Here is a 144,179-nt window from a genome sequence, read left to right as displayed (position 1 = left end):
TGTTTCAATCCCAATACATCAAACTGGAGTTCTTATAGAATATGTGATCCCCACTGACTTTCAACTCCACCAGTCCACCCTCTCCTCTCCATTCATACAGCCAAGCTTGCAACGCCTCTTTCCTGGCCTCAGCAATGGCCCGCTAACTGGTACCCTGGCAGCTCCATCTCTACACAGCCATCTGAGAGGGCACGTTTCCCGAAAGGCTGTGTACTGTGAAGGAGAGGAAAGCATCCTCGAACAGCTAGGAGCTGTCCTGGCACCATCACTACATATTAGAGTTGCTAGAAGCTGCCCTTAACCTCTAACAATTAAGCCTGAGTAGTTTCCGGTTGACTGTAAATAATTTCACAGATCATCAACATCAGACAACATCTGATGGATGTTAGCTCTCTCTGTCATCCTGCCAAAACAGACATGAACACGGTCCGAAGCACAGAAATGGCCAAATACCCCTATCCCCATCCCCACTTGGGATAATGATACTGCTGCTTCTTTACTAATTACCGCTCTAGCCTCACTCTTTTCCCCTCTTATAAGATTAGATTTCTTAAGAGTCCCAATCATAGAATCACACCATTCTAAGACAGCATGCAATCCAGAACAAAGTGTCACATCCTTGAAGCCTCTTCAAATCACCTAACACAGCCCCAATTCTATAAGTCCTTTCTAACCCCCTCTTACGAAGTCATCTCTGGTCTTCCATGAGTATTTGCCCCTGTTGCCGTGACCACTACACCAGCCTCTGGAACCACAGGTGTGTTCTGGTGGTCTCTGGCTGCAGAGCACTGACCACAGCGTAGCTCAAAAAGCATAGAGCTTTTCAGCCAGACCACCTGGGTTCCAATCCCAGCTCTGTCCCAACCTGGACAGAATTCATGGAACAGCTACCTGAGGACTCTGAAAAGTAAACAGTAGCATGCAAATTGGGGAAGAGGGCCAGAATTTGAAACACCACCAAATCAGCAGGAGTTTAACCATTTTTCTCACTGGTATCTTCTGGCCTGGAATCAGTGCAACCCAAAACCCAGAGTCAGGCATTGGCACTGACAGAGAGCCCTCGAGGAGAAGGGGAGACAGTAAGTAAGGTGAATCCCCTGTTTTTTTTTTTCTCTTTTCTTGCACCTCAGCCAAAAAAAAAAAGAAAAGAAAAATTCATAGCCATGGAGGCAGCTACAATAACAGCACCAAAAGACTCCCTCAGAGGCCCAAAACTCTGAAAAAGCAGAACCTTCCTCTCCAATCAGAGAATCTGTGATCCCAGGGAATGGGGTGAACCCGTTACTCTTGTTTTCCTCTCTTCCTTCCACTGCTTGGCCCCAGACATGCATCATAATTGCCAAAACTAGAAACAAGCCAAGTGTCCTTGGATGGTGAATAGATAACACAAATTGTGTCACACCCACTGATAGAAAAGTATACAGCAATAAAAAAGAACAAACTATTGACAGACTCAACAACTTGGATGAATCTCAAATGCATGATGCTGAGTGAAAGAAGCCCATCTCAAAAAGTTTGCACGTTATATTGGATTCCATTTATACAGCATTCTGCAAAAGACAAAAATATAATGACAGAGAACACATCAGTGATTGCCAGAGGCTAGAGGTAAATGATTTACTCAGAGGCTCTTATGAGAAAGATCTGTCTACTCATCAGAGCTACTGGATGTACTCCACTGCTTCATGGGCTAATGAGATCCCTGTCATTAGAATTATTTAGAACCCCAGCTAGGTAATAATACACCAGAGATGTTATATGAGGAATTCATGCTTTAGAGTTTGGATAGATGCCCTCTAAATAGTCCATTCCACCTCTGAGAGACCCTAAACCTAACTTAAAGTCTGCTTTTCATTAAAGTACACCTGGCCATACCTAACATTAAATCAATAGAGCTCCTACATTTTTTGGATTGATGACTCACAGAAAAACCCTCAATAAAAAAATTTTGTGCAAGCAACAAATGTGTATTGGAATGCCAACTTTATGGTAACTATGGGGCTAAGCTCAGCTAGGGAGACAGAAAAATGTAAGACATGTTCATCACCCTTTGGAAATTTACAATATTGCTGGGAAGAGGAGTCATTAATATGTTAAATAAAAGTTAAATAACATACAACATTTCAGTAGTAATACACAGTAATAATATGAAATAGACCACGAATAAGAGTATGTCTAATTTCCAAATTCGATGTATGGGCAGTAAAGACTGTGCGGACGAGGGGAGTTTACTGGGTATCTTCCATATGTCCCCGCCAGACCCCAACTCTCTCCTGTCTCTGTCAATCAAGTCCATCATATGGACATGAGGCTGAGCCATATGGATACTTCAAGAGTTGCTCTTGTTTCCAAATTCTGAGTAGATTCAGTCAGTGGGAAGCCCAGCAGATGAAGATGGTGGGGTAAGAGTGAGGTGAGGGTGTTTATTCCTCTGGTTCCTGCCTTGTGCATTCACTGCAGACTCCCACTGGGTGTCCATCTCTCTAGAGCCCCTCTCAAAGGTCTGGTCACTACTGCTCTTCTTTCCCCTTCAGTCTACAAATGGTAATGGTTTTCAGCTATCACTAGCCTCAGGGAGATTTGCTATCCCTTCTTGGTTTTCCTTAAGCCTGGTCCCACCTTTGTTAATAGTCCATTCATTAAATGATCTTCAAATCTCTCAATTTGAGTTTGCCATTTGCTGGAACCCTGACTGATCCCATGGAGAAAGAAGGATCTGCTCGGTGTGTTGTAGTGATCAGGGAAAGATTTTTAGATTGGAGCAGGATCTTGACATATGAGTAGAAGTTCAACATTATTCTGGTTATAGGTCTTGTCCAAGGGCTAGTGATTACGTTAGGCATGGACAAGAATTCAAAATCAAGACAAGGTTCAATGATGGAGAAGCACACAGCCTACTGAGGGTATGGCGGGTCAAGCTGATGTCAAGGAGAATGGTGGGTGTATGTGTATGTGCACGTGAGGCAAGAGAAAAGAGAAAAATATCCAAACAGCATTTAGTGAGCTCATAGTATAAGCCAAACACTGTGATAGGTACTGGGGAAGCAGTGATGAGCCAAACACACTGTCTATATCTTCCTCGGGTGTATTAGTTACCTAGTGCTGTGTAACAAATTATCCCAAGACTCAGCAGCTTAAAACAACAATGAATTTTTGTTCATTCTTACACTCCTTTTGGGGGTCATTTATTCCAGATTGCTTTAGCTGGGAAGTTCTGGTTTTGGTTTCTCATGAGTTTCCAGTCAAGATGTCAGCTATGGCTGTAGTCATCAGAAGGCTAGTTTGGAGCTGGAAGACCTGATTCCAGGATGGCTCATCAACATAGCAGATAAGTTTACTCTGGATGTTGTCAAGTGGTCTTACAATATGGGCTTCTCTCTGGCGCTGTTTGAGCATCCTCATGACATGGCATCTGGCTTCCCCCAGAGTGAAGGATCCACAAAAGAGCAACGTCAAAGCCTTAATGTAGCCTCAGAAGTCACAATCTGTCATTTCCACAGTATCCTACTGGTCACAGAGGTTAGCCTTAGTCCCTGTGGGAGGGGAATATATACAGATATGACTCCAAGAAGGGAAGGGTCTCTGGGAGCCATCCAGGAGATTGGCTATGACACCGAGCTTACCGTTTCTACAAATAATAACAATCATACACACCAAAGGAATAATTATAAGCTGTAGTCGGTACTGGAAAGGAAACCCACAGAACCATTAGGTCATCTCAGGAAAGGATCTGATTGAATTTGGCAGTAGAGATGGGCAGTAGAGATGACATATCAGTCATAGGTGAGTTAAGAGCATTTGACTAGGAACCTTTGGCGCTGGTCAAGTTTACTTCTTATACACAAACCGTGTTTCCACCTGGAATTTTTCCTTGCTACATTTCCAGTGGCAAGGAGCAGGGTAATCCTCAGAATCCTCTTTTTCCTTCTGCTTCCAGTATTCCACTTCTTCTACCTGTTTCTTTTGTCTCTCCCTACTCTAGACCTATTCCCATCTTTCCTCTAGCTAACAGGCACAATCTCCCTCATTTGTTAATTTCCTCATGGCAATTATAGTTAAAGTGAGAAATAAAATAAAAAACAATCAATACATGTAGAATATATGCGTCACTTCAATCTCCCCATCTGGAGAAGTAAAAAAACACAGAACAACTACATGTTACACTAGACAGTATTGAGAACACTACGAACCAGCCCCCTGTATCTCTTATTTAAGTCAGATAACAGAACTGACCTCTGGCTGCAAAAACACGTGGCAGGGGATTCTGCCAGGCATGCACTGCTAACATCTCAGTCTTACAGTGAAGAATCCTCTTAAACAAAATGGAAAGGCTCACAAAGGATCTCCTCTACCTTTTTCCTTCCCCAAGAAAATGACAGACAAGGCACAGCCCAATGAGTCCCATGGATCCCCAGGCCAATAATTGTCCCTAGGGAGAGAGAACATTCTAAGGATGAGCACTTCAGAATCTCAGGGTAGGAGGGTAGGTAGGAGTCTGGAACAGCTCCTCAAGTGACTGAATCATATTCAGCATTTATGGAGATGTCTATATACCCTTAGAATCTCTGCCCTTGCACCATGGTTCTCAAGTTCTCATGCATCGGGATTGCCAGCAAAGCTTCTCAAGACCCAGATTTCTGAGCCCAAGCCCCAGAGATTCGATGCAGAGAGTCTGGGGTGGGGTCTGAAATTTGCATCTCTAACAGGTTCCAGGGATCCTGATGCTGCTGGTCTGGGGACCACACTTTGAGAGCCATGACTTTATGCCTGATTACCAACTTGGGCTGCACAACGGAATCACCAAGGGACTTTAAAAGAACAGATGACTGTTAACACCCCTATATTTTGATGTCATTGGTATGAGGTGTAGCCTAGACTTTGGGATTTTTCAAAGCCGCCTCAGGTGATGTTCATGTGCTGCCCACAGGAGACCCCCTGGTGCTGACCTGACTCTAATGCCATCCGTGTATCTGCCCTGTGAACCTGCTCAGCGCTGCCTCGTACAGAAAGTGCTCCCGGGAAACAGTGGGCGAGCACACAGGCTTCACGCTGGACTCTGGTACCTCAGGATTTTAGGGGCATTGCCTCAGAGCTCCAGCGCTTGCTACTTTTTCCCACTTTAATAAGAGCAGCTCCTCTTTCATCATTTCCTATATTGTTCTCCATCCTAAAGGTTTCATTTGAAGAAAGGGTCTCTAGGCTAAAAGAAATATTTGAAAAGCACTAATATAAGAGAAAGGTCACTAAAGTGAAAATCAGCAGAACTTGCTTCCAGCTCTGTAATCATTTACCCTCTCTGAGCTGCAGCTTTTCACTTGATCTTCTCTAAAAACAACAGCTAACATTTGTTACCATCGTTTGTGGTTATAGACGCTAGTTTGCAGTAATATAAATAGTTGGCAATTTGCTTCACGTGATCGTCGCAACAACGCTGTAAATTAAATGATACGAGTTCCTATTTTATAGATGGAAGAATCATCCACAATTCACGTTACATAACATGCCTACATCTATCCAGCGAAAACAATATTCAACCTCAGATCTTCTGAGTCCAAATTCTGATTCTTGCCATACTGATGCTGCCTTTAACGTCTTCCCTTTCATGACTGACGGGGATCTCTGCCTCATCTCCGTCTTCTCACACAAGGGCAACAATTTCCTACAGGTTCTATCCCTCTCCGTCAATCTGAGACTCATCTCATCCAGGAGTGACTTAAAGGCAGTGGTCCTCAGAGTGTGGTCCCCAGACCAGAAGTATTTCATCATCTGGGAACTTGTTAGAAAGGCAAACTCTCAGGCCTCACCCTAGACCTACTAAATCGGAAAATCTACAACTGGGCCCCAGCAATGTGTGCTTGAACAAACCACCCGAGCGATACTGATATAGGGCCAAGTTTGAGAGCTACTGGCTAAGGATCCCTAATGCCATGATCAAGAGCTCTATCACTGAGTAAACTTGGTAGCACAGCTAATAATGCTGCAGAAGGCTGGTATGGGACTGCAAAAACCAACTGTTAAATTTTCAGGACTTTTACAAGACAGTTGGGAATATTTACACCATGGACATCTGCACACACTATAATCCAGAGCTCCCCACCTCTCCTCTCTCCCCCTGCCAAAGCGCTAGTTTACTAGCACACAGCTACAAGAAAACTCTGATCGCTGATTTCAGTTCTCGTACGTGGGCTGCAACCATATTCCTGAGGTCAAGGTTCTACCCTAGGAGGAATCGATCCTGCCTAGATTATGCCAGCTGTCCCCACCTGGTCCATTCACCAGAAATTGGAGAATACACAGCCTAGTTGCTTAAAAATATCATTAGCTTACCAAGGTTTTTAGAGTAGAGCACAGAAGCCCTCCACGGTCTGACTCTTAACTTCCACTCCGGTGTCATCTCTAATCACCCTCTGCTGCCTACCCTGTCTACACTGGGCTCCAACCATACTATAAATTATCTCCCATCCCGTACTTCATTGTGCCATGTCCACCTCTGGGCCACTGTACATGCTATTCCCTGAGCGGGGAAAACCCTTTCTGTTCCACCCATTCTCTAGATCTGAGTTTGGGTACAATCTCCTCCAGGAAGTTGCCTTCATACCTCTTCCCTCCGTCCCAACACTTCCCGTGCCCATTCCCTACCTTCCAGCCTAGGCTGGGTGATGACATGCCCTTCCTCTTGTCTCCCAAGGCGTCTGTGATGCCCTTACCAAAGTACTGACCACGTGTATAACCAGTAATCGTCTGACTGCTTGCCTCTCTCTGTAACTAGAGTATAAGCTTCTTGAAGGCACAGTTATGTTTTAATCACTACAGTATCAACAGCAGCTAGTACAAGGGCTCGTGACAAGTAGGTGTTCAATAAATGTTTACTTGAATTCACGAATGTCTTCCCTGGTTCTGTTGAGTTATATGCCTAAATGTCTGGATATTGACACTTCTTAGATCTGCCAAAGCCATGCTTCACCATCTTCCATTCACTATCTAGGGTTCTCTTATTATGAGCTGCTGCCTTGGACGATCAGAATTAATCATGGCCATCCCCAACCATGTTCAGCCTACCTAGTGATTTATTTTTCCCCCAAAGTTTACAGCTAGGTAAGTATTTCTACTGTCACACAAATGCATCCTCCATCACCTCAGTCTGACTTTGATATGTAGTAATTTCTCCCTGCCTGTCCCGAAATCAGGATGTCTTTAAGACCTAAAACTCTATGATAGATGCATACCAAATTACCTACCAGTTCACCTCCTATGCATATTCCCAACAGAACCACATACTTTTATTCACCAAAGACACACACTAGAGTGAACATAGTAGCCCTATTCTTAACAGCCTAAAACTGGACACAATTCAAACGTCCATCAAGAGCACAGTCATAAATGGTAGCATATCCCTACAATGGAATACTATACACAGCAATGAGACTAAAGTACAACTACCTGCAACAAAACGAATCACACAAACATGATGCAGGGTGAAAGAAGCCAGACAAAAAAGCCATGTTATATGGTTCCTCTAGATGGCATTTCAAAAACAGCTGAGATTAATTCATGGCGTTAGAACTCAGGACAGCAGCAAGTTCGTTACTAGAGAAAGTAAGTACATGGGAGGCTTCGGAGGTGCTGCTAATATACTGTTTCTTGATCTAGGGCTGGCTACACTATATTTGGAGAATTCATTATAATTCAACTGATAATTCACTGAAAATGTGTCCGTTTCTTGGTACGTACATTATTCTTCAATGAGAAGTTTTCATTTAAAATGTTAAAATGTCCAAGACATAGTAATGGTGCAGCATGGGGAGACAAAAATGATCAGGCGTGCGTTCTCTGGTTTTGAGATGGTTAGGGAAGAGTTTAGACACGTACATGTGGAAACAAAGCTAGCAGCGTAAGGCAGGGCTCATAGTGGCGTACTGGAGCTGGCTTATATAAGCCAACCATACGCATCTCTTCCCAAGCCCACATTCAGTGACATCCAATCAGTAGCTTGAAATGAACCATGGTGAGAATATTTATACCACAGAAATCGGCACATGTTACATATCAGGGCTTTTACCCAGAAAGCTGGTTGTTAAACATTTACCAGCTCACCACCAGCTACAGAAACCTCAAGTATTACTGGAATTAACATAAGCACCTTCATAGCAGCTCAGCCTGTCTTAGCCTCACCATAACCCAGTGACAAAGAACACAAGCCTTCAAAAAAAAAAGTTCTAGAACCGATCTTTTCACAAGGTAAAAATAAAAGTGCCCACGAACAATGCTCTGGGATGCATTGCCCTACTGCCCTCCAGTGGTAAATAAACTCTTGCGTACTTTTCTGGAGATAGGATTCAACCCAACCAATACCAGGCACAGCACATAGTCTTTGGTTTAGTTTATGACGCCTACAGCTGAATATCATTGATTCTACAAATTTTGGAAATTATAGAGGAATAGAATTGATAGGCCATATGAATATACAAAGCATCAATAATTCTCTTTCCAGAACATGCAAGGACTGGAAACAAAGTATCATTCAGAGAATAAAGAAGACCCATGTATCATGATGTTAGTGCAAGCCGTACTCCGCCATCCAGTCTAACCCAGGAGGCTATTCACAAATTTACAAAAAGCTTGTGGAATTTCAGAAATCCTACAACCTTGTAAATAATGCATTTCATTCCGTGAGAATCATACACTGAATAATACATCAGACACAGAGGATCTGAAATCCAAAACAAAAAACGAGACTGGGGAGAATTTCAGGTGACCGAAGCCACGCACTCAAAGCAATGCAATATTACTGACATTAACATTGCCTAAGTACATAGTTTATTTTTAAAAATAAAGAAGAAATAGAAGAAAAAGGAAAAGGGGGGAGTGGAGGGAACAGCTTTCGCTTCCTACAATTAAAATAGGAACACCCTCTGTTTTGGAATTATGCGTGAAATAACGCAAAGGAAAGCATTGTCAGGAAGTATTGAATCCCTTAGATGTAAAGATATTAAAGGAGCTGTGAACATTTAATTTGTTGATCATCATGGGGCCTGGAACAGTTTGAGAAGGCAATGCACAGCCAGCACATGGGGGAAGAACAGAGGAAAGTCAAAGTGGCCTCCAAGCACGAACAACCAGCCCCAGTTCTCCAAATCTTCCCGCATTTGGAGAATTTCGAGCGCTTTCATCCAAGTCCCAGGGCTCAGCTCAAAATACAATCTGGCGTTCCTTTCACTACTCTAGGTGCAAAGAATTTTAGAAGATGTTGCATCTTTTTTTTTTTTTTTTTTTAACTGACGAGAAACCAAACCTGGAAGAACACAGAGAACAATGTTGCCATGGTTTCTGAAACATTCCCAGCCTGCATTTGTAGACGGTTGAGTGGGTATGATGCATCGTAGCAGGCCTCCTTTCGGCTGCCCAGAAGCCCTCACTTGACTTCTTTTGCTTAAGACCCGGCCCCTGGCCACCAAAGTGGCACTTGACCCCTGTCTGGCCAATCACAGCACACCATTACTCTGGATAAAATGACTGATCAAGGACCAAAGCAGAGACAGTATGGATTCCTTCCTTGAACTGGTCAACATGCTTTGTAGGAGGTATATTTTATCTTGAAGCCTACACACAGGGGAGAGAGGCAAGAAACAGAAAGAGATGGAGCCCCAAGGACAGCATTTGAGCTTCCAGATCCAGCCATGCCAGGAACCAAAATGAACCCCAGATTTCTCCGCTGCATGAGCCCCAAATTCTCTTTTTAATGTTTGCTTAATTGTTTTCGTGTCAGTCGCAACTGAACACACCTGACAAATATGCTAGGGGCAAGGGTTCATATCAGAGGTCTCAGAAGATCTATTTCACCTGGATACTGCTTTATCAGCAGTGAGTCTGGGGAAAAGAAATGGATTTTTAAATGGTGAAGTATGATAAGCCATGAAGAACCCCAAGGAATCGTGTAAAGCAAAGGCCAGAGCCTACTTAGAATGCAACGTCCATCACTCTTGAAAAGGAAGGAAATGGATTTGTTTTAGGTTCATCAACTCCAACTTTACGGATCAGGATACTCAGCCCCCTGGATATTAAACACCCTTTAAACTACTGATTCTCCAAAATAGAGATGAATAATATTACTGAGCAGAACTTACAGAACTCTAGTGTTTTACTTACATTAACTCAATGGATCCTTCCAACTACCCCATGTGGTGGGTTCTACTGTTTTCCCAATTTAATGGATTATAAAAGGGAGACCCAGAGAGTTTAAGTAACTTGTCCAAAGTCACACAGCCAGAAAGTGATAGAGCCAGGATTTGCACACAGACGTTCCAGTTCTGGAGTCCATGCATTTAACGAGTAAGCTATACTGCTTCCCAGAAAACACAGAAAATGGCAGCACTGGGATTTAAATTCAGATGTATAGGATACCAAATTCCTGCCACCCCAAATCTGCCCTGAAAAAATAATACCTACGCAGCCCATGGAAGGAAAGGGGCTTTGATGCACGTTCTCTCCAGTCGATACATATTTGGATCACCACGAGACGTGTCACTTTTCCACCTTCATCTTGTTGCTACCAGGACTGAGTGTTGCCACAAGAACCATCAGTTTAAGTCCACAGGATGGACTACAACCTCCTGACTTGAACCAACGCTGCTCTTCACGGCACCCAGTTTTCAGACAACCTCGCTGCTGACCGTCAATCCTTTTATGCCAATGACTAAAATACCACAAATCTGAGCCCCAATACAGTCTTCTTCCAAGAGTCCCCATTTCTGTCAAATAGAACAGTATGGTCTGCTAATCTGGTTTTCAACCTTAGATTTCTTTTTCCTTCCTTCCTTAATTTCTTTGTTCCTTCCTCTCCTTCACTTCATGTCCGATCACCAATCCCTGCTTCTTATATGCGTCCCAGGCAATTCCATTCAGGTTTCTTCCAAACCAACCCAGGTCCCCCATCTCATTCCTGGACTGTTAGAAGAGCTACCCCATCAATCCCCCTACTCCGTTTTACCTACAGTACGTTTTCATTCATTTACTCATATATTTACCTAATCTTCACATTTCTACCGAGTGGCAGACTCTATGCAAGGCGGGCACAAAATGAGGCAGTCCCTCTGACTCACATACCTTCCTAAAATGCCACCTGGAAATTGTAACTTCCTCATATCAAGCCCACCTGAGTTTCCCACTTCCCAGGGAAATGAATGAATGCCTGGCTGCTTATCTTTCATTCAAGGCCTTTGGAAACTCAGCCCAAACCTGCCCTACCGGCCCTATTTCCCACTAGGCCCTGTACGTGCTCCTGGCTCCTTAAAGCTGATAGGCACCAGCTCACCACTGGCTGGCACTGTTCCGCAGTTCTCGGAATGGCCCTATGGCCACCTCCTGATAACCAGCACACTGAGAAGAAGGATTGGGGTTCTTTTATTACTTCGTAATGTCAAAAACCATGCCTTGAACAGTTAGATTTTCATCCATTCCCTCCCTGAGAGCTTTGGATCAGATCTAAGGACTGTGTCATTACCCAGACAAAAGTTGCCCCCCAAAATCACGTCCTGGGAAAGTCCTATAGAGAACATGGAGTCTTTACAACCCAAACAGGACATTTTATCTCCCCTGCCAGGCGTTTTCTTGGAATTCTGGAGAGTAGCTTGTATCTGTAAAGTGGGAGGAAAGGAGGAAGAAAACACTGAACCACAAGAGCTGGTGTCTTATAAGAGATCCCAATAGACTGTGACCTGATAAGGGCCAAGCCTTCCTCGTATGTGGGGTGTTTACTCACTCATCTACTCAACCAAATGGCATTTGGTACAGACATTGCAGACAGGGCCTGAGACTGGTGTCGACATCACTTTCCAGAATCAAAGATACAAGGCAGCGGAGGAACACTGCCTGTTCGAACTCTGGTTCCCTCTGGCCCTAGGCTCTTCAGTTACCAAGGAAACCACAGAGGAAGGATTGTGGTTAGATCCTCAATGTCTAGAGCATGTGGCCTGGGCCTTCCCAAATGACTTTTAATACAGCCTTTCCACAAAATACTTGAAAGCCAACTTCCCCTCTCCCAAAGGTAGCCTTCACGGATACAGAATATTCTTCCCAAACTTGACAAGGAAGGTGAATGAAATAATTCTGCATATGGCCTTGCATACCATCTTTAGCCACGGTACACAAGGATATTAATATGGTAAGTCAGACGAATTGAAAGTTACTACCATGACCTGGCCATGGCATGGCCAGTAAAGTTGCTGCAAATGTGTAAGGCATTCCTCCAATACAGAGTCAGCCCCAACACTTTTAAGAACTAGATATATCAAAATGGCAGCCCAAATTACCATGAAAGTCACCAGATTTGGAAGAAAAAAATGATGGGGGCTCATTATGATTTTGAACTTTAACCCTTGTTATGAACAGTTCAGAACGATGAGACTGAGCTTATACTGACTTGAATGTTCAAGGGAGATGATACTTTGCTGCCGCATTCAGTGACGCTTTAGCTCCCCCACCCCAAGCTGCATGCATTTTGCTAGAAAAAAATGAGAGTGCTCAATGTTTCTGAATAAAGCCCACAGGTTTTAAAATATTGGAAAGTATGTGTCTGCCACAGAAATCTTTGCTATTTATGAATTCACACTCTAGTGTGACACCATGGTTTTGTGAAATAGAATGGGAAATAGATGAGAAGGTGTTAGAAATATTAATGAGTAGAATGCTATGAATTCTTTTGGATTTTCAACCTCTATTGTGGAGGAAAGGCAATAATGTTTCCAATTTGATTCTGGGCTTAAACACTCTGCATCTCTAGGTCTCCTAACAGCTTTGTGCATGACTATTAATATGACTGTAGGACCAGACTTTCAGGTGGATACTGTTGCCAAGGAAACTGCCTACCTACCATCCTGATATGTCTATTTCAGATAGAGCAGACAATTCGGCACGCATGCCTTTTTTTTCCATTACAAAACAAAGCTGGCAAATTGTCCTCAAAAATTTTACGGTTGCAAAGTTCTGTAGGAAAGACGGGAAATTTACAGTCCATACACAACACCCTGTCAGGTATTTTTCCTATAGAGGAGCTTACCTCTATAGAGCAGGAGGGAAGAAGAAACATCGACAGCCATGTCTGGGGACTTCATATGACCCAAATTGGCTGTGATTTGGAAGTCGCCCAGCTTGCCGCCTACCTGGAGTTTTAACTCATCCACTCAACCAAAAGGAATTAAAAGCAATCCTTCTAAAGTGGTAAAAATGACAGCAAGTTCCCTTGTCCTTTCTCCTCATTGAATTTTAAGAATAAATGTAATATGGAATAAGCTGCTTCTTTGTGCTCTTTCCCCAGAGGGTTTCAAATAAATTGGAGACACCAGTAGATAAACCTGCCTTTTCAAACTCCCAGTCTCACTTGTATCATTCAGGTAGGTTTTTTTCACTTGTCTTCTCTGGTTGATGGAAATCTGTTTCAGTCATTTTCCATCACATATGTCAGCTCCTCTTATTTAATTTGGGAGTGCTGCGTAGTAGTTAAAAATAAAAATAATTCCAAGACATCTCAGTTTAAGCCCCAGCTCTGACACTTCCTAGCTGTGGATTTAAGACATTTATCCTCATTTATTCTCGTTTGTCTCATCTATAAAATCAGGATATCTACTATAGTCTCACACATTTGTCTGGAGTTCATATGAGACTATGTGAATATTTACATGTGATCACTTAAATGTAAACATTTTTTTTGATTGAAGTGTAGTTGATTTACAGTGTTGTGTTAGTTTCAGGTGTACATCAAAGTGATTCAGTTATACATATTATACATATATTTCTTTTCCAGTTTCTCTTCCATTATAGGTCATTACGAGATACTGAATATAGTTCCTTGTGCTATACAGTAGGTCCTTGTTGCTTATCTATTTTATATACACAAGTGTGCATCTGTTAATCCCAGACTCCTAATTTATCCCTCCTTCCGCCTTTCCCCTTTGGTAACCATAAGTTTGTTTGCTATGTCTGTGAGTCTACTTCTGTTTTGTAAATAAGTTCATTCACTTCATTTTTTTAGATTCCACATGTAAGCCATATCATGATATTTGTCTTTCTTGGTCTTACTTCACTTAGTATGACAATCTCTAGATCCATCCATGTTGCTGCAAATGGCATTATTTCATTCTTTTTTATGGCTGAGTAGTATTCCAGAGAGAGAGAGAGAGAGAGAGAGAGAGAGAGAGAGAGAGAGAGAGAGAGTGTGTGTGTGTGTGTGTGTGTGTGTGTGTGTGTGTGTGTGTGTGTGAGTGACAGAGAAACAGACACAGAGCAGAGGGAGGGCGTAGGCACAGTCTACTCAAGAGAAAATCCTCTGATATATAGTCTATAGCACTGCCTCAAGGAGAAAAGGTGGGTCTCAACTGGGGATGATTTGCTTTCCAGGGTCAATGTGGCAATGTATGGAGACATTTGTGATTGTTAAGACTGGGGTGATGCTATTGGCAGCAAGTAGGAAAGGCCATGGATGGACCTAAGCACCCTGAATTACAGAGGAGAGCCCTGCACCCGACAAGGAAGTATCTGGCCCAAAATGCCAACAGCGCTAAGCTTAAGAAACTTTGGAAAAGGAATGGAAGAGACAGAGAAAGAGATAAACGCAATTTGTTTTTTTAAAAAAAAAATCCATGATAGAACTTCACCTGGGGAATGATAAGAGGCCCAAAGAGGATATCTACTCCAGGCCTGGGTGGGATCTGTGAAGTCTTTCTCTTGTTACTGTTATCATACAAGGAGACTGTCCAGCTCGGTATGTGCCCAAATTTTCATACATTCAACTCTCTACCCACCTACTCATCCCGCCAAACACCTACTTAGCCTAGCTTTAGCCGAGTTTCCATGTGAGCGCTGGTCATTAAACATAAGAAACTCCCCCTTGCTGCAATTCACAAGGGTCGCTCACATCCAGATCCTATTGGGTTAAGACAGAACTACAAGTAGCAACCTTGTATTCCACTGTGTTGGGCGACCTTATGCAAGTCATCGTACTTCTCATGTCTCAGTTTCTTTGTCTGCAAAGTCTGGATCACAATCCCTACCACACTCTGAGACGCAGCCTGGAAAAGCAGTTAGGAGCATGGACCCTGGAACCACCATGCTGGGTCAAACCCCAGCTCTGCACTCACTAGCTAGGCAGCCCCTATCACATTATTAATCTCCTCTGAACCTTGTCTCTTCATCTGTAAAACAGAACTAACAGCAGCGACTGCTTCGTGGAGTCACGAGGATTAAGGAAATACTACACGTAAAGCACGTAGACTATGCTTGGAACGTTGGCTATCATTATTATGACGGTCATCATCATCAACTCGGGTTGATCAACATCAACAGGGAGAATTATATGAGATTAAGGAGACCCTGCACAAAATAGAGTAAGATGTTTTATTAGCTATTTGCCACCTAACTGGTACATTTAAATACATGTGAGTGTTTTTAACCTAAATTGGAGTCAAACATATGTTTGCTAATTATCCTCCTTGATGTTTCTAGAGAGCTAGCTCATATGTCAATATTATTTTAGAAGTACAACTCCTTCTGTTCACTCTAAAGTAGGGGGAGAGGGAAATGAAAAGTTGCCATTAAAATGCCTAAGTGGCAAAACAACAGGATGTTATGTGTTCACAAAGATTTGAAGGAATAAAAGTGATTCCCAATCTTAACTGATTCAGTACTTTATTCGTCCAATTGTTTTAATGGCTCCTTGCTGGCAAGGGCAGAAAATCCAGATGCCTTGGTCAAGCATTCTGCCATTTGGCCCAAGGGACCTGGGGCACAACGTGTCACTCACCAGCCAGCCCCCTTGTCTGAAACAGTTTCCTGACAATCTCCAAACATACCATTCACCCCCGCTCTGCTACCACTGCTGATGCAAACATCCTAGGCACCCATATCTCTACCTTCTTAAATTTGATCAGCCTTTCCGTCAAATGCACCGTACGCCATGAAAGCTTCTCAGAGGAACCTACCTCCTCTTTCCCACATGTAACGGCATCTTTTCTTCCTTTGAATTCCCATCATCTTTGACTTACACCTTGCAGGTGCCTTGAAACCAGTGACCCCAACGAAGCCGCACAGGGTACTGGAGACAGAGGTTTCCAAGGGAGCTGGGAAAATGATTCCTGCAATTCCCACCCTGTTCTAATATACAGAACTTGGAAGACTAAGAAAACAATTCCTAATTCGTAATCTGGGGCTTGTGTGTCAAAGCAATTCCTTCTGGTTTAATCAGGGGCTATATCACAGTGTTCATTTCAGAAAACAAGCATGCAAATCGTTATCCTCTCAAAAGCAGGAACAGTCAAAGGAAACTTTTACTGGCAGCTTTTGAGTCATGGATTCAGCGAATCGGCAGGCTCAGAAAATCATCAAGTCCTTTCACATATTAACACTTATTGTCGTTTTTTTGCAGACCTGGGAGCTTCTTGACCCAAGAAAGGTAAAAACATTAGCACCTGGACGACATCTCCTCCCCATTTCTGCTTTTTGCTGGGCCTTCCCAAGTCTGCATCATTACCCATTCTGCCTCTCATTCCTCCCATTACTTAGCTTAAACATGAGTTGCTCTGAAAGATCAATGGTAATACTCATAAAATATAGTCCTGTTACTTTTCTTTTCTTTAAAAGGAGCATGGTAATTGCAAACTGCAACAAACGGAGCTGAAAATAACTCCCCAGGCAGTTGTGCATTAGGAATTAGATTAAAATGAGCCCAATTTATTTTTAAATGACCTGGTAATTTGTAGGAAAGATTTAAGCTGCTTAAATTTTCTTCAGTGGAAAACGGGGAGGCTCAAGAAATCCCACTTTTTGTTGGTCACCGGGGTAAGTGAAAGGACCCTCTTCCAAGAAGCCAGAAAGGCAATGTTGCTAAACTATTGCAAGACATGTTCAAACAGCAATGGGAAACAAGAAAAACCTAATTTAACATGAGTCTAATCTGCTTTAAAAGTCTAAAATAAAGCAGGTTCAATGTCAGCTCACAATTACAAGCGCCAAAATCTGTACTTGAAACTAATTTTCTAAGTTTAACTAATTAGGATTTGAAATCCAAGCCCTAGGAATTTTTTTTTAAGGCTTCTCATCTGCTTGCACTACGGCATGAAGGATTCGGTTCTCAGCTCAGGTTTCATACATCCAAAATCAAAAGAGACAGTTTGGTTGGTCATTGATACAATACTCATGTCTTTCCATTAACCACTTTAGGGAAAAAGATGTTAATATAAATCATTATTTTTAAAACGAAGGAGAAAAAAGAAAACTTCCACAATTGTTTAACTTATCCTGAAACAAAATCATAAGAAGCACTAATATACAGTACCTTAACCATGTCTTTACGGGTGTTGAAAATATGCCAGGCTTGAGCGGGGTATAGAAAAGTTTAAAAAGATATACACACTGCTATATAAAAGATAACTAGTAAGAACGTACTGTGTAGCACAGGAAACACTATTCGGTGCTCTCTAATGACCTATATGGGAACGGAGTCAAGAAGAAAGTGGATATATGTATATATATGGCTGATCCACTTTGCTGTACAGCAGAAACTAACACAACATTGCAAATCAACTATACTCCCATAGAAAATTAATTTTAAAAAATTAAAATTAAGAACAAAGATGAGCATAGCATTGTGCCAGATGTCTTCTCTTTGTGCCTCCAGAAACTCTTGCCCTCTTGAACCCAGAGCTTTGTCTGAGAGAGGCTTACGTACTTGGACTGCATCAGTGGACTCCATGCCCTTTGGTTTCTGGCTGTGTTTGGCAAGTGGGAGCCCCAGCAGGAGACCAGAAGGAAAGGGATGCAGTCTCCTGGTTCATTTCCTGTGAGGTTTCCCTAGGTTGCCTGCATTCCTCCCCCTCAGGTCACTGGACCTCTCAAGGCTGCCGCTAACACAACTCTGTTTTTCCTGTTCTGGCTCTCTGTCTCTGTCCCCTCATTCCTCCAGGCCAGGGATGGGGACAGCTCCACTGTTCAGACCAGTGTTCCCTCAGTATCACTTGTGGTTTCCTTACACTCTTCCCAAACCTTTGTAATTAGGTTTATCTGTAAATAAACCCTCATCAAACTATCATAGTCTAAGTGTGCCCTCTGTTTCCTCCCACAGCCTCGCTGATACAGATGACCTTCCTGCCTTCCCACTCTGCTCAAAGAAAAGGGACACTTCCCATTTTAACTCTAACAGCTGCCGTTAAGTAGGTGCAAAGATATCCATGATCAAGAGGAGGAAGGGGTCGTTTTGAGTTAAGATCTAGGGAGGTTGTATGAAGCCCATTCAAGATGGACCTTCAAGGACTGACAGGCAAGACTGGTAGAGACAGGGTCCTCACACAAGGTAGAGGAGCAGACCCAACCCTGACGGGCAGCAAAGTGCAGGCAGTCTGCTGAGGCAGCTGGTGCAAGCATACTTACTCTAGGAAAAGGACTCATTAGAAGAAAAATAAGCAGATGCTTCTGAATATTTCCTTTCTGATAAAAATAAGATTTTATACATATCCAACCATAGAGGATCAGTAATTAAATTATGAAATATCAATTTCAAAGGAATATTATGCAGTCATTAAAAATGACCATCAAGATAAGGATAAGGCTTTTGATAAAAAGCTTAATTCTGTGTCTTGCTTTTGCTTTCAATGAACAATAACCAACCATATAAGCCAACTCAAATACTTTTGAAAATAAAATGCTTTATAAATTTTAAAATGTAATTTCATGAAAACACACCTATAAGTCATAAGAAGAAATAGATACTGTTTTTATTAAAATCATAGAATTAAGGGTAATTTTTCCATTTTGCTTCAAAATTTGATCTATTAAAAGTTATAAATGATAACAATTCCAATGTAACTACTACATAGTTTAGCCTCTGTACCAAGTACCATACTGTGTCTTACATAAATTAATTTAATCCTCAGAGCAATTCTATAAGATTGATATTATAATTGTCATTTATAGCTGAGAACTTAAGATTTTGACAAGTCAAGAAAATTGCCCAGAATGGTACAACTTCCAAGGCACACAGCCATAAGTAGACTTGAAGTCTGGATGATTTCATAGCTGGTCACTGCATTTCTAATCTGCTCTAATACTGTGTATGTGCCCATGTGTATGTGTGTGTATATATATATATATATATATATATATATGTGTGTGTGTGTGTGTGTGTGTGTATGTGTGTGTCTGTCTCTATGCATTTGTGTATGTGTTTTAAAATATGAGTGAAAATGTCAGGGTCAAAGGAAAATAAAATAATGGATCCATTTTTCATTGACAGCCAACTGAAAACTGGGAAATAATGGTACAAAGCACAGCTCTCCCAGCATTCCCTGGGGAGGGTCAAAGTGTCAGACATCCAAAATAGCTTAGTTATCAAGTTATTAACTCAGGGTTTATATTCCATAAGTTCCACTCCTTCAATAAGTCTTTAAAAAGAAATCTCCTTTCACAAACTAATCACCACCAAAACAATTAAGCTGATACCACAAGAACTCTTATTATAATTTATATTTGCTGAGATAGTAATGTATCTTTTCCTATCATGATTTTCCCTCAGGCAAAATGAAGCAATTGCAACGCATTTTAAAGTTATTCCACAGATCAAATCACTCAGAGATATGATATAATTAGTCTTATGACAATACATACTTAATTAAATTAGGGAAGAACAATGACAAAAAGGATGAAAACTTCAAAAATTAACATACTGTTAACATTAATATGTCAAAGTGAGAATGTGATTATGGATACAAATATTTATTATTATTTTTTAACCTTAAACTGATTTCAGTTGCTAATTAATTTTTGTTTTTGGCTGCATTAGGTCTTCATTGCTGCACACGGGCTTTCTCTAGTTGCGGCGAGCAGGGGCTACTCTTTGCTGAAGTGCACGGGTTTCTCATTGCAGGGGCTTCTCTTGTGGAGCACGGGCTCTAGGTGCACGGGCTTCATTAGTTGTGGCTCGCGGGCTCAATAATTGTGGCTCGAGGGCTCTAGAGCACAGGCTCAGCAGTTGTGGTGCATGGGCTTAGGTGCTCCGCGGCATGTGGGATCTTCTCCGACCAGGTCTCAAACCCGTGTCCCCTGCATTGGCAGGTGGATTCTTAACCACTGTGCCACCAGGGAAGTCCCAAATATTTAAATTGATAGAATTTTCACAAAGAATAAACATTTGCCATTGAGAGCATTCTTGCCACGGCAGAATCAGAAAATCTTTGTAAGTTACAGGAGCAGAAAAGCTGTGGATTCCCCAGAGTTTCTGTGAAGCATTTTACAAGACAAATCTAAGAAGAGCGTGTCTGTAATCTGACCCAAGGAAGACATTCTTGGTGCATTTTTTTCCATAAAATCTCTATCTTTGAATTTTTGAGATTACGTGCTCTTGAATAATAGATTCAATGTTCTTAGCTACATTTTTAGCCCTGTAGAATCTCAGTTTCTTACAAAAGATGAATTAATGTCCACAGAGGACAATTTTACCAACCATCACCAAGCTGGCTATTGCTGAGGAGTGCTAATGAGTTAAGTTTGTAGAAGCCTAATGACACAGACTGAACATTAATCACAAAGTGACATGATATTCAAGCAGAAGTGGAACGAACCAGGAAGACAGAAAAACATCTGTCTTAGCATCTTCTTTTGTTTACAAATCAAATTTCTGACATTATTCGCCCCAAGAGAAGCACTTTAACAAGTCCAACACGGACATAAGGCTTTCCTTTTGGTTTTTCTACTTGTTTCAACTGCTTGAGAATACCTCCAACATTTTTCTTTTTTGTTATTATTCAATAGTCTTTTGAGAAGAACCCAGTTATACGTCCGCTCACAAAACAAATACAGGAGATTTCAGAAAAATAAACAGGAAATTAAGAGAAAAAAACTAAAGATGCTTTTATAGAGCAGGGATCTCAAATAATACTGTTAATAAATAACAACAGTGGTTGCAACAGTAGTAGGAGTAGTAGTAATAGTCCATAGGGACTTTCCTTAAATATATTTTTGCCAATGAAGTATGGGGCTGGGTGACAGGAATTAGATAGGAACTAAAGAAAATAATCTTAATACAAGAAACAGTCACCAGCCCACCCCCCAGAAAAGAGTGATCCAGGTTAAAAATTAAAAGATGGGCAACATATACCAGATGAATGCCAACAAAGAGAAAGCAAAGCTTCTGGATAAAATACCCAGAAATAAAAGGTAGAATAGACTATAACCCCAAAGTATAAATACAATAAACATGGGCAGTTTATAATGTAAAGGAATAACTGGTAATAAAATTAGAACAATCAAAATATCTGTGAACCACAAAACACTGCAGCAACACTCATTAGTTAGAAATTATGTGACACAAAAAACTATAGACAAAACATATACTAGAAATCAGACAATGCGATTAACCTTTATCAGTCAATGACATATCAAGTGGTCAAAATTATAAGATAGAATGAAGAACAATTTAATCAAACAATTAAGTAGGTATATTTGATAAATATCTACTGCTAAATCCTGAAAGTAAAAAATACACCTTCTTTTTAAATACTAGTAAAATAAACATTAATACTGACCATATAAGTTAGAGAGGACATCTCATTAAATTCTAAAAGGTAGAAATTTAAAAAGCAATCATTTTTCTGCACTATATAGGAATATTTAAAGTTAATAACATCCCTTTCACTTAAAAATTACGTAAGTTGTTCTTAAACAACTCTTTGTCAAAGAGGAGATGTAAACTAAAGTTGCACTATTTCTTTAAAAAAATAATAGACAACAGCTAATGCAGTACATAGAGGAAAATTCAAAGCTTTAAATACATTTATTATTAAGAAATAAAGAATGTAAAATGAGATGTTAGACAAATGACTAAAACTCTTAATATGTGAAGAAAAACAGAAGGACACAACAAACATAAAAAGACGCATGAAGGAGGTATATAGAAACCAGTGGAACTAATCAATGCATTCCAAAACGTCCCAAAAGATCAGTCTTTAAAAATAAAACAAACCATTAACTAACCTAATAGGAAAAATGCGGATGCCGTAAAACAAAATAAGTAATAATAAAGAGAATACTCCCTCACAGGGAGAATTTTTTAATTATAAAGGTCGACTTTGCTCAATTTCATCCAAGTAAGCTGGACAACTTAGACGAAACCGAAAATTTTCTAGGCAAGTTACCAAAACTAAAAGAGATTGAAAAATGTAAGCAGATCAATTTTCCCCAAAACAATAAAAATATTCTTTTTAAGAAATAGGTAAAGGTGTCAAATTGAAACCCTTGCTTCCTTTCCCCACTCCACCCCTTCCAAAACAGAACCCACCAGGGCCAGATTAGTTTGTGGGAAAATTTTAAGAGACACTTAAAATGTGAGCATTCCCAAATCAATTTTAACTGTATATTTTTTAAAGGAAACTTCCAAATTCTTTACAAAAACAATTATGAATGTACAGACACAAACTACAGACTAATCTTACTTTTTATTTTTAATACGGAAAGCCTACATAAGATGGCAAGTAAGTCAATCAAGAGAGAAATACCCTGAGCATGCCTCCCCCCATGGGCACACCAGAATTTCAACTACTTACAAAGAAACTACCTATGAGAATGACCTGAAAGCTAGCAGAAAAGATTTTCCACAACTAAAAATATAGACAGGTAGAAGGGGCAGAGACATGGTATACTCAACCCTACAAACCAGAGGATAATTACCATCAGAAGTTCTCCCCACGGAGCAAGGGGTCAGAGCCTCACATCAGGCTCACCAACCCAGGGGTCCTGCACCAGGAAGAGGAGCCCTCAGAACCACTGGCTTTGAAGGCCAGCAGGACTTAAGTACAACAGAGCCTGATGGCTGTAGGAAAGAGATTACATTCTTGAAGGGCATGCGCAACATCTCACACACTCTGAGTCCTTGCACACACACAGTAATTTGAAAGGATCCTGGGTCATCCCACTTGCTGACCTTGGACACCGTCCCAGAGAAGGCAACTGGAACTCCCCTGGGGACAAAGTCACAGTTGGCAGCCATTTTTGGTAGCCTGTGCTACCACAAGGACACTGGGGCTGGCAAGCACCTTTTTGGAATTCTCCAACATATTAGCACTGGGGGCTTACCTACCCAACAGGGGGCCAGCATCAGTCCAAGGACCCCTGGTCCTCACACCCAGACAGCCTAGGACACATTCCCACCCACCAGTGGGCTGGCACTAGCCCCAAGTCCCCTGTGCCCTGCAGCCAACCACATTTAGGACCTGGCCTCACCCAGCAGTGGGCAAGCACCAATCCTGTGACACTCCCCTCCAGGTCATGTGGCCAGCCTTGCCCAGACCTATCAATGGATGAGTGAATAAAGAAGATGTGGTTTGTGTATATATGTATATGTATACACACACACACACACACACACACACACACACACACACATATATACAATGGAATATTATTCAGCCATAAGAAAAGAGTAACATCTTGCCATTTGTGACAACATAGATGGACCTAAAGGGTTTTATGCTATGTGAGATATATCAGAGAAAGAAATATTGTATGATTTCACTTATATGTAAAATCTAAAAACAAACAAGTATAGCAAAACAGAAACATACTCATAGATACAAAGAACAAGAACAAACTGTATCTACTCATAGATACAAAGAACAAACAAACATACTCATAGATACAAAGAACATACTCATAGATACAAACAAACAAACTGCAGGGGAATGGGGGGAAGAGTGAAACAGGTAAGGGAGATTATTAGGTACAAAATTCCAGTTTTAAAATAAGTCGTAGGGGTGTAATATACAGGATAGGGAAGATACTCAATAATATTGTGATAACTTTGTATGGTGACAGACGGTAATTAGACCTACCGTGGCAATCATTTTTCAGTGTATAAAAATATCAAATTGCTATCTTATACAACTGAAATTAATACAATTTTGTAAGTCAATTATACTTCAATTTTTAAAAATGCTAACATCCAGTGTTACGGAAGGTTCCCAGAAATGCACATCTCCTACACCCTTCTGGTGAAGGAGTGAGTTAATACACATTCTGGAGAGAAATTAAAATGATGTCATTAAAATGGTTTATGATTCAGAAATACCACTGTTAGAAAGTGCCTTAAGGGAGCACAAATACAAAAAAGATTTTTGGATCAAGGAATTTGCTGCAGTGTTGCCTGTAATAAGGAAAATTTGGAACAGTATGGGACAGTTAAAATAACTGACACATACATAAGAACGTTGTTATTAAAATAGCATAGAATATTATACATTACAGGAAAATGCTTATTATTGATAGATAAAATTTAATCATACTCTAATCATACTTTCATTTTATCATACTCAGTATACCATAATGGTGGATGCAGGTCAATAGTGGATACATTCTCAAAATCCCTGCAATGTAGAAGACCAAAGTTGAACCCTAATGTAAACTATGGGCTGTGGGTGATAACGATGTATCAACGTAGGTTCATCAACTGTAACAAATATTCCACTCTGGTGGGGGATGGTAGTGATGGTGGAAGCCTTGCATGTTTGAAGGCAGGGGGTACATAGGAAGTATTTGTACCTTCCACTCAATTTTGCTGTGAACCTAATAATGTTCTTAAAAAATAGTCTACTCTTCAAAAGTTTTTCTTTTTAATGGTACAAATGAACTTATTTACAAAACAGAAATAGAGTCACAGATGTAGAAAACAAGGGGGAAGGGGGGAGGGATAAATTGGGAGATTGGGATTGACATATACACACTACTATATATAAAATAGTTAACTAATAAGAACCTACTGTGTAGCACAGGGAACTCAACTCAATATTCTGCATTGACCTATGTGGAAAAAGAATCTAAAAAAGAGTGCATATACGTATAAGTGATTAACTTTGCTGTACAGTAGAAACTAACACAACATTGTAAATCAACTATACTCCAATAAAAAGTTGATTTAAAAAAGTTTTTTTTAAAGATGGCAAATAAGTATTTGAGAAGATGTTCCACCTCAGATATAATCAGGAAAATACAAATTAGAACAACAATGAGATACCATCATACACCTATTAGAATGGCCAAAATCCAGAACACTGACAACACCAAATGCTGACAAGGAGACAGAGCAATACAAACTCTCATTCACTGCTGGTGGGAATGCAAGATGGTACATTTTGCTACTTCGGAAGACAGTTTCATAGTTCTTACAAACTAAACATACTCTTAACACACAATCGAGCAATCACACTCCTTGGTATTTACCCAGAGGAGTTAAAAAATGTCCATGCAAAACCTCCACATAAATGTTTACAGCAGGTTTATTCATAGTCTCCCAAACTTGAAAGAAAACAAGGTGTCTTTCAGTAGATGAATAGATAAACTGTGGTACACCCAGATAAAGGACTATTATTCAGCTCTAAAAAGAAATAATCCATCAGGCCTTGAAAAGACAGAGGAAAGTTAAATGCATATTACTTGTGAAAGAAACCAACATGAAAAGCCTACATACTGTATGATTCCAATGATATGACATTCTAGAAAAGGCAAAACCATGGAGACAGTAAAAAAGATCACTGGTTTCCAAGGGTTAGGGGAAAGGGATGGATGAATAGGCAGAGCACAGAGGATTTTTAGGAGAGTGAAACTACTCTATATGATATTATAATGATGGATATATGTCATTATACATTTGTCCAAACCCATAGAATGTACAACACCGAGAGTGAACTATAATGTAAACTATAGGCTTTGGGTGATAATGATGTGTCAAGGTAGGTTCATCAATTGTAACAAATGTACCACTCTAATGGAGGATGTTGATAATGGGGGAGGTTATTAGTATATGTTGTTAGGGAATATACGGGAACTCTCGGTACCTTCCAATTAACTATGCTTTATACCTAAAAGTTCTCTTAAAAAAAAAAAGTCTTTTTTTAAAAAAATGCTACATAAACTACTAAGAAAGACAACCCAGCAACACCCTAAAAGAATACTTGATAAAAATCAACAATTCATAAAAGAAAATCTAGGGAAAGATGTATATATTCTTAATATGATAAAACGTACCTCAGCCCCAAAGCTGATAACATGCTGAACAGTGAACTACTAGTGGCATTCTAATATAATTGCAGAACAGAACAAGGAGGCCCCCATCCCCTCCTTGATTTGATACTGTACTAGCCAGTGAAATCCAACAAGAGAAAAAATTAGAATAACGTAAATTATTGCTATTTCCAAACAATATAGTTTACACACCTGGAAAATCCAAACTACTACAAGCAGTAAGAGAATTCTGTAAGCTAAGAGCATGTAAAATTTAGAAACCAACTGCCTTTATGTATAAACACAACAATTTGTTAGAAGATATAATGAAAGAAAGCACTCCATTTACAACAGCAACATGAACGATAAAATGCCCACAGCTAACCTCAACAAGAAATGTACCAAACTGATTTGAAGAAAACTTTTAAACACTTTAAAAAGTTGATGAGGCTATGGAAGCAGGCACTCTCATACACTGCTGGCAGAAGCATCAAGTGACACCAAGCATAAGGAGGGCAATTAGACAACACCAGTCTAAATTGCAAATGCGCACCTCTTTTGAGCCAACAATTCCACTCCTGGAAATTTACCCTACAGATATACTTGCACCTGTATGAAATCACCCATGAAAAATCCATTTGTTGCATCATTGTTGCAATGGCTGAAGATCAAGAACAATCTGCCTGGGCTTCCCTGGTGGTGCAGTGGTTGAGAACCTGCCTGCCAATGCAGGGGACACGGGTTCGAGCCCTGATCTGGGAAGATCCCACATGCCGCGGAGCAACTGGGCCCGTGAGCCACAACTACTGAGCCTGCGCGTCTGGAGCCTGTGCTCCCAACAAGAGAGGCCACGACAGTGAGAGGCCCACGCACCGCGATGAAGAGTGGCCCCCGCTTGCCACAACTAGAGAAAGCCCTCGCACAGAAACGAAGACCCAACACAGCCAAAAATAAATAAATAAATTTATTTAAAAAAAAAAAAGAACAATCTGCCTAACAATAAAATGATTAATTTAGGGTCATTTATACAAGGCAGTCCTATGCAGCTGTACAGGTCTGACAAAGCTTTTGACATACTGATAAGATCTCCAAAACATAAACTAGGTTAAAAAGCAAGGTACAGAGAGGTTTGTAGACTATTCTGTCTCCTATGTAAAAAGAAAAATACATACATATAAACTTTTTTTTTTAATGTCTTAAAAACTTCTTTATGAACACCTAACAAGTAAATGTCAGTGTTGGACATTTGGGGGAACCCAGCAGATGGAAGCAAGGTTGGAGGAGAATCCAGGCATAGTAACTCTGCAGATTATACTTCAATCACACCAACATAATACCTAGTTACAAAATAGCATTTTTTAAATGGTGCTAGTGGCATTATACAATTATATATGTATACATTATACAATTACAGTGGTCAAGAGAAACTAGGTTATATTTCAGGGCTTCTCATAACAGCTTTATTCTTACCTCCACACTCCACGTCCATCATGGGTCAATTGGCTGCAGGCTCTGTTCTTCGTGGTTTTTCATCCAGCGCCCAGTTCGATAGAGAAACATTGCTAGTCCCCATACAGAGGATAAAGTACCCTGGAGGGTCTTCCACTGGCCATTAAATCATTCATCCCAGAAATGATGTGTGTCATTTCTTCCCACAACTCATTGGCTAGAACTTATCCTAATGCCCCCCACAAAGCACAGAGAGGGCTATAAAGAGAGTAGGAACACACACTGGTAAGCTACAATCACGAATACTATGACAGCTTTGGAGAATTTTAAAATATGATATAAAAAGAAAGACGATTTTAAGTCCACAGATTTTGATCTCGTCATTATACTTCTGAGAACCTAGTCTAAGGAAGTATCTCTGAGTGTCAATAAATAAATGGGTAGAAGTTTTCACCCCTGTACTTACCACTAACCAAGATTGAGAGAACTATTCTTTGTCCCTTCCTGAGGCAGCTAAATGCCCCCAATTAGTACCCTTCACCCACTGAGAAAACAAGTTATGAATGAGCTGTACACTAAAAAGCATGCAAGCTCAAATGCAAATATAATACAATGGTTTGCTTTTAAGGCCTGGCACAATGATCATCTTTCTTCTGCACTCCAACTGCAAAGTTCAAGTTGAAAATCCTCTGAAATGAAGTACCATAAGATGGTTTCATCTCCAGCCCTGGGGTAGGAGCTTTGCTGTAATTTTAACACAGGTTCATTTCAATTTCAGTAGCAACAAGTGTCTTCCTTTAGCTGGGCCTTCACTACCCAAGGAAAGTAGATAATTACAGTGTATGAAGAGATATTTTAGACAAAAAAAGGAGCCTAATCTTACTGGAATTATAGGAGTATACATATTTCTTTTAACAGAAAGGTCGTTTCGGTAATTTGAGGCAAACTCGTACTTACTATGATTTTTAAAGCCAGTATCATTTGGATTGCCTAAACGCTTAGAACCTAGAGCCTGACAGGCCCAGGTTTGAACACTACTTTTGCTCTTTACTAGTTGTTTGAGGTTGGACAAATCACTTAACACTTCCAGATTTGTATTTTCTTGCCTATAAAAAAAATGAGTGGTACTTGTACCTATCTAATAATGTTGCTATAAAGATTCATTGAGATGGTATATGCCTAGCATTTATTGATGGGGCACATGACTAGTACTGAATAAGTGTTCCACGGTGTTGTTACAGCTTCCATTTACGCGAGTCTTTATGTTTTTCTAAGTACTTTCACATACATCATACCATTTGCAATATTTAAACCTGAGAACATTCATGTAAGATGATAAGGACATATGCCTTTCATATACTAAAGGAAAATATGACAAGAAGCAGTAGAGCAGCAAAGGGTGCCACAGACAGGGCAGAGGTGGGAGCTTCTATATTCAGTTGCCAAATATTCATGGAAGTAGTAATATTCTCACAGGTGTGGAAGGATGGGTCGGGTTTCTATGGGAAAGTCTACAAATGAGCAGAAAGATGATTTCAACTGGAAGGATGATGATTACATAAGCCCCACTAAAGTGTGTATTCACAGAACTATGACCAATACAGCCTGGAGAAATGTTCCAATGTAGTGAGAAATCAGACTGGCAACATGGGGGTGGGGGGGCTAATGAGAGCCTCGACTGCCAGGACCGAAAGCCATATCTCATTTGGTAGATCCAGCTGGGAAAGTCTTTAAGCAGACTAGACCTAAGTTTACATGTTCATTCCAACAGCATCCCAGGACAGGAAGAATAAAAATGGAAAGGTGATGAGGAAAACTGAGTACAAGGTGTGTAATGTGAATGTACATGAAAGAAAGTATGTTTGGGAGGAAGGAACTGTCAGCCTGGAAGGACTGGAAGAACAGAGAGTAGACTGAAAGATGATGGTGACGCTGACAATGACAGTGACGGTGACGATGATAACAGTAGCCACTATTTCACGAGGACTTCCCGTATTTGAGACTCTGTGCCCCGTGCTTTACATCCACTTATTTCATTCTCAGAATTAAAAGGATTTTTTTTTCTGCATTTCATAATGAAGTTCACAAAAGTTAAATGATTAACCCAAAATCTCACAGCAGGGAAAGGGCAGAGTCAGAAGTGAAATCCAGCTCAGACTGTGCTGGTTCCATTGCCCCACACTCATTATTAGTACAAGGAGTGAATAGAATATGCAGAGGTTCCCTGAATCAATTATAATGGCACAGAAAACCACACCCCTTGTAAATTTGGACCTAACTCTTACGGGTTTATGTCTGCTCCAATTAACCAGACAAAAAACTCGTTCAGTGTGGCATTGCACCTTGTGTTTTATCTATGCATCCCTAAAGAGTACACTACACACTTAATTCATTTATACTCATTTACTTATTCCACAAATATTTACTCACTGTTTCCAATGAGCCAGGCCCCATGCTAGACACTAATGTTAAAAAAATAAAATAATAGCAGTCACAAGAATGGTCATTTTTGTGGCTAGATTGTAGGTTTCTGGGGACATTTATTATACTATCCTATCACTTTTGTGTATATGTGAATATTTCCATGATAGAAAGTATTTGAAAAAAACAGAAAGGAAGAAAGGATTCCACTGGAAATACTCTTGCCAAGGTTACCAATGAGTTCCTTGCTGCTAAAAGTAATGAACACTCTCCGTCCTCTTTTCCTTGACAGCTGTCTCCTCAAACAATTGAAAATACATGACAGAGAAGGACTAGTCAGAGAGGAAGGAGGAAACCAGCAGAGCATGAAGTAAGAAACTCACACACTCTCCTGTTTTGCTTCTACTTCTCTAGATGCTGTCTCTCAGTCAGCTTTCCAAGTCACCTTTTCCTTTTTCTTCCCTTCAAAAGCCAGTGTTATACATGCCTTCAATCCTATCCTTGATTTTCCTCAATTGACTCAGTCTTTCTTAAAGTTCTCATCCCCTCTCTTTCAGCATTATCCATATGATGGAATCTTTCCAATCAGTGTCACCAAATGAGATCTCTCTCCTGAACACCAGATAGAGATCCAAGCATCAGTGGGGTATAAATTCTTGAATATTCCATAAGCACCTCAAAACCAAAATATTACAATTACTCTCTTCATCTTCCTCCCATCCTGCGTTCCTACTCATATCTGCTCCCCTTGCTTTGTTACTTAACTCAGAAAGGAGCAATCCTACACACCCAAAGGCATCCAACGAGTCCAGCGGAACTGACCTCCTAAGAACGTGCTTAATTTATTCATGTCATTTCCTCTATTTAGTAAACAACGGAAGATGAATAAATGGAACTCAAGACATTTCTTTAAATAATTCACCCTGGAGAGTAAAACAAAACACAGAATTAAATATGATGTTTCAAATATTTTTTTATGACCCAAACTGACTGAAAATGTTTTCCTTTAAAACTTGACTAAGTGAATACAAATCCAGGTTATGACTGTGATAATTTTCCTACTGTGGCACAATGCAAAAAAAAAAAAAAAAAATTGCTAGGCTTTAACAACTACGTTCCATTTAAACATGTATTCAAAGACTGTTTCAATTTTGTACTGGAGGAAAAAATGAAAATCAGTTATTTGGAGATGCTCCTTCATCAACACTTCAGGCTCCCAGTAGTGAACGCACTCACCTCAAGTGTAATATAGATAGACTGTGTTTCGACCTTCAGAGATGCATCAGATACTGAGAGAAAAGGTAGCCTATGGAGGGAACCAGGATGAACGTCAACCATTCATGATAGCAGACTTTAAATAACTGAAATTCTAATGTGTATATGACGTAGACCTGCCCGGGAACTCTTTGAAGATCAAACATTCCTCCTATCATCATGTGTCAGCTCAACTTAAGAAAAGACGTTGTTACCAGGCAGAGCTGCTCCAAAATAACTTCAAATGGAAGCCTTTCTCAAAGACGTCGGTAACAGGTAGTCTCAAGGCAGATGAAAGCTTACTCTGGATGTGCTCCAAAAATTCTTCCCAATTATAAAGTATAATGATCTTTCCCTCAAAGAGATGAAAATGAATCTTAAAATAGTAGCAATGTCATAACTCAAAATTACCTCAAAACACAATATATCTATGCCCATCATTACTTCCAAGCCTGAAGGGGGTACAAGCTGCCTTAAAAAAACAGAACGTACGGAAAGGAACCAGAGGGGAGGTGACATTGAGAACTCAACCAACTTTGCTGTCTGTGCTCCCTGACCCTGAGTCTCCCCACCCTCACCCCGGGGAACCCTCTGTGACAGAACTTCAGGTCCCTCCTTCTCCAACCTCACAGCAGTCAGGGCTGCTCATCAAAACTTAGCAGGCCAACATCCCATTCCTTCAAGGTCTGCTTCCTTCTATGTACAAACCAGTCCGAAGTATGCTGAAGAGAGATGCTGATCTAATATCAAAGATTTAGATGAACTCATGTCTTGGGGGTAGGGAAGACTGGAGAGTGTGTAGTCTGATGCCCGTGTCCATACTTATGAACCTGATCGAGTCTCATCCTTTCCTTACACCTAAAGCTTGACCTTTTGTCGTCTGGGATTTAAAACAACTGCTGGTCCAGAATTTTTAGGATCTGATAATTACTTTGAGGGCATGAGGAAAACATGAGGAAACCCACACCGTCTAGAATCAAGCCACAGACAAGATGCAAAATGCACATCTTCAGCATCCCTTATCCCTTCCTGTCGTCATCACTACACTCTTGGAGTCCTGTCCTGAGTCACCATCCCCATAGCATCATATGGTCCAGATTTCCCCAACCCTCTGCTTCTCAAAACTTCCCTATCCTGGATCTGATCTGATAAGCTAAAAAATATATATAGTAAAATTATCATTAACTTCTTGTTTTTACATCTTTATCGGAGTGTAATTGCTTTACAATGGTGTGTTAGTTTCTGCTTTATAACAAAGTGAGTCAGCTATACATATACATATGTCCCCATAGCGTTAACTTCTGACTTCACACAAGTAATTGTTCCACCCAGATTATCTGGGGTGATCACAAACCCTCAATCATGGCTAAATATTTTTTAAAAATCAACCAAAATCATGAAGATCAATGTCATCTCTATTATTTCTGCGTCATCAATCGTACAGGGTCACAGGGAGAGTAGCATCCCCAGCCTCCCTCCTAATACAATGATCTCTGTGAACATAAGATTCGCATCTTAACATACTTTGTGTGATCCATCCGCTGGCATTTTTGTTTGCAGTATATTAACCATGCAAACTTCATCTGCTTGCTGGCTAGCTTCACCTTGCACCACTCTCTACTTCAGTTTCTGAATCCCTGCCCGATTTTCTTCTTTCCTGAAGACCTGCACATGTATTCATACCTTCCCCTCCACACCTCTACCTACCTTTCCCTAATTTTCACTCATCTTTTAAAAAGTCTATTCAAATGTCAAGCACATATGGATGTATGTGCTGACCAGGCTCTACTTACATCATGAACTCCCTCAGAGCTGTGTACATCCTTCACAGCAGTTCCCAAAGCTCTAGTTACTTTTATGATGAGTCTTCACACAATGAGGACAAGTACCATCGCTGTTATGCCCAGCAATGATCTCCGCCACCTAGCTGAGCGCCCCGTATAGCTCACAGCCTCATAAATATTAGTGAAATAAATGAATAAACCAGCAGCTTGACAAAAATGGAAATATGCAAACTAGTCACAACATCATCGGCCTGAAAAGTCGGAGTTATCAAATAACAACCACAAAGAAATTCTGATTAGAGAACAGGTGGGGAGAAAAGAAATGTGAAACGGCCTAAAGGAAAACCTTGACAATCCAACTGCTTTAGAACCTGGAAGACAAATGCATTCGCATGCTTTATCTTTCTGGAGGCTGTAGGTATTTGCATTGAAATGAATTCAAAATAACAAAGAAGCTCTACCGTCAGCCATTAAATAAGAAGCTAAAATGTAATACGGAAGTCTCCGAAATTATCATAAGCCAAACAGGGAGTTGTTTTTTTAACAAAAGGATTAGGCTGTACACAATCCCAGAAAAATCCAGGCAAGTTTTAACCAACATGAAAGAAGTACATAATGTTTGTCTCACGGGGGTTTGTAGTCTGCAAAGTAGTGACCAAAAGAACTCGGTAACTGGAATGTGGGTTTAGACCAGAACAGTGGTTCGCAGCCTTAGCTGGCTTCAGGACCACCTGGTGGTCGCTTCTACACAGATTCTGGGCTGAAACACAGTTTCTGACTCAGGAGGTTTGAGTGAGAATTTTTATTTCTAACAACTTCCTAGGCAATTTTGATAATGCATGCTGGTTTGGAGATCACATTTTGAGAAACGTTAACTAGAACTTCAGAATAAAAAGCAGGAACCCTATGAGGCAGGGAGAGGCAGGAAGCTGAACTCACCCTTCCCCTCTTCTCTCAGTCTACCATATACCCCCCAAATCCAATACGTTCCACTCCCTGGCTCCCTAGTTCATACCCTGAAGTGAAGGGAGCAGGGAGATCCAGTGTAACCTCCTTAAAGGCTGCTTTCTGTAGCCACATCGTCTCAGAACTTTCCCAGTGCACAGGGGAGCAGCACAGAACACCCAAAATGCACCTGATTCTTGGCAAAACTTTATTCAAAATAACAGTAATGGTACCACGTGTTGAACATTCTCCATGGTGACATGCTAAGTACTATATATACCTTAGTTCATATATACCTACTCAAACCTGGAGGTATATAGAATCCAGCCTCATTCACAGATTTCACATACACGAATTCACCTACATGCTAAAATGTATCTGCAACTCTAGAGTCAATACTCATGGCACTTTTGTACTCATTCACCCACGCACAGAGTGGTGAAAAATTTGAGTTGTCTGATGCACACGTTCCCAGCTGAGGTTAAACAAAGTGAAACTCCACCTTCTTTCAGCTCTCATATGTCAACAAGTTCCCTGTTCACAGTCTATTTAGTACCACATTTTCTTGCTGATTTCACTGCTTAAAATGGCCCAAGTATAGTGCTGACATGCTGTCTAGTGTTCCCAAGTGCAAGAAGGCTGTGATGCACCTTACAGAAAACACAGGTGTGTTATATAAGCTTTGTTCAGGCAGGAGTTATGGCCCTGTTGGCCATGAATTCAATGTGGATGAGTCAATGATACACATTAAATAAGGTGGCTTTAAACAGAAACATATATAAAACGAGATTACATATTATTGGTTGACAATGTTGCGACCAGAAGCTCACAGGAACCTAATCCAATATTTCCCCTGGGAGCTGTATGTTCAGTATTCGCTAATTCAGTGTTTGCAGCAACTTTGTAGACTGTAACTACCATGAATAGTAAGGACTGACTGTACTGATATCCACACTGGAGGTATTTTTTTTGATTTCTATTTTACAAATAAGGAGATTATAAATTAAAGAGGTTAGAATAAATGACAAGGAAGTAGCAGACTCTAGATTCTAGCCAACTTCAAAGCCCTTGCTCAACCATCCGAGCCCACCTCATCCTGGCACAGAGACAGTGCACATCATAATGAACAGATTCTAGGTTCAAATCCACACTCAGTCCTGACTTGACATTGGGCAATTATCTCCCTCCACCTGAGTTTCCTTGTCCATAAAGTGGAAATATTCATAGTGCAGGAATGAGTTAATATGTGTAATGTACTCAGAGCATACTCCAAGTTAATTTCAAAACTAATGGCCCGTAGGATCAAGGTCAAACTCTATAGTCAGACCTGAGTAAATCAACTGAATAGGTAAGGAAATACCAGCCCAGCTAACAGATCAGGCCCTGAAGTGCAGGAGACTTATGTTCCCTGGGTATTGTATCCCTACACGCCACGATGGAAAATGCACAGTTCTTTGCACAGAGCAATGTATCATCTCACGGGTAGCTGCATGGCAGGAAGCACTCCGTGCATAGGTTAACAAACTCATTTTCTCCATAATAACCAGACTAGAAACAACGCTATTTGGCAAGTCTTTTAAATCTATGGCTTTGTAATGTCACTAAGAAAATATCAGTTTTCTAGTCCCTTCCCAGGTACAGTATATGATCTATTTCCATCTTCTGGAAAACCAACCACGTGGTAAGGGATTAACTGCGCATGTTACTTGATTCTAAATAATACTGAGAGGAATTCACTTGCAAGCAGAGGTTTAGATTTTTCTCTCCTGCTTTCTGAAATATAGTGATAGTGCCTTCAGTATGGTAGAGTTACTTAACAAATTTAATAAAATGACACATTTAAAGCACTTAGCATAGTGCCTAGCCAATCTGGACCAAGATATAGTGGCATCCTGTATAGGCCAGTCACTTAGTGTTCCTTCAAATAATTTCTTTAAATATTTGTTTAGCATTTATTTAAAAGAGATGCTACATGGGGAGCAGGAAAGAGAGGAGGACCCTGCGGGCCAATCCCCCCTCTTGCGAGGAATTCAACTTCAGCCTCAGAGTCACTCTAGAGCTGAGTTTATCCACCCCAGCACTCTTGACATGTGGTGCAGGATCTCTGTTGCAGGGGAGGGCAGTGGCTGTCCTGTCCACTGCAGAATATACAGTGATGTTCCCATGCCCACTCGAGGCCAGTAGCATTTCCCCCACCAGTTGGAACAACCAAAAATGTTGACAGACATCGCCACAAGTCCCCTGGGCAGGTGGGGTGTTGCAAAAATCACCCCTCTGGTTGAGAATCACTGCTCTAGAGAACCAAGGAAGGTATTTACCTAATAAGCACAAAAGGGATCATCCTGATATTCACTGACAGCTCAACTGTTGGGTCTGCGTCCATGCCGCACCATCTGTTCAGTATTTCTATTATCAGCCTTACGAAGTTGAACAAAACCCTTGGGGTATCACCTCCCATCACGGGTAAGTGATGCATGTGATAGAATAGATATATATATCTATGATCTAAATGGTGCAGTGGATTCTTGCACTGCAAGAAGGATGTCTGGTAAATAGAGAAGGATGTCTGGTAAATAGAGACTTTCCCGTCATCTCACTTACAGGCATGTTCCCAAGCCCCTCACGGACTGACACCTGGGCATAACGTGCCCATAAACCGCTGTGCCCAGCACAGAGCAAGTGTACATGGCAGTTCTCATTTTACTACTAATATAAACATTTGCCCCCTAGCTGTATATTTTTTAACCTGGTACTTTCAATTCTCAGGGTTGGTTTTTTTTGTTTGTTTTTTTTTAAGCTAAATCCATCCACGTAAAGAGAAGCCAAGAAAATATGATCTTCACTCTCTTTTTAACATGAGAGTTCTGGCTGCTACCCTTGCAGTCTCTTGAAAAACTAGTGACAATGCTTTGTTTCTAGGTGACTACTTAATTTCTTTCCTGCTCTCTGTGGTCACAAATACATTCTGCGTCTTCATTCAAACTCTGTCCCGGGTGCTGATTTTCCCCACACTGCTCACAGACCGGACCTAAGAATGTAGGATCAGGACACAAAGCTAGCACCCACTGCCTCTAAGGGGGCTTTGGAGCATTGTTTCAGATGTAGCTCAGTGCTTCAGGAAACTAAAAGCATAAATGCTTTCGCCATGAATAACAGCAAGCAATTGGCATATGGTTTAACAGTTGCAGTCTGGTTACATATCACATCATTAGCCCCTGAATTCAACACCCTGATTAACAAGGAAGGGAAGCCGCCTCCACTTCGGAATCACAGCTAAAAGTGTCAGCAGCTCAGCCGGGAAGCCCGGCAACACCTGAAGTCACAGAAGCCCAACATCGCACGCCCCCCCCCCCAAAAAAAGTTTGATCCCTCACCACACAAAACTATAAGCAGTATTGCTTCCAGCTTCAGCAAATATCCTAAAGAAAGTACTGCGGTATTCTCGAGTCCCATGCTCCTTTACCTCTGGGTAAAAAATGAGTGCTTTCGGAAGGGAAGTAACAGCTGTGCACATTCTTTCCTTGAATGAACTTTCTTTTGTTACATTTAGATAGAGTCTTAAATAAAATCACCTTTGCTGGAGAAAAAGAAATAACTTGACTCGAGATTAAGGCTCAGTCACATAAAAAGAGACAGCTGGGGGCTTCCCTGGTGGCGCAGTGGTTGAGAGTCCGCCTGCCGATGCAGGGGACGCGGGTTCGTGCCCCGGTCCGGGAAGATCCCACATGCCGCGGACGGGCTGGGCCCGTGAGCCATAGCCGCTGAGTCTACGCATCCGGAGCCTGTGCTCCGCAACAGGAGAGGCCACAACGGTGAGAGGCCAGCGTACCGCAAAAAAAAAAAAAAAAAAAAAAGACAGCTGGCACAGTGGAAAAGCTCTGTTTTAATGATAGCTACCCTTCACAGAGACAGTGTTTGCCATGAACCGGCATATTCTAAGAGCAGAGCATAAATTAATACATTTAATCATCACCTCAACCCAGGTGATAGAAGGGTCCTATTAGTATCCTCATTTCACAAGTAAGGAAACAGAGGCTTAGACAGGTTGAAGACCTTGGTCAACCAAGTGGCAGAATAGGGATTTGAACCGAGGAAGTGTGTTCCAAAGTACATGGGCTTAACAGTGCCATAAAAATTGCTTTACGATTTGAGTCCCAGTCTCAGACATAGTGGGTCTTGTCAACAGCAAGGTTACTGGCTGTTTAACCTGGAGACAGCCTCAAATTTTTGAAATGTCAGTCTCTTAATCTATAAAATGGGAATAACGATAATCCTTATATTCAGAGATAATACATATAAAAATTCTAGACAAATATAAGAAATTATGAAGTATTGTGTCATAGCACAGTGTAAAGTCCTGACAAAATTCGGGCCAGGGAGGCTCACTTTTCTGAACATCAAAGCACATACGACAAGGAATATTTTATGACAAGAGAAAATGTGCATAATCTACTTCAAAAATAACTGAGCACAAAAAAATTGTGTATATCTTGAAACATGCAACTACGTACACAATAGTATATGTAGACACAAAAATTATATTATGGAATTTTATAGAAGGTGTATCTTATTTAAATATACACATATCAGACGTATATGCACACAAACATACGTGTATTCACATACATAAATACATACCTGCTAAACCTACCCTTTTTTTAAAATCTCCTCTTCATTCCCATTGCCACTGATTTTAAACCTACCCTTTTAAAGACTAGAAGAGTATAGGAAAATTAATAATTTTCTTGCAGTAGTGCCTTTCGTTTTATAAACTTTCTGCATTGAAAAGATGTTGCCTTACAATTAGGAACAAAACCCAAAAACACTCATTTTTAATATATAATATATGCAGGTAACATGAAGTTTTACAATCTGTGAAATCGTCTATTCTTACGTCAGAAATTCGAGGTCTTATTGAAGCCACAGAACTCCTCATTTTAACACAGCTGGTGAAGAGCCAGTTTCACGTTCACTGTGTACTACCTACTTTCTCAGGTTTCCAAGGAGTTACCAAAAACAATGCAATCTTCGGGGTGAGGGGGAGTGGGCATGGGATGGCGGGGAATTAACTAAACTCTCAATACAGTGAAGTGCTCTGCCCTGGGATTCTACTATACTTGAATTGGCCCGGCCCTTGAGAGAACTTGTTCTACCACAGGAACTGTTCCTGGATCATTATCAGAAAGCAGTTTTCTCCTCATCCCTTTGCAGATGTAGGTCTGAAATCCCTAAGCATTCCTGCCTGTTCATATTTTTCTGTGGCTTAAAATAACCTCTGTATTTGATGAAGACCATAATGTGCATTTTAGCATCCTGTCTTCCCCTACTGTAATCAGTTTCATTTTCCCAGAGTACCACATGAGTCAGGTGACATCCTGCCTCAGCTGCCTTTAAGGGCTACCTTTACCTGCAGATCAAGTCTCCACCTCCCTCAAGGGCTTCTGCAATCTGGCTTGGGCTCGCCTTTCCAGTCTCATCTCCTACTGCACCCACATCAACATCCTACGTGGGTTTCTCCCCATTCTCAGGTCATGCTCCATCGTCTCTTGACTCCCTGGCCTTGTTTACTGGTGGTCCCTCCCACTGCAACGTCTTCTTCCTCCACATTTCAGACCATAAAAATCCCACCCAGTCTCAAAAGCCCAGCTCCACTGCTGCTTCCTTGATGAAGCATCTTAACTCTTCCCAAAGAGGACTTTCCCTTCCTTTGAACCACCGACACCTTCTGCTGGTTCTTTTCTTAAGACACTCATTTCTCTACTTTGTACTGTAGACAGTCATTAGATACCAGGACATCCAACTTTTTGCCATGCACAGTTTCTACCATAGGTCCTTGCTTGAACTGAACCAAATGCAGGCAGTAAGTAAACAGGATAAGCCAGCATTTGTATAGGACGTTAATAAACAAAGTGCTTCAACATTCATTATCACAATCCCACATGACTAACGTCACCAACACTGTTCTCCCTGTTTTGTAGTTGAAGAGACCAAGGTTGGCTTACTGCGCTGACCTGAGAATTTCCCAGTGGTGTCTCTCCCAAATAGATCTGCTAACATTCTACTTTGAAATATTTCCTCGTTCACGCTCCCTGGCTGGCCAGCCCACCTTAATTAACTTGCTTCTTGGAAAGGCTGGCCCTGTGCCAGGCAGAGACAGCCGCTGCCCCTCCCTAACGAGTCCCCAGGAGGAAGGTTACCAAGCGGGGCCAAGGTGACAGAAAAGCCACAGGTCCGTAAAGCTCACACCTATTAGAGTGGCTATAAAGCCCACGTGACCTGGCCTCTCTCTCATTCACGTCCCATCCCCTCTCACTTTCAAGTTTCCTCTCATATGTCCTGGGGGAACCCAGAGGACATCCTGCTAGGAGTAGGGCCGGTTAAAGAGCTCTGAGCAAGCAGATTGGCTATGAGGAGACAGAGGTGGCCTGGCTGCTCACCGTTGCCCCTATCTTTTTTTTATTATTATTATTTTAAATACTAAGAATTTTTATTCTCACTGCTTTTTAAAAATTTTTTAAATTAATTTTTATTGGAGTATAGTTGATTTGCAATGTTGTGTTGGTATCTGGTGTACGGCAAAGTGAATCAGTTATACATATACATATATCCACTCTTTTTTAGATTCTTTTCCCATATAGGTCATTACAAGGTATTCAGTAGAGTTCCCTGAGCTATTCAATAGGTTCTTATTAGTTACCTATTTTATATATAGTAGTGTGTACATGGCAATAATCCCAATCTCCCAATTTATTCCTCCCCTCCCTTTCCCCCTTGGTAACCATAAGTTTGTTTTCTACATCTGTGACTCTATTTCTGTTTTGTAAATATGTTCATTTATACCATTTTTTTACATTCCACATGTAAGCGATATCATGTGATATTTGCCTTTCTCTGTCTGACTTACTTCAGTCAGTGTGACAGTGTGGAGGTTCCTTAAAAAACTAAAAACAGAGCTACCATATGATCCAACAATCCCACTCCTGGGCATATATCCAGAGAAAATCATAATTCGAAAACATACATGTACCTCATGTGGAGAAAAGGGAACCCTCTTGCACTGCTGGTGGGGTGTAAATTTATACAACCACTATGGAGAACAGTATGGAGGTTCCTTAAAAAACTAAACATAGAACCACCATACAACCCAGCAATCCCACTACTGGGCATATACCCTGAGAAAACCATAATTCAAAAAAAGTCATGTACCACAATGTTCATTGCATCTCTATGTACAATAGCCAGGACATGGAAACAACCTAAGTGTCCATCGACAGATGAATGGATAAAGAAGATGTGGCACATATATACAATGGAATATTACTCAGCCATAAAAAGAAATGAAATTGACTTATTTGTAGTGAGGTGGGTGGACCTAGAGTCTGTCATACAGAGTGAAGTAAGTCAGAAAGAGAAAAACAAATACCATATGCCAATAAATATATATGGAATCTTAAAAAAAAAAAAAAGGTTCTGAAGAACCTAGGGGCAGGACAGGAATAAAAACGCAGACATAGAGAATGGACTTGAGGACAAGGGGAAAGGGAAGGGTAAGCTGGGACGAAGTGAGAGAGTGGCATGGACATACATACACTACCAAATGTAAAATAGATAGCTACTGGGAAGCAGCCACATAGCACAGGGAGATCAGCTCGGTGCTTTGTGTCCACCTAGAGGGGTGGGATAGGGAGGGTGGGAGGGAGACGCAAGAGGGAGGAGATATGGGGATATACGTATACGTATAGCTGATTCACTTTGTTATACAGCAGAAAATAACACACCATTGTAAAGCAATTATACTCCAATAAAGATGTTTTTTTAAAAAAAGAAAAGATACATGTACCCCACTGTCCATTGCAGCACTGTTTACAATAGTCAGGACATGGAAGCAACCTAAATGTCCATGGAAGGATGAATGGATAAAGAAGATGCGGTACATATATACAATGGAATATTACTCAGCCATAAAAAAAGAATGAAATAACGCCATTTGCAGTGACGTGGATGGACCTAGAGATTGTCCCTGTTTTTCTTCTGATCTAGAAATCCTCCCAATTGCTGTTGTCCTTTGGGCATTCCATAACTCAATAAACATTTATGTAGCCCCTTGTATAAGACAGGGATTATCCTAGGCTCAGAAGTTTCAGTAAGGAGGCAGATAGACACACACCCTGACCAGAAGCCCTTCCTTACACATGACCATGTGTCACCTCAGGGTACTATAATAAAATATCACAGACTGTGTGGCTTAAGCAACAGATATGTATTTCTCATGGCTCTGGAGGCTTCAGGTCCAAGATCAAGGTGCTGGCACATTTGGTTACTTATGAGGGCTCTCTTTCTGGTTTGCAAGTAGATGTCTTATTGCCATATCCTCAAATAGTAGAGAGAGAGAATCTCTCTCTCCTATCTATCTCCTTCTATAAAGGCACTAATCCCATAATGGGTCCCCTCCCCGCTAAAGCTAATTACCTCTCAACTACCCCCATCTCCAAATACCATTATATTGGAGTTTAAGTCTTCAACGTAAGAATTTGAGAAAGATACAAACATTCAGCCCTAGTGCCACGTCCCCTAAGAAAGTGCTAGAACCTTAACATCCCCTCATTAACCCCAGTGAACGACCTCTCAATATCAGGAGTCCTCTATCAATTCAGTTATTTATTTATTCAGCAAATATTTATGAAAGATCTACTATGTGCCGGACACTGTCATTTCACCTAACTGTGCTGAAAGGAAAAACGGCCAGCCCATTTCATGTGTCATGTTTTCAGACCTCAACTGTCTTTCCTAAAGAGTCTTGCTTTTACTCTCCTCCCCTAGGCTATATTGCTGTTTAAAACCAAAGAAGCGTAATCTCAATATATCATATCCCAGGGTCAGTGATAGAAGCAAATGAACTAGAAACGCTCTCATGCGTTCATTCAGTCGACAACGTCATTAGCCGTGTACGACTCACTGAAAATGTAAAGAGGAATAGAGCCTCATCCGCTGTGGGCTAGTAACCAATGAAGGAGATGATGAGAACTCAGTGGAAGGAAGATAAACTCCAGCATGTATACTTGCTCCCAGCGCGCAGACTCCCAAGCCTTCTCCCATGGAGATTCCAACTCAGCGAGTCTGAGACAGGGCTCCAGACTCTGCACAGTTCACACATTCCTAAGGTGACGCTAATACAGGTGGCGAAGGACTGACCATTAAGTCAAGGCTCAACGGAGGAGTGGCTCATCAGACAGCACTCTTGGATGAGGAACTAGATATTCAAAAATATATAGATACAGAGATATAGATACAGTTATATACACACAGATAAGAATACAGCTATGGATACACAGACATAGATAGATACAGATATAGAAATAGATACATACATATAGATCTCAATCCTTCTATTCCCTGGCACTAAGTCTGGATGCCCAGAGTGTACCAAATGGTTTACTAACATATTGAAAGATGCTAAAAGGAACATATCATAAAACTGAAGACTTGCCAGGAAGAGAGATGTACACTCCAAAAGGTTTCTCCCACCTGTCACTGTGCCTTAACTTTACAGCCAAGAGAACTCAGGGAGTGAAAGGCCCGTCTAATTTCATCTCTTCAGTCCCAGTCTCTAAACCTTGAGGCAGAAAAGAGGCAGTAAGAGAGGGTTGGCTGATATACATACAGCCTGTCGCTGGGCTAAAGGTCTGACATCCCATGCCATTTTATGCAGGCTACTCGACAGCCCTTAGATATTAGAACCCAGTTATTCTCAGACCGAACTAAATTTAAAGTACTACCTGGGACACCAGTCTATACAAGGTCAGTAACTCTCACTGGGCCTCACAAGTCTCTTGCTAGAGCCAGTTATTTGCACAGGGGTTGGGAGTTGTTTACTGGAGAACCGATGCCTAGCCTGCGGCCTGTGTTGATTCGCAGCACCAAAGACTCTTGCACGGCCAATGTGAGCCCCGGCTGAGATTAATTCGTGCCAACAAGAACTACCGTATTTCACTTTCAAATCGTCTGGATTCAGAGCTAGGTTAATCTACTATAAATCTTGCCAGATGTGAATTTGTCATTACAAACTTCAGTTGTAACCAATCTTTTAAAAATTTCTACACTGGGTTCCCATGAAGCATGAAAATAAATATATTCCAAAATTCCCCCCAGAGAACAAATTTACCGGTATCATTTCTAGGATATACGTTCTCTCTTCTAATTTATCACTGGATAATGGGTAATGTAGTCTTCTTTTCAACAGACATGCTCCTAAAATAATTTTATTGTTAGAGATAATTAGGTACATCACAGCCTCTTTTAAGCAGCGCTAGGTAGTACTTCCAAATATTCTATTCGAATATAGTTCTACAAGAACACCTGCGTAGGGGATCCAAAAATAATACTAAGAAAACAGGGACTTTGGGACTTTGCAGCTGTCATTCACATTCTAATGAGAAAGTTAACAAAATAGCAAACAATTTATCTCTCACTCTAATTAACCACACTGCATTACTTAGAAGTCCTTAGGCGAAGGAAGGAAACAAAACAGGAATTGGGAATCTCTCCACTTAAAAAAAAATCCCAGCCAACTTCTTTACACATGTGTGTTGATTTGATTTGTTAAGTGCAAAAATCCTAATAGACACTGAGCAACTGTGTATATAAAGGAAACCCACACACTTAAAAAGTATTCACTGGCTAAAAAAAATACTTAATTATAAAATCAGAAGAAGAAGTGTTTTTAAAATGGAGACTCCAGCTGGCTGGCCAAGGACCAAATCCAGCTACCAACTTGTTTTGTTTCTGATGTGTACACCTTGCAGTGGGCGTATGAGGTTTGGAATTCCTTCTCCTGATGTGGCCCTCTGTGTTCGTATTATGAATACAAACTCCTTGTGGCAAACTAAACCATAATTTACAAGGGGTTCATTCATCCATTCAACAAGTATTTGATGTGCACCTACCAAAACTCAGACATCATTTTGAGAGTGAGGATATAGCAGGACACAAGTAAAAAGTCCCCAGTGGAAAGGGATTTACTTAAAGAAACAAATAACTTCAGGATAATCTCAGAAAGTGGGTTCATGCCATGAGGATAATAAAATAGCATGAAAGAGAGAACAGGGGCATCAGAGAGAAATAGCCTCTCTAAGGGAAGGGACAGTTAGGCAGAGATGTGAGTGAGAAGGAGAAGCCATCCATTAAATACCCAGTGGAAGAACATATGCAAAGGTCCGGTGGCCAGAACTAGGTAGGTATTTGTGAGAACGGGAAGAATGCCAGTGTGTCTTCCTATGAGCAAGCGGGAGTGTGAAGGGAGGTGACAGAGAAAACAACAGGGGCAGATCCTCTAGGGTCCGCAGGCCATGGTAAGGAATTCTGATTCTGTTCCAATTGCAACAGGAAGCCAGTTGGAAGATGCTAAGCAGGACGGGGATGGGGGGTGGGGGTAGGCAGCATGACTGATTTCCTGTCACAAGATCCCCGTGGCTGCTGCATGAGGAATAGACCGTAGGAGCAAAAGTGGCTGCAATGAAGGCCAGTCCAGAGACGCTTGCAATGGTGCAACTGGGAAACGTCTGTGCCAAAAACTAGGGGGAGCAACAAACCTGGAAGAAGTGAAACCTCAGGTAACTCACTAGATCTCTCTAAGCTTCACTTCCTCCAGGGTAAGTGGAAATGGCACAACACCCTACTGGTTGGATGGTGTGAGAAAGACATGAAATAATGTATCACAAATATTTACCACATTGCCCCACACGTGGTAAGGACTCTATGAATAGTGGTGGTAAGTACGATCCTCCATTGAATTGGCATGGATTTACTAAGCACCTACTCTGTGCCATGCATCGTTCCAGGAGCTCAGCTACAGCGGTGAATAAATTCCTTGCTCTCATGGTTTTTTGTTTGGTTTTTGTTACATTCTGGTAAAAGATGACTGACGATAAACAAACATGCCAGGTGGTAATAAGAGTTACGAAGAAAACTCAAGCAGAGTAAAGGGGTGGAGAGGGATGGGGTGCTACTTTATACGGGGTGACCACGGAAGCACTCTCTGATTACAGGGAAGCGTCCCTAAACAGAAGTTTTGCCCCAGTCTCATTTTGAAGTCAGGAAAGGAAAAATAAATCACTCAATCCCCACTCCTTAGTTTGGGCTCTTACTTTGTGTACAGAGGTTCACGTTAGTACAGCTCGTTAATAGTCAAAAGACAATTTCCATTGGGCAACACGCTAATGAATAAAACATTGCCAGGAAGAGCAAGCAGAACGTGATCCGCTGGAGGCTACACAAAGAGCATCAGAAATCACACCCTCTGACCCTGGGCTGCCACCGCAATGAGAAGCAAAGAGCGCCCATATGCCCAGGCACTTAGGAAGAGAAAGACGTTTCCGTAAGCGAGTGACACACCCCTGATCTACTCTTCCACTTCAGAAGCAACTGTGCTTTTATACGATCAGCCAAACATAAATTAAGAGGAAAGGGACTCCCCTGGAACATCTCGAGTTAAAAACCTCTTCATATTGAGGTCTTTCATGCCTCTGGCATCAGAAGGCTGAGAAGGTGGTGCTAATTCCAATGTTTTTCACTGTTTACTCAGATGGCTAAGAGTCTTCTGCGACACCTGCGACCTGGGCTTTCCAATCCATGCAGCACGTATTTATTGATCTCCCAGTACACAGCAGAATACCACAAGAGAGTATAATGCGCGTCCCAGGAAGCTGACAGTCAGGTAGGGAAGACAGTTGCATAAACAAAAAATGACCAGCAAGCAGGATCAGAGAAACAATGGAAGAACGTTTAAGGTAGAGGAAGGAAAGACGAAAGAGGGCCATCGAGAAACGCTTCCCCAAAATGGCAAATGAACTGGGCTTTGCAAAGCGATAAGTGTGCCAAGGGGGTGAGAAAATCATGCCAGAGAGAGGCAACAGCGTGAATGGAAACATAATTTTGAAACAGCATGGCACCTTCAAAGCAACTGTCAACCGAACTGAGGATCTCAGGACTGTAAAGTAAAAGCTGGCTCAAGACAAGAGACAAAGTTCCAAAGTTAGGTGAGGGTCCGATCCTGCATCTGCTTGCACTGCTTTTCTTAAATGTATCAATGTGAAGAGAGTACTCATGGGCTGTCCATTTAAAAACAGTCATTTCTAAAATTCCAAGCGTTAATTTTGTTCCTCACATTCATTCACACATTCATCTCCAACTTTAATAACATTATTTGTGGCCTGAGATCTACCCTGTTCCCTCAGGAGTCACAAGTTAATGTTGGAAATTGAATTTATGGCTGCTGAAGGGTGACAGATTAATAGCACTATAAATTAATCTATTCACCCATATACAAAGAATAGAAAAGCTACAAAGAGGCAGTTCAAGCTAACACTGTTTATTATTAAGCCTTAAAACGTGAGCTCAGAGAAATGAGATGGAAGTTTATAAGCCAAGACCAAAGAGCAGGGGGCCTGAGATGGCTGTGACCACAGGGAATAACATGGAGTATTTGTTTTCCAGAACCCTCTCAGGAAGACATTTCCCACCAGGAATTTCCTACTTCTAAAAAATTACATTACATTATTATTGGATCAAATAGTGCTAAATTATTTCATTGATATATAAAGGAAGCCATAATAAAATATGACTTATTCTAGTCTATTGTCAATAAGTAATTAGATAATTGTGGTGATAGTAAATACATACATAATAAGGAAGATACAAGTCATTGAGAATTTCTCTTTTTTGCAAAGAAAAGTAAAGGCTAGCAGCGGGGGCAGGGGTATTTGAAAATTCCTTACTGGCTATAGCTTGATCAGTGTCATTGAATACATAGGATGTACGTCACCACCTCCATCCCACTCAGATGACAGATGTTGCTAATCCATTGGCATTTTTTCTTCCACAATCCTCAGCCCAGGTGCCCCAGGCTACCACTCTGCAGCTGGCAACCTCAGACAACCTACCTTTCTGACAAAACCAGGTTCTTCCCGTTCACATCGATCTTCTATTCTCTCACCAGAGCTGTCTTCCTAAAAGTCAAAGCTAACCTAGAAGGACTAACCTAGAAGGATAAATCCCAATTTCTTGGTGTAGTCTAAATGGCCTTTCACAATTTGGACTCATATCCCCTCTGTTTCTGGCCTCACCCAAATCCCCTTCTGTTTTCCATACCCTAATTGAAGACTCAAGCACCGGACTTCCCTGGTGGCACAGTGGTTAAGAATCCACCTGCCAAAGCAGGGGACACGGGTTCGAGATCCCACATGCTGTAGAGCAACTAAGCCCATGTGCCACAACTACTGAGCCTGCGCTCTAGAGCTCGCGAGCCACAACTACTGAAGCCTGTGCGCGTAGAACTCGTGCTCCACAGCAAGAGAAATCACCACCATGAGAAGCCCGTGCACAACAATGAAGAGTAGCCCCCGCTCGCAGCAAATAGAGAAAGCCCACGCTCAGCAACGAAGACCCAAATGCAGCCAGAAATAAATTTAAGAAAAAAGGCTCAGTCACCTTTGAAGGGATTGATTTAATAAATAGTGACTTTTGGGTGTTTTAAGTGAAAATGTACCATAACACAAGGGCTGGAAGGGCTATGCCTCTACTACTCCCAGCCACCTCTAGTCACTGCAAATTCATTCATCCATTCATGATATAAATCATGGCCCTCTCTTGCTTACAACCTTCCAATGACACGCCAGTAACATGCTTACAAAACAGCAGGTACAAGAGCTGTAACACAGTAAGCTTATGGTTCATGAAACAGAGGAATACTAGTGTTCCTGGTGCAGAGAAAAGGAAAGGGTCAGAAATGAGAATGGCGAACTAGGCACCAGGCAGATCATATAGGTTACAGAAGAAGGTAAGGACATTAGTTTTATTTCAAGTGAGTCGGAAAACCACTGGGTGGTTTAATCAGTGAGGGACATGACCGGACGTATTAAAGTCTGACTTTAACTTCTCCCTAGAGAATGGCTTGTAAGAAGGTGGCTTGTTTCTCAGCTTTGGCTCACCTGACAGACCATAGAACTGAAAGAACACAGGCTGACTCCTGGAGGCCCAGGGCGCTTTGTCCCTCTCTTTGCCCTGGGTTAGCTGTCCTTTAAATATGCCCCACTGGGGCTTCCCTGGTGGTGCAGTGGTTGAGAATCTGCCTGCCAATGCAGGGGACACGGGTTCGAGCCCTGGTCTGGGAAGATCCCACATGCCGCGGAGCAACTAAGCCCGTGAGCCACAACTACTGAGCCTGCACGTCTGTAGCCTGTGCTCTGCAATGGGAGAGGCTGTAACAGTGAGAGGCCCGCGCACCGTGATGAAGAGTGACCCCCCACTCTCCGCAACTGGAGAAAGCCCTCGCACAGAAATGAAGACCCAACACAACCAAAAATAAATAAATAAATTAAAATAATAATAATAAATAAATATGCCCCATTCATTACCAAAGGGAATGAGTTCCAAAGTGGGATGACATCAGTACAAAATCAGTGCCCTTTTTAGAGCAGTCAAGAATGTAACCAACCCCAAGAATGCAATGATCACGGACTTCACCACTCATGCATCCAAAAAATAATTATAAAGCACCTGCTATGAACCAGGTATTATTACTCAGATGATAATTAACAGTAACTTGTGCATGTTGATATGTTTTATAGATCTTATTAAAGAACTAGCATATGGTAAAGCCAATATAATGGCAATCATAGTTTCTACTGATTTTCTAGCTCAATGGGTGCTATCAAAGAAACTCTGTATACTCTCACCCAGTCAGCAACACAGCTTTCTCTTCAGGCCATCCCGAGTTTGGCAAGCTTCAGAGAGGGGATTATACTAGGTTGAGTCAGATGGGAAACTGGGAAAAGTCTGGGCAGAAAAGAGGGTCACTTCCTATTAGATAAATGCAGCCTGATCATTGGTGATCAGGGATTCTTGAGAAGGAGGACCGTTCTATGTACCCAAACTTCCATGCAGCTTCCGGGTATTAATTGTGGAACATCAAAACCCTTGGTCCCACCCCCTTGTTACTTCCCCTTCCCATATATCACATCACGCTCAGGAAGAGAAAACTTTGCCCAAAGAACGCACCAAAATATTTCTGTCTCATTCTTACGCCAGCACCGTGCCAGAAGTCTGATGGTCACACCTCATGTATACATCTGCTCCTGTTTCTACAGAGGGTAATTCATTTCTACTTGTGAGAGCAGAGATTGCAAGGAGGTTCTCTGGTTCGAAATTAAGGAATCGAGTGAGAATGGGGTTATCAAAGAAACTCCCTTAGTATTTATCCTACCATAGGAAAATCCCAATCAACGACAGCGATAAGGGAAGAAAGGCCTCTGCTGGTCTCAATCACTGGCATTTTTGTAACACAGAAGCTCCAGTTGATAGAGATAAGAAAGGATTCTTCCACTGCTTTCCTCGGATGTAATTTAATCCCTATTCTTGACACCTTAAGCTCCTTGATCTAAGGCACCAGGCTCTGCAGTGCCCTGTGCTGAATAAAAGTGTGCAGAATCCACTTTTCAAGTATCCACAGTCACCACTTACAAAATAACATTGCTCCCAGTTCGAAGGCAGGTGTCCAGCCATCTGATCAGAGGGCCAGGGTGCACGGCAGGGCCACATGAGTATACATCACACTGTTTGATACTTCTCACTCCCCATCCGTTATGACAGATGTGTTTTGCAGGCACAATACAGAAAGACAGACAAGGCCCCTGCTCTCCAGGAGCTTATATTCCAGTGGGGAAAACACACAAAATTGAAATGAAGAGGCCAATGACCAAACATGAAATGAATAAACATAGAAACCTCTGATTGACCATGAGGCATTTCATAAACTGCTATGAAGACAATAAAAGAGTAAGAGGATGCCCCCGACATGGCTGGGGAGAGGGCTGGATGCTACTTCAGGAAGAAGGGTGTCTTAGCTTCCTAGAGCTGCTGTAGCAAAGTACCAAAAAACTTGGTGGTCTAAAACAACGCAGATTGGGCTTCCCTGGTGGCGCAGTGGTTAAGAATGCGCCTGCCAATGCAGGGAACACAGGTCCGAGCCCTGGTCAGGGAAGATCCCACATGCTGCGGAGCAACTAAGCCCATGCGCCACAACTACTGAGCCTGCGCTCTAGAACCCGCAAGCCACAACTACTGAGTCTGCACACGCCACAACTACTAAGCCCGTGTGCCTGGAGCCCATGCTCCACAACAAGAAAAGCCACCGCAATGAGAAGCCCGCTCACCACAACTAGAGAAAGTTCGCGCACAGCAACCAACACCCAACACAGTCAAAAATAAACAAACAAATTTATAAAAAAAAAATAGAATAACGCAGATTTATTCTCTCACAGTTTTGGAGGCCAGAGGAGAGAAATCAAGGTGATGGTAGGGCCATGATCCTTCTATCGCCTCGAGGGGAGGGGCTTCCCTTGTTTCTTCCAACTTGCAGCAGCCAAAGGTGTGCCTTGGCTTGAGGTTTCTATGACAAGGTAACTCCAATATTCGCCTCCATCTTCACAAGGCCATCTTCCCTCTGTGTGTCTCTGTGCCCAAATTTCCCTTGTCTTACGAGGACACAAGTCATTGGATTAATACCAGCTCTAATGAGCTCATCCTAACTTGATTACATCTGCAAAGACCATAGAGGCATGCCTTGTTTTACTGTGCTTCTCTTTATCATGCTTCGCAGATACTACATTTTTTACAAATGGAAGGTTTGTGGCAAGCCTGCATTGTTAGATGATGGCCAGCACTTTGCAGCCATAAAGTATATTTTAACTCAAGAATGTACATTGCTTTTTAGTCATAACACTATTGCACACTTAACAGACTACAGTATACTGTGAACATAATTTTATATACACTGGAAAACCAAAGATAAATCGTGGGACTTGCTTTACTGTGAAGCTTGCTTTATTTTGGTGGTCTGGAACCAAACCTGCCATATTGCTGAGGTCTGCCTGTATTTCCAAATAAAGTTACATTCAAAGGTACCAGAGGTTAGGACTTCTACATTCCACTGGGGTGGGGGTGGGGGGCGACAGGATCACAATTCAACCCAGAAGAAGCAGTCAGGAAAGGACTCTGAGTAAGTGTTACCTGAGCCAAGCTCCACAGTAACGGACAGCAGCTGGCCCGGCGACGATTCAGGTGAAGAACCTTCTGAACGGAAGTGCACCTGGCCCCCACCTGGAGGAAGTTGCTTAGACTAATTCTCCAGAAAGAGAAATACATATGAGGATGTCATAGCCATCTGAAGCAAGAAATCAAAGGGTTAAGCAAATAATCATGGAGCTGCCCTGGTGGCACAGTGGATAAGAATCTGCCTGCCAATGCAGGGGACACGGGTTCGAGCCCTGGTCCAGGAAGATCCCACATGCTGCGGAGCAACTAAGCCCGTGCGCCACAAGTACTGAGCCTGCACTCTAGAGCCCACGAGCCACAACTACTGAGCCCTTGTGCCACAACTACTGAGCCCCGCACGCCTAGAGCCTGTGCTTCGCAACAAGAGAAGCCACCGCAATGAGAAGCCCGTGCACCGCAACGGAGAGTAGCCCCAGCTTGCCACAACTAGAGAAAGCCAGCGCGCAGCAATGAAGACCCAATGCAGCCAAAAATAAATTAGTTAATTAATTTAAAAAAATAATAATAATCATGGACACAGGGAAAGCTGTCTTCACATTTCCCTGTGGTAGCATTACTTGTAATGGTAAAGCAGCAGGAATTCACATGAGTAACAGTCAGGGAATGGTACAGGGAACTGAAACATCTATTCAACAGTTACCTAAGTTGATATTTGTGAAAAAGATGCAGAATAATGAGGAAACACTTACGATATGTTAAATTTAAAAATGGGACACATTTAATGTATTTTGATTAAATGATGTCAATACACACATACCTATCAGACTACTAGACTATCAGAATTGTCATGACATGAAATCATTGTGGTTGTAAAGCTGTTGAGATTAGGAGTTTTATCCTCTTTAATTTCTGGATACTTGGGTTAATATTCCTTTTTATAATGAAAACATTTTGTAGGAAAAAAAGGCAGCATTTCAAAAAATCCGTAATGAAATATTTAAATATAACAATCATGTATGTACTACAAGATCTACCTAATCTCAGCATCTTTTTATATTTGTTTCAGATTTATTTTCCAAGAAATAAAGTATTAGAGATATCACTGAAGCCCCCTGTGGAAAGACGATGCTTTCACACCAAGTATTCAAGGCAAAGGAAAATTTCTCATAATACTTTTAAAGCTGTGTGGCTTTGTGAAATGACTGTAGTTGTCACCAGTTTTATGAAACAGAGAGGCAAAACTTCCACTCTAGTTGAAATTATTTCTCGGAGAGAAAAGCTACTGGCTCCCAGAACAAAATGGTTTTTACCCTCCTATAAGAAAGCTTATATACTATTCCATTTCCCACATTTTAAAATGTATTATATGCCCACATAATGACTGGGCTGTGTCTACGTTTCTAAAAGAAAGAGTAGGGGTTAATGAAAAGGGTTGGGGTGAGGCTGAAAAGACTTCCCGGCTCATCATCACCGGTGTTGATCAACAGTCTTACCAACGGAAACATAAGATACGTGTCCAGGGGAATCTTCTTTGCATTTGGGGGAAACTGTGTCGCGAATAAACGTCATTTAAAAATACCCCATTCTCTAAACAGGTTCATCGGAAATTTTAGTCAAAAAATAAATTACTCTCGTCTGACGATACAATAAAATACATCTAACCTAGAGAGGAAACGGACTTAAGAATCCGTTCTAAAGACTGTGAACGCCCAATTATCAAATGGGAAAGGTGAGGTGGGTCCCCTTTCTGGTTTACCACATCTAAGTACTTGTGTTCTGATGAAGTTAGCACTCAAGCAAACAAACACATTCATTGTTTCTACCTACATATTCCTCTACGCATGGTTCAGGTGAGATTTTTATGCTATTTTGTACCTCTTGAAGCCAGTTTTATAAAACCAATAAGTCAAAATATTTGGATGTTTCAAAGCACATTAAAGAGAAGTACTCTGCTAGCTTCTTTTAGTATCCTTGGTCGGTCAGTATTTAGTGCCCTAGATTAATCAGTATTTAATTGCGTGACCTTCAGCAAGTCATAGGCTCTTTCCACCTTGGATAAAATTTGAAATTAGAGATGATCATACCTACTTAGCCTATGGGGAGGATCAAGCAGTATACAGAACATGAAATGTCTCTGTAAACCGCAAAGTGTTATAGGAATTAAAGTAATTTCTAAAGGTGGCAGTGAGTATCAGGCAACGGGAAAACCCACCCAGCAATCTCCAAGCACTTAAACTCCATTATAAGGCATTATCCACTGGTAATGATATTGCCATTCACTTCTTAAGTTTTCATTTTCCAGAAAGTAAAGGTCTTACCCCATCTCTCTATCACTGTAGGATCAAACATCAAATAGTAGGAATCCAAATATCTATTCTTGACAGTCTTTCACTTGGCAGTATTCAAATGTTCTCAGTCATTTAACCTTCTGGAAACCAGAAATTACTGATGAAAACTTTATCTATTCAACTCTCAACAGAGTTCCCCCTTCAGGCATTTTTAGCCCAAAAGCCAAACCAATAGATCTTATTTTCAGAAGCAAACTGTGTGAAGGTTGAACCAAGAAATATCTTTTTAAAATTGAATGTTTTTCCACAGACCTGACGTATGATTTTAACTTGTGGAAGATATACATTCAAAGGAGTCTTTTTTTCAAAGCAGCCACCTTGTGTGGCCGCCCATTTGTTCCAATATGAATTATTCCGCTTAGTGCAATTTTGGGGTTTCTTTTTCTGAAATCAGAGTCATTTTTAAACGTATGCAACATTAGGCGCTTTACTTTTTCATCAAGTCATATCATCCTTCTTATTCAACAGCTTGGTCAGGAGTGACTTGTGACTATGTCCAATAATCTAATTCACCTGCAAAGGAAGACAATTTGCCACCCTTGTCGGTGTTCAAAAGAATATGCTGCAGGCTCTAGACATACTGCCCTAAGGGAAATCGCAAAAATATATTGCTCAACGTAAGCATCTTTAGAAGAAGTGATTACCTACTGCCATCACTGATACACACAGTTGGATATACGAGCTCCAAATGAGTTTATTAAATATGGATCACAGAAACCATTCTCAAATCGTGTTTTTGCAAATAACTTATAAGAAAATGCTTACAACAGACTAATACCTGAAAAGAAAAACAGAATAGAAGCTGTGTATTTGTTCTTTCAGATACCATTATTTATTGAAGCCCTGTGTGCCAGGCACTGCTCTAGATGCTGCGGACCCAGCAGTGAGCACAGTTATAATCATGTACCAACAAAGAGATTGATACACAGCTCGAATTTGACACAGTATTCCAGGCTCTGTGTTAATAAGCATGGAAGTAATTTATCACTTGGTCTGTGTTACAACACTCTAAGGACGTACTATTTTACCAATTGTACAGATAAGGGAATTGAGGCACAGATCAATTAAGAAACCAGACCGGGGCTTCCCTGGTGGCGCAGTGGTTGAGAGTCCGCCTGCCGATGCAGGGGACACGGGTTCGTGCCCCGGTCCGGGAAGATCTCACATGCCGCCGAGCGGCTGGGCCCGTGAGCCATGGCCGCTAAGCCTGCGCGTCCAGAGCCTGTGCTCTGCAACGGGAGAGGCCGCAACAGTGAGAGGCCCGTGTACCGCAAAAAAAAAAAAAAAAAAAAAAAAAGGAAAGAAACCAGACCAATTTAATACAGGCAGAGGGGTAGAGCTAGACCTGGAATCTAGGTCTTTTCCCTCTTACCTAACTCTATGTTTCACTCTTTTGTACCCACATGACACACAGTTCCCCATAACAAGTAAAATCTCTGGCATCCATTCCTCACAAATTTAAAATAATCCAGCAGACTTTTCCACCTAAGCAAAACTGGGGCACATCTGAGAACAGCAAGATCCAACCTTGACACCCAGAAATTACATCAGTGTTAAATCCTCTAGTTCTTTCTGCAATAAAACTTCAACAAATCATCCCAGTAAACTCTGGCAGTCTTGCTTATTTAATTCCTTACACTGTGCTCCTCTCTGCCCGCCAAGTTTCCAATACAGTCCCAAAGGCCCGGTGATCTAAGGCTCACTTGGGTATCCCTCACTGGTAAGCATCAGGTTTTCTCCATCTTGAGATAAATCATCATGCAGAAAACGGAAAACAAAAACCTGGGATTAAAGATGCAGATCGGGTAACATTTTGTGTCAATCAACGTAATGTGAGCTGCCATAGCAGATGAACCCTGAAACCTCAGTGACGGAACATAATATTGGTAGAAATTCATTTCCTTCTCACAGAGAGCCCAATGTTGGTGTATCTGACCTACAACATGGTCCTGTATGTATCAGAACCACCTCTTTTCTATTTATGCCCCACCTTCCTCTATTCCTTCAAGCCTTCCTCATTGAGATGGCAAACAAAGAAAGACCATGGAGAGAAGACAAGGCTGCCTTTTTTTTTTTTTTTTTTTTTTTGGCCATGCCATGCAGCATGCAAGATCTTAGTTCCCAGACCAGGGATCGAACCCGTGCCCCCCACATTAGGAGCACAGAGTCTTAATCATTGGACCACCAGGGAAGTCCCAAGCCTGCTTCTTAATCTCTTCAGGAAGTGACACATCACTTCTACTCACATTCCATTGGCCAGACCTAGTCTTACAGTCCTGCCTACTGCACAGGGTGCTGAGAAATACAGTCCTGCCCAGGAAACCACTTACCAGCTAAAAGAGCAGCATGAATCTTTGGAGCTCAGGTAATTTTTTGGCCACACATCCTAACCAGATGGTATGGAAAATTACAGCAGCAAGATCTACAAAGAATCCAACATGTAAAAGAGAGGAAAGAGCAAATAGCAGAATAAAGGCTGGAAAAATTAGGATCTGTAAGTAATATAAGTCTGAGGAATGGGCAAGAAAGAGCGTCTGGACCACGTGGAAAGGTAACATCAAAAGAAAGTGAAAAAAAGATTCTGAAGTGAAACTGTTGGAAAAGAGGGAAGAGCTGAGGTTATAACTGCTTCAATCAATAATATGACAAAGGAAACTCTTTCCATTTAAAGCAATGTCCTGTTTCCAGAAATTGCACACCACTTTACAGGCTGAGACACGGCACACATTTAATTGCTGTTTTTTTTGGAAGCACTAACTCTCTTGATTGTGTTGTGAAAACAAAACTACTGAAAAAATCTTTTTTAAAAGTCCTCAAAGAAAAATTAATATTCATACACAGCTGTCCATTGCAAACCACGCAAGGTTGAAGTCAATAATTAGCATGTCCAGGAGAGTTGCAGCAAGTGGCCTTATTTTGAGAGTATTTTCATACAAACCTTTCCCTCTTTAATAAATCCACTGGGCACATATACGATGAAAACAGTGGGGTAGCTTAGCAAATCAGGTTCTCGTATGTGAAGAGTATATCATTCTGGGGACGCCAACCATCTGAACTTGGGTTTTATCCAGTTAAATAAGGAGGACTTAAGTTATTTTTTAAACCCTCATACTACTTAGAGCAAACGGGGCAAGGTTTTGTGAGTCACAGATCTCAGACTTTTAGGGATGAAGAACAGCTTTGCCTGATTCGCCCCATTCCCTATTTTTTGGATGTGGAATGGAGGCTTAGAGACAGTATCTGACTTGGCCAAATCACAAAAATAATTAATGGTGAAACCAGGTCTGGAACTTAGGTTTGTTGAACAAGGACCATCCCCAAAACCACCACCCATACTAATTAGCCTTGACTTAAGATTACTCCAGCAAAAACTCCATGCCTAGCAGCATCAGAGAGTCCTAAAATTCTGGGAAATCCAGCTTGAAAACGGATCCTTAGTGCAACCTTGAGACGTACGGATCTCAACAATCGACAGGCCAATGGGGATAGTGACAAGATCCCAGGTAATGGGCCAAAACGTGGAAGAGAAAACTACGGGGCAGCTTCCGCCAGAGAAAAGTCAGGGCCTTAAGGAACACACAGACCTAGAGATGGCAAGTGTCAGTTAACTTCTGATGTGCACTGACTGCAGATTCTGGTCTAACTTTGTGCCTGCACTAAATGGACTCTGATTTTGCTCTAAGGCCTGGGATTCTTCCAGTTACTACTCTTTGGGAAAACTATCTCACTGTTTATAATTTGTGGTGTTCCTGTATTCAACCATCCATCCCACAGGACTTTTCTGAATGCCTATTGGGAGCCAGTGGTCAGGTGTAAAAAAGCAAAGGATGAACAACACACGTATTTTGCTTTTGAGAGGCTCACAGTGGACTGGAAGAAAGAGGCACAGAAAAATACCAGCATACTCTGATTTTCCTACATGCCCTCAGGTAGAAGTACAGGCCGTGACCAAGTTGCTCAATAGAAAGGCAATATTCAACATGCAGGACCACATGGGCTTAAATTCTACCAAGAATTTAAGACTCCAATGGGTTTCCCTGGTTGCCCAGTGGTTAAGAATCCTCCTGCCAATACAGGGGACACGGGTTCGAGCCCTGGCCCGGGGAAGATCCCGCATGCCGCGGAGCAGCTAAGCCCGTGTGCCACAGCTACTGAGCCTGCGCTCTAGAGCCCGTGAGCCACAGCTACTGAGCCTGCACTCTAGAGCCCGTGCTGTGCACCAAGTGAAGCCACGACAATGAGAAGCCCGTGCACTGCCACGCAGAATAGCCCCCGCTTGCCTCAACTAGAGAAAGCCCGCGCGCAGCAATGAAGACCCAACACAGCCAAAAGTAAAAATAAATAAATTTATATAAAATAAATGAATTTAAGACTGCAAGCTCAGGGAGTGGTTCCTTTGGCTCAGGGAGTGAACTGAATTTTTTGTAGGTGTTTAGAGAACCTAGTGACCCCTAACATTCTCTTTAGACCATTTCTCTCTTGCAAGGGATAGTCATACCCATACAAAGTTCCAAAAGAGATATTGCGCTAATCAGTTCTGTTCAAGGATGCCTTCAGCGTTGTCCATTCACAAGAACACTTTAGAAAATGCCCAAGATGATAATCGTCAATATTTTATCATGAATGCTAGTTCTAAGACCACTGGTAGAAAATTCTAAAAGTATATTGGGAGAAGCACCAGAGTCACTGGGAGAAAATCCCAGAAGTATATGAGGAGAAGAATGTTCAGCCTGAAACACCAACTATTTTCTCTGTTACAGACTAGTTATATGAACACTAGAGAGTGAGGTGACCTCTCCAAATTGTAGCCTTCTAGGCTATGAAATGAGCACAGTGGGCAATGTGTTGTCTCCAGCTCTTGCCTGACTTTAGGATTATATGATTTCAACTGTGATGTACACCTGGCAATTTCCTAAGACCATACAGAGAGTAGCATGGTACTATCCAAACAGAAAGGACCTCTGAAAAAAATAAGGAAACAAGCATGGTTGGGAATAGATGGGAGGTGGGGTGGAGGGGAAGAGGTTAGAAGGAGGTACCGGAGGATGGAGTTGACTGGGGTCCAGGAGGGTTCTGAGTTATCTAAACAGATGGACATGAATATTACCAGCTAGGAACAATTCCTATTGCTTCCCACATGATGAGTGAGGGTTGGTGCCCCAGCTGTGCCAGCAGCTGTCTGCCATGAGGCTATATACCCAGCTAAATGGGAAATCTTTTCTGGAATTGATGAGCCATACTCAAGCAGCAGCCAGAGCTCTGAAGCTCTACATCAATCATCTCACCTCTCACACATTCCTTTCCTTGAGTTAGACAAACAAAGGCAAAGGGGTCTGAACTTCACTAAGTCCTTTCCTCTCCAATTTGCACACTAGGCACACTACCTCTTGATCATAACACTGCCCCCTCTATGAGATATGCAATTTCCAGTTGACGAGTGTAGTATCTGAAATGAGGGAGTGTAGTAAACACTATTAATTCAAATCTCAGGGAATGACCTTAATCTTTGAATAAGAGAAGTATACCAGGGAACTAGAAATCTAGGTTCAGAGACTTTCAACATGGGAAGACCCCTTGTGGATGCTCAATTTCAATCTTCATCATTTTACAAATGCAGCAAGAGGGATCAAGGTCACACCATGTATTGGTTGGTAGGAATGATATCTGAATCCAGATTACGTTACCAGCACTGTAGCTCTGCTCCTGCCACGCTCTTACTAAAATGCATTCCACATTCTATTTGAAGACCAATTCTGGCATTTATAGAAATTATGACTTTAGGAAAGTCACCTAACCTATCTCAGCCTCAGATTTCCTCATTTGCAAATGGGGGTCATTACAGCTATGTTAAAGCAGGGTGAGAGTTAGTACAGGGAAACACTTCACGTAATTCCTGGCACATAAGGGGCCTTCAGGCAACTGGGGGAGAGGGACGGAGTTTTAATATGACTGTACTTCTCTGCCACAAAGCTATTAATACCTTAGCATATTCCCCGCCGGTGGCTCTCCTCTAGTATAACAGTACTCAACTGTAATCACAGTTTACAGGTACTGTTGCATGTTGCTATACTCCTGGTGCTGTGCAATCTTCTCAGTCCTCATCTAAATAGATTTATGATATTTCACTGAGTGGCTTACACCCTAACTGAAAGCACCATCACCCTACTCTTAGGTTGCTTCCCATTTCTTGCCTTCAGAAATTTATCTGCAACAAACTTTTTTATGCACCTTTTTTTTTTTTGATGCACCTTTTCATGGACTGGTTTTGTCCACATTTTGAGTCAGTTCCTCAGGCTCAATTCCCAAAAGTAATCACTTTGGGTTTTTGAATATAGATAACTCTCTGAAATTATATTTTGCTGTAAGAAATACTTAGGTCACCACAGTCATATACACAGAGCTGGGTTTATCAGCTTCAGAATTCTTCCACACACACACAAATACACCTATGTGCTCAAAAGAAACAACATGCAAACCTCTTAGAGACAATAGCAGAATATATTTGGATCGAAACTATTCTGAGAGGCATATTTAAGCACAAAGGAAGAACAGGACCTGTAAAGAACTTGATGGCTTTGTGGGAAAGGAAAGGACAGTGCAGACAAATGCAATATGGCTCAGCAAAGGAACAAAATGTCTGAGGATCGGTGTTACAGGGAAAGATCTCAAAGTAATGCATATGTAGAGCTTGATTCCACAAGTAAAGGGAACCCAAACAACCTCTAAGCTTGAAGTAAACAACAGAGTGTCAAGGAGACATTCATCCTGTTTTGCATTTCATCCATTTGCTTAAAAAAATTTAAAGAAGGTTCTGTAACACATTTCCCTCTACTCCCCCTTGCTCACTCCATTAATATTAAACTTAATTATTTGGCTGAAGTAAGAAAGGAGGACAGGAGTCGTTTTTCTCACTCATGAATGAATCCCATCTACTCCTTCCACTCTGATCCCTTCTCCCCTGTCAAACTATCAAAACACAGGGAGCTGGTGAGAGAATGACCCGCAGTTATCATTTCACTACAGAGTTTCACAATCTAACAAATATGGAATGACTGCTTCTTCCTCTTCTTTCTGATACTCCTTACAGCCTCGGATGTGGACTGTGGGACAGGATGGCCTGCCTTATAACCCCGAAGAGGAGACAATGTGAATGTGTCTGCCTTATGGAATGTGTCTTTTATACGACGTCTGGAAAGCATTCAATATACGTATTATCATGCCATTTGAACCTGCTATGTAATCGGTACATAGAGCTTCAAAACACCAGCCAGTGACAACTTTTAAAAAGTGAGATTCAACAATGCCATTTGACTCGTGTAATTCAGACAAAGATTATAAAACAGCAATCCAACACATTTTCATAGAAAGCACATCAAATAGCACCATTTGTAAGCGAGATCATAGAGGAAGGAAACAATTCAAGAGAGCAACCGTGAAAAATAAAAAAAATACACAGACACAAATGTATTTGAAAAGGGCCCTAGTCAAATCTATTTTACTATTTATGAAGTGGTTAAAGAAAATGAGAAATGACATATGACTCAGGTCCCTAAGGCCATGATATTAAACTTTCTGTAACCCCAGAACCTTTTCTCCATACAAAATCTTACTTAGACATTGAATGTATAAAGCAAGTCAGAGAGGCAGGGTGAAAGTCGGTGCATGAATTTTGGAGTTCCACAAACACAGGCTCTGAGTTAACCCCACAGAATCCCCAAATGTTTGGGGAACATGGCTTGAAACCAGAGTCCTAATAGAAGCTGGAAAAGGGATGAGTTTGGGGGTGGGAGTGGTGGCAGGGGAAGAAAGAGAATCTGGAGAAAGTACTTAAAATAGAAGGAAAAGTTAAATGGAAGAAAAAGCACTAAGTACAGAAAAGAGAGAGAGAACTTAGAAAGGTCAGTGTGATTTAATGTCAACTCTCTCAATTCCTTGCACATAGAAGGTGCTTCTAGATTGCTCTGATTGTTAGAACAGAAAATGCTTTTTGAGATCCGTGAAAAAATGGTGTCAGATGATGGCACTGGAACAGACAACTTAGAGCTAAAGCAATGGTAGGATAGAGCCACATTTCATGTACATCTCAGTTTTCAACCTTAAAAAAAAAAAAAAAACCTTCTGAAATAAATGTAATGCTGATTCCAAACTCCAAGTTCAAGGCAAGGCCTTCTATACAATGACAAACATATCCCAAGATACATGCAGGAACAAACGTTGAAACTATTATCCCTACGATAGAAGCAGCAGAGCCACCAGTGACAACACTCAGCTGGGCATGCAAGGCCCTTCACAATCATCTCCACAGGGTGGGAATTTTGAAGGTCCCCCCCATACCTGGTCAGTCCCACCGCCCATACACCACTGAGCCAGCCACATCCATCCTCCCTGACCATTTGAGAGCTCTAACTCTCTTTGCCTAAAACACATTTCTCACATCTGTTTTGCCCCTTTGATATACCATCAAATATCAGACACAGCTCCATTCTCAGAGGTGACAGCACACTTTGTCCCATTTGTCTCTACTACAGGGTTTATCATAATATTGGATAATCATTTGGGTTTTTTCCCTCTTTCATTAGATAGGAAATTGTACAAATACAGAGATTGTACTTTATTCTTGGTATCAGCTCACTGTCTGGCATATAGTGGTCATGAAAACTCTTGAAGAATGATAAAAAACATCTATTGAGAGTTTTTTATATGTCGGGCACTGAGCCTATGTACTTTACAACAATTATCTCATTTTATACTCCTCACAAGATATTTTACAGATGTGCAAACTACAACATGGAAGTATTAAATGCCTTGACCAGTTACACGGATTCACCGTGCTAGGACTCAACTAACCCTAACCTAAGCAGTCAAACTCCAGAGTCTGAGCGATTAACCACTAAGCGGAATGAGTAACAAGCCAGAAAGCACATCAAGGTAAGACAGGGCAAGGTTGGCCAATTTTTTTTTTTTTTTTTTTTTTTCGGTACGTGGGCCTCTCACTGCTGTGGCCTCTCCTGCCACGGAGCACAGGCTCCGGACGCGCAGGCTCAGTGGCCATGGCTCACGGACCCAGCCGCTCCGCGGCATGTGGGATCTTCCGAGACCGGGGCACGAACCCGCGCTCCCTGCATCGGCAGGCGGACTCTCAACTACTGCACCACCAGGGAAGCCCTGCTGGGCAATTTTGAATATACTTTAAACCCAAATATTTTCTTGGGAAATTTTGAATATACTTTAAACCCAAACATTTTAAGTCCAGCATAATGTTAAAATTCTCCCTTTGAAGCTTACAGCACTTCTGCCCTTTCTCTTCCTGTCTAGCCATCATTTTTACCACTGTGCCTTACATAAATTTGATGCCTTAAGAAATTCTGAAATATGGGACTTCCCTGGTGGCACAGTGGTTAAGAATCCACCTGCCGATGCAGGGGACACAGGTTCAGGCCCCGGTCTGGGAAGATCCCACATGCCGTGGAGCAACTAAGCCCATGCGCCACAACTACTGAGCCTGTGCTCTAGAGCCTGCGAGCCGCAACTACTGGGCCCGCATGCCACAACTACTGAAGCCTGCATGCCTAGAGCCCGTGCTCTGCAACAAGAGAAGCCACCACAATGAGAAGTCCACGCACTGCAACGAAGAGTAGCTCCCTCTCGCCGCAACTAGAGAAAGCCCGCACACAGCAGCAAAGACCCAACGCAGCCATAAATAAATGAATTAATTTTTTAAAAAAGGAAATTCTGAAATAAGCATAATGCCTCTTCTCAACTCAAGAGCTTGAATGTGTAACACTATAGGTGACTTTGCATCTATTTAGCCAATGGATGGACGGATGGATGGATGGATGGATGGGTGGGTGGATAGACAGGTAGATGGGTAGGCGGGTGGGTGGAGAGTTGGGAGGGTAGATGGATAGGTGAATTAGTGGATGGATGGGTGGACGGATGATTAATGGATAACCCAGGGATCCCATCTCTGCCATTCCTCAAAATAAACGGCCAAAGTTTTGGTAGAAGTAGCAAATGACACAGAAAGAAAAGAACAAACGCTGGCTTTGATTCTCAGATCCAAATAACAATAACCTCTCTAAATATGATTTTCATTCTGGCTGTGATCTCAATGGCCATTTTGAGTTCAGAGTCCAAAACTGCCTATATTCATGGGTGAGTCATTGAGTTCATGACCTGATGTGCGTCCCTCTGCCTTAAGTGAAATGCTACTTCTGATCCCTTCCCTTTGGAAAGAGTTCTGAAATTATGATGAAAGGTAAGGTTTACTTACAAGGATACGTATCCAGCAACTCTAGGTGCCTTCCAATCAACATAAACATAAGCTGCCTCTTTTCCGATTCAAAAAAACAAAGCGATTGCCAGGTATCAAAAACAAATATCAACAGATATCACATGTCCTTTAGGTAAGTCATTCTTGCATGGAGTCAGCAGCAGTTTTCAAGTACCACTGCTCTTGGGTGTCCTGACCAATAGCTTCCAAGGATCTGTTCTTTCTTGGCATTTAAAAGAGAGGAAGCAGCACATACAAATAATTATTGAGCTTATAATTGGCTGTGCTATGGGCTTTTGAGGATACAGCAGCCCATGAGGCAAGCATAATCTCTGTTCTTATGGAGCCTATAGTTGCATGAGAAATCAGCTATGAAGAGTCAGCAGCGTGATGGGTGCTCTAGTAAAGACATTTAGGGTGATAGGTGGGTAACGTAACATTATGTAGCCAGAGATCCCACGTAAAGGCCAGGGAAGTCCCCCACTGGGGACGTGACCCTTAAGTTAAGGATAAATAGGTACCCACTGGGCGGAGAATGGTAGAGAGTGGTATTCCAGGGAAAGATTACAAGATGGGCAAAAATGCTAAAGTTGGAAAGAGCAGAGCATATTTAGGACTCTGAAAGAAGTTCAGTGAGGCGAGAGCACAGAGCAAGTGGAAGAGAGGCAGGGAATTAGGCATCAGAGAAGGTTCCTTGTTTATCAGCTGATCAGTATGAATGGATTGAGCTCGTATCACGTATAAATTCCTGTGCTGTATCTTGGTATAGCGTTAGAGGAATGTGAAACGATATATTAATTCAGTCTGGCTTTCAGCTTTCTTCCTTACCTCCTTGATCAACCTGCCACTGACTCCCTGCTGATTCAGTGTGTTTTGGGCCTATCCATGAACAATGTTCTTTTTCCAAAATGCTTCCATATCCTGGGATAAAAGGAGTCAATTTTCTATAGACATCAGACCTCTCTGTGCTGTCACAATTTTTATAGAAGCAGCAGGAGTTCATAAAAACAAACAACAGAAGAAAAAACCTTGAGGCATTTCGCCTAAGTATATGGTATGATTATTAATTCCATATTTTCTCTATTTACCCTCATTTTTAGGCTCTGGGTGATAAAAAAAATAATGTCTTATTTACAGAGTGCTTCATGTGTATAACATTTTTATATAGTATTTTTTTCTTTGATTTGAACCAGTCAACTTGGGGAGGCATTTTTATAGGTGGAGAAACAAATGTAACATGGTCACATAATTTCCCCTAAGACCATGCTGGTAGAATAAAAAACAAGACTGGAACCTCCTCTCAGCCCCATATTCTTTCTTTTCATAAAGGTGTTCCTCAAAATGTGATCCGTACAACATCTACTGAAAGTACGGGTTGCAGAGTCTTGCCACATAGCTGTCACCTCAAACATCTCCAGAGCTTTCTAGATAATTCTTTGGGCACATTGAGAGTTTTTGGACACTGCTATACACCAAAATCCATCAGAAGAATCTGTTTCAAATAATTGTCAGAACATATTTTAAAAAACACCATTGTCCAAAATCCATAGTAGAATATGCCTAACAGTATTATACGTAATCACCATAACCTGAAAACGACTCAAATGCCCATCAAGAATAAACATCGCTATATTCACATAATGGAATACCACACCACAATGAACATGAAAGCGCCGTAAAAACACGCACTGTTAACAAATCTCACAAACATAACACTGTGTAAAATAAATTAGACACAAAGTAGTATACACTTTTTTTTTTTTTTTTTTTTTTTTTTACTATATAAACTCTGATTCCTGGTTTATATAGTAAAAAACAGGCAAACCAGGCCCATGCTTTTGCAAGTTGGGTTGGTGGTTACCCTGGTGGCTGTGGGCATTTTGGGTAGCGGATGACCAGAGGGGGGACAAGAGGGCTCTGAGCGTGCTGGCAGTGTTCTGTTTCTTGATTTACGGGCTGCTCACATGGGTACGTTCAGTTTGCAGAAATCCATGCAGAAGCACACTTACGCAATGTGAACTTTTCTGCACGTATATAACTTCAGTGAAAATAAGTTTAAAATGTAATAGAAGCTGTAGTACATATATACAATGGAGTATTACTCAGCCATAAAAAAGAAAGAAATAATGCCATTTGTAGCAACATGGATGGACTTAGAGATTATCATACTAAGTGAAGTGAGTCAGACAGAGAAAGATAAACACATGCTATCACTCATATGTGGAATCTAATTTTTAAAAATGATACAAATGAACTTATTTACAAAACAGAAACAGACTCACAGATTTTGAAAACAAAGTTATGGTTACCAAAGGGCAAAGGTGAAGGGGGATAAACTAGGAGCTTGGGATTAACATGCACACACTACCATATATAAAATAACCAACAAGGACCTACTGTATAGTATGGGGAACTCTATTCGATATTCTGTAATAACCTATATGGGAAAAGAATCTGAAAAAGAAAGAATATATGTATAGGTATAACTGAATCACTATGCTGTATACTTGAAACTAACACGACATTGTAAATCAGTTATACTCCAATAAAATTTTTAACGTAATAAATACCACTCTTAAGTTTCAAAGAAACTAGAAATAAGTTTAAAACAAAAACTAGAAACAAGTTTACAACAAACACGGGGTTTGCTTCTTTCAAGACTGACCCCCACCTACGAGCCAGCACCAATGGCCCATAATATGCCAGACATCTATCTTCCTGATATGTCTGCCTCTATTCTTTCCCAGACAAGTCTCACCCTCATCCTAGCAATAGCTTCACTATACCTTATTATTTTTATCGGGTTTTCCGGTTATAAAAGCAAAATCTGTTCACTGAAAAAAAATCAGAAGCTACAGCTAAGCATAAAAGCTGAAATCCTATACTACCAGTTCTCCCACCACAAAATAACCACTATATATAGCTGTTAGTTTATTTTCTTTCAGACTCTTTTTTCCTGTGCATACCAATGCACTTTTGACACAATTAGGATGGTCTTACTGATCATTTGATACCCTGATATTTTTCACTCAATGTTATATTGTATTTTCCAATTCATCACAAATACTTAAAATTATTATTTGGAGTGTTCATTATTTATCAACTGATATTGTGAGTCTACTGAACTCCCATCACGTGTAAACCCCTGCCTTGTGTATTGTTTCAGAGTTAAAGACATAGGAAATCCAGACCATAACCTCAAAAACTTTTTAAAGACTGTGTATGATCTTTGGTAAAAAGAAAAAAAACAATTCCTTAATCTCTCAGAACCTATTTCCTAATATCTATAAAATGGGGGTGATAATACCATTTCATCAGGGTATGAGAGAATTGAGACAATACACATGAAACGCTTAGCATTCAGTAGGTAAAAAGTAAATATTAGTTCTCTTAGAGAAGTATGCATAGGGAAAAATTACTAATGCTAGGAAATAGACATAACACTGGACATTTACCAGGACAGGAGGGAATGTGAGAAGAAAGGATTTACTGTAAGGTGGAAGCTTGCTACTCCCAGTATAGTTCATGGTCCAGTAGCATCAGCATCACCTGGGAGCTTGTTAGACACGTAGAGCTTCCAGCCCTGCCCAGACCCGAGCCAGAATTTATATTTTAACAATATTCCTGGGTGACATGTATGCCAATTAAAGTTTGAGGAGCACTAAGGCTAGACAGGTTCTTGGTGATTGGCAAAAATCAGACACTCTAGGGGAAGATGGGGGCAAATGGCATTCTCTGGGTGGGAGAGAAGGGAAGAGGAGTCTCATACGCGAAAATACTGAAATGTTCTTAGCAGGTACTTTACTTAAAGCAGTGGGTTGTTAGGTTGTTTGGGGGTACAGTGAAAGATGAAGCTGGACTTATCAACCAGGATATTATCCATGGTCTTGGATTCTAGGCAAAGAGGTTTTGCCCTTATCTCTCTTCTAGTCTAATGCCTCTACACCTTTCCCTCACAAGTTCCTTTTTTCAATATAGCTACAAGCCTATAAAAACACAAATTTTAAAGCGCGAGCCGCTGACCAGGTGGAATGGAAACCTGGTAAGCTGGCTGGAAATATATATTCCTGGCTCCACTCCCCAACCTCTCTAAGGGTAGGGACCTATAACTGAAAGTTTGAGGACCACTATTATTATCCAGTGTCTCTCATAAGGGCATACTCTATGTAGTAGCCACGGTAAAAAAAAAAAAAAAAAATTCTCTTTAGAACTCCATTCCCTAACTTTAAAACAATCACTAGGAATTCCATCCATATGCATTCCTTAAAAATAAAGATCGTTACCAATTCTCTCTGTATGCATAATACCAAGAGCAGCAACTGGTGTTCAACGAGCTTTTGTTGTATGGATAAATGCATGAATGAACCAATGACTAAGTAGTTGATTTCAGAGGTAACTGAAGTAAACAATGATGTATAGAAGTTACATTTTCATAATAAAAGTAATGAATAATGAAATTAACTGTATTCATTTTCAGAAAGAATAACTCAAAATTACCTACAACTAACTTCTCTTAAAAAAAAAAAAAAAGACTTGAAATTGATCAACATCCAACCAGTTAAGATTTCTTACAAAATGGAACCTTTCCACTACGGATGAGAAAATATTGTTTCCGTTACAGTAAACAGTAGTTTGATTTGGAGCTTGGGGGATACTAGGAATTCCTCTGTAAAGTGTGGCGTGCATCTGAATGAGATTTTAACAAGGTTTCGGGTCGGGGCTCAGTGCAGGACCGTCAGAGTTCATCAACATGCCACTCTCCTTACCGTTCCAGGAAAAAGCAAAGAATCATTGATGTTATCTGGAGTTTTCTCAGATAATCATCTCAGAAAATAACAAGTATGGAGCAGGTGAAAATTCAAAGAATTTGGTATGTGTTAGAGTAACGGACAAGATAAAGGAGAAAATATTTCTTCACATTAGCAATGATGAATTGCATAGAACAAGAGGGAATTCAAGTCACTGTATTGAAATAGCTCACTTCAAGTGCTGATAATGTTTACTAACCAGTGTCAGCACCCCATTTAAGCAAACAGCAGCATGGGAGCCTACAACAGAGAAATAAATCTCTTGCAGTGTATGTCAGGATGCTTAGCTCTGCAAAGACAAGAAAGACGCAGTTCAAACTGCTTAAGCAAAAATGAAAATGAAACTGTAAAAGTAATTCATGCTTCTGAAAACTGCAGTTTTTTTCAGGCTTTATGCAAAGCTTGACTTAAGCGTCAGACAATGTCATCAAGCCCCAGGATCCCAGTCCTGTCCTACTGCTGCTGTTCCCCTTCTTGACTTAACTGTCAGGCTCCACACGGTACCAAGATGGCTTCTAGCAGCTTAAGACCGCCAAAGCTTCGAAGGTTCAAATCTAGTAAGAAATGAGCTTTTCCTCCCAATGATGCCGGAATTCACTTTAATTACACCACTCTGTCCATCCTGAACTAACTACCTAGGTGAAATCACACTGATTGGCTGAACCTGGGTCATGTGTTCACATCCGAATGAACCACTGTAAGCATGGGGATTCAGTGCCCTCAGAGGGCAGGCTCACATCTTCCACCTCCGGCCTCTGGAGTGGAGCCCCACTCAACAGTCAGGGACTAAAAGCAGGGATGAAAAGAGTCCCCCAAAGGAGACTTTAGGTTTCATGATCAGAGGAGGAGGAAATAGATTCTTGGCCGGCAAAGAGAGCAAACATACTCTAAAATGGTATTCAGGCAACAGCTTTTATAGGCCATATTTGACACCAGCAGTTATCCTAAGGCATTATATTTGGCATTCACGGGAGAAGGATGAGACGTACAAACAGAGCAGTCGTCTTTCGTGGAATAACAGAGCATCATTCTCTGCTGCTTAAAACGCATGAATAGCCAAGACAAACTGAAACATGTCCATGGGTCTTACGAGCTTGAAGACTTGGCCTCTGTTTCTCTCATCATTCTCCACGTGCCTACTCTACAGTCTACAACACTCAACTTTCTTTTCCTTGGAAGCACTCCAATCTCTTCTGTTCTAGGCTTATGCAAACGCTGTTCTTCTGCTTGACTCACATCTGCCATGCATTCTGTCTGCTCCAAATCCCTCACACACCTCACGCCTTCACTGGGATAACTCTTACCTATCACTCCGCTCTTCTCTTCAAGGAAGCCTAAGTCTATGTCCACGTCTGCTATCTTCGCCCATAGTATCCAGTGCTTCACCTTTAATACCTCTGATCCCATTTAATAGAAAATATTTAATTGTCTCTTGCCAAACAGTATCATAAGCTCAATCGAGACAGGAATACCGCCCTCCTTCCTTTTTTTTTTTTTTCCTCTCCAAAGCAAAATAAAGCTCCAGAGAAAAGTATTAAGTGCTCAGAATATATCCATGGATGGATGGATGGGTGGGCGGATACATGGATGGATCAAAGTTTAAAAGTAGTAATAGGGGGACTTCCCTGGTGGCGCAGTGGATAAGAATCTGCCTGCCTATGCAAGGGACAAGGGTTTGAGCCTTGGTCCGGGAAGATCCCACATGCCGCAGAGCAAGTAAGCCCGTGCACCACAACTACTGAGTCTGTGCTCTAGAGCCCACGAGCCACAACTACCGAAGCCCGTGTACCTAGAAGCCCGTGCTCTGCAACAAGAGAAGCCACCGCAATAAGAAGCCTGCGCGCTGCGATCAAGAGTAGCCCCCGCTCGCCGCAACTAGAGAAATCCCATGCGTAGCAACGAAGACCCAACACAGCCAAATATAAATAAATAAATTTATTTTAAAAAATAGTAATATGAAAACATATACTAAAATATTCTAGCTCTACTAACTTACAGATAAATATGCATATATAATATTTATATGTACATTACATATTTCCTGCATTAGATATTTATTGTAGGTCAACTCTGTGCCTGGTATGGTTTGAGGCACTGGCGATACATCAGGGAAAAGAGACAAAAACAGCGTAAAGACAGACAGTAACATCATAAAGAAGTAAAGGATCTAACATGTTAGAAGGTAGTAAGTTCTTTAGGAAACATCCATCAGTTTAAGGAGGGTGAGGAATGCTGGGTTAGCAGAATACAGCTTTTAACAGGGCGGGCACAGTAAATGTCACTGAGGACGTAACATCTGAGCAAAGACCTGGGGGGGGCGGAGCCATGCAAATGTCTAGGAAGAGGGCTCCAGGCAGAAGTATAGGCAGTGCAAGGGCCCTGAGGTGACAGCAGGCCTGGCTCAATACAGACTTGTACTGATCCGAATCACAACCATTTTATTACCAAGAAGAACAAAAACTACTTTCACCTAATTGCCAAAAGCTCATTTTTACCTATGTTTAATTATTTAATATGGATATACCACAGATATGCTGGAACCTTTTACCATGGTAGGCTGACTTTATAACACAAGTGCTTTTTCCAATCAGACAAAAACTTGAGAAAATAGGAAACAGAGAAAAAAAAAAAAAACATTTTCAGCCAGTGTGTACTGACTTAAAAATGTTCATTTACATTAACTTTATTCATCTGAGAATTTAATGGACAAGCTTTATTCAAAGGGGCAAATGCCTATTAAAATGTGGGAAAATCATGTAATGGCTATGATGAGTTTCTTTTTATTACTGTTTTAATAACTGCAAACTTCAATGGGCCCCAACAATTATATTACTATCAATGCCTATTTTATTCATTAGAAGTTGAGAAACGTCCAAACATCTAGCTTGAATATTTAGTTTTACCCTTGGGAATGATAAGCTTTCACATTTGCCTTCTTCGCATCTGGTTTGCTTCAAAAGAATGATAAAGAATAGAGTATAATGAATTTAATTACGTGAGCCATGTTTCTAAGACCCATACTCCGGTAATGAGGACAAGTTCAGACTCATATTCCCAAACTTGCTTAAGCGTTAGTTACAGAATAAGCCTCTTCCTTTATTCTAAACTTCCTGAAATGGGTCCAATGATTCTGAGCAAAGATGTCTCTTACAAAGATTGAAGTAATACGTCAAACAGCAACAAAAACAATAAGCTCACGTTTATTGATGCTTACTCTGTGCCAGGTACTGTCAATTACTTCATCTAAGCTTTGCAACATTCCTGGTAAAGGAGGTACTATTATTACTCCCACTAGACAGGTAAATAAACCCTGGAAGTTACTCTCTAGGTGGTGGGAGCCACGTGGCACCAAGTGATCCCACCTCTCTTGCCCGTTATGGATTCAATTTGGGTAAGTACCTGATCAAAGCAGAACTGACCAAGACTGACCCTCCCAGGAGAGAGGAGTTAATTAGTGTCTGCAGCCGGCCGGAACCTCCTATAACCTGGAGACAGAGAAGCAGAGGAGAGCTCTCTGCTATGAGAACAGAATGAAGCAGCAATGGGAGAGAGTGTGGAGAAGAGATGCCTGTTGGGTACCTGTTTCCATTCTTTAGTGTGGACTTGAATTCGTCTGAGAATTTCATGGGAATGCCTTAATCGGGAGCCTTAACACGTCCCACCAAACACCACTACTGAGAAAGAAAAGTAAGGACCAGACAGGTCAGAGGCAACAAGTTAAAAATGAGTATATTACCAGGAGTATTTTTTCACACGATCTCTCATATCCAAGTCATTACTCAGCATTAACTCTGCATTCTATGGAAATGGCATCAGGACTCTAAGTAATGATAACCCCTTGAAATCTGATATGCAAGGTATTATGCTATTTAAACAGCTTTTCCCAAATCTAACACCAAAAAAAGGGCTTTCAATTTTCACACACAAATAGTTTTTAGTACTCGCCAGGCACAAGCATTCTCCATTAGTTTTGCTTTCATTGTATGCTGTAGTTTTCCTCCATTAACACCTATCACGACTATAATCAAGTAATTGAATACGATTCATTTATTTCTCATCTGTCTCCCTGCTAGACCGTTAATTCCATGTGGGTAGACTAAGTATGTCTAGGGCAATAGCTGGGATAAAGTAGATTCTCAGAAAATTTTTAATCAATTCATTAGTCCTCTTTCTTCCCCTTATCCCCATTTACAGGAGCTCAGAGACTGTAAGAAACCTGCAAGTGCTCTAGTACATAGAAAAGTGATGTAGAAATCCAGCTCTTCCTACTCTGAAGTGCATTATTTTTCCACTACACTTTCATTATCCCCCCAGAAACGCCCACATTGTTTTTTAACTACATAAAATGCCCACTGTCAATGGCTGTAACATTTCAATAGCCATTTAATGATGTTAAACTTACATAATATTTTTGGCAAAAAAAAAAAAAGTAGCAATGTACACTAATCACATTTATTTTCACCTCCAAAATAAAATTCCATATGCTATTGCCTAAAGATGTCGAACAAGAATTAGATATGCTACAAACCACCTTTACTGCACAGGTTATCCTGAAGCATCTTTTAAAATCCTCTTTTAACGCAGGAATAGTTAAGGACGTAATGAAACTAGTTTCTAAATATGCCTCAAAGCAAGGCCAACAGGTAGAAATGAACGGGGGTATTTTTCTTCAAACCTCACTTTGCTAGACACTCAGCCTCTCCTCCCAACTTCTGGTATTTTAGATTGGTTTTGGAGCCTAATGTGGTAGATAAAGGAAATGGGAAAATTGAAAGGACTAGGAGAGAGTTGATGGCAGAAAAATTTTAAGAAAATATCCTAACAGATCTTGCCTGATCTGCCAGTGTTCAAAATCTGGCAACCTACCAGACAGACAGAAATCTGATCTGGGCTAGTACCTTCTGTTTTAAAAATTAAATATATACCTAATATTTACACATAGCTCATCTGACATAAAATTTTTGATTTCTTACTTCATTTCAAAATTCTGAGTCCTCTTTCGATGGGACGCTTGCTCTCCAATTTGCCCTATTCCCTACTATCCACTCCTTTTTTTCCAGACTTTACTCATTTATAAAACTAGCTGGACTATGGATTTTGACCCCTCCAGTCTGAAATGACAATTCTCTTCCCATATTCTGAAAACTCCAGCCACACTGGCTTTCTTTCATTTTAATCAACTCACTAAGCGTCTTCAAATCTGTATCAGTCGATGTTTTGTAAGAAAACAGAAGCCATTCTAATTATTTTAAGCATATAAGAATTTAGTATTGGAATTAGAAACAAACTTTTAAAAGGCTAGGGAGCGAAGATTAGGGAAATGGATGCCAACATTTAAGAAATCAGAAAGTGAAGGAATCAGAAGAAACCACCCATCCTGATTATCAGCTACAGAACTGGTGATTCTCAGGAGAACAGCTGGAATCTGCTGGCCCATCTCTCATCTGTCGTCTGATCACACTTACGCCCTGTGCACAGTAACTGCCAGAGAATGACGGCTTCTCCTTCTCTTCTGTATTTCAGATCTCACACAACACCTCTCATGGTTGAAGTCTAAATGTCAAGAAAGGAATCCTGCTGGCAAGGAAGTCTGGGGAAAGACGTTTCCAGGCTTCTGGTCTTTGTTCTTCAAGAGAACACCAAGACAACCAGGGACAAAGCTGAGTATAAAATAGAATTTCCAGCACAGTATCACCAGGCCTTTGTAAGTATGCTTTCTTTGCTAGAATGCTCTCCCCACCCCATCCTTAAATCAGGTTAACTTTGTAAGAAAAAACTTATGGAATGGCTGAGGAAGGAGCTCAAAAACTCCACTCCTCAATAAAATCAATGAGGACAGTGGAGGAAATTATCAAAACCAGCGTTTTCAGAACTCTGGAAATTAACCAAAGGCTGTTAACAATCCAAGGTAAATTTAACCCCCCAAAAAGCAGTTCAATCTCAGCTTTTAAAAAATGTGAACTTCGAGGTTTCACGATTTTCCCTACCCACCTGCCCCTCTCTACACTTTCATCTGAGCCTTGAAAACTAACAGCCTCACAACTATGGCAGCCATGAAAACCAGCAGCCTTGTAGCCACTAGAGGAGAAAAAAACACGTCTGAAGTTTCCTTAAAAGTCTAATTCCTGGAAAACTGTCATTATTTGATTTATCTAACAACTTGTAAACCCTCATTCACAGCACTTGTCTTTATTTGACCTAAAACTCAGAGCTTGCTCAGTACAGCCTCTTCTCTAGGATATTTGTCCAAAAAAAAATCACTGGCAATGATTTCACACAGCATCTGCCTGACAAGGTAATAATAGTTGGGAAAAAAATAAGAAATTGACCAAAAAGTTTAAAAGAAAGAGCTGGGCAATGGGATGTCCATGAGAGGCTTTGAAAAGCTCTACAACATACCTGGAAATTTAAAAGGCTATAGGCATGTGCAAGGCTGTACACATGACCAGGAAAAGCTTGAGAAAGCCTCATCTTTCTCTGTCTAATCATTAGCTGACCATTAAGTTAACCAAGAGACTTCAGTGGCCACGAATGTAAAGCATACAGACTTAACGTAATTTTTTCAGGAAAGTCACTAAATAAAGAGCAAGAGTAAACCCTAGAGAGAGAAGGTATCTGATTTCCAGAGTTGTCACATTATTTACAATGACCAGTTTCCGACAAAATTTACAAGGCACGCAAAGTAACAGGAAAGTTACAGCCTTACACAGAGGGAAAAGGCACTCCACAGAAAATGCCTCTGAGGTAACTCAGATTTGGATTTACTAGATGAAGACTTCAACCATTTCAAATACTTTCAAAGAACTAAAGAAAAGTATGAGAATTGTGTCTCACCAAATAGAGAATAACAATAAGAGATCAAAATCTAAAAAAAATAGAAATCCTGAAATTAATAGGTACAACAAGAGGGGTTCAACAGCAGATGCGAAATAGCAGAATAAATAAATAAAATATAAAATAGAACTGGGATTATAGGTTCTGAGGAACATTAGAAAAATGAAGAAAAATTAACAAAGCCTCAGAGACCTGTGGGACACCGTCAAGCATAACAACATATGTACAAGGGGACTACGAGAGAGAGAGAAGAGAGAGACAGGAGAAGAATAGTTGAAGAAGTAACAGGTGAAATTCTCTGAAATTTGTGAAAAAACAATCTACATATCCAGAAGCTTAAAAAAGCTCCAACTATCTTAAACATAGGAGTCCACACAGTAAGAGATACATTAATGTATTAAGTCCACACATTAGGAGATCCACATCTAGAAGCAAAATAATGAAACTAGAAAGACAAAATCTTGAAAAAAGAAACAGCTCATCACACAAAAGGGATATTAAATATTTAATTAACAGCTGATTTCTAATCAGAAACCATGAAAACCAGAGGATACTGGGATGACATCTTCAAAATGCTGAAAGAAAAATACTGTCAACCAAGAATTCTGTATTTAGCAAAACTATCCTTCCAACATGAATGAGAACGGCAGTGTCAGCAGAATTAATGGTCAAATAAGATGTCTCCTACTTGTAACCTCCTCTCAACAACATCATATGTCATCCAACCACAGACAAAAATGCCTTGAGAAAGCTATGGTAACCAGCACCATATGCCAAGGGACTGGGTGGAATCTCAGCCATTGTGCACTGGGTAATAAGCATAGAGAATTTGTTCCTAGATTTAGACCCTGAAATGACCCATTAACTGGCTCCAGCCCCTCTCAGCTGTGGCCAGGAGAGCCCCTGGAGAACACTGACTGAGACAATCACCTGTGGATTAGATGGAGTCTTTGTGGAAGTCCAGGAGTCCAGTAGGGAAGTTCCAACACACCAGTGGAGCAAAAAAAAAATCCAAGATTGGATGCATTGGAGAGGGTAAGAGGAACAGTTTGACCTTATCCACATCACCTATCCACCAAGGCAGTACAACTCAGTCCCAAGGGAGCCCTCCACTGGGGAAAAGTGAGAGCTTATGAGTGAGCACCCCGCTTCCCCAACTGTGCAAGGCATTGCCAAAGAGGCCCATTTCTCTCTCAGTCCATCCAGAGCACTGAGTTGTAAGCTACATGATCAGGGGTTGGTAAGCAGCTAGAAGAACAAGAGTCAGAATGTTTTTTTTTTTTAAAAAAAAAAGATTTAGGGGTTGAAAGGTAACTGCATATGCAGATAGGTATTGCCAATTTTCGTTCCAGAAAAGATGTACCAACCTGACTTCTCACCAGCAATGCATGGAAATTGCCTGTTTTCCCACAATCTCACCGAGAATGTGATGTCATATTTTCCCATTTCTGTCAGTTTCATAAGTAAGAAGTGCTGTCTCAGTGTTTTTTGTCTTTTTGTGTGTGTGTGGTACACGGGCCTCTCACTGTTGCAGCCTCTCCCATTGCGGAGCTCAGGTTCTGGACGCGCAGGCTCAGCGGCCATGGCTCACGGGTGCAGCCGCTCCACGGCATGTGGGATCCTCCCGGACTGGGGCACGAACCCGTGTCCCCTGCATCGGCAGGCAGACTCTCAACCACTGCGCCACCAGGGAAGCCCAGTGTTGTTGTTTTGATTTGCATTTTTCTAATTATCAGAGACTTTAAAATTTGAGTACCATTTAAAGTTTTTTTGTTTGAGGACCATTTTATTCTCTTTTTTATTTAATTGCTTACATCTTTTTCAGATTTTTCTATTAAGTGTTTACTCCTTTGCCACTAAATTTTAAAGAGTTCTGTATGTATTAGGGACATCATTCTACAGCTTATGCTGCAAATATTTTCTCCCAGTTTTTCAGTTGTCCTTTTACTTTGTTTACATTGTTTTTTTTTTTTTGCAGCAAAACTTTATGTAGTCAGTTCTTTTATTGCCTCTGAATTTTGAGTTATAATTAGCACAACAAAAGAAACTATCAACAAAAGGAAAAGGAAACTTACAGAATGGAAGGAAATGTTTGTAAACCATATGTGGATAAGTGGTTAATATCCAAAATATATAAAGAACCCACACAACTCAATAACAACAAAAAAAAATCTAAGTTTTAAAATGAGCAGAGGACCTGAACAGAAATTTTTCCATACAAGACATCCAAATAGACAAGTGGTACATGAAAAGATGCTCAACGTCATTAATCATCAGGAAACGCAAATTAAAACCACAATGAGATATCACCTCACATCTGTTAGAAGGGCTATCATCAAGAAGAGAAAGCAAATGCTGCAAGAATGTAGAGAAAATGCAACCATTGTACACTGGTGGTGGGAAGGTAAATTGGTTAACCACTATAGAAAACAGTATTTAGGTTCCTCAAAAAAATTAAAAATAGAACTACCATATGATCTAGCAATTCCATTTGTGAGTACATACCAAAAGGAAATGAGAACAGGATATTGAAGAGATATATGCACTCCCATGTTTACTGCAGCATTACTCACTATAGCCAAGACATGGAAACAACCTAAGTGCCCAAAGTGCCCATCAATGGATGAATGCATAAAGAAGATACACACACACATGTATGTATACATACTTATACATACAATGGAGTATCAGTCATGACAAAGAAGGACATTTTACCTTTGTGACAACATGAATGGCCCTTGAGGACATTACGCTAAATGAGGTAAGTTAGACAAATGCTACATGATATCACCCCTATGTGGAATCTAAAAAAGCCAAACTTGTAAAAACAGACAGTAAAATGGTGGTTACCAGGGGACAGAGGAGGAGGGATAGGACAGACGTTGTTTAAGTGTACAAACTTGCAATGAGTAGTAATAAATCCTAGAGATCTAACGCACAATATAGTGAAAATAGGCAACGTTGGATCATAATCAAACTTGCTAAGAGACTAGATCTTAATTATTCCAGCCAGTAAAAAGAAATGATAATTATGACTTGACAGAGGTGCTTATATATCATTATAATTATCATTATAATGGCAGTCATTACAATACATAAGTGTACGAAGTTAACATATTGTACATCTTAATATATGTTAAATCTATTTCAATTTTTTAAAAAAGGAAGTCTTTTCCTAAACTAAGATTAAAGAAGAATTCCCCTATATTTCCTTCTAATACTTAAATGGTTTAATTTTTTACATTTAGGTTCCTCATCTATTTGCAGTTTATTCTTGGGTATTACGGGAGATATGATTCTAACTTTATCCATTTTCCAAAGAGCCACCCAGTTGTTCTAGACCCATTTACTCAACAATCTATCTTTATGCTATTGATTTAAGAAGCCACTCTTGTCATAAGTTTCCATGTGCATTTGGGTATAATTCTGGAGCTTCTGTTCTATTACATGAGTCCATCCATGTGCTAACAACATGCTGTCTTAATTATCAATGCATTACGGTATATTTTTCTAGTAGTCTTCACTATTTGTGCGTGTTTGCTTTTCTATGTGAACTTTAGTAGCAACTTGTCTAAATCCATAAAATAGTTACTTGGTATTTTAATTGAGAATGTTTTTTACCCTTAACTTTGAATAGTATATTTAAGAGATCCTGAGAAACTGTGGGTATGATCCCTAAAACTTAACCTCTCAAAGGAAGAATGGCTAAATGGCAAAAGACATTTAAAAATAAATTTTGACAATAGAATTAAAAATTGTCCATTCAGCATGATAAGGAGTAAAAATCAAAAAAAAGAACCCAAAGTGGTTTTTAGGGGATGCGCTCTGGAGGTTAACTTCTTTTTAACGTACATGTACTTTTAATGTCACCGAGACTTATTCTTTCTCCTTAGAATTGTTTTTTGAATATATCTCCTATTTTTGTAACCACTGTTACTACCCTAATTCAGCCATTCTGCTTTTGTCTCTTGCACTCTGGCAGCAAAAGTCCTAAATGTCAGATGATCTTCAGAAAGCATTGGTAGTCATCTGTCTAAAACTTACATCTCATTTTATGACATCACAACTTAAACCTCCACAAAAATTCCCTTCTGCCTTCAGGAAAATTTCTGCATTATTAAGTACAGTATTCAAGGCCTTTCATGACCTTACTCTGCTCAGTTTTTTAGGTTTATCTTCTCCATCCTCTTTCACCTGTGTTACACTGCTCATCAATGATCTCCATAACTTTGCCTTAAATGCCCTTAACACTCTTCTCCCATTGAAATTTCTTCCATATCCTTTAGGACTCAACTCAAAAGGCAGACTTGCTGGGATGTGACTCTGGCTTCCCTCTGTGCCACATACGTATTTACGCTGCACACTGATCAACACTGTAGGTGAATTCCTAGAGAGCAGGTGCCTGTAGAACTCACCCAGCCTTCAGTACAAGACTCAGCACATAGTACAGTCCCCACAGCTTAGACAAATCGACAAAGGGGCTAGTGTGGAAGATAACACAAAATTAACATCAGAGAACCATGGTCTACTAGAATGTCATGGAAGAAAATAAGGCAGAATTTTCCCTGCATGTGTAGAGCAAGAACAGCAGGACATTGCTATGCTTCATGCTTGGAGCCCTCGTAGAAATGATGGTAGGTGGCAGTCCAGGAGTAGAACATATCAGTTCCTCTCCTGCTCATATCTTCTTTACCACAGAGAACAAGGTCACTGCTGTTCTTTACTCTCTGCTAATGCAAACTGGAAAAATGTCATAATAAATATTATATACACTATATAACATGTATACTTTTTAATATAATTACATATTTTATTTAATACATTAGTATACAGTGTGTAATATAATTATGTATGAGTTTAAGTATTATCTGTCTATATTGTATATAATAGAGTACATGTTATTAGCATAAATATACTAACCTAGGGGAGGCTACATCATGAATGACACTCTCTAGAGTTGTGCACAGAACATCCTGCCCAACCACACACAGTGGCTCTAAGAGCAAATTCTCATCTATCCAATAAAGATAACATAATTATAGCTAAGAGGGACTAGAAGCCTGAGATAGCTGAGGAGGACATCTGTGGCTCAGAAGGCTAGGAGAGCAAGGCTCACAGCCAAGGAACATACATTCAGGTTTTGGCAAGAGCTTGCAGTTGTTACACAGTTACGCTATTAGTAATCCCTGAACATGTGGAATGGGAAATCTTCCAGGAGAAAGAATGGAGCAGAGGATTTTTTAAAGAGAGACCATTGCCTAGATGTTGGTTGTCTGCAAAAATTCCGTAAGAGTTTGTGGGGTTTTTTTGTTATATTCACTAGTTTATTTCTTAGACTCCACATTTAAGTGTCAACATATAGTACATGGTTACCAGTGGGGAGAGGTAAGTGGAGGAGGGACAAGACAGGGGTAGAGTATTCAGAGGAACAAACTATATAAAATAAATAAGCTATAATGATGTATCGTACAGCACAGGGAATATAGCTAATATTTTACAATAACTATAAATGGAGTATAACCTTTAAAAATTGTGAATGTTGTACACCTGAAACTTATATATCATACAACTATACTTCTTAGAAATTATATACTTAGAAAAATAAATTTAAACAATTCCATTAGAAATATTTTTAAATGTTTTGAGAGCATTTAAAATTATAGTACCCCTCTCTAGAACATGGCTCCCCTAAAATCAAATCAAGCTGAACTAGCCTCACTGTCTTTGTAATAGGTGGTTACCCTACCACGCTCCTTTTCATTTTCATGTGCAACTGAGGTCTACTGAGAGACCAGAGAAATGGCTTAGACAGGTCCGGATTTAAGCCAGCTTTTTTACAATCTATTGTGATAAGTTTCAACCTAAGATGAAGGAATGTGGACTAGTTAAGGGTAGAACTACCTAAGGTTATTTTTTGTAAGTGAGGTCTCTTTAGGTACTGTATGCAAAGCGTCAGTGTTGCAAGACGTGTTATTGAGTAGAAAAAAACAACAATGTTAAACCAGTATGTATGATGTCAGCGATGTATGAGAGAGGGAAGTATGATTTTATCTGCTTATATATACATTAAAAACATCTCTGGAAGCACATAAAAGAATATACTACCTTTGGGCTTCCCTGGTGGCGCAGTGGTTGGGAGTCCGCCTGCCGATGCAGGGGACACGGGTTCGTGCTCCGGTCTGGGAGGATCCCACATGCCGCGGAGCGGCTGGGCCCGTGAGCCATGGCCGCTGACCCTGCGCGTCCGGAGCCCGTGCTCCGCAACGGGAGAGGCCACAGCAGTGAGAGGCCCACGTACCGCCAAAAAAAAAAAAAAAAAAAAAAAGAAAAGGAATATACTACCTTTGTTTGAGGATGATGAATAAGGGGCCGAAGGGGGACAGAGGGGAGAGAGAATCTTTTTGCTGTGTGACACTATAATTTTTATTCTAAAAACTCATGTGAGTGTATTACTGACTGAAAATAAATACAAATGAACAAATATACACATCTACAACTAGGCAGATTTACAGCTCATTTAGAAAAATTATTGTAAAACTACTGAGGGCTCAATGTACACCTTCCCGGAGGGAAGACTCTAATGATAATCTCCTCTACCGAAAGATCCTCACGCAACACAGAGAAAAAATCACGTGGAAAGTGAGGCTGTCTCAACCAAGTAAAAACCCTCGGTCAGCTAAGCAAGATGAGAAAGTTCTAGAGCTCTGCTGTTCAACACTGTACTTATAATCAACAAGACTGTAATGTATATTGAAAATGTTGTTAGAGGGTAGATCTCACGTTAAGTGTTCTTACCACCAAAAAACAAATTTAACTTAGATAACCAACCTGATCCATTCTGTACTTCTTTGTATGGACCAAGAAGAAAAAGGTTAGTAGCTAAATTCCAAGGAAGTCATCAGTTGGAGGGTAAAATGAGAAAGTAACATGACCCTGTGGATTAATAGAAGTGACCGGAACCAAAATATGCTACAAAGTAGTCTAAGTCCAAAAGAAATTACATGAACACTTTAAGCCTACTCACGTGAGCTGGCAGCTTTTAAAATATCTAATGATTATGAATATGCAACTCACCAAACTGTATTATTGGTAAGTAGAAAAATGTTAATCATACAGCAGTCTCATGTTAAGTATATGAAGATTTCGTAACTCAACTTTCATGTGCTTTCTATCTGCAGTTCTCACCTAGCTCTACCTTGCTGCAGAAAGTCTGTACTTTGTTCTTTTTGTTGCCAGTTAATCATATTAGAATAGATCTATTAAGTAAACATATTTCTAAACTTTAGGATAATTTACTGTCCGGGGAAGCAGGAACTTTAGTGTATAACGTGTTAAGGTGTAAGCCACGGAATTAAGTGTTAAGAGCAAAGTATATGTGTCTCCCCCTATACTATGGCATATGAAATCTAGGAATTTCAGAGTTTGCAGTGTGCAGCATGGGGTGCTGAGGAATCTGTCATGGGCCATTTACAATAACAAAGAGCAAAACTGTGTGGACAAGTTCCCTGCAAAGGCTGATCCAGAAACCTTTCCTCCTGTCGCTTTTGTTTTTGTCAATTACCATGATAGTGGAGGAACCAACCACTGGAAAGACACCTGGGAAAGTTCTATTAGAAAATCCTTGTGCACACTTCTCTTTCTGCATCAGGAATGGACCTGAGCATTAATTCCTTCATTCCTAGGGAATGTATGGAGTCATGATACTAATAAATTCTAAGAGATTCTGCCTCATACGGTCTCTGTCATATTTTAAGTTACCCCCAGAAACCAAAGTCTTCTAGAAGTCATCACTGCTACGGTAATAGTCTGAGTATGAAGACATATTACACCTGATGCTATAACAGCCTTCCTAAAGATCTCAGCAACATCATGAGCTGGAGGGATTACTTGCTACTCAAGACAATTTTACTATAAATTCACAAAATTTTACTGTGATATTAAAAAAATAACCCCTTGACCTAACTTTACTTATATGGGTTTGATCTCCCAGAAATTATTAAAGCATGTATAATTGGTCCCCAATTTTTTGTTTCTGAAATATGAGGAAAAGGTATCCCAGCCACACTTTTCCTAGCTCAGGATCACATAGCTCAGGATACATATATTCCCTGAGGATGCACACCACTGGAAGCATTTTTGTCAGCTCAACACGTACACACACACACACACACACACACACACACACACACAGCATCCACACAAAAATTCACAACAGGAAAAGAGAAAAGTAAAGGAAATTATTTACTTCTCTTTTACTTTGAAGTGTTGTAATTACATTTACACTGAATGTATTGACGAAAGAAAGTCAAAGATAATGTGAAGTCCCAAACCCATTATATATAAGTCAGAACCACATGATCTCTAAATAAGGTATACAACCATATTTAACAGCTCAGTGGATCACTGCCATGCCTGACTCTAACAGTGATGAGCACCTGCAGCAGCTCCGTGAGTAAATGGCAGACCCTCTTCTGTGAAGATTTTGTGGTGAAGGTGGGGGTCCTCAGAGTCTTGGAAGCACTCTGTCCCTTTGAGATCAGAAGCTCCATAAAGTATTGGGGACTGGACTACCTTTATAGAAACTCAACTCCTCTTGATATGACAACAAAGGGAACTCTAATATAATACTGAATAGAAGTGGTAAGAGGAGAGGGCAGACAGCAGAAGCAGGAAGAACTACAATCCTGCAGCCTGTGGAACGAAAACCACATTCACAGAAAGACAGACAAGATGAAAAGGCAGAGGGCTATGTACCAGATGAAGGAACAAGATAAAACCCCAGAAAAAGAACTAAACGAAGTGGAGATAGGCAACCTTCCAGAAAAAGAATTCAGAATAATGATAGTGAAGATGATCCAGGACCTTGGAAACAGAATGGAAGCAAAGATCAAGAAGATGCAAGAAATGTTTAACAAAGACCTAGAAGAATTAAAGAACAAACAGAGATGAACAATACAATAACCGAAATGAAAACTACACTAGAAGGAATCAATAGCAGAATAACTGAGGCAGAAGAACAGGTAAGTGACCTGGAAGACACAATGGTGGAATTCACTGCTGTGGAACAGAATAAAGAAAAAAGAATGAAAACAAATGAAGACAGCCTAAGGGACCTCTGGGACAACATTAATGCAACAACATTCACATTATAGGGGTCCCAGAAGGAGAAGAGAGAGGGAAAGGACCTCAGAAAATATTTGAAGAAATTACAGTCGAAAACTTACCTAACATGGGAAAGGAAATAGCCACCCAAGTCCAGGAGTGCAGAGAGTCCCATACAGGATAAACCCAAGGAGAAACACATCGAGACACATAGCAATCTAATTGGCAAAAATTAAAGACAAAGAAAAATTCTTGAAAGCAGCGAGGGAAAAATGACAACATACCAGGGAACTCCCATAACGTTAACAGCTGATTTCTCAGCAGAAACTCCACAAGCCAGAAGGCAGTGGCATGATATACTTAAAGTGATGAAAGGGAAGAACCTACAACCAAGATTATTTGACCAGGCAAGGATCTCATTCAGATTCGATGGAGAAATCAAAAGCTTTACAGACAAGCAAAAGCTGAGAGAATACAGCACCACCAAACCAGCTCTACAACAAATGCTAAAGAAACTCTCTAAGTGGGAAACACAAGAGAAAAAAAGACCTAAAAAAACAAACCCAAAACAATTAAGAAAATGGTCATAGGAACATACATATCGATAATTACCTTAAACGTGAATGGATTAAATGCTCCAACCAAAACACACAGGCTTGCTAAATGGATACAAAAACAAGACCCATATATATGCAGTCTACAAGAGACCCACTTCAGACGTAGGGACACATACAGACTGAGAGTGAAGGGATGGAAAAAGATATTCCATGCAAATGGAAATCAAAAGAAAGTTGGAGTAGCAATACTCATACCAGATAAAATAGACTTTAAAATAAAGGGTGTTACAAGGGACAAGGAAGGACACTACATAATGATCAAGGGATCAATCCAAGAGGAAGATATAACAATTATAAATATATATGCACGCAACATAGGAGCAGCTCAATACAAAATGCAACTGCTAACAGGTCTAAAAGAGGAAATCGACAGTAACACAAAAATAGTGGGGGAATTTAACACCTCACTTACACCAATGGACAGATCATCCAAAATGAAAATAAATAAGGAAACACAAGCTTTAAATGACACAACAAACCGGATAGGTTTAATTGATATTTATAGGACATTCCATCCAAAAACAGCAGATCACACTTTCTTCTCAAGTGCGCACAGAACATTCTCCAGCATAGATCACATCTTGGATCACAAATCAAGCCTCAGTAAATTTAAGAAAACTGAAATCATATCAAGAATATTTTCTGACCACAACGCTATGAGATTAGAAATCCATTACAGGGAAAAAAACGTGAAAAACACCAACACATGGAAGCTAAACAATACATTACTACATAACCAAGAGATCACTGAAGAAATCAAAGAGGAAATCAAAAAATACCTAGAGACAAGTGACAATGAAAACACGATGATCCAAAACCTATGGGATACAGCAAAAGCAGTTCGAAGAGGGAAGTTTATAGCTATACAAGCCTACCTCAAGAAACAAGAACATCTCAAATAAACAACTAACCTTACACCTAAAGGAACTAGAGAAAGAAGAACAAACAAAACCCAAAGTTAGCAGAAGGAAAGAAATCATAAAGATTAGAGCAGAAATAAATGAAATAGAAACAAAGAAGACAATAGCAAAGATCAATAAAACTAAAAGTTGGTTCTCTGAGAAGATAAAGAAAATTGATAAACCATTAGCCAGACTCATCAAGGAAAAGAGGGAGAGGACTCAAATCAATAAAATTAGAAATGAAAAAGGAGAAGTTACAACAGACACCGTAGAAATACAAAGCATCCTAAGAGATTACTACGAGCAACTCTATGCCAATAAAATGGACAACCTGGAAGAAATGGACAAAATCTTAGAAAGGTATAACCTTCCAAGACTGAACCAGGAAGAAACAGAAAATATGGACAAACCAATCACAAGTAATGAAATTGAAACTGTGATTAAAAATCTTCCAACAAACAAAAGTCCAGGACCGGATGGCGTCACAGGTGAATTCTATCAAACATTTAGAGAAGAGCTAACACCCACCCTTCTGACACTCTTTCAGAAAATTGCAGAGGAAGGAATACTCCCAAACTCATTCTATGAGGCCACCATCACCCTGATACCAAAAGCAGACAAAGATACTACAAAAAAAGAAAATTACAGACTAATATCACTGATGAATATAGATGCAAAAATACTAGCAAACAGAATCCAACAACACATTAAAAGGATCGTAAACCACAATCAAGTGGGATTTATCCCAGGGATGCAAGGATTCTTCAATATATGCAAATCAATCAATGTGATACACCATATTAACAAATTGAAGAATAAAAACCATATGATCGGGCTTCCCTGGTGGCGCAGTGGTTGAGAGTCCGCCTGCCGATGCAGGGGACAAGGGTTCGTGCCCCGGTCCGGGAGGATCCCACATGCCGCGGAGCGGCTGGGCCCGTGAGGCATGGCCGCTGAGCCTGCGCGTCCGGAGCCTGTGCTCCGCAACGGGAGAGGCCACAACAGTGAGAGGCCTGCACACTGTAAAAAAAAAACAAAAAAACAAAAAAAAAACCATATGATCATCTCAATAGATGCAGAAAAAGCTTTTGACAAAATTCAACACCTATTTATGATAAAAACTCTCCAGAAAGTGGGCATAGAGGGAACCTACCTCAACATAATAAAGGCCATATATGACAAACCCACAGCAAACATCATTCTCAATAGTGAAAAACTGAAAGCATTTCCTCTAAGATCAGGAACAAAACAAGGATGTCCACTCTCACCACTATTATTCAACAAAGTTTTGGAAGTCCTAGCCACAGCAATCAGAGAAGAAAAAGAGATAAAAGGAATACAAATTGGAAAAAAAGAAGTAAAACTATCACTGTTTGCAGATGACATGATACTATACATAAAGAATCCTAAAGATGCCACCAGAAAATTACTAGAGCTAATCAATGAATTCGGTAATGTTACAGGATACAAAATTAATGCACAGAAATCTCCTCCATTCCTATACACTACTGATGAAAAATCTGAAAGAGAAATTAAGGAAACACTCCCATTTAACGTTACAACAAAAAGAATAAAATACCTAGCAGTAAACCTACCCAGGGAGACAAAAGACCTGTATGCAGAAAACTATAAGACACTGATGAAAGAAATTAAAGACGATACCAACAGATGCAGAGATATACCATGTTCTTGGATTGGAAGAATCAATATTGTGAAAATGACTATACTACCCAAAGCAATCTACAGATTCAATGCAATCCCTATCAAATTACCAATGGCATTTTTTACGGAACTAGAACAAAAAATCTTAAAATTTGTATGGAGACACAAAAGACCCCGAATAGCCAAAGCAGTCTTGAGGGAAAAAAACCGAGCTGGAGGAATCAGACTCCCTGACTTCACACTATACTACAAAGCTACAGTAATCAAGACAATATGGTACTGGCACAAAAACAGAAGCATAGATCAATGGAACAAGATAGAAAGCCCAGAGATAAACCCACGCACCTATGGTCAACTAATCTATGACAAAGGAGGCAAGGATATACAATGGAGAAAAGACAGCCTCTTCAATAAGTGGTGCTGGGAAAACTGGACAGCTACATGTAAAAGAATGAAATTAGAACACTCCCTAACACCATACTCAAAAATAAACTCAAAAGCGATTAGAGACCTAAATGTAAGACCGGACATTATAAAACTCTTAGAGGAAAACACAGGAAGAACACTCTTTGACATAAATCACAGCAAGATCTTTTTTGATCCACATCCTAGAGTAATGGAAATAAAAACAAAAATAAATAAATGGGACCTAATGAAACTTCAAAGCTTTTGCACAGCAAAGGAAACCATAAACAAGACAAAAAGACAACCCTCAGAATGGGAGAAAATATTTGCAAATGAATCAACGGACAAAGGATTAATCTCCAAAATATATAAAGAGCTCACGCAGCTCAATATTTAAAAAATGCATAACCCAATCCAAAAATAGGCAGAAGACCTAGATAGACATTTCTCCAAAGAAGACATACAGATGGGCAAGAAGCACATGAAAAGCTGCTCAGCATCGCTAATTATTAGAGAAATGCAAATCAAAACTACAATGAGGTATCACCTCACACCAATTAGAATGGGCATCATCAGAAAATCTACAAACAGCAAATGCTGGAGAGGGTGTGGAGAAAAGGGAACCCTCTTGCACTGTTGGTGGGAATGTAAACTGATACAGCTACTATGGAGAACAGTATGGAGGTTCCTTAAAAAACTAAAAATAGAATTACCATATGATCCAGCAATCCCACCACTGGGCATAAACCCAGAGAAAACCATCATTCAAAAAGACACATGCACCCCAATGTTCATTGCAGCATTATTTACAATAGCCAGGTCATGGGAGCAACCTAAATGCCCATCGACAGGTGAATGGATAAAGAAGATGTGGTACACATATACAATGGAATACTACTCAGCCATAAAAAGGAACGAAATTGGGTCATTTTTTGAGATGTGGATGGATCAGGAGACTGTCGTACAGAGTGAAGTAAGTCAGAAAGAGAAAAACAAATATCGTATATTAACGCATATATGTGGAACCTAGAAAAATGTTACAGATTTGCAGGGCAGAAATTGAGACACAGATGTAAAGAAAAAAACGTATGGACACCAAGGGGGAAAAGTGGTGGGGGGGTGGGAGTGGTGGTGTGATGAATTGGGCGATTGGGATTGACATGTATACACTGATGTGTATAATAATTGATGACTAATAAGAGCCTGCTCTATAAAGAAATAAATTAAAAAAATAAAAACAAAATAACAGCTCAGTGTTTTCTAACATATTCTGAGCACCTGTTTCAACTATAGCAAGGTGCTACCTGCTGGGGGGCAACAACACTGAATTATTGGTATCTTTTCACTCCAGCAACTCCCCAGTGGCAAGTGGGGGGCAGAAGAGGGTTGTTACATCTGCCAAAGTATATCTGATGCAAAGCATGAAGTGATGCACTGTCATATTTGAAGCTCAAATAAAATCAATTTAAAAACATTTTTACGTGATCCTGTTGGGAGTCCATTCACATCTAAGTTTGCGTTTTGCATTTGCGATAAAACAAGCAATACCCAAACCCCACCCAGAGATGCTAAAGCAGATCTGGGCTTGAATTTAGAAGTAAAGGACCTGCTCCTCCCCCCAGTTTTCACCATCTCAGGAAATGGCACCCGTCACTCAGTTGTCCGACCTCCAAAGACAAGCGTCCGTCTTGGTTTTTTTCTTCAACTCTCACATCCAATCCTTCAGCAAGCCCTTCAGGCTTCCACTCCGAACTATAGCCCAAACCTGTCCTTCTCTCCTAATCTCACCTAATACCATCATGGCACAAGCTACTATTATCTTTTACTAGATTTACTATCAGAGCTTCCTTATCAGTCTCATGCTTCCATCCTTTCCCCACCTATAATCTTCACCCAGTAGTCAACATGCCCTTTTAACACCTGAATCAGCCACCTGTTTTTAAAAACACAGTTTGTTTGGAATATAGCCATTTGTTTAAGTATTGTCTATGGCTATTTTCATGATACAGCAGCAGAATTAAGTGCTTGTGAGACAGTATGGCTTAGGGAGCCTAAAATACTTACTATCCAATACTTAAGACTTTACTAAGCCCTCCTTTAAAAAATAAATCAGACCAGGTCACTGCCCCTTCCAAAAAGGCTCAAGAGTTGCTCTTTACACCTGGAGGAAAATCCAATTGTCTTACTTTAGCTCACAAGACCAAAAATGCTCGTGATATAAATATGTTAAACAGATGGGAATAAGTTCCACTGGTTCATCCACTTTGACCTCTTTTCTACGCCAAGGGTGCCACATTCAAACAGTGAGGAATGTATGTCTAAAAACTCATTATTCAGGTTTTAGGAAAACTACTTAGATGAGGTAGGCAAACCACAGACATCAAGATCAGGGTCACATAAACCAGGGTTGCACACCCAGCTTGAGCACATGCTCTCACTGGATTCTTTTTCCCATTTGCCAAACTGGAAGAAGGCTATTTATCTCAGGGAGTGCTAGAGGGAATTAAATGAGATTATTATGTAAACACATTGGTTTACAAACTTCGGTCATGTCCTTTCCCAGACCAAAATGAACACCCTTCACTTTTCAACCTGTCCTCATATGGGCCCTGGATATTAGAATTCTATGTGCTGCAGAAAGAAATAAACTACCTTTAAAATTTTTCATGTCTCAGATGTAAATTTCATTTTTTTTTTCTTTCTTTTTTTTAACTAACTGAACCATTTTCTTCGTTTGGAACTTACATCCTTCATGGAAATCACATACAAGCTCCTCTTTGCCAACCAGCCAGGACGTAGTTACATGCTAATATTTTCACTTCTGGAATCTTTTTTTTTTTTTTTTTTTTTTTATAAAAGTGTTTGGCAGACACAGTAATGAAGCCAACAGGGGCTTTTCTATTGCTTCAGATCCAAGCAAACCCCTTTCGATGACATCTATGTTACCTTATGATCCATGGAAACAGGATTGTTCTTGCAATACTCCATCTCGGGATACATACTAGTTAAGCTCATCCTGAGCCATTAGTCAAGAAAAGGGGTCTGGAAGGAAATACTTAAGGTGTGTGAACTTGGTTCTGGTTCAGGTTATTTTAAGACAGGATTACAGAAAGACCAGTCAGCCATCTTTGGCTTACCCCACTGAGTCACAAAGTGTCGCCTCTTCCTAAGACCTTGAGATGGAATTTAGGTTCAATTAGTTTATTGGGACAGAATCCTAGCAAACACCAGTGGGAGAATAGAGAACAGGACAGGTAAACAAAAACAGTCAATAAAAGGCATGTTACTATGCAGACTAACTGGAATTTAATGAGAGGCAGAGAACCTCCAAGTTACCCCCGAGGGGTGAAGAAGCCAGGATACTCACAAACTAACTCCAGTAAATCAATGGATGAAGGCTGTACCTAGGGGCAAGGACAAAGTGAACTCAAACCAATGAAGAAGCAGAAGCTGCCAGGTGGTCCACGTGAATGATAATGGAGGCCCAATGAGCCATAGGAAGGACGCTGACACATTCTTGCGTGAAGCACGAGCCATGCAGGCAACCTCAGTCCCCAGTCCTGGCTGGGTACGTGCAACCCTACTCCAATTTAATGCTGAGGCCAAGGTACAGAAAAGAAGATAGAGACAATGTCAGTCCTAGGAACACTGATTCACTCATCAGATGTTAATTGACGGCCTACTGCAAGACAGAGGGCCTAGTCGTGAACCAAATGTTTGCAGCCCTGGCTTATTTTCCCCACTCCACCCCCTCTGCACAGCCTAACCTCAGCAAGTCACACTCCTTCAAGGGCTGGTGCATCCTCACATGTTCTGCTGATAACTTTCTCCCTGAAGGATCCCTGTTCCTTCTAGTCTCAGCTCAGCACTCAGCAACCTCAGCCCCTGGAAAATTTTGTGTCCATCTCTACTAGACTTGATCCAGCTGTATCCTCATCAGTTCTTTCACGTCTATCTGCCCCTACCAGGCTCTGGGCTCGGTGGGTCACAGAGACTAAGCAACAGCACAGAACTCAATAAAAGTTTCATTGAACTGCACAAAAGGAAAGTGCAAGCAACAGAAGAAACCAAACCTGGATGATGACATTTTCAGCAGAGGAGAGCATATGTAGAAACATGGAAATAGGCTCATAAAACATTATCTTAACTATACACATATACACAGAAAAAGTCTAGACAGAAAATAGATGACCACTTTTTTAACAGCAAACTGTGTCTTTGGTTTACCACTATTTTCTAATTTTACTGCCATGAAGGCATATTAACTATATTATTTAAAAGTCAAATCAACCTTTAAGAACAATGCAAGGCTTACTGACAGAAAGTCAGGGTCAGGCCAGTTACAGCTCACAGATTTCAAGGCCAGTCATGGAGGCCAGTGAGTAACTGAACACACAGGATCCAGGCAGAAGAAGGCTTTGAAATTGAGGCAGCTCCTCCCTCTGATGGGAACCTTCACCCATGACATGGTTCTCAGAGAGGGACCATTTGGGACTATGTGGGGGCTGGCATATTAGGTTATGGATGCGGATGCGGTAAGAGAACCAGGCCAGAGGGGATGGGGGATTGGAGATGAGAACATGGATCCTCACTATTTCCTGACCCCAATTTCCTGGACTACTTCTCCTCCCTCTTGTAAGCAGCCTCAGCTTTAGCAACTGAGTTATTATCTGCAGAGCATCAAACAAGGCATGGGAGCCAAAATAATCCCACCTCTGATGATCCATTTCTCTGTCTCTTTAAATACTGGACTACCAAATTAGAAAAACTTGAAAGTGATAACCCTTCACACTCATTTTACAGACGGGAATACCAAACATCAAAGAAGAGGAACATTGTAAAGCAGAAGTCATTATTTCACTGAGCATGCCAACTCACTTAGATTGGGAGTATCTGGTAGAAGGGCTATTTAAAGACTTTGAGGCCACAGTCAGGCTTGATGATAGAGAAAATTGTGATTGATTAGTAATGTCTGCATGGCACCAGATAGGGAAGAAGTGACCCACATGCCATTCTCTCCCTAGCCCTTAGCAGCAGCAGGATAATCAGCATTTATGATAGAAGTCGCACACAGAAGGAAGATGATATGGCACCAAAGACATTTTCTAATTTTATAATATAAGGAAACAAACTTTGATAAAGTCATTTCATCTTTCAAAGCAACTAAGCAAGTAAGTGATAGAATGAGGATTCAAATTCCTATCTCCCCAACCCCAAAACCCATGCTCTTGCCTGCTGTCCTTCAGGGTCCCCCTTGGTGACTGCCTCTTTTCCATTATCCCCCAATGCCACCCCCCTCACTCAGCTCTGATAGCTTGGCTCCTAAAATAGCCTCAAGACTCTCCTGCTTCTAATTTCAACAGCTAGTGCTCTTTGCCTCGGACACAAAGACACAATGCCTCAAGTCTTCTCTTTCAGGTCCCCTGCTTTCTGCACTTTCTGCACTTTACCACTGAACATGTCATTTGGCTTCAGCCCTTCCTTTCAACCTGCTTGATTTAGTCAAACATGCAAGAAAGACTCACAAGTTACACGAAGACAAACCAACCTGCGTGCCAGAGATAATTATTTCCAAGTAATTAAAATGAGCTATGGGCTGCCAAATTAAACACCAAAACGTGGTTCTGTACTTTCTCTCTTATCTGCCTGGTCCGGTCTCTGGCTGTCAAAGGAAACTGCTCACTCCCCGGCCCCAATACATTAACCATTACTGTTTGGCAGCCTTATTAAAGGATCACCTCTGCATGAAAGACTTTCTACAGCTCAAGAGAGAACTTCTGGTCTGTAATGAAAGGGCTCCAAGGTGACCACTTATGCCACGTGCTGTTGGTGAGCTCCCCAAAAACTGTCCCAAACATCTAGAACCAACCGAGATGTCATAGGACAACAGAGGCAGTGAGGAAAGAGGAAGGAAGTAGCAGAGATGCAGGGAAGGGAGGAGCTGCCCCGCCCACTCATCTATTGCCTTCACTCTGAACCTTCTGGGGAGCTATCTCAAATTCCTCTCTAACTCAGGTCCAGGACTCAGAGACTCAGATTCAGAGACTCACATGCAAGTTCTTTACTGAAAGAATACTCTCAGGAGAAACCTACAGGACTGTGAGGGAGGTGGGCAGGGGGAAAATCTAGGCAAAAAATGTGCTTCCATGAGAAATCTCAGTCTGATCCCGTGAGGAGCTCAGAAGCATAAACTGTATCACAGAGTATGAACCACTCAGAGGCAAGGCAACTAGGATATTATATGCCTTCATCAGTCAGTCATTGCTGAGGGCCAGCCCTTGTGGGAATGACCAGGGGTTGGAGGTGCATGTCAAGGACAATCTCAGAGGAGAAGCGTATGTATAAGCCATTAGCAGCCTGAACCCACAGCAGCTGGGAGAGGGGTGCCCCAGTGCGGCAAAAAAGACTTAGGCGGGGCGCTACCAGCACCTGCTCAACTCTTGTATATTGTTTCATGCTGTTTTGATAGAGAATGTCCAACCTGGAAGTGATCGCAAAGTGGGGGGTCCTGAACCTGAAGTTTATGGCCTCCACGATACCCACTCTTTTTTTTTTTTTGGCCAATAGCAGGGTAATTTATTTAATCAGTTCATCTCTCTTATGTTTTACACATTGCTGTGTAGCAAACTTCAGATGGACATATCAAATACATGAAGCATTATAAACCAATGGCCCAGATTATATATGATTGTTTAGTTCTAGGTTCCTATCCATATCAGGTAATTAAAATTTTTTCAGACAATTGATGTTTGAAAAGCATGTTTTAAATCAGAAGCCCATCTTGCTCAAAGTTCCTAAATTTTTGACTTCTTTATTTTCATTATAAGTTATACAGGGTTTCTGTCTCCTTAGATACTGCATAACTGTTTAAAATTAACCCAATCAGAACAGAATGCAGGTGATAGGTTTTACTGGTTCCATGGAGATTAAAATAAGAATTTTACCAATTGTTTTTTTTTATTTCATCAAATATCAACCAAGGGTAAATAAAACAGGAAATAATGAAGGAAAGCCGTATGTGGCATATAAATGTATGACAAAGGATATCAACAAAATTTCGGAAAAGTCATCTAAATTTTTTATAGTTCTAAAAAATATCCAACTATTCTAAAAGAAAAAATAAAAACAATATAAAGACAGTAATGGAGAAAGCAGCACCTGCCTTTTTACATAAGAACTAATCCCCATAGTTTCATAAAATATACACTGGAGTCACAGTCCTGACATTCTATGTATTTTCGCTTTATATTTAAAAACTCACTTATATAAGAACTAAGATTATCACCCACTGCATAATACCTTTAAAATTCTTCAATACATCTTTACCTTTTCACTTCTGCATCGTATGTCCACTTGTTACAATTTATGACTACCAATTAATATGATGCAAGAAATGTACATACTGTCAAAGTCGCTGACTTTATAACTTTTTTCTCTACAATTTTCTATTTGAAATAAATGAATCAAAGCCCTTTTTTTCTTTTTTACCTTATTGTTTTTTCTCTAAAAGCCACTCAGCCCTTAATAAAAACAGACAGTAAGTACTAGTTGTAAAATAATCTGTCAACCAATCAGGCACTCACACTTTGGGCAGACCACTCATGGAGCTTTAGAAAAGATTTTTTTTAAAACACAAAGGAAAATCACAATTAAATTAAATATGGATTGGAAACTCCATTTTATATTGATTTTATTACTAGAATTTGGAAAGAAGCCTTGTGACTGTATTAAACTGATGTTGTAATGGGTGAAATGAAAGAGACAATTAGAACCTTGGCCAGTTGATCATGGAAAAAGTGTTCCCCTGAGGCCTTCATTCAAGTACCTGGGAGGAGGAGACCAACCCCTTCTACTTAATTGGCCCCTGTAAATTTTTTTTTTAACATCTTTATTGGAGTATAATTGCTTCACAGTAGTGTGTTAGTTTCTGCTTTATAACTAAGTAAATCAGCTATACGTATACATATATCTCCATATCTCCTCCCTCTTGCATCTCCCTCCCACCCTCCCTTATCCCACCCCTCTAGGTGGTCACAAAGCACCGACCTGATCTCCCTGTGCTACATGGCTGCTTCCCACTAGATATCTATTTTACATTTGGTAGTGTATATACACCCATGTCACTCTCTCACTTCGTTCCAGCTTACCCTTCCCCCTCCCCATGTCCTCAAGTCCATTCTCTACATCTGTGTCTTTATTCCTGTCCTGCCCCTAGGTTCTTCAGAACCTTTTTTTTTTGTGAGATTCCATATATATGTGTTAGCATTTGGTATTTATTTTTCTGTTTCTGACTTACTTCACTCTGTATGACAGTCTCTAGGTCCATCCACCTCACTACAAATAACTCAATTTCGTTTCTTTTTATGGCTGAGTAATATTCCATTGTATATATGTGCCACATCTTCTTTATCCCTTCATCTGTCGATGGACACTGAGGTTGCTTCCATGTCCTGGCTATTGTAAACAGTGCTGCAATGAACATTGTGGTGCATGACTCTTTTTGAGTTATGGTTTTCTCAGGGTATATGCCCAGTAATGGGATTGCTGGGTCATATGGAAGTTCTATTTTTATTTTTTTAAGGAAACTCTATACTGTTCTCCACAGTGGCTGTATCAATTTACATTCCCACCAACAGTGCAAGAGGGTTCCCTTTGCTCCACACCCTCTCCACTATTTATCGTTTGTAGATTTTTTGATGATGACCATTCTCACTGGTGTGAGGTGATACCTCATTGTGGTTTTGATTTGCATTTCTCTAATGATTAATGATGTTGAGCATCCTTTGATGTGTCTGTTGGCAATCTGTATATCTTCTGTGGAGAAATGTCTATTTAGGTCTTCTGCCCATTTTTGGATTGGGTTGTTTCTTTGATATTGAGCTGCATGAGCTGCTTGTAAATTTTGGAGATTACTCCTTTGTCAGTTGCTTCATTTGCAACTATTTTCTCCCATTCTTAGGGTTGTCTTTGCATCTTGTTTATGGTTTCCTTTGCTATGCAAAATCTTTTAAGTTTCACTAGGTCCCATATGTTTATTTTTGTTTTTATTTCCATTTCTCTAGGAGGTGGGTCAAAAAGGACCTTGCTGTGATTTATGTCATGGAGTGTTCTGCCTATGTTTTCCTCTAAGGGTTTTATAGTGTTTGGCCTTGCATTTAAGTCTTTAATCCATTTGGAGTTTATTTTTGTGTATGGTGTTAGGGAGTGTTCTAATTTCATTCTTTTACATGTAGCTGTCCAGTTTTCCCAGCCCCACTGATTGCTTTCTATCCTGTTCCATTGATCTATATTTCTGTTTTTGTGCCAGTACCATACTCTCTTGATTACTGTAGCTTTGTAGTATAGTCTGAAGTCAGGGAGCCTGATTCCTCCAGCTCCATTTTTCTTTCTCAAGATTGCTTTGGCTATTCGGGGTCTTTTGTGTTTCCATACAAACTGTGCAATTTTTTGTCCTAGTTCTGTGAAAAATGCCATTGGTAGTTTGGCAGGGATTACATTGAACCTGTAGGTTGCTTTGCCTAGTATAGTCATTTCCACAGTGTTGATTCTTCCAATACAAAAACATGGTATATGTCTCCATCTGTTTCTGTCATTTTAAATTTCTTTCATCAGTGTCTTATAGCTTTCTGCATACAGGTCTTTTGTCTCCTTAGGTAGGTTTATTCCTAGGTATTTTATTCTTTTTGTTGCAATGGTAAATGGGAGTGTTTCCTTAATTTCTCTTTCAGATTTCTCATCATTGGTGTATAGGAATACGAGAGATTTCTGTGCATTAATTTTGATGATACCCACTCTTGACCTCAGGGATTATATGATCCCACTAAAAGGGTTTGCAGAACGTTTGCATATGAAATTGACAGGGAACAAAGAACATAGGTCGCATCTGATTCTCTGTAGAGTGCGTGACCCTCTTGAGCTTAGAAATTCACCTCTGAACTTCCTCAGAGCACAGGGCAGCTGTCATTCAGCCGTTTCCATGAAGCTTTCCCAAACTTCTCCCTTTTCATCTGGTGCATAGGCATAGTTGGGGGCCTGGGGAGGGGCAAGATGCCACCGTACATCTTCCAAAGGTGGGAACTGTGTTAATAATTTTGAAGGTGGTGATGAGGACTATGAAAGCTAAAGTTTATCCTAAAGCTAAAGTTTATCACGTACTTAATATATGCCAGTTATTTTCCTAAACTTGTGTGTGTTCTCATTTAGTTTTCAAAACTGTTCTGTGAAGTAGGACCTATTATCCCATTTTCTCCTATCAGAAAACTGAAACACTGAGAAATGAAATAACTTGCCCAACTTCTGATAGTTAGGAAGTAGAAAAGTCAGGATTTTAACCCAGGCAGTCAGACTCCAGAGCTGCAAGGATGCTGAGGGAAGCCACATAAAATATGTTATTGAAGCATCAGGATTCAGATCATGAAGCAGCAAAGATACACAAAGTCAGTGGCTTTTCAATGCTCTAGTCTCCCCATTACCAAGGGCACAGGTCATGCCTTCCCCCCTCCACCACCAGTACACAGCAAGTGCTCAAGCAACATGGGTTACATAAGTGAATAAATTAAATGGTTAAACAAGATAAAGTGAGTGTAAAAGTGCCTAGCTCAGTTCCTAGACTCAATGGGTACACAAGCAATGGTCATTTCCTTTCTACGAAAACAAAGCTATTTTTACATCCTGTTCCCCTAGAGACCCCACCATGCCTCAGAAAACAATACCAGGTACAAAATTTACTGAACTGAACCGAAAGGGTGTAACAAAGGGGAAGACTAAAAAAGGCAAATGAGAGTGGGAGTGCAGTGAGGAGGGAAAAAAGAAATGGGAGAAGAAAACCAGAAGATGGGGGAACGAAGCGGCCAAACTTCTACGGTTAGACGTACATCCCGCATGTCCAGTTAGCAGGATGCTGCCTGACATGTCTGCAATTTTATTTGCGAGAGCCTGACGTAGCTAGCATCTGTAATTGCAAGTTCCTATGCAACCTCCAGCTCTGAAACGGAAAAGTGCTCACCTGCATTGGAGAGGCACTGAATGAGGATGCATATTCATCTTGCCCTTCTTTCAGCCAGGCACACACAACCCCCTGCTTCTCCATCATTTTTGTTTTTTTCTCTGTAACATTTTTTCTCCTTTCATCCTTTAACGCCACAGCACCACCTACCGTCTCTGGATGCAGAGAGGTGAGACACGACACTCTGCTTGGACCTGAGGGAGATTTTAACATCACCGGCAAGCATGCTACCGGGGACCATTCATCAACCCTGTGACAAGCCTGGCCGAGGTAAAATTGCCATTCAGCATTTCAAACTGCAGGCTCCCTCCTCTCCCCTATTACCTGCCAGGCTCTGTCCTTCCCCCTAAAGCATTTTCTCACAAGACTAAATGGGTAATTCAAAGAGAAGGAACGTCTCCCAGGAAATGAGACACAGTACGGGGCCAGCGATGGAGTTTCTTATACTTTTACTAGGATGACCTGTGGCTGAAAGGAAAAATGGCTCAAGAGAGATAATTACTCTGGGAAGTGCCCCGGGAGGCTGACGTGCCCCTTGGTTTAAGACCGCACAGACAGAGACTGCCACCGCAGAAAGAATGCACTTTACTTAAAGCCCTAAAATAATACCAATCATGACAAAATTGAACGCACGGTGCTTGCTGAAGGAGAAAAGTTACTCTCTCCTCAGTTACCCCAGTCGGTTTCATTCTCCTCACAGGCAGCTGCCCACACCCACTGCCATGTCCACCTGGACTTCCACGCCAGCCAGAGAAACAGGCATTGTGCCTGTTATTTGCCCATTTTTCTCAGCCCAAGCCCACCTTCTCCATCCTACTGTGCCATGATGGCCTGGGAGTCTGCAAACTGGTTGCCGGGTGCCCCGGCTCACTAGCCTCCAGTTAGGGTCTGCAGTGGAGGGCCTGGGAGGAGATAGGGTGGGAAAGCGACTCTCTCCTGTGTTCAGCCCAGGTCGGCGTTATTCCAACAGCATCAGTTAGCTTCTGTGTTTCTCAGGATTCAGGATAATAGCCCTATAACATCCCCATTCTATGGCGCCCCCAAGTGGGCTGAGTATCGAGACACACGGCAAGCTCTGAGCCTGAGCACCCAGCCCTGCAGCACTTCCTCCCCCTCAAGTACCTGGAGCTCCACAGCACCCCTTTTTCCCTGGGGTGATTCCTGCTTCCTGCAGTTACTACTTCCACACCACTTCAGGGTGTTTTTCTTTCAGCCTTCCAATACCGTGTAACCGGTTCCCTGGGCTGTATCCCCTCAGTCTGAAATGCCTGGGGTGGTCTCGGTTTCCTGACTGTGCCAGGGGGATGAAAAGGTGAAATGGGTTTTGAGAGACTAAGGACTGCTTTACAAGTCCTGCCCACTTTTTCAGGAAGGATATCAACAGCAGTTAACTGGCACCAGAGAGTCAGACAGACTTGGGTTTACATTCTGGCTCTGCTGTTCACTGTTTGTAGCGTGTTAGACAAGGTACTGAAAACAGTCTGGCCTTGGTTTTCTCATCTGTAAGATGGGAAGACATGATACCTAATACACAGAGTCTTAGAGGGAATCACATGATGTATGATCCACACACAAAATGCTTTGTGCAGAGCCTGGCACATAATTAGCCTTCAGGAAAGATTACCTTTTTTTTTTTTTTTTTTTTAAACCATCATCATCAGATTTCCTAATGCAGACGCATTTGGGAAAGAAATTTCCAGCTTCTGGGTTGATCTAGGAAAAGCTACCACTCCAAATACTCTGTGAATCCCTGAGCTGATAGCAGAGAGATGAAATTCCAGCCAAGGGAAGCCCTGGCCAGGAGAGCTGAAACAAAGGAGGCAAGGACATGACCGATAATAACAGCTCCCTTTAGCCACTGCCCAAACTATGCTAAATGCTTTACATGCATTTATTCAGTTCATCTGCATAACTACCACATAAGGTGGGTATTATTGTCTCCATTACACTGATAAGAAAACTCAGTTTCAGAAGTAAAAAAAAAAATCTTGTCCCGCATCATGCCAGGAAGCAGTGGGACTGAACCTTGGCCCTTGTCTGACTGAGTAGTTCTAGAACGCATGCACTTTACCATTAAGCTACCTGGTAGAAGGAGAGAGAAGGTCACAAGCTAAGAGAGAACACAGAATAGAGCTGGAAGGAATATATGGAAGCACCACTTAGGACACAATGATAGCAACATAGAACACACTTCGGACAACTCTTTTTTGTACATCTCAGGACACAGGCGGCAGTGTGAAGGCATCATAGGAAGCCGGACAGCAGTCATGTCTCAGCCAACATCAAACAGCTTAGCTATTATCCATTCAAAAGACCTTCAGTCACTAGGGTCCTCTGAGACTCTCAAACTGTGAAGAATTTAATATACAGAAGCCCACTGGGAAGGTCAGCTCCCAGGAGACTTTCCCCACCAGGCACTCAATAGCCAACTCCATGCGGATCCCCCAGCACGAACTCCAGCAATCAAAGGAGGTTCTGGGCTCCTTGCACAGAGAAAACTGCAGCCTCCTGCTATCTGTATGAGAAAGCATGTCAATCACTAGGCTCAGTGAAATGCATATTACATACACGCTCTTAGTCTACAACTAAAGAAAATTATTCATCACTGCTAATAAAATAAGTAAGCACTTCCCGTGTCATAATGAACTCAGCCAGGGCTCAGTTCCGTGGGGCCCATGAACAGGTTTGTAATCAGAATGAGAAGTCAGAGAGGCCTTCGGAACAAAAGAGCAGCTGAGAAAAGGTCCCACCAAACTTGGGCTCTGCCAGAAATCCTGGCAGCAAAATAAGGAAGTAGGGTGTGGTTCAAAAGACAGTCTAAAAACGACTTTGTTTGCCTTCATTTGCTGGAAGGGATGGTTTTGCAAAATGCTCAGTGTGAAAGAAGATTCCCACTCGCAATCCCCTTTTACTCGTCTACCAGCTGGAAGAACTTCAAGGCCCCAGAGTAGGATAGTACAACAAGGGGGAAGCAGGCCAGCCTCCGAATTCAAGTACAAAAGATGACCCCCACCGGGATCGCTGGAAAGGACTTTTATGTTACAGCAGTTAGCAGGACTAACCCTAACTACTATGTCACGTATCCTGCACAGAGGAATTCCCAACCCTTAATCCTTTTCCTCAGGTACGTTTCTAAAAAAATCACAAAAAGGACTTAAAAGAAACAGCAGGGCAGGTCTAGAATCCTCCTTCTGGAGGTTCCCCCGGGTGAGCAGGTTGGATTGTAAGCGGTGTCCACAGCTTGACAAAAGAAGACACAAGCACTTTGGAATGATAGAGCGCTGGACACTTTCAATTAAATAGCAGGCCACTTTGAAAGCACGCCGAGGAGAAACATGTCTCGCTTGACCTGTCAGTCAGTCCTTTTTATGAATAATAGAGTGTCCGCGCTTTGACTGCTGTCCTCCCGAGAATCAGAGGCAACGCTGACATGACTTCGTAGCATTTCAAGGTCAGCAACGTCTCAACAGCAGGTGACAAACATTAAAATTGCAAACAGAATACTCCAGTCAACTGGCAGCAAGGGCTTAAGAACAAGAAAGGAAATATCGCTCACATGACATTTTATCTGTCCGTCCAAGCACCAGAAGAATATTTCCCAACGCACAATACCCTTATCAAGGTTGGAACCCAGTGGAAGTGGGTATAAAAATGATTTTTTTCCTTTGGTAAGTATTGATTTTTGTAGCTACCTCATAGTAATCCTATTGCATTGGTGACACTAGCTGCTGTAACAGATGCTCTTGAAGGTGCCAGGAGCCTAAATACAACTGAATTCACACCTTGCTCAGGTAACAGTCTATGGAGGGTGCTCCTGGTCAGTGACCTGCTTTCATATACCTGGTGAATGAGGAAACCAGGCTACTTCCGACTGTGGCACCGCCATCCCCTAAGTTCTTGGGGTGGCTTCCAGCCCAGCTGGCAAAAGGAGAAAGAATGCGTTTAATATACAGACAGTTCTTATAACTCTGGGCTCAGAAGGGACACCTCACTTCCACTCACACTCCACTGGTGAGATCTAGTCTCTGGACCACATCTGGAAAGAAGGGAGGCTGGGAAATGTGTTCCCTAACTGAGGAACTTCCCAGAAACAGTTCTATAATGCGGAAGAGCAGACCCAAGTATCAGAGGACAACTGTCCATGACAAACAGTGTGCCTGAATTTCCTCTGCTGTAACTGTAAAATTAATTTACCTTCAGATGAAACATAAGCCATCAGTCAGTGTAACTTACAGACGGGATGTGACTGACCACAATTTTGAGTGAATGAAATTTAGAAAACAATATGCAAAGTTATTACAAATATGAACCAAACCACCTTCTTGTTATTAAAAGAGGTGGCTTATTTTCCCTTCAAGTCTTCTACCCTTTTTAGAACAAAAAACAACTCTTTTTTAATGAAATATTTGAGAACAGCATTTCAGTAAGTTAATGCAGGCGGAGTTACCCACTGGCTCCTGTCAGCAACAAGTAGAGGTAATATTCCCTCCTAAGTACAGTATTTCCTTGGCTATTAGGGCTGGTGAAAAGAAAACACCGGCACACATAATCTACAAATATGTCAAGCCCAGACCCAGGGGCACACATAAAAGTCTCCAATGATAGCTGCAACTTTTTAATAAACATGTATTTATCCAGGAAGAACTTATTATTGGTTTTCTCTTTATCAAATACATGTATCTATCATCTTTGTTAACATGCTTTCATTTCTTACTCTCTTCCTTTTTTTCCTGTGAAAACTGACAGTTTCTTTGAGGGCTATTTCTTTTACTTCTACTCCCAGTATCTTGCAGAGAAACTGCTTTTTCCAGACAACTGTATGTATTGAGTGTATTTGTCAGCAATGTAGCCGTGTAATAAAAAGACCCGAAATTTACCAGGTCACAAAAATAAGCATTCATTTCTCACTCATGAGTCTGCAGGCAGGCTGTGACTCAACTGAGCTTGGCTGGGCTTGGCTCCAGGTAGCAATGCATTCTAATCAGTTCTACATGTCCCTTCGTTCTCCTTGAACCAGCTGCCTGGAACGTGTTCTTCTAATGCAAGAGTCCAAATCAAACCACACAAACACACGTAAGGCTCTGCTTACTGTCACATTCTCTCACATTCTGTTGATCAAACCAAGTTATATGACCAAATTCAATGTTAATGAAATGGGGAAGTACTCTCCTCCCTCTAAGGAAGCAGCAAAGTCACATGGCAAATGGAGAAAGATTCCTCATTCTCTTACTGGGAGCCGGTAAGAAGTTGGAAAAAAAAAAAAAAAAAACCATCTATCTATCAGATAAATTTTTATTTCCAAAGTGCCCTGAGAAAACCCTGCACTCAGACAGCCATCATAACTCAAGGGGCAATGGAGTGAAAAGAAATGAAGATCTCTGAGAATCTGCTAAAAAGCCAACCTGTGACTTCACTTGGAAACACCCTAAACGTATTAGTATTTAACTTTTCATCAAATATCTCTATTTGTATTTCATAAAGCTGTCCATTTCAGATCTCAGAACTAAAGGTGACCGAGAAGCTCATTTATCTCAATCCACTCACATTTCATTCATGAGATCTAGTCACACAGCTGTGTTGAGAAGGGAGCTTGGAAAATGGGGCTCCCTAGGATCCTGAGGCCACATCTGGGTTCATCATCCGACTTTCCACAACAGATTAATGCCTGAGGTTGTGAGGGGCAATAGCAACATATGAACATATTAATAAATTTAAAGAAAAAATCATTATATAAGTCATAGTGCAGGTAGTTTGTGACTGTGGCCATAATCTTGAGGGTAACTAAAATTTGGAAAACTCTAAAGCACAACTCTTCAAATATTGGACCCAATCCTTCTGCTAAAGCAGGAGATTTCATATACATGAAAACACTCAGACCCCAAACATAGTTGTTAAATCTCAGGAAATTAACCCAAGGATAATGCCCAAAGGAGATGCTTTATAGTGAAGTTACAAATTACAGCTAAGGAAGAAATCCAAAACTCACACTGTATTAATAGAACTATGGACTTGAGATCATCAGAGGCAAGTGTCCCACCAATAAGCACATATATGGAAAATTAAGTCCGGCTGGAACGCAACATTTTAAAAGCACACAAATGTGGAATCTAGAAAAATGGTACAGATGAACCAGTTTGCAAGGCAGAAATAGAGACACAGATGTAGAGAACAAACGTATGGACACCAAGGGGGGAAAGTGGCGGCGGAGGGGTGGTGGTGGGATGAACTGGGAGATTGGGATTGACATGTATACACTAATATGTATAAAATAGATAACTAATAAGAACCTGCTGTATAAAAAATAAATTTTAAAAATCAAAAAATATAAAAGTACACAAGTGATATTGTAAGTAGAGATCCAAACACTAAGAATTCTTCTAATCAATAACTTCTTTTAATTATACGTTTATATCCTTATCTAGCTTTATATTTAATATTTACATTAATATAATCAATATAGTTATAATTTTATCTTCTGCTTATTCACTTGCTGTGACTTTCACACATTTTCCCATGGTGCTACATTTTTTCCACATTATAAATGTTAACATTTGCTTAATAACCAATCAAGGTGTTCTTTGACATACCATAATATCACTTCCCTGTGTTAAGTATTTAAATCATTCCCATTTCTTCATATTGTATATAATGCTTCAATCAATTGGTTAAATTTTTGTTTACATATTAAATTGAGATCTAGGGTTTTGTTCCCAATCTACCAATCTAATAAAATTATGCAAAACGCAGAATCCCATGCATGGGACATGCTATTTGCCCTTTCCTTAGTGTTCTAGTTCCCAAGAGATAAACCATTATGTTGGGGTGTTTTTGGCACTCAACTGTATCACTGTGGTCAAAGCATTCTTCTGTAGACAACAGAAACCAAATCTGAAATGGAATTTATAGTTGTATCATATACACTTGATCCCTTGACATTATCTTTCATCAGAAATCACACCAGTGGTCACCAAAGGGTGAAGGCTTGACGAGGTCTGGAGGATCAGCTTACAAAACAGTTTACTCACCCAGCCATAAAAAGGAACGAAACTGGGTCATTTGGAGAGACATGGATGGACCTAGAGACTGTCATAGAGAGTGAAGTAAGTCAGAAAGACTTAAAAACAAATATCGTATATTAACGCATATGTGTGGAATCTAGAAAAATGGTACAGATGAAACGGTTTGCAGGGCAGAAACTGAGACACAGATGTAGAGAACAAACGTATGGACGCCAAGGAGGGAAAGCGGCAGGGGCTGGTGGTGGTGGTGGGATGAACTGGGAGATTGGGATTGACATATATACACTAATATGTATAAAATAGATAACCAACAAGAACGTGCTGTATAAAATAAATAAAATTCAAAAAACAAAAGCAAACAAAGACAATTTACTCACATGGCTATTGGCTGGAAGTCTCAGTTCCTCACCACATGGGTCTCCAGAGTAGGACTGCTTGAGTGGCCTGACGACAAGGCAGTGGGCTTCCCTTAGAGTGAGTGATCCAACACAGAGCAAGGAAATCACACTACCTTTTATGACCTAAACTCGAAAGTTGCACACGCTTCTGTGCTTTCTTTTTCCTCCTATTCACTAGAAGCGCATCACTGAGTCCAGCCCACACTGGAGAGGAGAATTATTCTCCATCTCTCGAAAGCTGGAGTATAAAATAATTTGAGGACTTATTTTAAAACCACAACAGTAACCACTAAACTAACAGAATAATGGGCAAAGTATAGATTTTATAGTCACATCTTTCAGATTCTGGCTCTGACAATTGTTATCTATTTAACACCGAGCGCGTCGCTTGGTGCAGTGCCCCTGACCTCTCTACTCATTGCTATGCCAGGTACTACTTATTGTCTGCTTGCCTCACCTTATTCCTTTGATACTCAAATAAGAAAATGTAAAATGGTGAGGGTTTTTAGGAGCCATAAATTAAGACTGGATATCAATAATGGCCACCATGCAAACAATGATCATAACTCAAGACTCTTTAGGTGACAGATACCTCTCACTGGAATCACACTCAACAGAAGTTAGAGAAAAAATTGAATGCACTGGTTCACATAAGCAGAGGTACCTCAGGAATAGCTGGATCCAGGGTCGGGTCTTATGTTGGTACAACTCTTTTTCTTTCTGTCCCTCTTTGACCTCAGTTTTTCGCTATTTCCCTTTTTGTATTGGTTCCTTGGTTTCAGTGCAATAACTTGCCTTTCTCCACACGGCTCCGAAGAGGATTAAAAGCTGCTCGATCTTATATCATCCTCAAAGCTTATTATTCTAAAGGTAGAGAAGACCCTTTCTCTCCCAGCATCTGTATCTCAGGGAACATTCTAATTAACGTGTGTTCCTCACTGCCACATTCAAAACCCTCCAATGCCTTCCCTTCACAATTCCAGTCAATCAATGTCTTCTCCATAGACCATAAGCTCCTCGACAATCTGGCCCCTACCTACCTCTCTGTCCTCATTCCCCATCACTCGGACCTCACTCATGCTATTTTAGTCACACTGCCCTCCCTGCTACAGCCTCAGGGCATTTGCACCTGCAGTTCTTCCTACCCCAAAACACCTTTCTCTAAGATATCGATGTGGCTTATTCCCTCACTTCATTCAGACCAAATGTCACTTGATCATAAAGGTCTTCCATGAACCCCCTTTCTAAAATTGCTACCCACCATCCCTGCCTTCAATCACGCTTCAAGCCTCTCACATGCTTTTTATGTTTTTAAGTAAAACCATTATCTGACACTTAATTGTATTCCTGTTTACAGGTTTGTTTTATGTCTTCTTCAACTAGAGTGTAAATTCTCTAAGCACAGAGACCCTATTTTACTTACTGTGGTATACACAACAAAACGTAGCACTTAACACATAGTAGGTGCTCAGTAAATCCTGCTGCATAAATGAATGAAAATGCTAATCCACAAACCAAACGTTGTGACTGGAGAATAGAGTATCCTGAGACAAAATGAATGACATGTCCCTCCAAGGGGGATCAAGATTGATAGTAAAACCAGGACAACATGGGATTGGCAGTGGTCTTCCAAAAGAAGAGCACAGTAGAACTTATTAGAAGCAAAGGGAAGGAATGCAGGGCAGGCAAAAACCATAGCTATCACCAGATTGGATTTATCCCAATCCCACATGAAACCCTGCAAATAAACGTGAAAGGGCAGGTCAGAGAAAGATAGAGTAGATTTTAAAGCTGTTATATATGCACTGTCCCAGGCACACAGCCAAAATCACTGTGAAGCTCATGCCAATTTCATCGACAAACACACAGAACCAAGAAATACCCCAGTACACAATTTATCACAATGCCAAATGAAAATTCCAACAAGCCCGAGCACTCTGAATTAATGATCACAAACGAGGGGCACGGCATTAGAAAAGTGAAAGGCATTTTGTGCAAAAGCAGGCGTCAAGAGAGAGGCATTAAATCCAACCACAGTACCATGAAAAGGCAGAGTAGAGGTGGAAAGGATAATTTCTCAAAAAGTAAGCTTCTGACTCAGAGAATGGACTGATAGTACTATCCGCTCTTTATAGGAAAGTTCCCAACAATGAATTTCCTTGTCATCGTGATCTAATATTGGTTACCAACTGTGACTCTCATTCATCACGTTCTATATCTGCACCATAGTATCAACAATATCAGGGATTTCTTCAGCTGTATTTCATGGTGCCACTAGGAAGAAAGGGGCGGATTTTGTATTCAAGTGCAAACCAGAGTGTTCCAAATCAATCTAGGCTCGTAAACACTATAAATGACCTGGTTTGGGGCACACAGGTGCCCAGCAGAGCTGTAACATGTAAGGCTGGTTCGCTCCAAGTCTCTCTTGCTCTAGAAAATGTACTTCTCTCTACAATCAGATTTAAATGAGGCTACTCCACATAAAAGCAGATCGCTTCTGCTCACCATCCAGGCTGTTCCTTCACGCTCCAGAACAACTCAACTCTCATCTCCCTCCTTCTTTGATCTCTATAAATTGTAGCTACCTTTTCTGAGTGCCTGATACTTCCTGCTAAACTTCACACAAAGTCTCCATCGTGACAGCCCCTCAAGACAGACATTACTGTCTCCATTTTAGAGGAAGGTCATGGTTCAGTGCTGTTGCGTTGCTTGAAAGACCTCCCCAAACTAGCACGGGGCAGAATCAATAATTCAACTTTGATCTGTCTGATTCAAAAGCCCACACTCTCTCAATTTTTATCATGCGCCCTCCACTGCCAGTTACAAAGTTCTGCCATTACTTCCTTCAACTCTTTCCTGGGTTGACCATTCCAACTGCACTATTCTGATTCCAACCTTCATGGCCTTATGTTTAGATCACTACAATCACATCCTGCTTCACCCCCATAACACCCATCTCTTCCAACTCCAAAACCTCCTGAAATAGTACCCTCCTGTCAGGAAACTTCAGTATTTCCCCAATGTTGTCAGATCAAGCGTAGACATTTCTGCTAGTCTGCTATTTTAACAGGAACTTCTGCCCTCTTATACTACTAGGCAGCAAAGGTCTCTGTGATCTGACCCTGCCCACTTCACCCAGGGGGCACTTCCAGCTCTCTCTACCATATTGGTGTACTGTCCTAAATCCTCTAGACGGGGCCAGAGAGACAGAGACAGGGAGGGAAAGAGAAACTGACATAGAGAGGCAGAAGGACACAGAGACATAGACAGACATAAAGTGGGACTTTGAGATAGAGAGACATAAAAACATGGACACAAAAAGAGACACAGAGAGACTGGGACGTGAAACAAGCTGGATTCCAGAGTCTGTGAACTTCTAAGACAGCTATCTCCCCTTATCCATGGGGGAAACATTCCAAGACACCCAGTGGATGCCTAGAGCCACAGAGAGTACTGAACCCTATTTATTGATAGATTATGTTTTTTTCTATACATACATACCTATGATAAAGTTTAACTTATAAATTAGGCACAGTAAGAGAGTAACAATAATAATAATAAAAGAGAACAATTATAACAATATACTATAATACAAGTTGTGTGAATGTGGTCTCTCCCTCAAAAAAGAGAGAGAGAGAAGCAGAGACACAGAGACTTAGAGATAGCATAGACATAGATATGGACAGAAAGACACAGAGAGACTAAGAATTAAAGATAACATAGAAATAGATATGGACAGAGAGAGACACAGAGAAACAGTGAGACAGACAGGGAGGATAGAGACAGAGGAACAGAAAGACATAGATACAGAAACCCAGAGACATATACAGAGACAGACACACAGGTATGTGTGAGAGATAAGAAGATACAGCTTTAGATCAAGAGCCACTCACTTTCCTCCTCAGTGCTGCGGATTGCCGAGCTCTCACTGTCTTCCAGGAGGCTTAACAGGTTCTCAGTGTGGTCCTCAGCGTCAGTTTAGGACGTATGTACTATGATTTTCCCCATTTTACAAGTGGGACACTAGACGATCTTACAGGTTGACTTGCCCAACTCATAAATGACAGAATCACATTTTAACCCAGGGGCGCACCACTCTCAAGGCCAAGATGGTGAATACCAGCAGCTCTGAACTGGTGATGATTTTTCTCCCCCAGAACCACGTTGCCATGTTTGGAGATGTTTCTGATTATCACATGGTAGAGATTAGGGAAGGATGCTACAGGAATCCAGTGAGCAGAGGCCAAGGATGTCGCTAAACATCCTACAACGCACAGGACAGGCCCCACATCAAAGACCTTCCTGGACCAAAACGTCCAAAGTGCAGAAGTTGAGAAACATTGGTATAAACACATAAGCTGATCCTAACAATTTTCCCCATCTAACTTGTACCAGTGCTTCTCTCCTAAACATCTAAATCACCTGATGTATTATTCATTAATTCAATAAACACCTAATCAGTAGGCACTGAGGGGGGGAAAAAAGAGATTAGAACATAGTTGCTTACAGTCTATTACAAAAAGACATAAGCAGTATATGCACATAGACTCAAGTCAGTGGGTCGAGGGCCATGATAAAGATGTGTGCAAAAGACCATGGGAGCACAAAAAGATGCATTTAACTCAGGAAACACAGGGCCAAAATTCTTAATTCGAAATCCTGAAAAGTTTCCAAAACTGAAATGACTTTTGCAGAGCAAAGCGATCAACAAAATGCAGACAACGTACGAAATGGGAGAAAATATTTGCAAACTATGTATCTGACTAGAGGTTAACACCTAAAATATATAAGGAACTCGTACAACCCAATAGCAAAAAAAAAAAAAAACATGATTTTTTTTTAATGGGCCAAGAACCTGAATAGATGTTTCTAAAGAAGACATACAAATAGCCAACAGGTATATGAAAAGGTGCTCAACGTCACGACTCATCACAGAAATACAAACAGAAACCACAATGAGATATCACCTCACCGGTGTGAAAATGGCTGTTATCAAAATGACAAGAGATAAGCGTCAGTGAGGGTATTAAGAGAACCCCTTGTGCACTGTTGGTGGGAATATAAACTGGTGCAGCCACTAGGAAAAACTGTATGCAGGTTGCTCAAAAAATTTAAAATAGAACTACCATATGATCCAGCAATTCCACCTCTGGGTATGTGTCCAAAGGAAATAAAATCAGTATCTCAGAGAGAGATCTGCACTCCCTCGTTCATTGCAGCATGAATAACCAAGATATGGAAACAGCGTGTCTGTTGACAGATGAATTATTAAAATGTGCTGTGATATATAGATAGATATATAGATAGAGATATATTATCATACTTTTATGTGATAAATATATATGACAGATTACTATTCATCCATAAAAAGAGTTCCATTATTACCACATGGCTAAATCTGGTAGATACTACGCTAAGTGAAATAAGCCAGACACAGAAAGTTAAATACTGCATGATGATTTCCTATGTGGAATTTTAAAAAGCCAAACTGATAGAACAAGAACATAGCAGCAGTTGCCAGGGGCTGGAGGTTGGGGAAAATGGGGAGATGATGGTCAAAGGGTACAGACTTTCAGTTACAAGTAAGTTCTGGGGATCTAATGTACAGCATGGCGACTGGTTAATAATACCATCTTGTATACTGAACATCTGCTCTTAGGAATTTCAAGGCCTCTCACCACAGACACACACAAAATCAGTAACTGTGTGAGGTAAGGGATGTGTTAACTAACTTGATTGTTGTAATCACACAGTGTATACACATTGTGGTAATACACAACGTATATCAAATTGTTACCTTGTATACCTTAAATATAATACAATTTATTTGTCAATTATACCTCAGTAAAGCTAGAAAAAAACTGAAACTAGAAGTTTTTAAAACTCAAAGATTTTTTTACCTTAAGTTTACCACCAAAATTATCTATGGCAAAACCCAACTTGAACTGAAGTGAGGTGTCAGTTCCATACCAGTGACCCTGCCAGTCCTAAGCACCTTTGCTGTCTCTGCTATTTTGTAACTTTTGATTTAACTACATTATGAAAATATCAGAAAGAACCAAATATATGCCAGTGGATTACAGTGATGAGAACAGGAAATACCATGACCAATAGCACACAGGTAGAGTCATTGCAAAAGACATGGATGGACCTAGACATTATCATACTAAGTGAAGTAAGTCAGACAGAGAAAGACAAGCATCATATCACTTATATGTGGAATCTAAAAAAGTGATACAGGGCTTCCCTGGTGGCGCACGGGTTGAGGGTCTGCCTGCCGGTGCAGGGGACACGGGTTTGTGCCCCGGTCTCGGAAGATCCCACATGCCGCAGAGCGGCTGGGCCCATGAGCCATGGCCGCTGAGCCTGCGGGTCCGGAGCCTGTGCTCCGCAACGGGAGAGGCCACAACAGTGAGAGACCCACGTACCGCAAAAAATAAATAAATAAATAAATAAAAATTAAAAAATAAAAAAGTGATAAAATGAACTTATCTACAAGACAGAAATAGACTCACAGACAGTATACAAATTTATAATTACCAAAGGGGAAAAGGGTGGGGAGGGTTAAATTAGAAGTTTGGCATTAACAGATACACACTCGTGTATAAAAAATAGATAAACAACAAGGACCTACTGTATAGCATAGGGAACTCTACTCAATATCTTGTAATAACCTATAATGGAAAAGAATCTGAAAAAGAATATATATAACTCAATCACTCTGCTGTACACTTGAAACTAACACAACATTGTAAATCAACTATACCTCAATAAACAGAAGAAAACAGTTTAATCAAGGTCTATCTGTAAGACACCTACTGATAAATATGGTGAAGAATCTATATGACTAAAATAAAAAAGACCAGTTATGTGAGTTTTACAGTGATAATGACAGCCAAGCATTAATGGGAAAACGTTGCAAAGCTTAAAAAAATGAAGATCTGGACAATGTGTTGAAAGGCTTTTTGTTTATCAAAGAGTGGACATATGCTACTGACTAGTCTTTTGGTTTTGAAGCATGCTAGAATGTACTTTGAAGAAGTGAACACCAACAGTAAGCGTGAATATTCCAAGTATCAGCTGCAGAAGAATGACGCGTGCCATAGCATAAAATATCGTAATCAAAGAGATACACGTTCTGCTGATTGTGAGAATTACATTGACAAATTTGCAAAGATAATATCTGATGAAAACCTTAGTCCCGAACAGATGTGCAAAACTTGTAAGACAGCTCTGAACTGGCACGGTGTTCTGAGAAAAAATTAACAACGGAGAGCATGAAGAGGTCTTAAGAATGCCAACAAACACGTCGACTCTGCTTTCACGTGCCTATGCCTCAGACGGTTTTAAGAAAAAAAAAAAAAAATGGAAGTAAATGAAAAAAGGCCAACATCCATGATGCTACAACATGGGTGTCATCTGAAACCATTATGCTAAGTAAAGCCAATCATAAAATGCCACATATCATACGACTGCATTTATATAACGTATCCAGAATAGGGAAATCTAGAGAGATAGAAAGTAGAATTGTGGTTGCCAGGGACTGGGGGAGAGGGAAGCAGGAGTGGCTTCTTCTAATGGGTACATGGGTTCATTCCTGGATAATGAAAATATGCTGAAATTAGATACCACCGATGGTCACACTACTCTGTGAATATACAAAATACCATTGAACAATTTCAACTGGTTTTGCACGGTAAATGGATTCTCTCTCAATAAAGCTGTTAAAAGATAAAAACATTAGGTAATCAGAAAAATCTTTTGCTGACAGATTAAACCATACTTGTACCAAAGGCCTAAATTAGACTAGAAGCGAATTTTATGTCTGTGGGTCTCTGGCAGAGGGACCCTGTGAAAAATAAGGTCTTTGTCTCTTACTTCCCCACAATGTGGCATCTATAATATAGCCCCATGACCAAGGAATTTTATGGTCTGTAAAGAATAAGTACAAATACTCTTTTAAAAATTCTATGCTTGCTACATTGAACAGGGAACTAAGGAATTCAAGATTTCCTTAAATAGTTCAGTCTTGAAGATGCAATTTACACAGTCGTTAATGTCAGAACAATGTTGATCAATCAAAACATTAACAAAGGCTTGACACAGATTTTGAAAATGAAGTTTTGAAAATGAGGTTGCACGTGAAGATTTGGAGGACTCAATGCACATAATGAAAAGAAGATAAACAACCTTGCTTACCAAAAAAATGAGAAAACGAAAAGGAGCTGTCATCGAAGAAATGCTGAACTTTAACCATAATACACCAGATATGCTTTCCTTGGGTGACAAGGAAATGGTGGTGTTAAATACAAGTAACTGTAAGGACATTTAAAATGATGATGACGATGCTACTGTGAATCCAGGTGAAAAAATCCATAGAGGTGAGTATGATGAACAAGTAGCATTATGTAATAGTCGGCTTTGAACAATGTGTACTTGTCAGCAAGAGATTAAGCAACTTCACTCAATTAACAAGCTACCACCTGAATGAAAGCTTATAATGAAAACGATGATATTGGAAAAAAGACTGTTTTAAGGCCATCAATTATAGTGACGATTTATCACTTAAGAATTCTGTTTGTGCTCATCAGAGGTCCAGCAAAGGCAAAACGTATCTTCCTCAAACAAGCAGATTGAAGAACGTTTACCCAACATATAAGTACAGGTATTTTGCTTAGTTTGAACTCAAACACATTTGAAGTTTAACTGAAAAGTTCTCTTTCAAATATAGTCCATATTTATCAATGGTCTCTTTCTTCCATTCTTTCACCCCTTCCTATTTGGCAAGCTCTACTCTACATTTCCATCCCATTAATAGTCCCTTCCCTTCTCTAACATAAATATGTTTCAAAAGCATGGTAGAACCCTAGAAAGAGAAAATATGTAATGTATCTCCAACTTCATTTTTAAGTTAGTGAAGGTTGACTATTGTTATAAAAATACAATTCATCTCCACCATATCCTGGTAACCAGCAGTAAAAGTGGTGAGAATTCACTTTATACTCTCTTGATCTCCCTTAAGTGGCTATATTCCAACCTCTACTCTTCCATGATTTAACGTGAAACTTGAGAAGGTTACTTGAATTTGATGTATCTAAATTCCCCCTGTGTAATGGGTGTATTAATACCTAGTGTACCTTGTGGGAAGGTTAGGAGAATTAAATGACACCATGACTATGAAAGTGTGTTAATAAAGATAAAACTCTACATATAATAACACCTAAGTTCTACTTATCCCAAGACATATTCCTCAGAACGGTAGTCACACAAGATAATTTGAGGGAAAAAATGGTTTCTGAAAATATGCTTGGAAATGGTGTCTGATCTACCTTTCTTTTGGAGATTCCAATTGCATATAAAAGTATAAAAAGCTTTGGGGGGTTCTAAGTATAAGAAAAAAGCCTTGTGAGTAGAGCTTGGCATGAGGCTCAGACAGACTTCAGGGTGATTCTTAGCTCCCCCATTTATTGGCTATGAATTTTGAGGAAATTGCTGAACCTCTCTGAGCTTCTATTTACTCACCTACAAAAATGAGAATGACGTAATCCGTCCCTCATAAAATTGTTGAGGAAATTCAATGAAGTGATGTGTATAAAGAACTTAGCAGAATGTCTGGCATCTGGCAAGTCCCTGATACATGGTAGCAATGATTCATTTTGCCTTATTATTATCAAGTTTTGCCTAACTCAGCTTTTTCCATAGGTTTTGGCCATGGAACTTCGTTTTTCCTTGTTATACAGGAACATAGTTCCTCCGGCAGAGCTTTGGGAAGCCCTTGTCTTAGGAAACTAAAATAACACGTTCTCCATTTCTCCTTTCTTCACTTTATAAATTTTTATCATCATTAGTCTTAAACCAACAATGAGAGCTGTCCAGAGGGGAATTGCTCCTTTGCCTCACGAAATGAGAGGATTCTTCCTGAAAACAATAAACAATCCCAAGACAGTATGTAATTAAGTACAGATGAGTGTTTCTGAGAACAAGAGTACAAGGGTTCAGAGGTGGGAATGATCTCAGGAGGATGCATAACCCAGCTGTCCTGGGGCATGGGAGACTTGGGTGAGTTTTCAGGTGTGGTCGGACTTTGGAACTTGAGAAAGATGTGTAAGAATAAGAAAACACTTTTTAGGACTGCATGTAAGCCCTTTCAACACATATTTTTGCCCCATAACAGAAGAAAACTTCAAGCTTATAATGGTTCCCATACATAAGCTACCTGACTGCACTGATTGTCCCTAATACCTGTTTCTCTTCTCTTAAATCAGCAGGAGTGCTTTCCCTTGTAATCTCTGTCTGTGTGGGTTCCCAAGAAGAAAACCACTGGGGACACACCACCCAATGTACCTATTCCTGAAAGAGGCTTCTCTCCTAAGCCTGTGTGCTTTGCCGTCTTCATCAAGAGGGGAGGTGATGGGAGCGAAGTCTCATCATTTAGAATCCCATGAGTTGAGTCCACGTTCAACCTTTTCTTTTTCTAAAATTCTAGGACAAGGAAAGTCAAATCATTTCAATTCACATGCCAATTCATGATCAATTTTTAGTGGCTGCCCAAAGCACTGTGTTGAGAAGGATAGCAAGGCCACACCTGAGCCCAACAAGGAAGGATTCTGTGATCAATTTAGTGCAGTTGGCTGAGAACACAGGAGGGAGGGGTGGCAGTCAGGAGCACCCCATGACTGTCATCCACACAGGAACAAGAGCCCGTTCTCCTATCCCCTGAGCTGGACCACAGACGCCCAGAGCCGAGGACTCTGGTAATGTGAAGGCATAGAGCATCTTCCTCCTCTCCCATGACACCCATACACATCCTCCTTCGTGTTCAGTCATGTTCACCCGCCCTGAAGAAGCTGAAGCAGAGGCGGGTGGAAGAGTGCCCAGAACAGCCTGCTCAGGTGGCCTATCCCAGTAACTGCCTGCAGACAAGACTCATATCCGAGCTGGAATATAAGCAGAACTCAACAAGGTCAGATTCATCTCTGAGACCTGATCGCATACCTTGCAGTAGAAGTAGACCAAGGTTCAAGGGCTTCAACTAGCACTGAACTTTTCAGATTTCTAGTACTCTTTACCGTATTTATCTAAATATCAGCTTCTCTGAGAGGCTATGAGATCCCCAGGAAAAATGCACCAAGTTTTCCTCCTGGCAACCTCTAAATCCCCACTGCTCTTCTTTTGCAAAAATAGGTGGGGTTGTATGTTTTTATCTCATCTCTTCATGAATGGTCCTCTCCAGGGCAGGGACTGTTTTATTTCTCTGATTCCTCCTGAGTTTAACCTTGAGAATGGCACATGATAGAGCTCAATATACGTATATAAAGGGATTGAATAAAACAAAAAATCAACTCATTATATCCAAAAGCAGGAACGGGAAACTCCTTCTAGTGGAAAAGTTTCCTATGCTCGATTTTTAAGTAGAGGAATCTTTCGGTTCTTGAATTTATGAGAATCTACCACTTTATTCTGATTGAGAGGTAGCAAGAGGGATGAAAGATATCAGGGAAAATAAGAAGCTACCCTGGAAAGGGATACAGAGCTAAAGAAAAGAAGCATGGTAATTGTTGCCCTGAGTCACACTGCTAAGGCATGACGTAGTTGTCATGATGCTGAGAATTATAAAAATCTGATAACAAAGGCCTAGAGTAAGAAGTGGTACACGTATCCAGAAAATGTACGTTCTGGCTTAGGAACTGTTAAATTAACCCATAAACCTGCTGTTGTTTTAGTCTATAAGCATAAATCCTTAGAGATATTTTTGGAACGTAATTTGTTTTAAAATTTAGAAGACACAAAAGGCTTCTATAAAAATGATATGCCATTTATAAAAGACCATGCAGATGGCTTGGGATGAGGTACGGAACAACCAAATGGAAGAGCAACTTATTTGAAATGGAAATTCATTTACTGGGTATTGTCTCTAATATAGGAAACGTCCATGTCTTGCAAAGTTATGAAACTTTGGACATCTGTAAACATCCATCTCATGCTTACTGTTTTCGGCTTTCTGTGAAATCTGTTTTTGAGAAGTTAGTTTTCTGCTCTGTATAGTTATGACATACAATCAATTCAGTAACACAGCACAAAATTTTAAACTAAAGTTAATGTGCTTTGATATTCAAAGCATCAACCTGATTCGTTTTCTCATCCTGAACACTCGCCGCTCAGATGAGATTTATTTTTCCTATGCCAAGTATGGATTTTAAAATCAAAGTAATTGAAGCCATTCCATAGAGAAAAATACTTCAGGGTCCTTTATAACATTTTCTGTAAATGCATTCTGAAATATGAAGCCCAAGCTAGGTATAATCTTGAATGTAAATGCCTCCATGAACTCGTACAGATTTCTGCAGGATAAGAATGGCCATTGGCCAGCCTCCTTTCACAAAGAAAGTAGCTCAAGAAAAATGGCCCTGGACTTCCCTGGTGGCGCAGTGGTTAGGAATCCGCCTGCCAATGCAGGGAACACAGGTTCGAGCCCTGGTCCAGGAAGATCTCACATGCCATGGAACAACTAAGCCCGCAAGCCACAACTACTGAGCCCGTGTGCCACAACTACTGAAGCCTGTACACGTAGAGCCCTTGCTCTGCAACAAGAAAAGCCACCAAAATGAGAAGCCCACACACCGCAACAAAGAGTAGCCCCCCACTCACCGCAACTAGAGTAAACCTGGGTGCAGCAACAAAGACCCAACGCAGCCAAAAAGAAAAAAGAAAAAGAAAAAAAGAAAAATGGCCCAAAGAAGTTAAGTAATGGTCAAGGTCCACAGTTAGCCAGAGCCAGAAAAGACTCCAAACCTCCATCTTAGTCCAGAGGCTCTTCTCTACAGTGTACTGACTACGCTCTACCAACAAGAAACCCCCCAAAATTTCTAGGCAACCATAAAAGAAGGTTTCTATGAGTTGTTATTTATTGTCTTGCAAATGATAACCAACTGCAACACAATATAAACTCCATGACAGCACAAACGTGCATCTGCTTTGCTCACTGATATCTCTAGCACCAGAATAGCGCCTGGCATACAGCAGGTACTCAATAAACTGAGGATGTTTTGGTATTAAGCATTCACTATGTGTTAGACACTGGGATAATACTTCACATCTATTTCCTCATTTAATCATGAAAATACACTTATGGGCTAAATTGTGTCCCCCCAAATTCATATGTTGATGTTCTAACACCCAATGTTACTGTATATGGAGATGGGGCCTTTAAGGAGATAATTAAGGTTAAATGAGGTTATAATGGTGGGGACCTAATCTAATAGGACTGGTGTCCTTAGAGGGAGAGGAACAGACAACAGGAAGACACACAGAGAGGAAAGCATCCTGTGAGGACACAGCAAGAAGGCCTCTGTCTACAACCTAAGGAAAGAGGCCTCAGGAGAAACCAACGCTGCCAGTACCTTGGTCTTGGGTTTTAAAGCCTCTAGAACTGTTAGAAAATAAATTCTGTTGTTTAAGCCACCTAGTCTGTGGTATTCTCTTATAGCAGTTCTAATACATATCCTATCAGATCAGTATGATTCATTCCAATTTTTAGATAAAGAATCTGAGAGATTAAGTAATTTCACTAATGTTACCATTACTGGTCTCTGGTTTTCTAGAAGGCTGGTGGTTAGACAATGGGTGTCAAAAGCAAAGAGAGGTAGATAAATTTTTAAAGAGTTTACTGAGCATTGGAATCTATTTAAGTCTCACTGAAAAAGTACAAAAAGGAGGGGAGGAGACTGTTCTTGGTAAGAATAAAGTAGCTTTTGATTTCCCAATTTTCTTATTCTCCCCAAATTTTAGGTCCCACATTAACATGACCTCTTTTCCTTTCCAAGATGGCAGTGTTAGGTTTGGGGATAACACGCTCTGCATAGCATCCTGACTGGTAATGGGATTAACTTTGACATTCCAGAAGGATCCTACACACTTAGCACTACTCAGAAGAGCAGACTGTTTTCTGGATCAGTAACCAAGGAAGAACATTATTCTCCACCTGAATCTACCAGCTACCAAAACCAAAGCAAACTGTTCAGAGTCAAATAAGATACTCTGTTCCTTGAAGTTTCCCAGTACAAAACACTGGAAACGCTTCGCATTATTAACACTGGAAACCCTTACATATTCATGTAAGTCAATTTAACTAGAAGCATAGCATCCGCTGCACAACTTCTGAACAACGGCTTACTAATAAAACCTCTAGTTTTAGGCATTAAGTAACATGGAAACTCTCCATACTATCTTCATCCAGAGTGCAGGACTCTCCTTGCTGTATGAGGTGGAAGTTTAATTCAGATGAATCTGAAGATTCAGATCAATGTCCCATGTATGGGAGGGAGATGCAAAATGTGGACAAATCCAGAAACAAACCTAGAGGCAAAACAACAGCCATTCTCCATGAGCACAATTCACTTTTGTCAATAAGTAGTACTTTTTTTTTTATTGGAGTATAACTTCTTTACAATGTTGTGTTAGTTTCCGCTGTACAGTGAAATGAATCAGCTATGTGTATACACATATCCCCTCCCTCTTTGACCTCCCTCCCCCCATCCCACCCATCTAGGTAATCACAGAGCACCAAGCTGAGCTCCCTGTGTCATACAGCAGGTTCCCACTAGCTTTCTATTTTACACATGGTAGTGTATTTATGCCAAACCTAATCTCCCAATTCATCCCACCCTCCCCTTCCCCCCATGTCCACACATGCATTCTCTAAGTCTGCATTTCTATTCCTTCCCTGCAAATAGGTTCATCTGTACCATTTTTCTAGATTCCACATATATGTGTTTGACATAAATCACAGCAAGATCTTTTATGACCCACCTCCTAGAGTAATGAAAATAAAAACAAAAATAAGAAAATGGGACCTAATTACACTTAAAAGCTTTTGCAGAGCAAAGGAAACCATAAACAAGACAAAAAGACAACCCACAGAATGGGAAAAAGTATTTGCAAACAAAGCAACAGACAAAGGATTAATCTCCAAAATATACAAACAGCTCATGGAGCTCAGTATGAAAAAAACAACCTCATCAAAAAACTGGCCAAAGACCTAAATAGACATTTCACCAAAGAAGACATACAGATGGCCAAGAGGCACATGAAAAGATGCTCAACATCGCTAATTGTCAGAGAAATGCAAATCAAAACTACAATCAGGTATCACTGCACACCAGTCAGAATGGCCATCATCAAAAAATGTACAAACAATAAATGCTGGAGAGGGTGTGCAGAAAAGGAAACCCTCTTGCACTGTTGATCGGAACATAAATTGAGACAGCCACTATGGAAAACAGTATGGGGGGTCTTAAAAAACTAAAAATAGAACTACCATATGACCCAGCAACACAACTACTGGGTATATACCCTGAGAAAACCATAATTCAAAAAGACACATGTACCCCAATGTTCACTGCAGCTTTATTTACAATAGCCAGGACATGGAAGCAACGTAAATGTCCATCAAAGGATGAATGGACAAAGAAGATGTGGTACATATATACCACAGTATATTACTCAGCCACAAAAAGGACTGAAATTGGGTCATTTGTAGAGATGTGGATGGACCTAGAGTCTGCCATACAGAGAGAAGTAAATCAGAAAGAGAAAAGTTGGTGCTTTATTAAGTGATGGTCCAGGACGCAACAAAAAGCTATACTACAAAGTGACTGTAATCTTCCTTGGAAAAAGAAAAAGATGATTTCTCAGGAAATATTTTGAACCTTCCCAAAGGTAGGATTCTGCACCGATAAATTGGCCTGATTATAACTCTGCTACAAAGCAACACACAAAAAAATCATACACCCCAAATTATACTCTGATGAGCTTGGAAAAGGGGAAACCTGATGGAGGCAAAACAACAGAGAAGCCACACCACAGGGCAGACAGCAAAAGCAAGAACTACAATCCTGCAGCCTGTGGAACAAAAACCACATTCACAGAAAGACAGACAAGATGAAAAGGCAGAGGGCTATGTACCAGATAAAGGAACAAGATAAAACCCCAGAAAAACAATTAAATGAAGTGGAGATAGGCAACCTTCCAGAGAAAGGATTCAGAATGATAGTGAAGATGATCCAGGACCTTGGAAAAAGAATGGAGGCAAAGATCGAGAAGATGCAAGAAATGTTAAACAAAGACCTACAAGAATTAAAGAACAAACAGAAATGAATACAATAACTAAAATGAAAAATACACTAGAAAGAATCAATAGCAGGATAATTGAGGCAGAAGAACGGAGAAGTGACCTGGAAGACACAATGGTAGAATTCACTGCTGCAGAACAGAATAAAGAAAAAAGAATGAAAAGAAATGAAGACAGCCTAAGAGACCTCGGGGAAAACATTAAACACAACAACATTCACGTTATAGGGGTCCCAGAAAGAAAAAAGACAAAGAAAGGACCCAAGAAAATATTTGAAGAGATTATAGTCGAAAAATTCCCTAAAATGGGAAAGGAAATGGCCACCCAAGTCCAGGAAGCACAGAGAGTCCCATACAGGACAAACACAAGGAGAAACATGCCGAGAAACATAGTAATCAAATTGGCAAAAATTAAAGACAAAAAAAATTATTGAAAGCAGCAAGGGAAAAATGACAAATCACATACAAGGGGACTCCCATAAGGTTAACAGCTGATTTCTCAACAGAAACTCTGCAAGCCAGAAGGCAGTGGCATGATATACTTAAAGTGATGAAAGGGAAGAACCTACAACCAAGATTACTTGACCCGGCAAGGATGTCATTCAGATTCGATGGAGAAATCAAAAGCTTTACAGACAAGCAAAAGCTAAGAGAATTCAGCACCACCAAACCAGCTCTACAACAAATGCTACAGGAACTTCTCTAAGTGGGAAACACAGGAGAAAAAAGGACCTATAAAAACAAACCCAAAACAATTAAGAAAATGGTCATAGGAACATACATATCGATAATTACCTTAAACGTGAATGGATTAAATGCTCCAACCAAAAGACACAGGCTTGCTGAATGGATACAAAAACAAGACCCATATATATGCTGTCTACAAGAGACCCACTTCAGACCTAGGGACACATACAGACTGAAAGTGAAAGGATAGAAAAATATATACCATGCAAATTGAAATCAAAAGAAAACTGGAGTACCAATACTCATATCAGATAAAATAGACTTTAAAATAAAGAATGTTTCAAGAGACAAGGAAGGACACTACATAAGGATCAAGTGATCAATCCAAGAAGAAGATATAACAATATATATGCACCCAATATAGGAGCACCTTAAAACATAAGGCAACTGCTAACAGCTCTAAAAGAGGAAATCGACAGTAACACAAAAATAGTGGGGGACTTTAACCCCTCACTTACACCAATGGACAGATCATCCAAAATGAAAATAAATAAGGAAACACAAGCTTTAAATGACACAATAGACCAGATAGATTTAATTGATATTTATGGGACATTCCATCCAAACAGCATATTACACTTTCTTCTCAAGTGCACATGGAACACCCTCCAGGATAGATCACATCTTGGGTCACAAATCAAGCCTCAGTAAATTAAGAAAATTGAAATCATATCAAGCACCTTTTCAGACCACAATGCTATGAGATTACAAATGAATTACAGGGAAAAAACGTGAAAAACACAAACACATGGAAGCTAAACAATACATTACTAAATAACCAAGAGATCACTGAAGAAATCAAAGAGGAAATCAAAAAATACCTAGAGACAAGTGACAATGAAAACACGATGATCCAAAACCTATGGGATACAGCAAAAGCAGTTCTAAGAGGGAAGTTTATAGCTATACAAGCCTACCTCAGGAAACAAGAAACACCTCAAATAAACAATCTAACCTTACGCCTAAAGAAACTAGAGAAAGAAGAACAAACAAAACCCAAAGTTAGCAGAAGGAAAGAAATCATAAAGATCAGATCAGAAATAAATGAAATAGAAACAAAGAAGACAATAGCCAAGATCAATAAAACTAAACGCTGGTTCTTTGAGAAGATAAAGAAAATGGATAAACCATTAGCCAGACTCATCAAGAAAAAGAGGGAGAGGACACAAATCAATAAAATTAGAAATGAAAAACGAGATGTTACAACAGACACTGCAGAAATACAAAGCATCCTAAGAGACTACTACAAGCAACTCTATGCCAATAAAATGAACAACCTGGAAGAAACAGACAAATTCTTAGAAAGGTATAACCTTCCAAGTCTGAACCAGGAAGGAACAGAAAATATGAACAGACCAATCACAAGTAATGAAATTGAAATTGTGATTAAAAATCCTCCAACAAACAAAAGTCCAGGACCAGATGGCTTCACAGGTGAATTCTATCAAACATTTAGAGAAGAGCTAACACCCATCCTTCTGAAACTCTTCCAAAAAATTTTGGAGGAAGGAACACTCCCAAACTCATTCTATGAGGCCACCATCACCCTGATACCAAAACCACACAAAGATACTACAAAAAAAGGAAATTACAGACTAATATCACTGATGAATATAGATGCAAAAAACCTTAACAACTAGCAACAACACTTTAAAAGGATCATACACCATGACCAAGTGGGATTTATCCCAGGGATGCAAGGATTCTTCAATATATGCAAATCAATGTGATACACCATATTAACACACTGAAGAAGAAAAACCATATGATCATCTCAATAGATGCAGAAGAAGGTTTTGACAAAATTCAACACCCGTTTATGATAAAAACTCTCCAGAAAGTGGGCATAGAGGAAACCAACCTCAACATAATAAAGGCTACATATGACAAACCCACAGCAAACATCATTCTCAATAGAGAAAAACTGAAAACATTTTCTTTAAGATCAGGAAAAAGACAAGCATGTGCACTCTCACCACTATTATTCAACATAGTTTTGCAAGTCCCAGCCATGGCCATCAGAGGAAAAAAAAGAAATAAAAAGAATACAAATTGGAAAAGAAGAAGTAAAACTGTCACTGTTTGGAGATGACATGATACTATACATAGAGAATCCTAAATGTGCCACCAGAAAACTACTAGAGTTAATCAATGAATTTGGTAGAGTTGCAGGAAACAAAATGAATGCACAGAGATTTCTTGCATTTCTATACACTACTGATGAAAAATCTGAAAGAGAAATTAAGGAAACACTCCCATTTACCATTACAACAAAAAGAATAAAATACCTAGGAATAAAGCTACCTAGAGAGACAAAAGACCTGTATGCAGAAAACTATAAGACACTGATGAAACCAATTAAAGATAATACCAACAGAGAGATATACCATGTTCTTGGATTGAAAGAATCAATATTGTGAAAATGACTATACTACCCAAAGCAATCTACAGATTCAGTGCAATCCCTAACAAATTACCAATGGCATTTTTTTTTTACAGAACTAGAACAAAAAATCTTAAAGTTTGTATGGAGACACAAAAGACCCCAAATAGCGAAAGCAGTCTTGAGGGAAAAAAACCGAGTTAGAGGATTCAGACTCCCTGACTGCAGACTATACTACAAAGCTACAGTAATCAAGACAATATGGTACTGGCACAAAAACAGAAACATAGATCAATGGAACAAGATAGAACGCCCAGAGATAAACCCACACACCTATGGTCAACTAATCTGTGACAAAGGAAGCAAGGATATACAATGGAGAAAAGACAGCCTCTTCAATAAGTGGTGCTGGGAAAACTGGACAGCTACATGTAAAAGAATGAAGTTAGAATGCTCCCTAACACCATACACAAAAATAAACTCAAAATGGATTCAAGACCTAAATTTAAGACCAGACACTATCAAACTCTTAGAGGAAAACATAGGAAGAACACTCTTTGACATAAATCACAGCAAGATCTTTTTTAATCCACCTCCTAGAGTAATGGAAATAGAAACAAAAATAAACAAATGGGACCTAATGAAACTTCAAAGCTTTTGCACAGCAAAGGAAGCCATAAACAAGACAAAAAAACAACCCTCAGAATGGGAGAAAATATATGCAAACGAATCAACGGACAAAGCATTAATCTCCAAAATATATAAACAGCTCATGCAGCTCAATATTAAAAAAACAAACAACCCAATCCACAAATGAGCAGCAGACCTAAATAGACATTTCTCCAAAGAAGACATACAGATGACCAATAAGCACATGAAAAGCTGCTCAGCATCACTGATTGTTAGAGAAATGCAAATCAAAACTACAATGAGGTATCACCTCACACAAGTTAGAATGGGCATCATCAGAAAACGTACAAACAACAAATGCTGCAGAGGGTGTGGAGAAAAGGGAACCCTCTTGCACTGTTGCTGGGAATGTCAATTGATACAGCCACTATGGAGAACACTAAGGAGGTTCCTTAAAAAACTAAAAATAGAATTACCATATGATCCAGCAATCCCACTACTGGGCATAAACCCAGAGAAAACCATAATTCAAAAAGACGCATGCACCCCAATGTTCATTGTAGCACTATTTACAATAGCCAGGTCATGGAAGCAACCTAAATGCCCATCGACAGATGAATGGATAATGAAGATGTGGTACATATATACAAGGGAATATTACTCAGTCACAAAAAGGAATGAAATTGGGTCATTTGTTGAGATGTGGATGGATCAGGAGACTGTCATACAGAGTGAAGTAAGTCAGAAAGAGAAAAACAAATATCATATATTAACACATATATGTGGAACCTAGAAAAATGGTACAGTAGAACCGGTTTGCAGGGCAGAAATTGAGACACATGTAGAGAAAAAACGTATGGACACAAAAGGGGGAAAGCTGAGGGGGGATGGGGGGGTGATGAATTGGGCGATTGGGATTGACATGTATACACTGATGTGTATAAAATGGATGACTAATAAGAACCTGCTGTGTAAAAAAAAAAAAAAAAATACAGAAGCCAGTCCTGCATTATACATGTTCATGAATTCCAATATTCTGCATGATAGGCTTGTGGTAATTAGGGGAAAGCACAGTTAAGAGGACCCCCCACACACATTATTATAGGCTTAAGATTCTTACACATGCAAAGCAGAGGGGGCAGCATAATACCACCTAGCCAAACAACTCACAAACAGCATTTTGAAAGGCTCTCCCAGCCACTCTCTTCCAGAAAAAGTTCTGCCTCCCTGAGACCTAAGGTTATGAGTTGATAAAACGTTTTGGCTAAGTGCCTGTTTATAGGAAATGCAAGATCACTAAACTGCTAGCTGAAGAATTATACGCCAGCTCCCTCTAATAGCAGTGAGATTCTCCATTTTCATTTGAAATAAGGAAATAAACGTCTTTCTAGGTGAACATTATCCCAGAGCCTGTATCACACAGCAATGTTAATTGGCATCCTACCTTTAGCAATATCGTGCTCAGGGAAAGAAGACATCCATCTTCTTGGAATACTTTTGTAGCCCATTTGAAAGTGGAGAACTGAGCTGAAGAGGCACTCAAGGAGAAATCTGAGAGGGAAAAGGGCTTACAGCCATGATTATGCTGTCTTTCCAAGCTGCAAACCTGCCAGATGGAATCTTTGAAGGAGAACTGAGACATCAACGACACACAGATTGTCATCTGTACCTCTCAGGAGACTGAGGCATACTGTTACCATATGGCAACATGGTATATTACCATATACCATAAGGTGTATTACCGTGAGGCAATATACCACATGTAGAGGTATACTGTCCTGAATTCATACTGGCTTATTTCCCCCCGATATAATTTAAACTACCCTAACAAAGAACTTAAAATACTGGCTTATATTCAATTTTATTAACAAATGTATTGAAAAAGAAACCACCAAAATCTTACACTATTCTGTCTGACCCTCCCCACTTTACCCTAGCTATTCCACCAGAAACCACGGCAGTGTTTGTCAATGGTAGGTGGTAGAGTGGATAGCTTAACAACATGGGCTCACGAGTAAGAATGCCCAGGTTCAAATCTGCCCAACACAACTTTCTGAAATAACAGAAATGTTCTATGTCTATGTTGTGCAACATGGTGGCCACCAGCCCCATGTAGGTATTGGGCATTTGAAACATGGTGCAGGCATCTGAAGATCTGATTTTTAAATATTTCTTTTTCATTAAATTGACACAGCCTCAAGTGACTACTGGCTACTATATTGGACAGCACCATCCTATACCCTTTACTCACTAGTGATGGGCCTTTAGACATGCAACTTTTATGGTTTCCTCACCCCTAAAATAGAAATAAAAATAAAACCTCAGAGAGTTGTTGAGGAGACAGAATAAGGTAAACCATGAAAGGGTCTTGACTGAGTACCAGGGACTCAGGACATTCTCCCACAATGTCTTTTCACTCTTCTCTATGTTCCCACAATGGTCACCTTTGTCAGATTCCTATTGTGATCACATTCTCAAAAACCTCTTAACTCACCTCACTCTTTCTAGTGAGTTCAACCCCCAACCCTCCCAACAAAATAAAATCAATAAATGTTTCTAAAATACAATTCTTAGCACATTACTCTTCTAATATCAAAATCCCATATAGATCCCTATGACCTTCAACAGAATATACAGTCTGGCTTTTAAGGATCTTTGTAATCTAACCTCAAACTGATGATTCACAAGATCTCCCATTGCTCCTCAGACACAACCTACAGGGTCAACCAGATGTCCCTTCTCAGACCAACTGAAGCTGAGTGGGACACTATGGTCCTTTCCTTCACCCCAACCATGTCCTCCACCTGCCTTTCGTCTCCAGAAAAACTTTAGTCAAATAATAAATTTAATCAGAGAAGTGAGAAAATGCAGAAGCAAAGGAAAACAGACAAACAAGACAAAATAATAATAGGTTCGTCATTAAGCAAAGTCAAGGACCTTTAATTCCTCCTCAAGGGCTATAGAGAACATTCTGAGCCATATCCTTTGAGCTATTTTATAGATACTATTTTATAGAAACTATTTTATAGATAGGTGTCTTATAGAAGCCCCCACCAGGTGGAAGAAGTTCACTGCATCATGACCAGACTCTGTAGCCATGCCATAAGCTGCCACAATTCTGAGAACTGACCTTAAAAAAAAGGGGAACAGGGCTTCCCTGGTGGCGCAGTGGATGAGAGTCCGCCTGCCGATACAGGGGACACGGGTTCGTGCCCCGGTCTGGGAGGATCCCACATGGGCTGGGCCCGTGAGCCATGGCCACTAAGCCTGCACGTCCGGAGCCTGTGCTCCGCAACGGGAGAGGCCACAACAGCGAGAGACCCGCGTACCGCAAAAACAAAAAAACCCCACGTGAACAAAGACGCTATTCAACTGGAAATCTGTGCAATTTAAACCACTGAAATGCCTACCTCAAAATAACTTCCCATTTTGAATAAACACCACAGAAAGAAAATTTGGGCAAATATTTATCGATGATTAAACCAATGTATGCCTGAAATAAAACCCTCAATAATTCCCTGCTGTCCTTCTGAGTCCTGCTAGAGAAACCTACCAAGGATGATTTAAATTTGTCCTTCAATCTCTTTCAGCGTGTGTTTTGTTTACAGACTAAACTACATTTACATCTGTTCCTGAACCCCACCTTCCCTTACACTCTTGACGTTCCTAAACCTAACTTCCCTACTCTGGACTTCCCTCCGGTCCTCACAGTCACCCTCACTGCTGGAGAACTTTTCCAGACTTTGTCAGCCATCTCATCTCTCACTCTTCAAAGCCTCTATAAAGCCCCATCCCCAACTCTTTTCTCCCTGTCCAATGAGAAGACCCTGTCATACTTCCCTTAGCTAGCAGATAGTTGAAAAAAAGGCAAAGATGAAGGTAATCAGAGAGAAAATGTCCTGAAAGCTCACTTGGGTCAGAGCTTTACTAGTGGTTTCTGGCACAGAAGAGACATCTTTGATCTCCGGGAAAGTGCTCTACAAAATAGCACTCCAGATAGCTTTTTGCAATCTGTAATCCCTTTACAGACACTCTAGTGTTGTGGTTCTCAAACTTGGGTACGCTACAGAGCCATCAGGACTACTTGGTGAAATGCTGATTTCTGGCCATCGCTGCTAAGGAATCAAAGCCCATGTGTCTGGGGCTAACAGAAACCTGCATTTTGATAAATACCCACCTCCCTCTCTCACAAGGTCAAGACCATACTGACCAACACTGCAAAATGTGTCCTCTTCCTCTCTAAGCCAGTTTTCTGTTCCCTCCCTCTACACCAAGAGAACATGAAACACTCACCACCACAAAAAAAAGACTTATATCTCCTGGAAATAACAGACTCTTCCCAACGAGGGTAATTTGGTGGGCAAGCTGGGGCAGAACAAGGTCATCAGGCACAGAAGGTAGAGATCAAAAGGCTCACAGTAACCGGAGGTCGGACAGCAAATCACAAGTCCCACGAGAAGACCTGGGAAGTTCAGTACAAGATGAGGGGCAGACATTTTTTTTAAATTTCTATTATAAAATCTTACCATGTGTAGAACATCACATGCCAATTCTCAGAAGGGAAATGCACATTTTAACATAAAGTATCTAAGCTGAGTCAGATCAAGTAATGTGGCCCCAGACTCAACACAGCAGGTCATTTGCTGACATCAAAGAAAGGTGAGGGCTTCCCTGGCGGCGCAGTGGTTGAGAGTCCACCTGCTGATGCAGGGGACGCGGGTTCGTGCCCCGCTCCGGGAAGATCCCACATGCCGCGGAGCGGATGGGCCCGTGAGCCATGGCCGCTGAGCCTGCGCATCCGGAGCCTATGCTCCGCAACAGGAGAGGCCCCAACAGTGAGAGGCCCGTGTACCGCAAAAAAATAAATTAATTAATTTAATTAAATTAAAAAAGAAAGGTGAGAAAGATGAAAGGGTGATTTTATTAGCCTAGGCTGGGTCCTGCCTTATGAAGCAGGAGAACAGAACATCTGTAGAAAATTAGAGGCATTAGTAAGTGAGAGAGTCCTAACAATAATAACAAGAATGGCTGCAAATTCTTGGATACACCCTGTTTATACCTGTTGTCAGTCCCTGTTTATACCTGTTGTCCCAGCATAGTTGTTAATATCACCCACTTTCCTTCCCAAGAGTCCTGGTTTAGCAGTAAATTATATAATCACCCTAATAACAGCTAACAGGCAAGTACTAGGCATTGTGCTCAGTGCTCTGTTTGTATCATTTAAACCCTAAACACGAAAGGGACCAACATTAATATTATTATTACACCCATCACTGAGCTAAGGAATGTGTGAAGCTCTTCGAAGTTAAATTACTTGTCTAAGACCAAAGAGTCAATCAATGACAAGACCTGAACACCTGGCAGGAGCAGTTCTTTTAACCTGGGATTGGTAAACTATAGCCCACAGACCAACCCCAGGTCACTATTTGCTTTTATAAATAGAACTTTATTGGAAAACCACCACCCCATTCATTGGCGTATTGCTTATAGCTACTCTCACACTAAAAAGCAGAGTTGAGTAGTTGCAACAGAAACCTCATGGGCGGATCGCAAAGCTGAAAATATTTACTATCTTGCCATTTACAGAAAACATTTGCAGATCTTGATTTTTCCTGACACCCCAGGGAAAGCACCCAAAGCACAAACTCACCAACTTGAATCTTCCACCAGGGATGGCCGGAGGTCAAGGAAAACAAGATAAGATAGTAGAATAATCTTTCCGATTTGGACATTTCAGGTTTTGGGCAAGAAGGTTGGTGGAGAGTTCTTTTTTCCTTACCTTAAGGTTTATAATACACTGAGCTATCAATGGTTGCAATAAAGAAAACATTCTATGTAACGAGAACAAAAAAAATAGAAAATAAAAAGTACTCCATAAAGCCCAGAATAATGGGGGTACATCAAAGGGGCATAGAAACCAACTGCAAGAGCTTTCAATGGCCAAAGTTCAAACAATTAGGGTAACAAAATAAATATTGGGTTATAACCCAAAGTATAAAATAAATATTTAGGAGTCCATAGTGATATCAATGATTGCTTGATTGACTGAATAAATAGGGAAGAGAAAACTCGTGTGCAGAAGAATTCCAAATAATTTGTGTAGATATTCCAACCTAAAGAAGGAAGGACCTAACTCCCCATTCCTTAAGACGGGGCCATACAGGATGACTTCCTCCCAAAGTAACTGTGAAAGGGGTGGGGGTAGATTAACTTTACAGTGAAGTTACCTAACAAACGCAACCTCAACCAGGTGGACAGTACATACCCTTGATATGATATTCTGAGAATTGGGCTTTACCGCTGTGCTATTCCTACCCAAGACCCACAAGCCCAGTCTCATCACGAGAATACATCAGACAATTCCCAGGAACTTTCCCCTACAAAATCCCTGACAAGTACTACCCAAAACAACAAGGAAAGTCTAAGAAACTGTCACAGCCAAGAGGAGCCTACAGAGACATGACAACTAAATGTAATCTGGGATCCTGGGACAGAAAAAGAACATTAGATTCTTAATTTACGAGGTTAAAACTGGTATGGGGTACATGGGAACTCTCTCTACTTCCTGCATGGTTTTTCTGTAAATCTAAAACTATGCTAAAATTAAGTTTATCTTAAAAAAAATTGAGTATAAAAAAAATAGCACCTACTTTTCCACATTTAAACTCACAGGAGGATCTAATTTGGGAGAGATTTCCTTGCCCTATGTGGTTTACACACTGTATTTCTATTTTTGTCTGAAAGGTGCAAAAGATGGATTTTTAAATTAGTCCCACATAAATAATTCAGTTTGTGATTAGAGCCAAAAAAGGATAAATTAAAGGTGGTGCAGATTACCAAGTTACTCTGAGCAAAATTCTGGAGAAGAAAAACTACACTTGGGATAAAGGAAACACTGGTTAATGAAATCCCCAAAAATGTAACTTGGCCATTAACAGCATAAGTGGCCACGTCTACGTTGCTGGACTTCTGGATATACACAAATAGTGGTAGTATCAACCACTGTTCAAAAAGTGATCTGTCTCAGAGAGGAAAATTCTGCAGGAAAGAATACATCCAGCTTCAAACCTCCACACCTTACTGTCTTCTCAGCGCTCAATTATCTACAAATTTCTCTGCAGATGGCCGGCAAGAGTCGTATGACCCATTATACTAAGGAAATCTGTGACCCAGCTCCTAACCGTCTCTCCCAACCACAGTGAATTTCTCGAATAGGCTAAATTCTCGTAACATACTTTTCGGATCTTTTATATCACTTAATAAAATCATAGCAAAATGTTTGTGTACTTATTCATTGAATATCCATCTGTCATATTAAACTGAAAGCCTTGTGAGGACCACTTCTATTTTGTTCGCTGCTATATGCCTAGGAGTCTATGTACCCAAGTCCTGGTAAATAGTAGGTACTCAATAAATATTTGTTGAATGAATGAAGGGATTTATCAATCTTAGGTTAGCAGAGTCTAGCTCAAGTCTACAGATACACCCAAATAACTTCAAAGCCATGCACAGTTCATTTATGTATCTGCTGTGAGAAACTTCACCATCTTGCCTTTGGCTCATGAGCTGAGTTTGTGCTAAGTTAGTGCTATAGGTTCAAACAGCTCAGTAATGGAAGATAGACGTGATTAGCATTCTCTTCATGTTCAAAGTGTCAGAGAAAAAATATAGACAGCAAAGAGCTCTACGTGAGCTTCCAACTGTATGATCAATCTCTATTAACAACCTTACTTGTCCACAGGCTAAATTCTCCTGGGCCCAGGCTTATTTTTTTCAGACTATGTTACCGCAAGCTTATGCTAATTTACATAGCTATTTAAACCACCATCTTATGTTTTAAATATCTACCTCCCAAGTAACACTCTCTCCAGCCCAGAATGTTTGGAATTAACTCAGATTCAGTGTGTTATCATGCAAAGGGTACACAACCGTATCTCCAAAGGCCTAATTCTAGTCTGGGCCTATCCCCTAGCTATTCATCAGCAAACGTTCACTGAACACTTTTAACAGACACAGTGCAGTTATAGCCGAATCACTGAAGCAATCTCAACCTCATCTCTAAATTTAGATGGAAAGATTAGGTCAAATGTAGAATGAAGACTTCCCTGGCAGTCCAGTGGTTAAGATCCTGCACTTCCACTGCAGGGGCACGGGTACGATCCCTGGTTGGGGAATGAAGAACCTGCATGCCGCTCAGTGTGGCAAAAAAAAAAAGTAGAATAAGCATATGCAACCACTATTCTGCCTACTTGAAATTCCATAAAATAACCTAAAAGTTACTGGAAAACAAAATAAGCCTGTATTATTGTTTGTTTTTTGGGTACTATTTGTCTGATAAAATTCTGCATTTAAGGTGTCAGTGGGCCAAAAACCCCAGGACTCCTTAAGTATAGAAAGCATATGGGATCAAATCTAAAGAGACCCAACCCCAGAAAAAAACAGGTAACAATGTGCTGTGAAGACAAGTGACAAGGAAGTATATGTGGTTCAGAAGTCTAAATCCAGAGGTGATTAATACAACGAGGTGTTCACAGAACATGGTTAAGTGAGAAAGGAATCAGAGTGATACATACAAACTGATATTTTGCTCTGTATCGTCAGGTATTTCTTAACTTGATTACACGGAGAATATATTTAAGAGTTATTTTTGCTTGTAAACAACACTGAAATGACCATATTAATAGAATTGAAGGATGACTCATCCCAGCTCTAACTTTCTTTTCAGCTGAAGGTAGAATCACGAGAAAAGCAGAAGCCAATTTTCTAGCACTACTCAACCCATTACCTAGAGAAGAGGCAGCAGATGCAATGACAGCATGCACGAAGGTTATAAAATACCACATTTTATAATCAGAATAAGAGCCTCTCAGTTCCTCAGATCCAACACACATCTCTGTTGTTGCTTCTTTACAATTAAAGATCCCCTTTACGATCTGGGCAGAATACGCAGACTTGCCTCCCTCGCTCTGAGTTTAATCAGCATCTGCAGGGGTCATGGGACTTCTCCTAGGAGACAGCTGGTACAGGGCAAAGCAGGGAAACACTGCTTGGTCTTCCTCCCACTTGAGAGGATGGCTTTCCAAAGGCTGGCTACACTCAGCTCGGCCAAGCCTCATTCCAATTAACCTCTTTTTCTGATTACAGGTCATCCCACTGTGGCTCCCAGAGCGCCTAACAAAGGCACACCACAAGAAGAAAGTTCATAAGGACATGGGTAGAATATGACAGCCACAGAGAAAGAGGGGGCAGAGTGATTACCCCACAGTATGATTTATTCATTGAATATCAAAAGGTCACTTTTCCTAATCTAAGTTCACCAGATCACTATAGCACTCCCATCCACTACTGAACCATTTCAGATTCATACCCTAAAATAGGCTGGAATAAGGCTGAGCATAAACTGTCTCTTAAATATCTTTAGTTTTTTGTTAAAGAACAAGAAAATCAAGACTTAAGGCTGGCACAATTGGTACCTTGTCCCTGTTACCTTCCACATCATGGCTGTAGCTGTATGTCGACAATATGGCTAGTCTCCTCAATAATTTATTTTCTGAATCTCTACTGGAACCTATTACTCTTTTTAACATAATTATCTTACTTCTTTAAAATCTTAACTGCCGGGAAGCGTGGTCAAAAGTTTAAGTAAAGGACAAAGAGCTTTAAAAACAAATGTGAACGTGCACAATCTCTAAACTAAAGGCTCAGGAAATAAGCCTCAAACATCACCCTTAATAATCAAAGATGACAATAAGTGACACAGATTGGATATTGTGAGAGAAGCTAATTAGACATTACAAGAGCTGTTTTGTTTTATTCTGAGGTGGCCAAGACGGAACAACAGAAACCAGCTCTAATGTCCACCTTCACTAGAAAACTGAACAAAGTTAATGAAGCAACAAATTTCAGACAATAGACAATAGGAAATGCAGAATTGCGATCCTTGAGAGAAGGAAAACAAATGAGGTGATCCTTAAAATTGTCCCAGCTTTCTGGCTAGAGGCAGATTCCTGACCACGGAGCAGGTATGGGAGAACCCAACCAGAACATGGAGGTCCCACTGAATTGAGAAAACAGGGATTAGAGCTCAGGGTATATGAAGGGGCTGGAGATTGAAGGCAAGAGTTCTACAAAGGAGAGTCACACACACATACACACACACACACACACACACACACACACACAAAATAACTTCAGAAGTCTACACAGAGAAAACATGAAATAACTGCAGAATACATATATAGAGAGAGGGTGAAATTCCCTGAGATAAGCCCAAGAGCAACTTGGGGTCTATGAACTGAATGATTCCTAGGTTTGCCCAGATCTGGAAATCATTTGAATTTCCAACAGCCAGTAGAAGAGTCCTCACTGATCACTTGCAGCATTCATAAGATGCCCCCAAAAGGGCTAAAGTAGTGGGACTAAAAGTAGAAGCAACTCCTGAAAGTAGCAAAACATAATTATCCCTAAAATAAAGGCTACATTACACCTGACTAACAAAGCTTTAAAACAAGACTTGAAAAGAACAAACTGACCCACAGGCAACTTAACTGTTTCTCACAACAAAGCCCAACACATTTTAAAGGGAGACAACAAAATCTAGACTCTCTCAAGTCAAATATACAATGTCTGGCATTCAATTAAAAATTACTGGAGAGTCAAGAAATAGGAAAAATGTAGCCCATAAATCAATAGAAACAGACACAGAAATCATAGATATTATAACATTACAAAGACTTGAAAACATCTATTATATCTATGTTCATATATTTAAGAGAAAACATGAACAAAGTTAGAAGTGAAAGATTTTCTAAAGCCCCAAAACTAACTTCTAGAGTGAAAAATGTATCGTCAAAAGAAAAAATTCACTGGATAACATTAATGGCATATAAGACACTGCTAAAGAAGTGGTGGGTGAGAATGAAAACAAAGCAAAAGAAACTACCCACAAATGAAGCACAGAGGGGGAAAAAAAAGACAAGGAAGGAGAGAAGGAAAGAAAGAAAGGAGGGAAAGAAAGGAAGGGAGGGAGGGAGGGAAGACAGAGAGAAAGAAAAAAGAAGGGAGAGAGAGCAAAAGAGAAAGAGTGCAAGAGAGAGAAAGAAGCGAGGGAGGGAGAAAGAATTAGTGACCTGGGAGACAATATCAAATAGTCTGATATACATGTAATTAGAGTCCCAGAATGGAAAAGCAGAATATTTAAAGAACTAATGGACAAAAATTTTCAAATTTGATGAATATTATACTCAGAGATCCAAGAAACTGAACAAACTCCATGAAGGATAAACACAAAGAAAAACACACCAAGACCCACCTATCATCAAATTGCTCAAAACAAGAGATAAAGAGGAAATCTTGAAATCAATCAGAGGGAGATAAACATCCACAACATAAAGAAAAACAAAGATAAGAATAAACAAAACTCTGTCAAAAAATACATTAGGGACTTCCCTGGTGGTGCAGAATCTGATTGCCAATGCAGGGGACATGGGTTTGAGCCCTGGTCTGGGAAAATCCCACGTGCCACAGAGCAACTAAGCCCCTGCACCACAACTACTAAGCCTGTGCTCTAGAGCCTGTGAGCCACAACTACTGGGCCCGAGTGCCACAACTACTGAATCTCGCATGCCTAGAGCCCATGCTCCACAAAAGAAACCACTGCAATGAGAAGCCCGCACACCACAACGAAGAATAGCCTCCGCTCGCCACAACTAGAGAAGGTCCATGTGCAGCAATGAAGACCCAACACAGCCAAACATTAAAATAAATAAATTTATTAAAAAAATACATCAGCCAGAGCAAAACAGAACACCTTTGAAGTACTTAAAGAAACTGTCAACTTGCGAGTTCTATACCCAATTAAAATATCTTCAAAAATGAAGGTGATATATAGCATTTTTAAGATGAACAAAAGCTGAGAGAATTAACTATTAGCCAACTACACTCCAAAAAAATATTAAAGGAAGTTCTTGAGTGGAAATAAAATCATACCAGACAGAAACTTGGATTTATACAATGAAATGAAGAGTGATGGGCATGGTAAATATGTGAGTAAACGTAAAAGGAAGAATTTTGTCATTCACATGTGTACAAAAAGAGCGAGAGCAAGAGTCTTGCTCTGTTTTGTGAGAAGAGGATCAATAAACAGAAGTTTCTTTCTTAAATGAAAAACACTTCTTGAAAAGACTGAGGCAGGTTATTTACATGCTAGTAAAAATTATGTTTCCCCAGCTCTATTAAGATATAGTTTACACAATATTGTATAAGTTTCAGGTGTAAAATTTGCTGACTTGACACAATTATATATTGCAAAATTATTGCCACCATATGGTTAGCTAACACCTGCTTCACATCACATATTTACTATTTTGGGGGGGGTTAGAACATTTAAGATCTACTCTGAGTAACTTTCCAGTGTATAGTATATAGCTCTATCATTAACTATAATCACCATGTTATACATAGACTCTCAGAAATTATTCATTTTCTAACTGGCTATTTATACCATTTGACCAATGTATTCCTATTTCCCCAACCCCTGGTAACAACCACGTACTCCCTTTTTATGAGTTCAGCATTTTTAGATGCCACATATAGGTGAGATCATACAGTATTTGTCTCCCTGACTTATCTCACTTAGCATGATGTCCTTAAGGACCATTCATGTTTACACATATAGCAGGATTTCCTTCTTCGTTGTGGCTGAATAATATTTCATTGTGTGTGTGTTTACATACACATATACATATATCGAATCTCCTTTGTCCATTCATCCACTTTTATTGGGGCTTGTATCACTTAGAGCTGCCATAACAAAATACCACAACATCAGTGGCTTAAAACAAGAGAAATGTATTCGCTCATAGTTCTGGAGGCCCTAAGTTTGAAATCAAGGAGGTAAACTCCCACTGAAACCTGTAGGGATAACCTTTCTTGCCTCTTCTAGTTTCTGCTATTTGCAGGCATTCCTTGGTTTATCCATACATCATTTAGATCTCTGTCTCTGTCATCACGTGTCACTCCCCCTTTCAAAAAATGATACCAGTCATATCACATGGTAGATGACATTATTATTATTATTATTTTTGCGGTATGCGGGCCTCTCACTGTTGTGGCCTCTCCCGTTGTGAAGCACAGGCTCCAGACGCACAGGCTCAGCGGCCATGGCTCATGGGCCTAGCTACTCCGCGGCATGTGGGATCTTCCCGGACCTGGGCACAAACCCGTGTCCCCTCCATCTGCAGGCGGACACTCAACCACTTCGCCACCAGGGAAGCCCGATGACCTTATTTTAATTACATCTGCAATGACCTATTTCCAAATAAGGTCACTTCCCACATAAGGCACCATAAATGGTACTGGAGGGTTAGGACTACAACCTACCTTTTTGTAGGCACACAATTCAACCTGTAACAGGGCTCTATTACTCATGTGTGATTGACTGACTGCCCACTCACACAGCTGATTTCAGCTTCCACGTTGACAGTGTGACCCAAAGCTGTCACCCCACATCACACTATTAGTTTTTCTTGTGTGGTGAGGCCTTGCCCTATGACTTTGACTGTGGCCAGCCCCCACCCTAAACAAAAACATTCCTCTCAGATATGATGCAGATTATTTCCCAAAGCCGAGGACAAAAGCCAGACTTCTCTTTGGCCACGACCAAATTCTTTACTTTACAAAGCCTTAAAGAATTGTCACTGATTTATCTTAAAGCATTAAAAAAAAAAAAAAAAAAAAAAAAAAGACATAAGGCATTTGAGACATAAGAGATTTGGTATTTTGGAATACCAGAAGTACAGAAGAGTATAATAGACCTGTACAGATAACAATATTACTCATAGTAGACAGTGGCAACATAGAAATAACACACACACTTCTTTGAATAAGCTTTATCAGTGAATCTCTAATCAACGTTTTTAAGTTTGAGTTAAGATTTAGTTTATGATATAACAACTAGAAGTAAGTACATTATTTAAGTGCCAAGAAGATAGCAAAGTCAGAGTGAAAAAGAAGTTATTTAAGCATATTCTGTTCTAGGAAAACCTTCCTAGTTATTTTGTAGCAATTACTGTGACATTCATGCTACAAAAGAATTTTTTAAAATCTTACATCTCAATTTCACAATCATCAATATCACATGTTGGTTTGGGGTCTCAAGAAGCCATCCTGACATCGATATCCTTCACCATAGCTGTCCGTGAAAACCAAAGACCACTCTAAATTTGTGATATAACCTCCTTATTAAAAGGGAGGGGGCAGGTGTTGATGATGTTAACATTTATGACTTTGTCCCACATACAATAAAAAAATTGTCAGAGAATTTTAAAGGAGAGATAAAAGCAGAACAGTGCCCTCAGAATGAGGGATCCAAAACAAAGAGGAATCTGTACTTGAAGGAATCTGTACAGAATTTTCCTTGAGAATGAGAAATATGTATGTTGTTAAACTCACACGAGGCCAAGCACATTCCAGCTGAATACACAGGAATACAATTAAATGGGAGAGGTGAAGAGTTCTCTCGTTAATTCAGGCAACACAAATTTGACCAGGGAAATCATTTTCCAGAAATTAGATTTGGGTTTTCCTTTAGAAGGGCAAAAGAGGACTACCCTGGTTATCCAGTGGTTAAGACTACGTGCTTCCAATGCAGGGGCTGCGGGTTCAATCCTTGGTTGGGGACCTAAGATCCCACATGCTATGCGGTGCAGTTGGGGGGAAAAAAAATATATATATATATATGCATATATATATACACATATATATATGTGTATATATACATATACACACACACACACACACACACACATATATATGAAGGAAAAAGGATCTAGAAATAACCAAATTCTCCACTCTGCCCTCTTTTCACACCCTGAATTTTATTGAGCTCTCTGAACATCAGACCACCCCATCCATCTCTTAGTAACAAGCACTGTCACTCTACACTATCCAGTTACATGAGAAGAAACACAGTCTGACATTAAATGAATATGACCAGCTTCCAATTCAGGAAATTTGGGGATCTCAAGCCACTAATCAGCTCAACCTTTTGAGAAGAGAGTTTGAAAAAGCAGAAAAATTAAGAGTGTGAATCTGTCTTTAATTTCCCTACTCTTACTGCATGGTTAAAATGCCCTTTGTCAGATTATTTCCTTTTTGTCTCTCAGGTCACAACTAAGAAGTCATTCGCTCCAGGGACCTTCTCGATTCATGTGTCAAACCTCACCCCCCACAGCAGCTGGCACTCCCACCATCCCTGCAGTAACCCCTTCATAGGGCTTACCTATGTACATCAGAATTGCCTGTTTTCTTATCTATCTCCCTGTTGGACACCAAGCTAGGTATGGCAGAGGATAGGCCTAACCTGATCCTAGGTTAGGGACTGTGTTAGGTCTTCAATACCTAACACAGTGCTTGGTACACAGTACGTGTCTCAGTCCATTCATGGTGCTTTAACAGAATACCATAAACTGGGTGCAGAAATTTCCTACAGTTTTGGAGGCTGGAAGTCCAAGATCAAGGCAATGGCAGATTCAGCCTCTGGAGAAGCCCACTTCTTGGTTCACAGACAGCCATCTTCTCACTGTGTCCTCCCATGGCTAAAGGGACAAGGGAAATATGGGGGGTCTTATAAAGACATTAATCCCATTTGTGATTGTTCTACCTTCATGACATAATTACCTCCTAAAGGCCCGCCTCCTAACACCATCACATTGGGGGGTTAGGATTTCAACACAGGAATTTGAGGGAAACATAAACATTCGGTCCATGGCATACTCAAGATATGTTTGTAGGATGGAATGGAACAACATGATAGAAGTGGAATGCAATGCAGAGCAAGGCATGGAAGTCATGGAGTGGAGTGGAAGGACTATAGTCCCAAAGATACCACTTGTAGCCATTTTACTCCCCAGAACTGAATGTCTTAACCTATGAAGTCATCCTTGGGCAAAGAAGTAATTGCATCAGAATCAGCCAACAAAAGTTTAGTCTGATTGCATTCAACTTGGAGAAATGATGTAATCAACAATGCAACATGGAAAACAAGTTCAAGAACAATATTGCTCTTGCCACAGACGGTGGGCTGTGGGCATGAGTAGGACAGCAAGGCATACAGTAGTTCCTTTGGTTTACTTAGATAATTAGGCATTATGTCCCTTTACACTGAAAGCACTTCTCATGGACCCTCCTTACTGTATGCACATACTTTCCAAGTACACAGCACTTAGCCCCCTCAAGAGTTTTCACCTTCCCCAAAGTCCATCAGCCTGTCACACAACCTAGATGGAGAATTACTCATGCATTCTACAATTACGTACTGAGCTTATAGGATGTTAGAGGTCCCTTGCTGTTGTGACACACAACTACTCAGAGCACAGACTTGAGTTGCAGAGGAATGAATTTGAATTCTGAATCCAGCTCAATGTCCCTAAGGCAATTTTGAACATTTTTATATCTTTTTTTTTTTCTATCAAGTGAGACTAAAAACCACCTACGTCGTGGACAGGCCACATGTATCACTGGGCATATTGCTCAGCCCTGTTCCTAGAGGTTTAGGGAGGAACAAATGAAACACCAAGTGTCTGACTCAAGGTTAGCACTCCCGAGTGTTACCTGATACTATCATTCCAAGAAGAATCAGCTGTGCACCTGTCCTCCAGGAGCTTACAGTGGAGAATGGGAAATGGTACATGGGTAGACAGAAAGTAAAGCACATAAGACAATTGTCAGGGCAGATAAACGATAACTGAACCTGGGAAGAAGGTGACTCTTCCAGCTCATAAGACCATGTGGCAACTTCTTATTTACCATTGAAATATTTCTGAGGCATGAAGGATTAAAGGCAGGTAAGTGCCAGTCTGGGGGCTGCCAAAAATCAAAGGTCAAAAATTTAAGAGGCTGAAATCAATCACTGTGAATTTCCACATTTAGGACAAAGATCCTCATAGGCAGATGCATGAGTACTATGTCAAATTCTGAGGTCCAACATGG

Source organism: Pseudorca crassidens, chromosome 10 (assembly GCF_039906515.1).
Source record: "Pseudorca crassidens isolate mPseCra1 chromosome 10, mPseCra1.hap1, whole genome shotgun sequence".
NCBI classification, from domain to species: Eukaryota; Metazoa; Chordata; class Mammalia; order Artiodactyla; family Delphinidae; genus Pseudorca; species Pseudorca crassidens.
The sequence above is the reverse complement of the archived record's forward strand: the minus strand, read 5'-3'. Positions refer to the sequence as shown.